This window comes from Pseudophryne corroboree, chromosome 4, assembly GCF_028390025.1.
Source record: "Pseudophryne corroboree isolate aPseCor3 chromosome 4, aPseCor3.hap2, whole genome shotgun sequence".
NCBI classification, from domain to species: domain Eukaryota; kingdom Metazoa; phylum Chordata; class Amphibia; order Anura; family Myobatrachidae; genus Pseudophryne; species Pseudophryne corroboree.
This window is the reverse complement of record NC_086447.1, coordinates 947,124,188-947,253,395: the sequence shown is the minus strand read 5'-3', so window position 1 is coordinate 947,253,395 and position 129,208 is coordinate 947,124,188. Positions and strand designations below refer to the sequence as shown.

The 129,208-nt window shown below is 48.5% G+C and overlaps 1 protein-coding gene across 1 annotated transcript; it reads right to left on the bottom strand.

Moving 5' to 3' along the window:
• Positions 1-16,593: 16,593 nt before the first annotated feature.
• On the bottom strand, positions 16,594-107,351 carry LOC134910756 (mitochondrial amidoxime reducing component 2-like). The gene is made up of 7 exons (XM_063919138.1): positions 107,009-107,351; positions 88,815-88,988; positions 75,211-75,376; positions 67,813-67,953; positions 28,725-28,789; positions 28,578-28,649; positions 16,594-16,814 (listed from the first exon to the last, which is right to left on the bottom strand). Exons 1-7 carry the CDS (start codon positions 107,236-107,238, stop codon positions 16,688-16,690), a joined length of 975 nt encoding a protein of 324 aa, XP_063775208.1. The 5' UTR covers positions 107,239-107,351; the 3' UTR covers positions 16,594-16,687.
• Between the last annotated feature and the right edge of the window lie 21,857 nt (positions 107,352-129,208).

Here is a 129,208-nt window from a genome sequence, read left to right as displayed (position 1 = left end):
AACCCTAAAACCCTAACCCTAACACCCTCACCTAATACGAACTCTAACCCTAACCCTTACCATAAAATCCTAACCCTAAAACCCTAACCCTAAAACTCTAATCCTAACCCTAAAACCCTAACCCTAATAACCCTAACCCTAATAACCCTAACCCTAATACCCTAACCCTAATCCTAACCCTAAAACCCTAACCCTAATAACCCTAACCCTAAAACCCTAACCCAACCCTAATACCCTAACCTTAACCCGTAACACTGATCCTAATCCTAAATCCCTAACCCCCAACCCTAACCCTAATACGAACCCTCACCTGGGCGGGATGTATTAAGATACATCGCCGCCCCTCGCCGATTACCGCAGTGATGTTGATCGCATATACCCTAACCCTAACTCTAATACGAACCCTAACCCTAATACCCTAACCCAACCCAAATATCCTAACCCTAAAACCCTTACCCTAATACGAACCCTAACCCTTTTACCCTAACCCTAATACCCTAAACCTAACACCAACACGAACCCTAACAACCCTAACCCTAATAACTCTAACACGAACCCCTAACTTTAATACGAAGAACCCTAACCCTAATATGAACCCTAACCCTAATACCCTAACCCTAAAACACAAACCCTAACCCTAATAACCCTAATAAACCTAACCCTAATAACCATAACCCGAACCCTAAAAACCCTAACACTAACCCTAAAACCCTAATAACCCTAACCCTAACAACCCTAACCCTAATACCCTAACCCTAACCCCAATAACCCTAACATTAACCCTAACCTTAACACTAACCCTAATACCCTAACCCTAATACGAACCCTAAGCCTAATCCTAACATGAACCCTAACCCTAATACGCTAACCCTAACCCTAAAACCCTAAACCTAACCCTAATATCCTAACCCTAAAACCATAACCCTAATACGAACCCTAACCCTAATAACCCGAACCCTAACCCAAACCCCTAACCCTAATACCCTAACATGAACCCTAACCCTAAAACCCTAACACTAAAGCCCTAACCCGAGCACAAACCCTAACCCGATTCCTAACCCTAACCCTAATACGAACCCTGACCCTAATACGAACCCTAACCCTAATACGAACCCTAACCCAAAACCCTAACCCCAACCCTAAAACCCTAACCCTAACACCCTCACCCTAATACGAACTCTAACCCTAACCCTTACCATAAAATCCTAACCCTAAAACCCTAACCCTAAAACTCTAATCCTAACCCTAAAACCCTAACCCTAATAACCCTAACCCTAAACCTAACCCTAATAACCCTAACCCTAATACCCTAATCCTAACCCTAAAACCCTAACCACCCTAACCCTAAAACCCTAACCCAACCCTAATACCCTAACCTTAACCCATAACACTGATCCTAATCCTAAATCCCTAACCCCCAACCCTAACCCTAATACGAACCCTCACCCTGGGCGGGATGTATTAAGATACATCGCCGCCCCTCGCCGATTACCGCAGTGATGTTGATCGCATATATACTAACATATGCGATCAATATCGCAATGCGGTGACGGAGGCCCCCCACGATACCTGTGATGTGGTCTGCGGGGGGCCTCCGTCACCTCCCAGGGGTCCCCACACTGCCTAGATGCCGGGAAGCAACAGCAGGCTGCCCCCGGCGCCTCCTCCTCCCCCTGCAGCCGGAAGGACCTCCGGCTGCGTTGCTAGGGGGAGGAAGAGATTACCTTCCGGGTCCAGGGCAGCCTTGAGGAAGGCAAGCCGGGGGGAGGGGGGGGGGGGGGCGGCGGGGGCGGCGGGTTGCGGTGGTTGGTGATAAGAAGCCCATAGGCTTCTATAGGGTATTGCCATCCAGAGATGGCGATACCCTGGATGGCAAAAACGCGGCGAGTAAATTTGAAAATGCGGTAAAACCCCCGTTTTCAGGGGTTTTACCCCATTTTCCTTTAGTACATCCCGTCCCCTGTACTAAAGGAAAAATGCGGTAAAACCCCCAAACACGGGGGCTTCTTGGGCTTCTTATCGCCAACCGCCTCAACCCGCTGACACCGCCGCCCCCCGCCGCAGACGCCTATCCCCCGGCATACCTTCCTCCAGGCTGCCCTGGACCCGGAAGGTAAACTCCTCCTCCCCCTAGCAACGCAGCCAGAGGTCCTTCCGGCTGCAGGGGGGAGGAGGAGGCGCCGGGGGCAGCCTGCTGTTGCTTCCCGGCATCCAGGCAGTGTGGGGACCCCTGGGAGGTGACGGAGACCCCCCGCAGACCACATCACAGGTATCGTGGGGGGCCTCCATCACCGCATTGCGATATTGATTGCATATGTTAGTACATATGCGATCAACATCGCTGCGGTAATCGGCGAGGGGGCGGCAATGTATCTTAAACCCTAACCCTAATCCACTCCAATCCTAATCCACTCCACATATATAGAGATAGACTGGTATAGAGTCTATAGCCAAACAGAGATAGATAGATAGATAGATAGATAGATAGATAGATAGATAGATAGATAGATAGATAGATAGATAGATAGATATGAGAGACAGACAGACAGACAGACAGACAGATATGAGAGATAGATATGATAGATAGATAGATAGATAGATAGATAGATAGATAGATAGATAGATAGATAGGTAAATATGAGATAGATAGATAGATAGATAGATAGATAGATAGATAATAGGATTTTAATACCTACCGGTAAATCCTTTTCTCTTAGTCCGTAGAGGATGCTGGGGTCACTTCAAGAACCATGGGGTATAGACGGGATCCGCAGGAGACATGGGCACTTTAAGACTTTTAAAGGGGTGTGAACTGGCTCCTCCCTCTATGCCCCTCCTCCAGACTCCAGTTATAGGAACTGTGCCCAGGGAGACGGACATTTAGAGGAAAAGGATTTATTGTTAAACTAAGGTGAGATACATTCCAGCTCACACCTCAAGCACGCCGTACAACATGGCATTTAACAACGCAAGTCAACGGCATGAACAACATCAGCAACAGGCTGACTATAAATGTAACACAACATGTGTGTAACCACAACTAATAACTGCAGATACAGTACGCACTGGGACGGGCGCCCAGCATCCTCTACGGACTAAGAGAAAAGGATTTACCGGTAGGTATTAAAATCCTATTTTCTCATACGTCCTAGAGGATGCTGGGGTCACTTCAAGAACCATGGAGTTTATACCAAAGCTCTAGAACAGGCAGGAGAGTGCGGATGAGTCTGCAGCACCGATTGACCAAACATGAGGTCCTCATCAGCCAGGGTATCAAACTTGTAGAACTTCGCAAAGGTGTTTGAACCCGACCAAGTAGATGCTCGGCAAAGCAGTAATGCCGAGACCCCCCGGGCAGCCGCCCAGGACGAGCCCACCTTTCTGGTAGAATAGGCCTTCACCCGATTTCGGTAACGGCAATCAAGCCGTTGAATGAGCCTGCTGAATCGTATGACAGATCCAGTGCGCAATAGTCTGCTTGGAAGCAGGAGCCCCAATTTTGTTGTGAGCATACAGGACAAATAGAGCCTCCGTTTTCCTAAACTGAGCCGTTCTGGCCACATAAATTTTCAAAGCTCTGACCACGAAACTTCAATTCCAGCAAGGCGTCAGTAGCCACTGGCACCACAATAGGTTGGTTCGAGTGGAACGACAAAATCGCTTTCGGCAGAAATTGCTGACGAGTCCTCAACTCTGCATGGAAGATTAAATAAGGGCTCTTGTGAGACAAGGCCACCAATTCAGACACCCGCCTGGCGGATGCCAAGGCCAACAGCATGACCACTTTCCAAGTGAGGAATTTCAACTCCACCTTTTGTAAAGGTTCAAACCAATGAGATTGAAGGAATTGCAACACCACGGTAAGATCTCACGGTGCCACAGGGGGCACAAAGGGAGGTTGGATGTGCAACACGCCTTTCACAAAAGTCTGAACTTATGGAAGGGAGGCCAATTGTTTTTGGAAGAAAATCGATAAGGCTGAAATTTGTACTTTAATGGAGCCCAACTTTAGGCCCGCATCCACACCTGCTTGTAGAAAATGGAGAAAACGTCCTAACTGAAATTCTTCCGTAGGAGCCTTCTTGGATTCACACCAAGACACGTATTTTCTCCAAATATGGTGGTAATGTTTAGACGTTACTCCTTTCCTGGCCTGAATAAGAGTGGGGAAGTCTTCCTTGGGAATACCCTTTCGGGCTAGTATCCGGCGTTCAACCTCCAAGCCGTCAAACGAAGTCGTGGTAAGTCTTGGAACACGCACGGCTCCTGCTGTAACAGATCCTCTCTTAGAGGAAGGGGCCAGGGATCTCCTATGAGTAATTCCTGAAGATCTGGATACCAAGCCCTCCTTGCCAGTCTGGAACAATGAGGATCGCTTGAACCTTTGTTCTTCTTATGATCTTTATCACTTTTGGAACGAGTGGAAGCGGAGGAAACACGTACACCGACTGAAACACCCACGGTGTCACCAGGGCGCCCACTGCTATTGTTTGAGGGTCTCTGGACCTGGAACAATATCTCTGAATCTAACTCTCTCTGCACATGTTATATCTGCCTCCCCTGCAGTGCACATAGTTTTGCCCAATTGCTAACAAAAATCCTGCTGCGATCAACTTGGAATTACCCCCGATAAATGGGAACATGTAAGTAGACATCCTTTATGTCCACTGATACCATAAAATCCCCCTCCTCCAGATTGGAGATCACTGCCCGGAGAGATTCCATCTTGAATTTGAATTTTTTTAGGTAGAAATTGAGGGATTTGAGGTTCAGGATTGGTTTGACTGAGCCATCTGGCTTCGGGACCACGAACAGGCTCGAATAAAAGCCTTCTCCCTGTTGCGACGGGGGAACCCTGACAATGACTTGATTGTGACACAATTTTTGTATCGCGGCGCATACCACCTCCCTGTCCAGAAGAGAAGCTGGTAAGGCTGATCTGAAAAACTGGTGAGGGGGAACGTCTTGAAACTCCAGTTTGTATCCCTGGGACACTATTTCTAAAACCCATGGGTCCAGGGCCGAACGAGCCCAGAATTGACTGAAGAGTTTGAGACGTGCCCCCACCGGTGCGGACTCCCGCAGAGGAGCCCCAGCGTCATGCGGTGGACTTGGCAGAAGCCGGGGAGGACTTCTGCTCCTGGGAACCGGCCACGGCTGGTGATCGTTTACCTTTTCCCTTTCCTCTAGTATCAAGGAAGGAAGACCCTCTGCCTTTTCTGTATTTATTGGGCCGAAAGGACTGCATCTGATAGTGGTGTGCTTTCTTTTGTGGTGCAGGCACATAAGGTAAAAATGATGACTTACCCGCGGTAGCCGTAGATACCAAATCAGCGAGGCCATCAACCAAACAATACACCACCTTTATACGGTAGAGACTCCATAGCTTTCTTCGAGTCAGCATCATCATTCCATTGATGAATCCACAATGGTCTCCTAGCTGAGACTGCCATGGCATTGGCCCTAGATCCCAAGAGGCCACTATCCCTCGAAGCTTCCTTTAGGCAGACTGCCGCATCCCTGATATAGAGGCTTGTACTAAGCATAATCAATTCCTCTAAAAACCTGGGGAAGGTTCTCTAGTGCACTTGAGTTTTACTAATCTGTGGATAATTCCAGCACGTCTCCTTAGAACAATGGACTGCAGTACTGCACTTTAAATAATGAGCAGTTTGTACTGATTATATACTTTTACTGTTTTTATTATACAGCTTTGTTATTATTTATTTATTTATTTTGAATATTGATAATTTGATTTTATGGTTCTAAGCAATATTAAAAGATATCTTGAATACATATATATTAGCGCTTCTTAATGTTTCTTTGGAAACATAGTTGTTTATTGCATCCCTGATATGACCTAGTGTCAAAAGAACGCTATCCCTACCCAGGGTATCTATTTCAGATTACAAGTTATCTGCCCATCTTTCGATATCACTACTCACCCACGCAGACGCAATGGCTGGTCTGAGTAGCGTACCCGTGGTGATATAAATGGATTTCAATGTATTTTCCTGCCTACGATCCGCAGGATCCTTTAGGGCTGCCGTGTCAGGGGACAGAAGAGCCACCATTTTGGACAGCCGAGATAGAGCTTTGTCCACAATGGGGGGTGACTCCCATTTTACCCTATCCCCAGAGGAAAACGGATACGCCACTGGAATCCTTTTGGGAATCTGAAACTTTTTGTCAGGATTTTCCCAAACCTTTTCACAAAGCGTGTTCACTTCATGAGAGGCAGGAAACGTTACCTCAGGCTTCTTTCCTTTATACATACAGATCCTAGTATCGGGAACAGTAGGGTCCTCAGTGATATGTAATATGTCTTTTATAGCCACAATCATGTACAGAATGCTCTTTGCCAATTTTGGATCGAATCTGGCATCACTATAGTCGACACTTGAGTCAGTGTTCGTGTCGGTATCCGTGTCAGCCAGCTGGGCAAATTAACGTTTTTGTGACCCCTAGGGGTCTGAACTTGAAACAACACATCCTCTACGGATTTCTTCCAAGCCTGGTTCTGAGACTCAGATTTATCCAATCTCTTATTTATCAGAGCCACATTAGCATTCAAAGCACTTAACACATTCACCCAATCAGGTGTCGGTGGTGCCGACAGGGTCACTCCCACAGCCGTTTGTGTCCCCAACATAGTCTCCTCCTGGGAAGAGCACTCCGCCTCAGACATGTCGACACACGTGCATCCAACACACGCAGACACACTGGGCCTATAGGGGACAGACCCACAGTAAAGCCTGTCAGAGAGACACAGAGGGAGTATTGCCAGCTCACACCCCAGCGCCCAATCCCGGTCTGAAACACCACAGAAAATGCCCCAGACCTGCAGCGCTTTTATAATATACATATAATGCACCAAAATCACTGTGCCCCCCCCCCCCCCCCCCCCCCCGTTTTTCACCCTGTTACTTGTACAGCAGTGTGAGGAAGGACCAGCGTCTCTGCAGCCTTGTGTAGAGAAAATGGCGCTGGGCTTTGTGCTGTGAGGGCTAAGCTCTGCCCCTGTAATGGCGCGCTTCAGACCCGCTCTTTTTAAAAAAAATTTATACTGGCGGGGGTCCGGACAGTGCCCTGGCACTTAGTCCGCTCTTGCCAGGTAGTTATTGAGGCTATATATGCTGCCCAGGGTGCCCCCCCAATCGCCGCCCGCACCCTGCACCCTGTAGTGCTGCTGTGTGTGGGAGCATGGTGCGCAGAGCGATCAGTGTGCGGTACCTCAAAGCTGTCACTGAAGTCTTCTGATCTTCTTCTACTCACCTGTCTTCTGACTTCTGGCTCTGCAAGGGGGGTGACGGCGGGCCCTGGGAACGAGGATCTTGGCGTACCTAGCGATCAGACCCTCAGGAGCTAATGGTGTCCTGTAACCAAAGAAGCAGAGCCTTTAAACTCACAGAAGTAGGTCTGACTTCTCTCCCCTAAGTCCCACGAAGCAGGGAGACTGTTGCCAGAAATCTCCCTGAAAATAAAAAACCTAACTTAAAGTCTTTTCAGAGAAACTCAGTAGAGCTCCTCAGAGTGCATCCAGTCTGCATGGGCACAATTCTGAACTGGAGTCTGGAGGAGGGGCATAGAGGGAGGAGCCAGTTCACACCCCTTTGAAAGTCTTAAAGTGCCCATGTCTCCTGCGGATCCCGTCTATACCCCATGGTTCTTGAAGTGACCCAGCATCCTCTAGGACGTATGAGAAAGATCGATAGATATGAGATAGATAGATAGATATGAGATAGACAGATAGATAGATATGAGATAGACAGATAGATAGATATGAGATAGATAGATAGATAGATAGATAGATAGATAGATAGATAGATAGATAGATAGATAGATAGATATGAGATAGACAGATAGATAGATATGAGATAGACAGATAGATAGATATGAGATAGACAGATAGATAGATATGAGACAGACAGACAGATAGATAGATCGATAGATATGAGATAGACAGATAGATAGATAGATAGATAGATAGATAGATAGATAGATAGATATGAGATAGACAGATAGATAGATAGATAGATAGATATGAGATAGATAGACAGATAGATAGATAGATATGAGATAGATAGATAGATAGATAGATAGATATGAGATAGACAGATAGATATGAGATAGACAGATAGATAGATAGATAGATAGATAGATATGAGATAGACAGATAGATAGATATGAGATAGACAGATAGATAGATATGAGACAGACAGACAGATAGATAGATCGATAGATATGAGATAGACAGATAGATAGATAGATAGATAGATATGAGATAGATAGACAGATAGATAGATAGATAGATAGATAGATAGATAGATAGATAGATAGATAGATAGATAGATAGATATGAGATAGACAGATAGATATGAGATAGACAGATAGATAGATAGATAGATAGATAGATAGATAGATAGACAGATAGATATGAGATAGACAGATAGATAGATAGATAGATTGATATGAGATAGATAGATAGATAGATAGATAGATATGAGATAGCTAGCTAGATAGATAGCTAGATAGATAGATATGAGATAGACAGATAGATAGACAGATAGATAGATAGATAGATAGATAGATAGACAGATAGATAGATAGATAGATAGATAGATATGAGATAGCTAGCTAACTAGATAGATAGCTAGATAGATATGAGATAGACAGATAGATAGATAGATAGATAGATAGATAGATAGATAGATAGATATGAGATAGACAGATAGATATGAGATAGCTAGCTAGCTAGATAGATAGCTAGATAGATATGAGATAGACAGATAGATAGATAGATAGATAGATAGATAGATAGATAGATAGATAGATAACCACACATAGAAAGAAATCTCACTTACAGTAGTTCCTCTAGGGTCAGTCTCTCTGATGATCAGGACAGCGGCAGGTGAGATGACTGAATGGTGATGGGGGGCATCTAGTGGCTCCTGGCAGTACTGCAGTCAGCTCTCTCTCTCCTGATCCCAGCTTTTGCTCGTCAGTTCATTAACCCCCTCCACTCTTCCTCCCTCCAGTGCCACAGGAGATCACATCAGCAGCGGGGCAGGGCTAGAAGATCCGTCATCATGCTGCCGCCACTGCTGTTTGTACAGTGTGAGAGGTGCTGTCGCAGCCGGCAGCAACAGCACACAGCTGCAGGGGTGCAGAGCAGGGAGCGCGCTATTCTAGCTTGGCGCCTGCCTGCTTTGCATCCCTTTGCTGAGCGGGTTCCCGCGGCTCTGCCTGGGAGTGCTGGTCAATGTATATTATGGCCCTTGCGATCGAATATGCCAGAATATCCGCCCTGTGAATGCCTCTGCCTGACAGGCAGAGGTGTTCGCGGGGTGGTGGGGGGCATGCCAAGTTGCAGGGTCGGGTGAGGTGAAAATGGGGGCCTTTTTTGGGGCACCCATGTGATGTCACACGCAGCCACTGGGAAGCAAAACATGGCGGCGGTGCACCTGCCTTCACTGGCAGGGGGGCTACCCTTGTTTTGCAGGGTCTCCTATTTGGGGTATTCAGAATTTAATTGTTTCTGCAGTTTAGTTGGTCCTTCAAAACTTTGGATAAGTGCTGCGATATGGCCCCTACTGGTCCGCACACGTGCTATGATGGTGCTCAGTCATGGTAGTTGCATAAGAACCTGTTTGCATTCCACGGAAGGAGCTCAGTTCGGGTGCACCTGTTCAGTAAATTACCCTGAGGGTTACAGTATCCCTTGTCCAAAATGATTGGGACCAGAATCATTTTGGATTATGGATTATTCCATATTTTGGAATATTTAAATTTTTATGCATCCACTATAGTGCCAGTTACACATAATGTCTTCGGTATTGTGCCAGTTACACATAATGTCTCCCAGTATAGTGCTAGTTACACATAATGTCCCCCAGTATAGTGCCAGTTACACATAATGTCCCCAGGTATAGTGCCAGTTACACATAATGTCTCCAGTATAGTGCCAGTTACACATAATGTCTTCAGTATTGTGCCAGTTACACATAATGTCTCCCAGTATAGTGCCAGTTACACATAATGTCTTCCAGTATAGTGCCAGTTACACATAATGTCCCCCAGTATATTGCCAGTTACACATAATGTCCCCAGGTATAGTGCCAGTTACACATAATGTCTTCCAGTATTGTGCCAGTTACACATAATGTCCCCCAGTATAGTGCCACTTACACATAATGTCCCCAGGTATAGTGCCAGTTACACATAATGTCCCCAGGTATAGTGCCAGTTACACATAATGTCTTCCAGTATTGTGCCAGTTACACATAATGTCCCCCAGTATAGTGCCACTTACACATAATGTCCCCAGGTATAGTGCCACTTACACATAATGTCCCCAGGTATAGTGCCAGTTACATATAATGTCTTCCAGTATTGTGCCAGTTACACATAATGTCCCCCAGTATAGTGCCACTTACACATAATGTCCCCAGGTATAGTGCCAGTTACACATAATGTCTTCCAGTATTGTTCTAGTTACACATAATGCCCCCAGTATAGTGCCAGTTACGCATAATGCCCCCAATATAGTGGCAGTTACACATAATGTCTTCCAGTATTGTGCCAGTTACACAGAATGTCCCCTAGTATAGTGCCAGTTACACATAATGCCCCCAGTATAGTGCCAGTTACGCATAATGCCCCCAATATAGTGGCAGTTACACATAATGTCTTCCAGTATTGTGCCAGTTACACAGAATGTCCCCTAGTATAGTGCCAGTTACACATAATGCTCCCAGTATAGTGCCAGTTACATCATAATGTCCCCAGTATAGTGCCTGATACACATAATGTCCCCCATTATAGTGCCAGTTACACCAGAAGTTACCAGAAGGGGTGTGGCCACGCACCAGAAGGGGTGTGACCACGCACCAGAAGGGGTGTGGCCACTGAAAATGGCCCACAGTGCGAGTTACATTGCCCCACAGTGCCGGATACATGCCCCACAGTGCCAGTTACATTGCCCCACTGTGCCAGATACATTGCCCCACAGTGCCAGTTACATGTCCCACAGTGCCAGTTACATGTCCCACAGTGCCAGTTACATTGCCCCACAGTGCCAGTTACATTGCCCCACAGTGCCAGTTACATTGCCCCACAGTGCCAGATACATTGCCCCACAGTGCCAGATACATTGCCCCACAGTGCCAGATACATGCCCCACTCAGTGCCAGATACATTGCCCCACTCAGTGCCAGATACATGCCCCACTGTGCCAGATACATGCCCCACTGTGCCAGATACATGCCCCACAGTGCCAGTTACATTGCCCCACTGTGCCAGATACATGCCCCACAGTGTCAGTTACATTGCCCCACAGTGCTGGATACATTGCCCCACAGTGCCGGATACATTGCCCCACAGTGCCAGTTACATTGCCCCACTGTGCCAGATACATGCCCCACAGTGCCAGATACATGCCCCACTGTGCCAGATACATGCCCCACAGTGCCAGTTACATTGCCCCACAGTGCCAGTTACATTGCCCCACAGTGCCGGATACATTGCCCCACTGTGCCAGATACATGCCCCACAGTGCCAGTTACATTGCCCCACAGTGCTGGATACATTGCCCCACTGTGCCAGATACATGCCCCACTGTGCCAGTTACATTGCCCCACAGTACCAGTTACATTGCCCCACAGTGCCGAATACATTGCCCCACAGTGCCAGATACATGCCCCACTGTGCCAGATACATGCCCCACAGTGCCAGTTACATTGCTCCACAGTGCCAGTTACATTGCCCCACAGTGCAGGATACATTGCCGCTCAGTGCCGGATACATTGCCCCTCAGTGCCGGATACATTGCCCCACTGTGCCAGATACATGCCCCACTGTGCCAGTTACATGCCCCACAGTGCCAGTTACATTGCCCCACAGTGCCAGTTACATTGCCCCACTCAGTGCCAGATACATGCCCCACTGTGCCCCCCCCCCCCCGGTCACTCACCGCTTGTTGATACTAGGCTTGATAACATTGTGAGGGGAGGAGAGCGCAGCGCCTCTCCTTCCCCTCTCCGCAGCAGGTGTCCGGCGGCTGTCTGGCGCCGGTTCGCTAGCCAATCAGAGCTCGCGGACCGGCAGCCAATCAGGAGCCGGTCCGCAAGCTCTGATTGGCTAACGCCGCCGGAGACCAGACACAGCAGCACTGCTAGTTCTGGTAGCGGCGGTGAGGGGAGGGAGAGACGCTGCGCTCTCCTCCCCTCACATTTTGGCGTGACAGGGGCGAGTGGGGCATGATGCCCTAGCCGCCGCCCCCCTCTCCTGGGCCTGCCAAGGTGCCCAGGGCACGTGCCCCACTCGCCCTACCCTTGTTACGCCTCTGACTGGAGTTAATGTGGAATCACTATGGGTCGTGATCGCAAGCAGGGGCATTGAAGCAAAAAAACTAGTCAATGGCACGTGCTACAAACAACTGGATATTAGCGCATAGGACGAGGAACATCTCTTACAATTAATTGAAAAAGCTGCGGGAATGGGGGACATCCTAGTGATTGGGGATTTCAACTATTCTGATATAAATTGGAGAAACGATTCATGTGTAAAAGCACATTAAAGGATCAATACTTGTCTCAATTAGTTGATGACCCAACCAGAGGTAAAAATATTCTGGACCTAGTTATTACCAATAATGTGGACATTATATCAAACATTACAGTTGGGGAGATCTTGGGAAACAGTGATCACTATATAATCTCATTCGACATCAGTTTAAAAAAACTAAGCTATAAGGGATCAACCAAAACACTAAACTTTAGAAAAGCCAACTTCAGTATGCTGAGGCAGGCACTAAACAACATTGACTGGGAAGTTTTGTTCCAGGGCAAGGACACTTCGGAAATGTGGGATGCTTTAAAATGGTTGCTTGATAGCAATATTCACAAATTCATTCCCATGGGCAATAAACGCAGGAGTACTAAACACAGACAAATGTGGCTTAATAAGCAGGTCAAAAAAGAAATGGCTATTAAGAGGCGTGCTTTCAAAGCATTTAAATCATGTCAAAGTCGAAAAATATTGCAGTACACACATCACGTACAAACAACACACACATGCCCGCCGTGCGTGCACATATCCGCAATTTGCGTATGGTCGCTCCCGCGGTCCTGCGCGTGGTGTGGGTATTTACGGCGGAGTTTGTGAACGCATGGAGGGCTATCGAAACATTACATATTTAATCCAAATAGTGCACATTGTACACATAGTCCCCATGCACCACATCAGAAAGTAACAACAGTTTAAATGATTCCAGAACAAAGGGATTCACCTTTACAGGATAAGAGGGACTAAGGTTATAAGGTGGTGTTTGGTATCCAGCTGTAGGGTATTTTAAGGGTAACATTCCGGTGTTGGTTTGCGGAAGATCGCATGTTCCTGAGGATAGTTATGTGCAGAAGCAGAATATAGATATAAACTGTATTTACAGTATATTATGTATGCGGCGGGAATCCAGAGGAGACCACCCACAAGAACAGTTGAGAAAGACATCGCCCACCTATTCAAATCAACCTATGACCTCTCCTGTACTGTAAAGATGCATCCCTGTGTCCAATGGACAAAGGGATTACAGTATCCATTGTATTGCTTTTAGAAGAAAATAAAGGCTGCTGTAGCCTGGCCACACACAAGACTCACAACGCTATCTACCTGATTGCGGAGGACCGGGCCGGGTTGCGCAAGCGATTCTATTCACGTATGTACATTGACTGTAGCCATTTTACTCTGATTGTATTGTAGTGCATAATTTGTATTGTAAACCCCCTTTCAGAAATAAACCACTGTGGTGTCGGAACCCAGCGGTAAAATCACAATTGGTGTTGTGTCCTCATTTCCCTGCTAAGGTTTAAAGTGTATTCGTTATCGCATTGCTTAGCTGTATAAGGTTTAAGTGTATTAGTGTATAAGTATATAGCTGTATAAGTGTATTAATTGGGTGTGTACGCGCTGCGAGTACTTTGTATCGTCAGCGCGGCGTGTGTACGCAGAGTCCGTACATTGTACGGGACTCCTTACGCAAATAGTGTAAGAGGTACGAAGAGCGCGTATTAAGTTTAGCGGCCGCAGCGGTTTCATGGTAAAAGTGTGTTTAAAGATATAGCTTTCTGTTTTAAGATAAAATCGACATTATCAATCAATTGGAGGGGAGGAGGTATTCCAGTATAACAAGGAATGCAATAAAAGATGCAAAAAGGTAATTAGAGCAGCTAAAATTGTGAACCAAAAGCAAATTGCTATAGAGAGTAAAGCCAATCCTAAAAAGTTTTATAAATACATAAATAGTAAAAGGTTAAAAAAGGAGAATGAAGGTCCATTAAAAGATGAACTGGGAGCCCTAATAAATGATGACAAAATAAAAGCGGATATACTGAACAATTTTTTTTTTCATCAGTATTCACCAGGGAGGATCAGACGGTGACAGTAGTGAATAACGACAGAGACAATAATGATGCGTGGCTAGATACTTATTTAAGTGAGGATTTAGTCTTGAAGAGACTAAGCAACATAAAGATTAATAAATCACCGGGCCCAGATGGCTTTCACTCATGGGTTATTATGGAGCTTAGGGCTCAGCTGTCAAAACCCTTATACTTGATTTTCTATAGTTGAATTAGATCAGGTATGGTACCGAGGGATTGGTGTATAGCGGAGTTAGTGCCATTATTTAAAAAGGGATCAGAAAATCATCCTGGGAACTATCAACCTGTTAGTATAACCTCTATAGTGGGTAAAATATTGGAAGAAATTTTGAGAGATAGCATTGAGGATTATCTACGGCATTCTAAGTATATTAGCAATAGTCAGCATGTGAGGGACCGATCATGTCAAACTAACTTAATTAGCTTCTATGAGGTAGTGAGCGATAATCTCGACCAAGGTTGTGGATGTGATCTTTTTAGATTTTGCAAAAGCCTTCGATACAGTGCCTCACAAGAGACTGATCATCAAATTAAGGGAACTCGGACTAGGAAATACTATTTGTACATGGATAGGAAATTGGCTGGACAACAGGGTACAACGAGTAGTGGTCAATGGGATGTTCTCCAGCTGGGCACCAGTAGTCAGCGGAATACCACAAGGATCCGTACTTGGCCCGCTACTGTTTAATATATTTATCAATGATCTAGGAATAGGCCTGGAAAGCACAGTGTCAATCTTTGCAGATTATACTAAACTGTGTAAAGTAATTCATTCAGAAATCGATGTGGAGTCTTTACAAAATGACTTATTTAAACTTGAAACCTGGGAGTCTAAATGGGGAATGAGATTCAATATTGATAAATGCAAAGTTATGCACTTTGGGATTAGAAACAAACTTGTATCCTACACTCTAAATGGGGAAAAGTTAGGGGTAACTGTGGTGGAAAAAGATTTGGGGGTGCTCATAGATAATAGGCTTAATAACAGTACACAATGTCAAAATGCAGCAAAGAAGGCAAGTAAAGTCCTTGCGTGCATAAAACAGGGAATTGAGACAAGGGACACAGATGTAATCCTGCCGCTGTATAAATCATTGGTACGTTCGCATCTGGAATATTGTGTTTAATTTTGGGCACCATATTATAAAAAAAGATATCGGGGAGCTCGATAGAGTTCAAAGGCGAGCTACTAAACTGATTAAAGGGTTAGAGACACTGGAGTATGAGGAAAGGCTTGCTAGGTTACATATGTATTCCCTTGAAAAGAGGAGACTAAGAGGAGACATTATTAATATCTTCAGACATGTAAAGGGTCAATACAAGGAGTTAGCAGGGGATTTGTTTATTAATAAAACTCTGTATAGGACACGTGGGCACTCGCTGAGGCTAGAGAAGAGAAAATTCCGTACACAACGTAGGAAAGGGTTCTTCACAGTAAGGGCAATAAGGATTTGGAACTCCCTGCTGGAGAAGGTAATAATGGCGGACTCTGTAAATGCATTTAAAAACAGATTGGACAGTTTTCTAGCTGTAAAAGGCATCCTAGGCTATAGCATTTAACATATTGACATTATGTAGATGGGAGCGATACGAAATACAGTTGTCAATAGGTACAAAACCATTATTTTGGTTGGTGCTTTATAATGTGCACTGCTTAACACGGATACAGGTTGAACTCGATGGGCATTTTGCATTTTTTCAACCTCACTAACTATGTAACTATGTAACTATGCTGCAGCACACAATAGACCCCTCAGAAATGTCAGCTCCAGGCCCGTGAGGACCTTAGTCTGGCTCCGCCCGGTGCTGGTTATGTTTTTGAGCGAAGCCCGATGTCACTTTTTCTTCTTCTTTTTTTTTTTACTATTTACTTTTACACATAGAAGCCGGCGCGGCTCTCACTGATTCTGCGACACTCGCCCCTTGTAATGAAACTAACATTACAAGATGTTAGTTTACCCGCAATTAAACTCGCATGTACTCGCAATCTCTAGCTCGCAGGCTATTACATCCTGCGGGTTTCGGAATGAACTTGCAGCGTGATGAGGCAAGAATGCACTCGCACATAAACTCAGACACTATTACATTGCGCCCGTAGTGTCATCCGCAGCTAACAAACAGATATAAATGAAAAACCAGATTATTATCAGATTGGTTATTTTGCATTACATTTTATTGGCTAGCATTTTGATCCATATTTACAATTATTTTGGCAATTGGTTTAATAGACAGACAGACATTTGCAGCATTCAGTATACTATTTGGTAAACAGGGTCTCCAACTTTAACTGTTCCTTTCTTCAGTATCTTTACAAATTGTCCAAATAGTGGAGATGATTTATACAAGTCTTTATCCGCAGTGTCACACAGGCGATAACTGCAAGAAAAGGTGAGGTTGAAATGAACAGACAAGGTGCTGCATAAATGCATAACAGCATTATCGCAATCTGCAACATTATAATCAACTAATGTGTTATACTCTTCATTTGTTGAGTCACTAGATATATTGGTGGCTTTTCTTTTCCTTCTCTCTTTCACCACCTTCTCATCCCAAACCATCACCCCGTCTCCCTTTCCTCTCCCCTATTCCTCCCCCTATTCATTTTTTCTCTGTAAACACTATTTTGCAACCTGTCTCTCGCTTCCACATCTTTCCAATGTACCTCTCCAGTCTCCCCCTATTTTCTCTTCTTTACCCATTCAACCAGTCACTAGCTACAGGCAGTGGCATCACAAGGAGGGTGCAGCACTCACCCGCATGTCACCCGCAGAGGGGTGACACCAAAGGGCCGGCTCCTGCTCAGTGACAGGAGACGGGTGCTGCACTGTAACATTACGTGCCACAAACCAGCTCCTGTCACCCTGTAGAAGCCAGCGCAGCTTATATATATCTATCAAGTCTCGGAGTGTGCCCCGCCATTCTACTTGATATATTGGTTCAATCTATCCATAGAGGGCACCTGAGCATATGTACATGCTGCATTGAGGGCAAGTGCTGGACCAATGAGTCACTGCTGCAGCTCATTTGTGTTTGTATTCCTAGCTGTCTCCTAGCAACCTGGAAGCTGGCTGCTATGTGTAACAGTACACCTATTTGGAATGCTTTGTTACCTGACTCCAGCCTGTTTCTTGTGTAAGTCAGGAGGCTGGTAGACTTGCAGCAGCACAGCAGCAGAGAGTTGGTATTTAGGGGAGGCTGGCTGTGTTGTGAATCTCATTGGCTCTTTATTATTATTATTATTATCCTTTATTTATATGGCGCCACAAGGGTTCCGCAGCGCCCAATTACAGGAGTACATAAACAAATAATCAAACAGGAAAACAGCAACTTACAGTTGACGACAATATAGGACAAGTACAGGGTAAATAAACATAGCTACATCAGCAGATGACACTGGAATAAGTATCAGGTGGCAGAAGACTGCGGGATTAGGTGCAGCTGAAGATTATTAAAGTAAGAAAAGGGTAAGCACATGAGGGAAGAGGGCCCTGCTCGTGAGAGCTTCCATTCTAAAGGGGAGGGGGAGACAGACAGGGATGAGACAGATGGGGTACATAGAGAGCGTGGAACAGAGGGTTAGGATGAGATTTGGCTGGGTTTGGGGAAGAAGTGGGTCTTGAGAGCCCGTTTGAAGTTTTGTAGAGAGGTGGAGAGTCTGAGGGGGAGAGGTAGGGAATTCCAGAGAAAGGGAGCAGCACGTGAGAAATCTTGGAGGTAGGAGTGGGAGGAAGTAATCCGTAGGCAGGAGAGTCGGCGTGCATTAGCAGAGTGAAGAGGACAGGTGGGAGTGTAAAGCGAGATAAGGTCAGAGATTTAGATAGGAGAGGAGTGGGTGAGGGCTTTGTAAGCAAGTGTGAGAAGCTTGAAATGGATTCTAAAAGGGAAGGGGAGCCAGTGAAGGTCTAGTAAGAGAGGAGAGGTGGACGTAGTGCATTTGGTGAGGAAGATGAGCCAGGCAGCAGCATTGAGGATAGATTGGAGTGGAGAGAGGTGTTTGTCAGGAATGCCAGTCAGGAGGAGATTACAGTAGTCCAGTCTGGAGATGACCAGTGAGTGGATAAGAGTCTTAGTAGCATCCTGGGTGAGAAAGGGTCTGATCCTGGAAATATTTTTTATATGAAAACGGCAGGTTTGTGAGAGGTGCTGAATGTGTGGTTTGAAGGAGAGGGAGAAGTCAAGGATTACTCCAAGACAGCGCACTTTGGGGGTAGAGGAGATAGTAGTGCCATCAATAGATAATGAGATTGTAGGAGGTGAGGTTATGCGGGAGGGAGGGAAGATGATCAGCTCGGTCTTAGACATGTTAAGTTTAAGAAAGCGCTGGGACATCCAGGAAGAGGTAGCAGAAAGACAGTTGGAGATACGAGTGAGGAGAGCAGGGGAGAGGTCTGGAGAGGAAAGATAGATTTGAGTGTCATCAGCATAGAGATGATATTGGAAACCAAAAAAACTAATGAGCTTACCTAGGGAGGACGTATAGTGAGAGAAGAGGACCAAGGACAGAACCTTGGGGTACCCCTACAGTTAGTGGAAGTGAGGGGGAGGTGGAGTCATGAGAGGAGACAGAGAATGAACGGTCAGAAAGGTAGGACGACAACCAAGAGAGGGCAGTGTCACGCAGACCAATGGAGTGAAGGATTTGCAGTAGGAGAGGATGGTCCACAGTGTCAAAAGCAGCAGAGAGATCAAGTAGAATAAGTAAAGAGGAGTGTCCCTTAGATTTAGCAGCATGGAGGTCATTGCATACTTTTGTAAGGGCAGTTTCAGTGGAGTGGAGAGGACGGAAGCCAGACTGGAATGGGTCAAGCAGTGAGTGTGAGGAAAGAAAGGAAGTACGGCGGTTGTAGACAATACGCTCAAGGAGTTTGGAGGCAAAAGGGAGGAGAGAGATGGGTCGGTAGTTGGAGAGAGTGTTTGGATCAAGGGTAGGTTTTTTAAGAATAGGAGAGATGAGTGCATGCTTGAAAGCAGAGGGGACAGTGCCTGATGAGAGGGAGAGATTGAGAAGGTGGGAAAGATGGGAACAAGCAGAAGGAGAGAGGTAGCAGAGGAGGCGGGAGGGGATAGGGTCAGGTGGGGAGGTGGTGAGGGGACAGGAAGGAATGAGGGCCATGACTTCCTCTCCAGATGCATGGGAGAAAGATGACAGAGTTGGTGCGAGGGATGGGGAGGGTTGGTAAGGGATGGGAGAAGGCTGGTTACTGATGGTCTGCTGTGATGTGATGTCCTGACGTATGGAGTCAATTTTGGATGTGAAGTAAGTGGCAAAGTCAAGAGCAGAGAGTGAGGAAAGGAGATGAGGTGGAGGTGGGCAGAGGAGTGAGTTGAGAGTGGCAAAGAGGCGCCGGGGGTTGGAAAACTGGGAGGAGATGAGGTTCTTGAAGTATGACTGTTTAGCAAGAGAAAGGGCAGCACTGAAGGATGAGAGCATAAGTTTGAACTGGAGGAAGTCTGCCTTAGAGCGTGATTTCCTCCAGTGTCGCTCAGCAGTACGTGAGCATTTTTGCACATATCTGGTGCATTTGGTGTGCCAGGGTTGAGGTGTTAATTTGCGAGGGTGAATAGTGGATGGTGGAGCAACAGAGTCAAGAGCAGAAGTAAGGGAAGCATTGTATGTGGAAGTGGCTTGTTTCCTATATATGTGTTGTCTGTCTCTCACTCCCTGCTGGTCATAGTTCCTGGTTGCAGCAGGAGCCCTTGTCTCTAAGTTCTAGTACTAGCCGTGGATACCGTGTCAGTTGCATAATAATCAGCATCCAACTCTGCAGTATTCCTGTGTATGGCTCCGTGTCAGTTACATATTATCAGCATCCAACTCTGTGTTAGTTGCATAATCTGTCTATTTGCTTTTGTTATTTCTGCTAATATTACTCCTTGTCTTCTTGCTATACAGTCTTGTGTTTTCTCTGTTATATATCTCTCCTGCATACCTTCAGTACTCCCACTGTCAGTTGCTCTATCTCGTTGTTCTGTCTAACTTCTTTCTCTACTGTCTGTTTTGATACTTTATGTACTCCCCTCAAACGAAAGCTGCCCAGAATTTGGGATAGTTCTGTGTTAAAGTATCTATTGTTTATTGGGGTACTCTGTGTTTTTGCCTCCGTTATTCCTTTATTCTCTCAGACATGTTTTGTTATTATTATTATTAATTATTATTATTATCCTTTATTTATATGGTGCCACAAGGGATCCGCAGCACCCATTACACAGTACATAATAAAAGGAGCAAACAAGAAAACCGCATTTACAGTACAGGACAAAATAGGACAGGTATAGAAAACCCAGGATCAGGTGCCATCAAAGGGAGTATGGAGTATAAGATAGTGTAAGTAAGAAAAGGAAAGGCACATGAGGAAAGAAGTCCCTGCTCTTGCGAGCTTATCCTTTCCTCTCTCCTCAGTTTCCTTCTGGTCACAGTTGCTTGCCTTCCCTTTGCCCCATTCATCTGTAGTCTACTTCTTTAGTGTTACTTTGTTTTCTCACCTACCAGCATTGATTCGGGTCACTCCAGGTTAAGCTTTTACTACTTCCAGTAGCGTAAGTCCTGGTGGTATCTCAGTACCGGTTGGCACATAGCGCCTTAAGGGAAAAGCGGCTATTATAGGCTAAAAGGCCTGCTGGAGAGCTCTATAAATCTTAGCCTTGGGTGTACAAGGGTCACTGTCCAGAAGATCTTCGGAGAACACGGACTTATTAAAGAGGAGGATACTTCAGTTGCAACAGTATGTGAGTGTTTATGCTTACAGCTATCTCTCAGCCAAGGCATGGCCGCCATTTGATTGTACCTGCATTCATCAGGACATAAGCACTACAAGGAGGAATAGGGTGACGTATCACGTCCAGTACTCCTTAGCACCTGCATGGTGTGTTCACTAAAGGATTTTTTCCATGGTAGCTATATTACGAAGCAGCTATGTATGTACACATGTAGTGCTTTGAAACTCAGTAAGCCAATCTTGAAGGTGATTCACCATCTTACAGGCAGCCAGTGCAGGGAGTAGAGGTTGGGTGTTATGTGGCTAGAACGGGGCTGGTTGGGTAACAGAATGGCAGCTGTGTGTGGCACCAGCTGTAAGCGGTGCAATTCTTTTGCTGGGAGACCCAGGTAGAGGGCACTGCAGTAGTCTAATTAAGATGATACAAATGCATGTATGACTTTTGGCAGATCTTCATTGGGAATTAAGTGTTTGATTCTGGCTATGTTCCTCAGTTGAAAGAATGAGGATTTGATTGTGGCTAATAGCCAATGTTTAAGTAATATGAACTAATTGTCACCCACTGTGGACTCCACCAAAATGGGCGCTGACACATAGAGATGAGCGGGTTCGGTTTCTCTGAATCCGAACCCGCCCGAACTTCATGTTTTTTTTCACGGGTCTGAGCGACTCGGATCTTCCCGCCTTGCTCGGTTAACCCGAGCGCGCCCGAACGTCATCATGACGCTGTCGGATTCTCGCGAGGCTCGGATTCTATCGCGAGACTCGGATTCTATATAAGGAGCCGCGCGTCGCCGCCATTTTCACACGTGCATTGAGATTGATAGGGAGAGGACGTGGCTGGCGTCCTCTCCATTTAGATTAGGGTTGAGAGAGAGAGAGAGAGAGATTGACCTGAGGCTGTGATACTGTAGAAGAGAGTGCAGAGTTTAGTGACTGACGACCACAGTGACCACCAGACAGTGCAGTTGTTTGTTTTATTTAATATATCCGTTCTCTGCCTGAAAAAAACGATACACACAGTGACTCAGTCACATACCATATCTGTGTGCACTGCTCAGCCCAGTGTGCTGCATCAATGTATATATATATCTGACTGTGCTCAGCTCACACAGCTTATAATTGTGGGGGAGACTGGGGAGCACTGCAGTGCCAGTTATAGGTTATAGCAGGAGCCAGGAGTACATAATATTATATTAAAATTAAACAGTGCACACTTTTGCTGCAGGAGTGCCACTGCCAGTGTGACTAGTGACCAGTGACCTGACCACCAGTATATATAATATTAGTAGTATACTATCTCTTTATCAACCAGTCTATATTAGCAGCAGACACAGTACAGTGCGGTAGTTCACGGCTGTGGCTACCTCTGTGTCGGCACTCGGCAGCCCGTCCATAATTGTATATACCACCTAACCGTGGTTTTTTTTTCTTTCTTTATACATACATACTAGTTACGAGTATACTATCTCTTTATCAACCAGTCTATATATTAGCAGCAGACACAGTACAGTGCGGTAGTTCACGGCTGTGGCTACCTCTGTGTCGGCACTCGGCAGCCCGTCCATAATTGTATATACCACCTAACCGTGGTTTTTTTTTCTTTCTTTATACATACATACTAGTTACGAGTATACTATCTCTTTATCAACCAGTCTATATATTAGCAGCAGACACAGTACAGTGCGGTAGTTCACGGCTGTGGCTACCTCTGTGTCGGCACTCGGCAGCCCGTCCATAATTGTATACTAGTATCCAATCCATCCATCTCCATTGTTTACCTGAGGTGCCTTTTAGTTGTGCCTATTAAAATATGGAGAACAAAAATGTTGAGGTTCCAAAATTAGGGAAAGATCAAGATCCACTTCCACCTCGTGCTGAAGCTGCTGCCACTAGTCATGGCCGAGACGATGAAATGCCAGCAACGTCGTCTGCCAAGGCCGATGCCCAATGTCATAGTACAGAGCATGTCAAATCCAAAACACCAAATATCAGTAAAAAAAGGACTCCAAAACCTAAAATAAAATTGTCGGAGGAGAAGCGTAAACTTGCCAATATGCCATTTACCACACGGAGTGGCAAGGAACGGCTGAGGCCCTGGCCTATGTTCATGGCTAGTGGTTCAGCTTCACATGAGGATGGAAGCACTCAGCCTCTCGCTAGAAAAATGAAAAGACTAAAGCTGGCAAAAGCAGTAGCACCGCAAAGAACTGTGCGTTCTTCGAAATCCCAAATCCACAAGGAGAGTCCGACTCCAATTGTGTCGGTTGCGATGCCTGACCTTCCCAACACTGGACGTGAAGAGCATGCGCCTTCCACCATTTGCACGCCCCCTGCAAGTGATGGAAGGAGCACCCGCAGTCCAGTTCCTGATAGTCAGATTGAAGATGTCAGTGTTGAAGTACACCAGGATGAGGAGGATATGGGTGTTGCTGGCGCTGGGGAGGAAATTGACCAGGAGGATTCTGATGGTGAGGTGGTTTGTTTAAGTCAGGCACCCGGGGAGACACCTGTTGTCCGTGGTAGGAATATGGCCGTTGACATGCCTGGTGAAAATACCAAAAAAATCAGCTCTTCGGTGTGGAAGTATTTCACCAGAAATGCGGACAACAGGTGTCAAGCCGTGTGTTCCCTTTGTCAAGCTGTAATAAGTAGGGGTAAGGACGTTAACCACCTCAGAACATCCTCCCTTATACGTCACCTGCAGCGCATTCATAATAAGTCAGTGACAAGTTCAAAAACTTTGGGTGACAGCGGAAGCAGTCCACTGACCAGTAAATCCCTTCCTCTTGTAACCAAGCTCACGCAAACCACCCCACCAACTCCCTCAGTGTCAATTTCCTCCTTCCCCAGGAATGCCAATAGTCCTGCAGGCCATGTCACTGGCAATTCTGACGAGTCCTCTCCTGCCTGGGATTCCTCCGATGCATCCTTGCGTGTAACGCCTACTGCTGCTGGCGCTGCTGTTGTTGCTGCTGGGAGTCGATGGTCATCCCAGAGGGGAAGTCGTAAGCCCACTTGTACTACTTCCAGTAAGCAATTGACTGTTCAACAGTCCTTTGCGAGGAAGATGAAATATCACAGCAGTCATCCTGCTGCAAAGCGGATAACTGAGGCCTTGACAACTATGTTGGTGTTAGACGTGCGTCCGGTATCCGCCGTTAGTTCACAGGGAACTAGACAATTTATTGAGGCAGTGTGCCCCCGTTACCAAATACCATCTAGGTTCCACTTCTCTAGGCAGGCGATACCGAGAATGTACACGGACGTCAGAAAAAGACTCACCAGTGTCCTAAAAAATGCAGTTGTACCCAATGTCCACTTAACCACGGACATGTGGACAAGTGGAGCAGGGCAGACTGAGGACTATATGACTGTGACAGCCCACTGGGTAGATGTATGGACTCCCGCCGCAAGAACAGCAGCGGCGGCACCAGTCGCAGCATCTCGCAAACGCCAACTCTTTCCTAGGCAGGCTACGCTTTGTATCACCGCTTTCCAGAATACGCACACAGCTGAAAACCTCTTACGGCAACTGAGGAAGATCATCGCGGAATGGCTTACCCCAATTGGACTCTCCTGTGGATTTGTGGCATCGGACAACGCCAGCAATATTGTGTGTGCATTAAATATGGGCAAATTCCAGCACGTCCCATGTTTTGCACATACCTTGAATTTGGTGGTGCAGAATTTTTTAAAAAAACGACAGGGGCGTGCAAGAGATGCTGTCGGTGGCCAGAAGAATTGCGGGACACTTTCGGCGTACAGGCACCACGTACAGAAGACTGGAGCACCACCAAAAACTACTGAACCTGCCCTGCCATCATCTGAAGCAAGAAGTGGTAACGAGGTGGAATTCAACCCTCTATATGCTTCAGAGGTTGGAGGAGCAGCAAAAGGCCATTCAAGCCTATACAATTGAGCACGATATAGTAGGTGGAATGCACCTGTCTCAAGCGCAGTGGAGAATGATTTCAACGTTGTGCAAGGTTCTGATGCCCTTTGAACTTGCCACACGTGAAGTCAGTTCAGACACTGCCAGCCTGAGTCAGGTCATTCCCCTCATCAGGCTTTTGCAGAAGAAGCTGGAGACATTGAAGGAGGAGCTAACACGGAGCGATTCCGCTAGGCATGTGGGACTTGTGGATGGAGCCCTTAATTCGCTTAACAAGGATTCACGGGTGGTCAATCTGTTGAAATCAGAGCACTACATTTTGGCCACCGTGCTCGATCCTAGATTTAAAGCCTACCTTGGATCTCTCTTTCCGGCAGACACAAGTCTGCTGGGGTTGAAAGACCTGCTGGTGACAAAATTGTCAAGTCAAGCGGAACGCGACCTGTCAACATCTCCTCCTTCACATTCTCCCGCAACTGGGGGTGCGAGGAAAAGGCTCAGAATTCCGAGCCCACCCGCTGGCGGTGATGCAGGGCAGTCTGGAGCGACTGCTGATGCTGACATCTGGTCCGGACTGAAGGACCTGACAACGATTACGGACATGTCGTCTACTGTCACTGCATATGATTCTCTCAACATTGATAGAATGGTGGAGGATTATATGAGTGACCGCATCCAAGTAGGCACGTCACACAGTCCGTACTTATACTGGCAGGAAAAAGAGGCAATTTGGAGGCCCTTGCACAAACTGGCTTTATTCTACCTAAGTTGCCCTCCCACAAGTGTGTACTCCGAAAGAGTGTTTAGTGCCGCCGCTCACCTTGTCAGCAATCGGCGTACGAGGTTACATCCAGAAAATGTGGAGAAGATGATGTTCATTAAAATGAATTATAATCAATTCCTCCGCGGAGACATTGACCAGCAGCAATTGCCTCCACAAAGTACACAGGGAGCTGAGATGGTGGATTCCAGTGGGGACGAATTGATAATCTGTGAGGAGGGGGATGTACACGGTGATATATCGGAGGGTGATGATGAGGTGGACATCTTGCCTCTGTAGAGCCAGTTTGTGCAAGGAGAGATTAATTGCTTCTTTTTTGGGGGGGGTCCAAACCAACCCGTCATATCAGTCACAGTCGTGTGGCAGACCCTGTCACTGAAATGATGGGTTGGTTAAAGTGTGCATGTCCTGTTTTGTTTATACAACATAAGGGTGGGTGGGAGGGCCCAAGGACAATTCCATCTTGCACCTCTTTTTTCTTTTATTTTTCTTTGCGTCATGTGCTGTTTGGGGAGGGTTTTTTGGAAGGGACATCCTGCGTGACACTGCAGTGCCACTCCTAAATGGGCCAGGTGTTTGTGTCGGCCACTAGGGTCGCTAATCTTACTCACACAGCTACCTCATTGCGCCTCTTTTTTTCTTTGCGTCATGTGCTGTTTGGGGAGTGTTTTTTGGAAGGGCCATCCTGCGTGACACTGCAGTGCCACTCCTAGATGGGCCCGGTGTTTGTGTCGGCCACTAGGGTCGCTTATCTTACTCACACAGCTACCTCATTGCGCCTCTTTTTTTCTTTGCGTCATGTGCTGTTTGGGGAGGGTTTTTTGGAAGGGACATCCTGCGTGACACTGCAGTGCCACTCCTAGATGGGCCCGGTGTTTGTGTCGGCCACTAAGGTCGCTAATCTTACTCACACAGCTACCTCATTGCGCCTCTTTTTTTCTTTGCGTCATGTGCTGTTTGGGGAGGGTTTTTTGGAAGGGCCATCCTGCGTGACACTGCAGTGCCACTCCTAGATGGGCCCGGTGTTTGTGTCGGCCACTAGGGTCGCTTATCTTACTCACACAGCGACCTCAGTGCAAATTTTAGGACTAAAAATAATATTGTGAGGTGTGAGGTGTTCAGAATAGACTGAAAATGAGTGGAAAATATGGTTTTTGAGGTTAATAATACTTTGGGATCAAAATGACCCCCAAATTCTATGATTTAAGCTGTTTTTTAGTGTTTTTTGAAAAAACACCCGAATCCAAAACACACCCGAATCCGACAAAAAAAATTCGGCGAGGTTTTGCCAAAACGCGGTCGAACCCAAAACACGGCCGCAGAACCGAACCCAAAACCAAAACACAAAACCCGAAAAATTTCCGGCGCTCATCTCTACTGACACATACTGTACAGCATTATCGGTAAATTGCACCCATTTTTTGTTATATATATTCCTTCACAATATAACTGTGTCTACTATATATTATACTTCCCTGACCCCAGAGCCAGATCAAGGCTATGGCGGGTAGGGGGGGGGGGGGGGGGGGGGGGGGAGTGGGGGGCGAGGCACTTCAAAGGAGCACAAACACTACCAGCTGCTGATCAGGCAGCAGATGCTGAGAAAGGAGGGCAGGGCCATGTACTTCAGCCTCTATCTGCCCTTTTTATGTGCACCGGTGCAGTTTTCTTGCTAGAGTTCTATCTCTAGGCTGGGACCGGACTCTGGTGTGGGGGCCCTGGGACAGGGAGGATCTCAGCATATGCCCTCCTGGGCTCCCTGTGTATTCCTGCTCTGCGACGGACAAAGCAGAAACTGGAGCAATGGAAAAGAAGAGAGTGGAGCCTGGAGGTAAACTACCTCCATTGTCTCCTGTATTTACGCCCCTCAGGAGTCCATCAGGGAGGGAGAGTAGTTGCAATGTCCATCTCCAAGCAATTCCCCCATCCGCTGCAGAGCACCACCTGCGCTTGTGGCACATGGCCTACAGCAGCTGCTATGTACCTCCAGGGTACAGCTGTGAAAATGTTCATCTGCCCACTGTGGTCAGGTAAGAAATTGGGACTGGCAAGCGAAGGTGGGAAGAGCTGCCAGGAAATGTTGGGGGCTGTGCGCATTCATACCTTTACACACTGCACACGGGCTAGATAGATCATTCATAGGATTACATCATAGAAATCACAGTCACAGTAATATATAACGAGCTGTGGTTTTATTTATTTTTTATAAATCTTCTACAACATGTAAATGGATTGGAATTCTTCTACTAATATAAAGGTAGGAGCTGCCATACTTTACCATACGCTCAGTGAGTGGGGGGCATGGATATAGATATATAGATACGTGGACTACAGGCGCAGACATAACTTTCCCTCTATCTATACAGTGTTATAATGTGTATACAATCAATGGCAGGGGTACTTTAAGAGAGAAGGGGGCCCATGTGCACATGCGCAGGTTTCCGGAAAAATGGCGCCCACCATGTTCTGGAGACCAATTTGGATACTGCGCATGAGTGGAGGCCATTTTGGCTGTGATATAGGCCGCAAGCACTGTGCCCGACGCTGGACTCTGGAAAGGTGAGTATTAAAATATGGGTGCAGTGTGTGCAGTGTGGACCCCGGTGGAACCAGGAGCCCGTGAGCACCGCACCCATTATAGAGACGCCAATGATCAATGGATTGAAAACACATTACAGCAGTTTTATGTGACCAAACACAAGGAGGTAATTGGCAATAAAAATGCAGCTGGATCTCTAGTAACAAACCTGCGTAGTGTGTCCAGCGGCTCCTTCATATTAATGATTCCAGTGTCAGGATCCACAGTGGTTAGTATACATCTACAGAGATCAGACACAATGCATCAGCAGACAATCAGCCAAGTGACACATCCTGTGACGTTCCTCGTTACTGACCTTGGACAAGGCATGACTCGTTTCAGCGTCACATGACTGCCTATTTGGATTTCATTCCAAGTGTCCTAGTTATTGGGAAGAAAGGAAACAAAATTGTAAGTTTATGAAAAGAAGCTAATATAAAAATATAAACAAACTGTAGCCTAATAGTCCAGAAACCTTTGAAAGAAAATCTACATAAAAGTATTAACAACTATTTAATTGCAAATTCTGGGGGATATTTATCAAAGCTTAGAGAGAAAAAGTACCAACCAATCCGCTCCTGTTATGTTACAGTGGGAGGCAGTCTATTTACCGCCTGTCGGGATCCCCACACCAGCTGAAATACCGGCGGCCGGAATCTTGACCGCCGGCCGGTTACCCCTCTTGGGTGGTCATACCTCCCAACATGGCCTCTCTAGGAGGGACACAATGCTCTGCTTCTGGACTTTTCTTGTGTCCTCCTGGAGAGGGTCGTGTTGGGAGGTATGACATAGGTATGAGCACTGGGTCAGTATGAGGGTACAGCACAGGTGATGGTAATCATACAGTAAGAGGGAAGAGCAGGAGCAGAGCATTGTGTCCTCCTGGTGAGGTCATGTTGGGAGGTATGACATAGGTATGAGCACTGGTTCAGTATTAGGGTACAGCACAGGTGATGGTAATCATACAGTAAGAGGGAAGAGCAGGAGCAGAGCATTGTGTCCTCCTGCAGAGGTCATGTTGGGAGGTATGACATAGGTATGAGCACTGGATCAGTATTAGGGTACAGCACAGGTGATGGTAATCATACAGTAAGAGGGAAGTGCAGGAGCAGAGCATTGTGTCCTCCTGCAGAGGTCATGTTGGGAGGTATGACATAGGTATGAGCACTGGGTCGGTATTAGGGTACAGCACAGGTGATGGTAATCATACAGTAAGAGGGAAGAGCAGGAGCAGAACATTGTGTCCTCCTGGAGAGGTCATGTTGGGAGGTATGATATAGGTATGAGCATTGGGTCAGTATTAGGGTACAGCACAGGTGATGGTAATCATACAGTAAGAGGGAAGAGCAGGAGCAGAACATTGTGTCCTCCTGGAGAGGTCATGTTGGGAGGTATGATATAGGTATGAGCATTGGGTCAGTATTAGGGTACAGCACAGGTGATGGTAATCATACAGTAAGAGGGAAGAGCAGAAGCAGAGCATTGTGTCCTCCTGGAGAGGTCATGTTGGGAGGTATGACATAGGTATGAGCACTGGGTCAGTATTAGGGTACAGTACAGGTTCATACAATAAGAGGGAAGAGCAGGAGCAGAGCACTGTGTCCTCCTGGAGAGGGTCATGTTGGGAGGTATGACATAGGTATGAGCACTGGGTCAGTATTAGGGTACAGCACAGGTGATGGTAATCATACAGTAAGAGGGAAGAGCAGGAACAGAGCATTGTGTCCTCCTGGAGAGGTCATGTTGGGAGGTATGACATAGGTATGAGCACTGGGTCAGTATTAGGGTACAGCACAGGTGATGGTAATCATACAGTAAGAGGGAAGTGCAGGAGCAGAGCATTGTGTCCTCCTGCAGAGGTCATGTTGGGAGGTATGACATAGGTATGAGCACTGGGTCAGTATTAGGGTACAGCACAGGTGATGGTAATCATACAGTAAGAGGGAAGAGCAGGAGCAGAACATTGTGTCCTCCTGGAGAGGTCCTGTTGGGAGGTATGATATAGGTATGAGCATTGGGTCAGTATTAGGGTACAGCACAGGTGATGGTAATCATACAGTAAGAGGGAAGAGCAGGAGCAGAACATTGTGTCCTCCTGGAGAGGTCATGTTGGGAGGTATGATATAGGTATGAGCATTGGGTCAGTATTAGGGTACAGCACAGGTGATGGTAATCATACAGTAAGAGGGAAGAGCAGGAGCAGAGCATTGTGTCCTCCTGGAGAGGTCATGTTGGGAGGTATGACATAGGTATGAGCACTGGGTCAGTATTAGGGTACAGTACAGGTTCATACAATAAGAGGGAAGAGCAGGAGCAGAGCACTGTGTCCTCCTGGAGAGGGTCATGTTGGGAGGTATGACATAGGTATGAGCACTGGGTCAGTATTAGGGTACAGCACAGGTGATGGTAATCATACAGTAAGAGGGAAGTGCAGGAGCAGAGCATTGTGTCCTCCTGGAGAGGTCATGTTGGGAGGTATGACATAGGTATGAGCACTGGGTCAGTATTAGGGTACAGTACAGGTGATGGTAATCATACAATAAGAAAGAAGAGCAGGAGCAGAGCATTGTGTCCTCCTGGAGAGATCATGTTGGGAGGTATGACATAGGTATGAGCACTGGGTCAGTATTAGGGTACAGCACAGGTGATGGTAATCATACAGTAAGAGGGAAGTGCAGGAGCAGAGCATTGTGTCCTCCTGGAGAGGTCATGTTGGGAGGTATGACATAGGTATGAGCACTGGGTCAGTATTAGGGTACAGTACAGGTGATGGTAATCATACAATAAGAGGGAAGAGCAGGAGCAGAGCATTGTGTCCTCCTGGAGAGGGTCATGTTGGGAGGTATGACATAGGTATGAGCACTGGGTCAGTATTAGGGTACAGAACAGGTGATGGTAACCATACAGTAAGAGGGCAGTGCAGGAGCAGAGCATTGTGTCCTCCTGGAGAGGTCATGTTGGGAGGTATGACATAGGTATGAGCACTGGGTCAGTATTAGGGTACAGCACAGGTGATGGTAATCATACAGTAAGAGGGAAGAGCAGGAGCAGAGCATTGTGTCCTCCTGGAGAGGTCATGTTGGGAGGTATGACATAGGTATGAGCACTGGGTCAGTATTAGGGTACAGCACAGGTGATGGTAATCATACAGTAAGAGGGAAGAGCAGGAGCAGAACATTGTGTCCTCCTGGAGAGGTCATGTTGGGAGGTATGACATAGGTATGAGCACTGGGTCAGTATTAGGGTACAGCACAGGTGATGGTAATCATACAGTAAGAGGGAAGAGCAGAGCATTGTGTCCTCCTGGAGAGGTCATGTTGGGAGGTATGACATAGGTATGAGTACTGGGTCAGTATTAGGGTACAGCACAGGTGATGGTAATCATACAGTAAGAGGGAAGAGCAGGAGCAGAGCATTGTGTCCTCCTGGAGATGTTATGTTGGGAGGTATGACATAGGTATGAGCACTGGGTCAGTATTAGGGTACAGCACAGGTAATCATACAGTAAGAGGGAAGAGCAGGAGCAGAGCATTGTGTCCTCCTGGAGAGGTCATGTTGGGAGGTATGACATAGGTATGAGCACTTGGTCAGTATTAGGATACAGCACAGGTGATTGTAATCATACAGTAAGAGGGAAGAGCAGGAGCAGAGCATTGTGTCCTCCTGGAGAGGTCATGTTGGGAGGTATGACATAGGTATGAGCACTGGGTCAGTATTAGGGTACAGCACAGGTGATGGTAATCATACAGTAAGAGGGAAAAGCAGGAGCAGAGCATTGTGTCCTCCTGGAGAGGTCATGTTGGGAGGTATGACATAGTTATGAGCACTGGGTCAGTATTAGGGTACAGCACAGGTGATGGTAATCATACAGTAAGAGGGAAGAGCAGGAGCAGAGCATTGTGTCCTCCTGGAGAGGTCATGTTGGGAGGTATGACATAGGTATGAGCACTGGGTCAGTATTAAGGTACAGCATAGGTGATGGTAATCATACAGTAAGAGGGAAGAGCAGGAGCAAAGCATTGTGTCCTCCTGGAGAGGTCATGTTGGGAGGTATGACATAGGTATGAGCACTGGGTCAGTATTAGGGTACAGCACAGGTGATGGTAATCATACAGTAAGAGGGAAGCCCAGGAACAGAGCATTGTGTCCTCCTGGAGATGTCATGTTGGGAGGTATGACATAGGTATGAACACTGGGTCAGTATTAGGGTACAGCACAGGTGATGGTAATCATACAGTAAGAGGGAAGAGCAGGAGCAGGGCATTGTGTCCTCCTGGAGCGGTCACGTTGGGAGGTATGACACAGGTGTGAGCACTGGGTCAGTATTAGGGTACAGCACAGGTGATGGTAATCATACAGTAAGAGGGAAGAGCAGAGCAATGTATCCTCCTGGAGATGTCATGTTGGGAGGTATGACATAGGTATGAGCACTGGGTCAGTATTAGGGTACAGCACAGGTGATGGTAATCATACAGTAAGAGGGAAGAGCAGGAGCAGAGCATTGTGTCCTCCTGGAGATGTTATGTTGGGAGGTATGACATAGGTATGAGCACTGGGTCAGTATTAGGGTACAGCACAGGTGATGGTAATGATACAGTAAGAGGGAAGAGCAGGAGCAGAGCATTGTGTCCTCCTGGAGAGGTCATGTTGGGAGGTATGACATAGGTATAAGCACTGGGTCAGTATTAGGGTACAGCACAGGTGATGGTAATCATACAGTAAGAGAGAAGAGCAGGAGCAGAGCATTGTGTCCTCCTGGAGAGGGTCATGTTGGGAGGTATGACATAGGTATGAGCACTGGGTCACTATTAGGGTACAGCACAGGTGATAGTAATCATACAGTAAGAGGGAAGAGCAGGAGCAGAGCATTGTGTCCTCCTGGAGATGTTATGTTGGGAGGTATGACATAGGTATGAGCACTGGGTCAGTATTAGGGTACAGCACAGGTGATGGTAATCATACAGTGAGAGGGAAGAGCAGGAGCAGAGCATTGTGTCCTCCTGGAGAGGTCATGTTGGGAGGTATGACATAGGTATGAGCGCTGGGTCAGTATTAGGGTACAGCACAGGTGATGGTAATCATGCAGTAAGAGGGAAGAGCAGGAGCAGAGCATTGTGTCCTCCTGGAGAGGATATGTTGGGAGGTATGACATAGGTATGAGCACTGGGTCAGTATTAGGGTACAGCACAGGTGATGGTAATCATACAGTAAGAGAGAAGCCCAGGAACAGAGCATTGTGTCCTCCTGGAGAAGGTCATGTTGGGAGGTATGATATAGGTATGAGCACTGGGTCAGTATTGGGGTACAGCACAGGTGATGGTAATCATACAGTAAGAAGGAGGAGCAGGAGCAGAGCATTGTGTCCTCCTGGAGAGGTCATGTTGGGAGGTATGACATAGGTATGAGCACTGGGTTAGTATTGGGATACAGCACAGGTGATGGTAATCATACAGTGAGAGGGAAGAGCAGGAGCAGAGCATTGTGTCCTCCTGGAGAGGTCATGTTGGGAGGTATGACATAGGTATGAGCACTGGGTCACTATTAGGGTACAGCACAGGTGATGGTAATCATGCAGTAAGAGGGAAGAGCAGGAGCAGAGCATTGTGTCCTCCTGGAGAGGATATGTTGGGAGGTATGACATAGGTATGAGCACTGGGTCAGTATTAGGGTACAGCACAGGTGATGGTAATCATACAGTAAGAGAGAAGCCCAGGAACAGAGCATTGTGTCCTCCTGGAGAAGGTCATGTTGGGAGGTATGATATAGGTATGAGCACTGGGTCAGTATTGGGGTACAGCACAGGTGATGGTAATCATACAGTAAGAAGGAGGAGCAGGAGCAGAGCATTGTGTCCTCCTGGAGAGGTCATGTTGGGAGGTATGACATAGGTATGAGCACTGGGTTAGTATTGGGATACAGCACAGGTGATGGTAATCATACAGTGAGAGGGAAGAGCAGGAGCAGAGCATTGTGTCCTCCTGGAGAGGTCATGTTGGGAGGTATGACATAGGTATGAGCACTGGGTCAATATTAGGGTACAGAACAGGTGATGGTAATCATACAGTTAGAGGGAAGAGCAGGAGCAGAGCATTGTGTCCCTCCTGGAGAGGGTCATGTTGGGAGGTATGACACAGGTGTGAGCACCTGGTCAGTATTAGGGTACAGCATAGGTGGTGGTAATCATACAGTTAGAGGGAAGAGCAGGAGCAGAGCCTTGTGTCCTCCTGGAGAGGGTCATGTTGGGAGGTATGACACAGGTGTGAGCACCTGGTCAGTATTAGGGTACAGCATAGGTGGTGGTAATCATACAGTTAGAGGGAAGAGCAGGAGCAGAGCATTGTGTCCTCCTGGAGAGGGTCATGTTGGGAGGTATGACATAGGTATGAGCACTGGGTCAGTATTAGGGTACAGCACAGGTGATGGTAATCATACAGTAAGAGGGAAGAGCAGGAGCAGAGCATTGTGTCCTCCTGGAGATGTTATGTTGGGAGGTATGACATAGGTATGAGCACTGGGTCAGTATTAGGGTACAGCACAGGTGATAGTAATCATACAGTAAGAGGGAAGAGCTGGAGCAGAGCATTGTGTCCTCCTGGAGATGTTATGTTGGGAGGTATGACATAGGTATGAGCACTGGGTCAGTATTAGGGTACAGCACAGGTGATGGTAATCATACAGTGAGAGGGAAGAGCAGGAGCAGAGCATTGTGTCCTCCTGGAGAGGTCATGTTGGGAGGTATGACATAGGTATGAGCACTGGGTCACTATTAGGGTACAGCACAGGTGATGGTAATCATGCAGTAAGAGGGAAGAGCAGGAGCAGAGCATTGTGTCCTCCTGGAGAGGATATGTTGGGAGGTATGACATAGGTATGAGCACTGGGTCAGTATTAGGGTACAGCACAGGTGATGGTAATCATACAGTAAGAGAGAAGCCCAGGAACAGAGCATTGTGTCCTCCTGGAGAAGGTCATGTTGGGAGGTATGATATAGGTATGAGCACTGGGTCAGTATTGGGGTACAGCACAGGTGATGGTAATCATACAGTAAGAAGGAGGAGCAGGAGCAGAGCATTGTGTCCTCCTGGAGAGGTCATGTTGGGAGGTATGACATAGGTATGAGCACTGGGTTAGTATTGGGATACAGCACAGGTGATGGTAATCATACAGTGAGAGGGAAGAGCAGGAGCAGAACATTGTGTCCTCCTGGAGAGGTCATGTTGGGAGGTATGACATAGGTATGAGCACTGGGTCAATATTAGGGTACAGAACAGGTGATGGTAATCATACAGTTAGAGGGAAGAGCAGGAGCAGAGCATTGTGTCCCTCCTGGAGAGGGTCATGTTGGGAGGTATGACACAGGTGTGAGCACCTGGTCAGTATTAGGGTACAGCATAGGTGGTGGTAATCATACAGTTAGAGGGAAGAGCAGGAGCAGAGCCTTGTGTCCTCCTGGAGAGGGTCATGTTGGGAGGTATGACACAGGTGTGAGCACCTGGTCAGTATTAGGGTACAGCATAGGTGGTGGTAATCATACAGTTAGAGGGAAGAGCAGGAGCAGAGCATTGTGTCCTCCTGGAGAGGGTCATGTTGGGAGGTATGACATAGGTATGAGCACTGGGTCAGTATTAGGGTACAGCACAGGTGATGGTAATCATACAGTAAGAGGGAAGTCCAGGAGCAGAGCATTGTGTCCTCCTGGAGAGGTCATGTTGGGAGGTATGACATAGGTATGAGTACTGGGTCAGTATTAGGGTACAGCATAGGTGGTGGTAATCATACAATTAGAGGGAAGAGCAGGAGCAGAGCATTGTGTCCTCCTGGAGAGGTCATGTTGGGAGGTATGACATAGGTATGAGCACTGGGTCAGTATTAGGGTACAGCACAGGTGATGGTAATCGTACAGTAAGAGGGAAGAGAAGGAGCAGAGCATTGTGTCCTCCTGGAGAGGGTCATGTTGGGAGGTATGACATAGGTATAAGCACTGGGTCAGTATAAGGGTACAGCACAGGTGATGGTAATCATACAGTAAGAGGGAAGAGCAGGAGCAGAGCATTGTGTCCTCCTGGAGAGGTCATGTTGGGAGTTATGACATAGGTATGAGCACTGGGTCAGTATTAGGGTACAGCACAGGTGATGGTAATCATACAGTAAGAGGGAAGAGCAGGAGCAGAGCATTGTGTCCTCCTGGAGAGGTCATGTTGGGAGTTATGACATAGGTATGAGCACTGGGTCAGTATTAGGGTACAGCACAGGTGATGGTAATCATACAGTAAGAGGGAAGAGCAGGAGCAGTGTATTGTGTCCTCCTGGAGAGGTCATGTTGGGAGGTATGACATAGGTATGAGCACTGGGTCAGTATTAGGGTACAGAACAGGTGATGGTAATCATACAGTAAGAGGGAAGTGCAGGAGCAGAGCATTGTGTCCTCCTGGAGAGGATCATGTTGGGAAGTACATTGCGACCACATCTTCACCACTCAGTTCCCACCCAGAAACACTCAATTTCATGGAAATACAGATACAGCCAAGTTCTGTCTGACTCACAATCGGACAGAGAAATGAGAAAGGCATACATGCGCAGCATGCACAAATTTACCATTCATATACGTGATAAGAGATCCCTACAACTCCATGTCAGTTATGTCTCTAAACTAATTTGTTGGTTGATCGTCAATCAAAATCCCAACAGAAAACAAAAACAAATTCAGTTGGGGAATGGCCTGGATGGGAAGGTGACAGGCAGCATTGTTCCTGAGCTCCGTCACAAAAGCCCTATTACCCCTCTGTTTCTCCTCATCCCCAACCTGCACCTGCCCTAACTGTCCCTCCTGAGCTGCAGTTACCTCAGGCAGTAGGGTGGAGTGTGCTGCGGAGCCGGGGGACGGAGTACTCCCTCCCTGAAGGGTTTGGCCTTCCCCTCAAGTGCAGCCGGGGGCTGTAGTGTGGCTCGGACCCGCTTCCTGAGCTCCGTGGCGGGACCAGCGGGATAGTGTCCGCTACCGCCGCTACCTGAGCTTTGTCTGCTGGCCTGAAAGCGGCGGACTCCTCCCTGCACCTCGTGCGGCTGACCCTGGGCCCGGATGGAGAGAATTGCGGGCCGCTGGGCTGTGGAAGTCCTGATCTTCCTGGCGTCCTCCTGTGCTGCGGCGGCCATCTTGACAGCCTGAATTATAACTGGAGCTCTGGAGACTTGGCTCCTTTACTCTAATTTTAGTGCTTGAGCTTGACTGTGGAGGCCACATTGCTGGGAGAGTTTCTGGGAGGTAAGCCGACTCCTGCTCACTATCCCCGGTGAGTGTGCTGTGGATCCTAATTATTTGAAAGCAGCTTCAGCTCGATTCCTTTGAGGAAAATACAGTTGCGTGTCATATATAGCCTGTAATTCCCAATCCTGCTGCTGTACTTGCCTGGCCGGTTGCTCTCCAGTCCGGAGTGATCAGATCCTATAAGCACTGTTTGCTTCTATGTGTTTACGGATGTTCGGTGCTCCTCATCAAGCTATTACACCTGCCTAACGTCATTGGCTGATCTACGGCCCAATGTAGCTGTCACATGTGATGGTCCCTCCTATGACACCCCGCAATCGCCTCCTTAGACCTGCTTTACTTAGATGACATAGTAGCCCCTTTTTTATTTTTCTGAGTCTCCTCACGGTCCCCTTTTGCTGTGAACATTTTCTTTGCATTCCTATTATTATGCCTCCAAAGAAACATAAGGTCTCCAAGTCAGTCTCTCAACTCTCCTTCTTCAAGCCGTCCCCCCAGTGCTCTAACCCTCATAGTGCTGGGAACCCTAGCACCTGCCCGGGACCCTCCCCCCCGCGCCTCGACTATTATGGCGGATCCATCTTCATCTCATAGTTCCTCTCCCCTGCCACAGTTGGAGGATAGTGAAGCCTTAACGGTGGGCAGAATGAAGCTTTTACTACACCAATTTAAAGATGAAGTGGCATCCAAGTTGCGCACAATGTTGCAGACTTGTCTACGCTCTATCGACGATGTGGGGGAGTGCACTGGTCATCTAGAAACTAAGGGGGTAATTCCAAGTTGGTCGCAGCAGGATTTTTTTTAGCAGTTGGGCAAAACCATGGGGGTCATTCAGAGTTGTTCGCTCGTTAGTTTTTTCTCGCAACGGAGCGATTAGTCGCTAATGTGCATGCGCAATGTCCGCAGTGCGACTGCGCCAAGTAAATTTGCTATGCAGTTAGGTATTTTACTCACGGCATTACAAGGTTTTTTCATCGTCCTGGTGATCGTAATGTGATTGACAGGAAGTGGGTGTTTCTGGGCGGAAACTGGCCGTTTTATGGGTGTGTGTGAAAAAACGCTACAGTTTCTGGGAAAAACGCGGGAGTGGCTGGAGAAACGGAGGAGTGTCTGGGCGAACGCTGGGTGTGTTTGTGACGTCAAACCAGGAACGACAAGCACTGAACTGATCGCACTGGCAGAGTAAGTCTCGAGCTACTCAGAAACTGCACAGAGAAGTCTTTTCGCAATATTGCGAATCTTTCGTTCGCAATTTTGATAAGCTAAAATTCACTCCCAGTAGGCGGCGGCTTAGCGTGTGCAAAGCTGCTAAAAGCAGCCTGCGAGCGAACAACTCGGAATGACCCCCATGTGCACTGCAGGGGGGCAGATATAACATTTGCAGAGGTAGATTTTTGGATTCCATTTCGGCCCTGAGGGTTTTCGTGAATGGCTGTCTCTCCTTGGGGTTCGATATCTCAAATGGGACCAGGCAAGGGTGTCCTTTGTCGCCCCTCATCTTAGCTTTGGCTATCGAGCCCCTGACAGACTATTAGGACCGCTGCAGATGTTGAAGGCCCTGACATAGGTGGGCTTAACCACAAGATCAGCCTGAAACTTCCCTCCCTGAGCTTCATAGGATTTTAGATAATTACTCGAGAGTTCCCTACTATAAATTAAATACCTCTAAAACTGAATCCCTTCCGCTTCATGTTTCGCTGGTAACACTTGCCCTACTTAAAGACCGATATAGATACGCATGGCAGACGTGCTCAATTAAATATTTAGGGGTGCATTTAGCTCTGGATATTGATCTATTTGATTACAATTATACACCTTTGCTGGGTTCTTTCGAGAGATTGATTAAAGAGTGGTCGCTTCACGAAATTTCTTGGATGGGGTGTATTGCTTCCGCTAAAATGGTACTGTTACCTGAACATATGTACCTTTCCCGGGCTATCCCTCGTAATTTCCCTAAGGTTTTCAGTACTAGAGCTAATAAAATATTTTATCAATTTAAGCCCCGTATAGCCAGACGTGTCTTGATTTTGCCCAAACGCTCCAGAGGCGTTGCTTATCCAGATTTGGATAGCTATCATTCTGCTTGCCTCCTTAGCCAAGCCCGGGATTGGTTCACTATACAGTCCCCTAAACCCTGGGGTATTGTGGATTGGTCCTTTTTAGGTACACTTGCACTCACTGACATGTTCTTGCTCCCTGCACAGACTATCCCTTCTTGGACTGGTCCTGGCACCACGATTGGAGCCACAGTACGCACCTGGAATGCAGTTATTTCGGCTGATACTACTGTCTCGCTTCCAGCAGCTGACCTCTCTATCAGGGCTATACCTAACTCTATCCCTAATTTCAGACTAGATTCTTGGGTTGAAGCAGGAGTACTGAGCTTGAAAGATATTTTTGGTGCGGATGGTCTGATTCCCTTTACCCAACTGCAGTCACAATTTCATATTCCGAAGCATGATGTCTTTAAATACTTGCAATTGCGCCATTGGCTGTATACTTATACTGATAAATCATTTGCCCCCTCTTCATTGCCAGGGGTCTTATCTGTTAGATTGTCATCTCCTGGCCATAGGGGAGGTATATCTAGATGTATCAATATATTGTTTTATTGGGGTAAATTATTATCTCAAATTAAATGGGAGAAGGATATGTCCAGAATGTTTCAAGAAGAGGAGTGGCACTTGATCTCCAGATCATGTTTTAAAGTTTCCAAATGTTTACAACATTCTGATATGTTTTTTAAATTGCTTCACAGAGCGTACTTCCCTCCACGGCGACAACACCTTATCTGGCCTTCGGTGTCCCAACTCTGTTGGAGGAATTGTGGCTGTGTAGGTACTTTTTTCACATCTTTTGGGAGTGCCGCGTTCTGAGGCCGCTGTGTACTGAGGTGTTCTCTCTTATACGTGACGTACTGGGAATAGACCTCCCTGTCGATCCAGTTGTGCTTTGTTCCATCACACTAAGCACCGTTTATTAAGTTGTGATAGTTACATTCTAGGCCACATTTTGATTTCAAGTAAGGCTGCAATAGGGCAACTGTGGAAATCACAGTCGGTACCATGTACACAGGCTATTATTAATAACATTCATAAACATTTTGTATTTGAGACAGCCAATAGCGAATACTCTTCATCGGCTTCCTCAATCCATATGAGATGGCTTAAGTGGAGTGAATACCGAAAAAGACAGGGACACTCTACTATTTATAGTGATCCTATTGATTTGTCTACTTTGAGGCATCCAAGTTCTGAATTGGCCTTGTAAGTTATTCATGTGCTACTAGTTTCATTTTCTTAAGATCACTATGCCCCTGGGCATGAGCAATGTGCAATGTGTTTTTTCTTGTTTACTCATTTACCCTACTGTGTCTTTGTCTCTTATGTCTTCGTCCCCCCTTTTATGGTGTTTTTGTGCGTATTCTTTGTTTTGTGTATTTGAGATTTCATGTATACGGCTGCTGATTCCATTGCCTGTATATTAGGGGTCATTCAGGGCCGTCTTTTCGTATGGGCTCAATGGGCTCTTGCCCAAGGGCCCCAGGAGTTTAAGGGCCCTAGGCTGATAGCTGAGGGTCCCCTCTTTCCAGGGGTACCAGATTTTTGAAAATCGACCCTGGGGAACTAGTGATATCTGACTTGAAAGCAGAGGTCCCCATCCAAGCCTGTTAATTGCTCTTTCCAGTCAGATATCTCAGGTTCTGTCTGATTTAGAGATTGTCTGAGGGTATAATCCAAAAGCTGTGACTCTCCCCTTTTGGTGGACACTGGCAAATTGTCTCTACTATGCCCAGAACCAGAGATATAAGCCTTCAAGCAGCTGGTCCCTGCTTCAGCTCCACACGACTAATATGCAGTTTTATATTTTCGTTGGTGAATTGCTCTGGCTCCTGAACTCTGATCCCCAAGTCCCCAATACCTCCTGAAAGGTTGGACTCTCTATTCCCCCCCCCTCCCCCCAATCTAAGCTAAGAAATATATTTTCAGGAACTTGAGATATCTGCAGTCAAGCAATCTGCCCCCCCCCCCCCCCCCACCAGAAAATGATAAATATTAAGCCCACTCCACTATCCACCCCTCCCCTACGTATTAAACACTCCCTTACACCCTGGAAGTCGTGTACCAGAGCTTCTTCATTCAGCCCAATGCCCCCTTCTACAATTTAGCCCCATCTGGGCAGTAAAGGAGTAATTAGCAGAAATTACTGCTCCATGTCCTACATGTTAACACCCTCTACCGCCCATGGGACATCAAAGCTGCCGCTGATAGCAACCCCCACCTGTAATGCTGGAGGATGGGTAGGGGGCACAGTGCATTGCAGTGCCTAGGGGCCTACACTGCTGTTAAGACGGCCCTGGAGTCATTGCGAGTTGTTCGCTCGCTAGCTGTTTTTAGCAGCCATGCAAACGTTATGCCGCCTCCCACTGGGAGTATATTTTAGCTTAGCAGAAGTGCGAACGAAAGGATCGCAGAGCGGCTACAAAAAAATATTGGTGGTCATTCCGAGTTGTTCGCTCGCTAGCTGCTTTTAGCAGCATTGCACACGCTAGGCCGCCGCCCTCTGGGAGTGTATCTTAGCTTAGCAGAATAGCGAACGAAAGATTAGCAGAACTGATACTAAATAATTCCTTGCAGTTTCTGAGTAGCTCCAGACCTACTCCTAGATTGCGATCAGCTCGGTCTGTTTAGTTCCTGGTTTGACGTCACAAACAGTCAAACACGCCCTGCGTTCGGCCAGCCACTCCTGCGTTTTTACCTGGCACACCTGCGTTTTTACCTGGCACACCTGTGTTTTTTAGCACACTTCCTGAAAACACCATGTTGCTGCCCAGAAACACCCACTTCCTGTCAATCACACTACGATCACTCGAGCGTTGAAAAAAACACATCACTCGTTGCTGGCTTGGTGGGTATATAAGGTGTGTGATAGGCCGTCTGCACACATATCACTCGTTGCTGGCTTGGTGGGTATATAAGGTGTGTGATAGGCCGTCTGCACACATATCACTCGTTGCTGGCTTGGTGGGTATATAAGGGGTGTGATAGGCCGTCTGCGCATATATCACTCGTTGCTGGCTTGGTGGGTATATAAGAGGTGTGATAGGACGTCTGCACACATATGACTCATTGCTAGCTTGGTGGGTATATAAGGTGTGTGAAAGGCCGTCTGCACACATATGACTCGTTGCTGGCTTGGTGGGTATATAAGGTGTGTGAGAGGCCGTCTGCACACATATCACTCGTTGCTGGCTTGGTGGGTATATAAGGTGTGTGAGAGGCCGTCTGCACACATATCACTCGTTGCTGGCTTGGTAAGTATATAAGGTGTGTGTTAGGCTGTCTGCACACATATCACTCGTTGCTGGCTTGGTGGGTATATAAGGTGTGCGATAGGACGTCTGCACATATATCACTTGTTGCTGGCTTGGTGGGTATATAAGGTGTGTGATAGGACGTCTGCACACATATCACTCGTTGCTGGCTTGGTGGGTATATAAGGTGTGTTAGAGGCCGTCTGCACACATATCACTCGTTGCTGGCTTGGTGGGTATATAAGGTGTGTGATAGGACGTCTGCACACATCACTCGTTGCTGGCTTGGTGGGTATATAAGGTGTGTGATAGGCCGTCTGCACACATATCACTCTTTGCTGGCTTGGTGGGAATATAAGGTGTGAGACAGGACGTCTGCACACATATATACCCACCAAGCCAGCAACGAGTGATATGTGCAGACGTCCTGTCTCCCACCTTATATTCCCACCAAGCCAGCAACGAGTGATAAGGTGTGTGAGAGGACGTCTGCACACATCACTCATTGCTGGCTTGGTGGGTATATAAGGTGTGTGAGAGGCCGTCTGCACACATATCACACGTTGCTGGCTTGGTGGGTATATAAGGTGTGTGATAGGCTGTCTGCACACATCACTCGTTGCTGGCTTGGTGGGTATATATGGTGTGAGATAGGACGTCTGCACACATATCACTCGTTGCTGGCTTGGTGGGTATATAAGGTGTGTGATAGGCCGTCTGCACACATATCACTCGTTGCTGGCTTGGTGGATATATAAGGTGTGTGATAGGACGTCTGCACACATCACTCGTTGCTGGCTTGGTGGGTATATAAGGTGTGTGATAGGCCGTCTGCACACATATGACTCGTTGCTGGCTTGGTAGGTATATAAGGGGTGTGATAGGCCGTCTGCACACATATCACTCGTTGCTGGCTTGGTGGGTATATATGGTGTGATAGGACGTCTGCACACATCACTCGTTGCTGGCTTGGTGGGTATATAAGGTGTGTGATAGGACGTCTGCACACATCACTCGTTGCTGGCTTGGTGGGTATATAAGGTGTGTGATAGGACGTCTGCACACATCACTCGTTGCTGGCTTGGTGGATATATAAGGTGTGTGATAGGACGTCTGCACACATCACTCGTTGCTGGCTTGGTGGGTATATATGGTATGTGATAGGACGTCTGCACACATATCACTCGTTGCTGGCTTGGTGGGTATATAAGGTGTGTGATAGGCCGTCTGCACACATATCACCCGTTGCTGGCTTGATAAGGTGTGTGATAGGACGTCTGCACACATATCACTCGTTGCTGGCTTGGTGGGTATATAAGGTGTGCGATAGGACGTCTGCACACATATCACTCGTTGCTGGCTTGGCGGGTATATATGGTGTGATAGGACGTCTGCACACATATCACTCATTGCTGGCTTGGTGGGTATATAAGGTGTGTGATAGGCCGTCTGCAGCACACATATCACACGTTGCTGGCTTGGTGGGTATATATGGTGTGTGATAGGCCGTCTGCACACATCACTCGTTGCTGGCTTGGTGGGTATATATGGTGTGTGATAGGACGTCTGCACACACATCACTCGTTGCTGGCTTGGTGGGTATATAAGGTGTGTGATAGGACGTCTGCACACACATCACTCGTTGCTGGCTTGGTGGGTATATAAGGTGTGTGATAGGACGTCTGCACACATATCACTCGTTGCTGGCTTGGTGGTTATATAAGGTGTGTGATAGGCCGTCTGCACACATATCACACGTTGCTGGCTTGGTGGATATATAAGGTGTGTGATAGGACGTCTGCACACATCACTCGTTGCTGGCTTGGTGGGTATATATGGTATGTGATAGGACGTCTGCACACATATCACTCGTTGCTGGCTTGGTGGGTATATAAGGTGTGTGATAGGCCGTCTGCACACATATCACCCGTTGCTGGCTTGATAAGGTGTGTGATAGGACGTCTGCACACATATCACTCATTGCTGGCTTGGTGGGTATATAAGGTGTGTGATAGGCCGTCTGCACACATATCACACGTTGCTGGCTTGGTGGGTATATATGGTGTGTGAGAGGCCGTCTGCACACATCACTCGTTGCTGGCTTGGTGGGTATATAAGGTGTGTGATAGGCCGTCTGCACACATATCACTCGTTGCTGGCTTGGTGGGTATATAAGGTGTGTGATAGGCCGTCTGCACACATATCACTCGTTGTTGTCATGGGTAAAAGGGGCGATTTAACTGAATTGCAAAAAGAATGATTTGGGCCATGGTGTATTTCTGAAACAACGCAGTTTGTGACCTGTCCGCGTGCTGCTGTAGTGAAGGTGTATCGTGACTGGACAAATGGCACCATTGCGAATAACTGAGTGGAAACTGCGGAGCACCATGTGTCACTAATGTGAGAGGTGAACGTTGACTACAAAGGTACATAAGGGACAACCGATCCGCTACAGTGGAGCAGCCCACCATCACAATGAACCATTCAGCTAACCCTGCTGCATATGGGGTTCCGAAGCGGTTACTCTGGCTATTAATAATGTGACTCGACCGTGTATATATCTATATTAGGAAGTGAAAATGGCATTCTGCAGTGTGAGTGTTTATTAGAGCATCAGGAGATTAACAGCAGCCGTGTGCCCTACACTGCAGAGTGCCGTTTTCACCACCTGCTACATTTACTATATGGCATATGCACGTAGCCATAGCACTACTCAATATCGCACCTGCTCATATGACATGGGAGCTCACAATCGCACCAATGCAACCCAGCACATAGGCAAACTCCGGGGGATTTCCGGTTGCCTGGAAACCTCCCCACCAAGTCCACACAATAACCACAATAGCAACAGAATTTCAATAATTTTACTAGTGCTGTATGTTTTAAGGATCTCCTCAGTATCACAAATGAAATAATCAGCACACCTGTGAATCTTTTAAAATTAGTCAGCATGTAATGAATACACATGTGCACCAACTAGGAGATCTGGTAAACATGCCCTGTTAGGGGTACATCATTATTATTATTGACACTGAACTGGACCCCCTTAATTTGTACTACAAAGGGTATGCATTGCAGGCAGCTGTCGGACTGGATAAGACATGAGAAAGGCCCCCTAATTTTCCCCTTGCTGAGCTTCGATTACTACCCGTCCTGTTAATGCTGAAGGGGCTAACATTCCCTTTTGCTGTTGCCTTGGAGACGCCAGCAGGACCAGTGAGCGGACAGGCATTAGGACCCTTGGACTTAAAAAGGAGGAGCCAGGCGAGGAGAGCCAGGCTGAGGAGAGCGCTGCGAGGAGAGCCAGGCTGAGGAGAGCCACGCTGTGAGGAGAGCCAGGCTGAGGAGAGCCACGCTGTGAGGAGAGCCAGGCTGAGGAGAGCCACGCTGTGAGGAGAGCCAGGCTCAGGAGAGCCACGCTGTGAGGAGAGCCAGGCTGAGGAGAGCCACGCTGTGAGGAGAGCCAGGCTGAGGAGAGCCACGCTGTGAGGAGAGCCAGGCTGAGGAGAGCCACGCTGTGAGGAGAGCCAGGCTGAGGAGAGCCACGCTGTGAGGAGAGCCACGCTGTGAGGAGTGCCAGGCTGAGGAGAGCCACGCTGTGAGGAGTGCCAGGCTGAGGAGAGCCACGCTGTGAGGAGAGCCAGGCTGAGGAGAGCCACGCTGTGAGGAGAGCCAGGCTGAGGAGAGCCACGCTGTGAGGAGAGCCAGGCTGAGGAGAGCCACGCTGTGAGGAGAGCCAGGCTGAGGAGAGCGCTGTGAGGAGAGCCAGGCTGAGGAGAGCGCTGTGAGGAGTGCCAGGCTGAGGAGATCCACGCTGTGAGGAGAGCCAGGCTGAGGAGAGCCACGCTGTGAGGAGAGCCAGGCTGAGGAGAGCCACGCTGTGAGGAGAGCCAGGCTGAGGAGAGCCACGCTGTGAGGAGAGCCAGGCTGTGAGGAGAGCCAGGCTGAGGAGAGCCACGCTGTGAGGAGAGCCAGGCTGAGGAGAGCCACGCTGTGAGGAGAGCCAGGCTGAGGAGAGCCACGCTGTGAGGAGAGCCAGGCTGTGAGGAGAGCCACGCTGTGAGGAGAGCCAGGCTGAGGAGAGCCACGCTGTGAGGAGAGCCAGGCTGAGGAGAGCCACGCTGTGGAGGAGAGCCAGGCTGTGGAGGAGAGCCAGGCTGTGAGGAGAGCCAGGCTGTGGAGGAGAGCCAGGCTGTGGAGGAGAGCCAGGCTGTGGAGGAGAGCCAGGCTGTGAGGAGAGCCACGCTGTGAGGAGAGCCACGCTGTGAGGAGAGCCACGCTGTGAGGAGAGCCAGGCTGTGAGGAGAGCCACGCTGTGAGGAGAGCCACGCTGTGAGGAGAGCCAGGCTGAGGAGAGCCACGCTGTGAGGAGAGCCAGGCTGAGGAGAGCCACGCTGTGAGGAGAGCCAGGCTGAGGAGAGCCACACTGTGAGGAGAGCCAGGCTGAGGAGAGCCACGCTGTGAGGAGAGCCAGGCTGAGGAGAGCCATGCTGTGAGGAGAGCCAGGCTGAGGAGAGCCACGCTGTGAGGAGAGCCAGGCTGAGGAGAGCGCTGTGAGGAGAGCCAGGCTGAGGAGAGCGCTGTGAGGAGAGCCAGGCTGTGGAGAGCGCTGTGAGGAGAGCCAGGCTGAGGAGAGCGCTGTGAGGAGAGCCAGGCTGAGGAGAGCGCTGTGAGGAGTGCCAGGCTGAGGAGAGCGCTGTGAGGAGTGCCAGGCTGAGGAGAGCGCTGTGAGGAGAGCCAGGCTGAGGAGAGCACTGTGAGGAGAGCCAGGCTGAGGAGAGCGCTGTGAGGAGAGCGCTGTGAGGAGAGCGCTGTGAGGAGAGCCAGGCTGAGGAAAGCGCTGTGAGGACAGGCAGGCTGAGGAGAGCGCTGTGAGGACAGGCAGGCTGAGGAGAGCGCTGTGAGGACAGGCAGGCTGAGGAGAGCGCTGTGAGGAGAGCCAGGCTGAGGAGAGCGCTGTGAGGAGAGCCAGGCTGAGGAGAGCGCTGTGAGGAGAGCCAGGCTGAGGAGAGCGCTGTGAGGAGAGCCAGGCTGAGGAGAGCACTGTGAGGAGAGCCAGGCTGAGGAGAGCGCTGTGAGGAGAGCCAGGCTGAGGAGAGCGCTGTGAGGAGAGCCAGGCTGTGGAGAGTGCTGTGAGGGGAGCCAGGCTGAGGAGAGCGCTGTGAGAAGAGCCAGGCTTAGGAGAGCGCTGTGAGGAGAGCCAGGCTTAGGAGAGCGCTGTGAGGAGAGCCACGCTGAGGAGAGCGCTGTGAGGAGAGCCACGCTGAGGAGAGCGCTGTGAGGAGAGCCAGGCTGAGGAAAGCGCTGTGAGGACAGCCAGGCTGAGGAGCGCGCGCTGCAGTGTCAGAAGCTGCGGGTGTCCCATCAGAGAGGTGATAGAGGGGAGAGATACCTCCTGAGAGACACCTGTCGTGACCAGCATGTTGCTGTTCCGTGAGAGGCACCCGGAGAAGACAGAGTGAACAGGCCCCACTACAGACAAGCCAAACCCAGATTGCCAGCACTTAGACCTAACCTGTCCCAGCCAGCGGCAGCCTTAAGGGCCCCATACACTACGGCGACATGTCCGTCTGACATGTCGCAGGCGATCACCCCGGCAGCCTCCCGGGCAGCAGTATCGCCCAAGATACATCCTATGCTGCCCTCTTGGGGAGCCGCGCCAGCAGGACGCCGGAGCCCGTGGACCACCGAAGGCGGAGGCCGTAACACAGACCAGCAGGCATGCAGGGGTAAGCGCGGTGAACGCCGCCTATGGCGTGTGACAGTACCCCCTCCTCCAGGAGTGGCCCCCGGACACTTTCCAGGTTTTGTTGGATGTCTGGAATGGAAAATTCGCACCAGTCGGGGAGCCATAACTTCAGTAGCTTTGACCCAGCTCCTTTCCTCGGGGCCAAAACCTTTCCACTCCACTAAATACTGTAGATTCTTGTGAAGACAACGAGAGTAAAGAATAGCTTTGATTTCAAAGTCCGTTCCAGCTTCAGACTCTGCAGAGGTTGGCCTCAGGGACTTTAAATGGAACCGGTTTAAAATAAGGGGACGAAGGAGAGAAACGTGAAAGGAGTTTGGTATCCGGAGGTGGGAAGGCAATCCCAATTTGCAAACAACCGGATTCAGGACTTGTAACAAGGGGTAAGGACCAATAAATTTTGGGGCAAACTTCATAGTGGGCACTCTTAACCGGAGGTTGCGGGTGGAGAGCCATACCCTGTCACCAACCTTGTATTGGGGAGCTGCTCGTCGCTTCCTATCCGCAAAGAACTTATAGCGGCCGGAGACTCTCTTGAGATTAGCATGAACTCGACTCCAAATTTGACTGAAGTGCTGAAGAGTAGAGGCTGCAGCAGGAACATCCTCCGGAAGACAAATTGGTAATTCAGGAACTTGAGGATGGAACCCATAATTAATAAAAAATGGGGACTCACCAGTCGAAGAGTGATACAGATGATTATGGGCAAACTCGGCCCATGGCAACAGTTCCACCCAATCATCTTGCGAGGGAGAGAGATAAACACGAAGAAAGTCTCTAAATCTTGATTGACGCGTTCAGTTTGCCCGTTGGTCTGTGGATGGTAAGCGGATGAAAACTTGAGTTTTATTTGTAAGGCCGTACAAAGAGCTCTCCAGAATCTTGCAGTGAATTGTACCCCCCGGTCAGAGACGATTTCCTGAGGTAAACCGTGCAGGCGGAAATGTTCTCGGATAAATAACAAAGCCAACTTGGGCGCTGATGGTAACCCGGTCAAAGGTACAAAATGTGCCATCTTAGAGAAACTGTCGATAATTACCCAGACAGTATTGTGACCCTTGGAGAGGGGCAATTCAGTGACAAAGTCCATAGAGATATGGGTCCAAGGCCTCTGAGGAATGGACAGTGGATGCAACAACCCCGCAGGAGGCAAACGAGGAATTTTGTGCTGAGCACACTGAGGACATGACTTGACATAATCTTGAATATCCTTCTTCATAGTGTCCCACCAGTAAGACCTTCGTAGAAACTCCCACATCTTTTGAACTCCAGGATGACCGGAAAACTTGGAAACATGAGCCCACTGCAACAACCTTGGTCGAAATTTAGCTGGCACAGACATTCTCCCAGGAGGAGGACCCAGAGCGGTGGGAGCCGCTGACATAGAAACTGGACTGAGAATCAAAGCCTTCTCAACGGAATTCTCCTCATCCGAAGCTGTTAAGGAACGGGATAAAGCATCAGCCTTGGTGTTAAAAGTCCCAGCCCGGTACTTAATGACAAACGAAAACTGAGTAAAGAAGAGCGCCCATCTAGCTTGACGGGGATTCAAGCACTGGGCCGTCTTGAGGTACAGCAAATTCTTATGATCAGTGAAAATTGTAATTAGGTGTTTAGCACCTTCCAAAAGATATCTCCATTCCTCCAAGGCAGATTTTATTGCCAAAAGTTCTTTGTCTCCAATGGTGTAATTCTGTTCCGCAGGAGAGAAATTGCGAGAATGGAAACCACATGGATGTAACTTCCCATCTGGAGCGTACTGCGAAAGCACGGCACCTATGCCTACTGTGGAAGCATCAACCTCCAAAAAGAATGGTTTTGAAAAATCTGGTTGCTGAATTACTGGAGCGGACATAAAGGCTGCCTTTAACTGAGCGAACGCTGCTATAGCTTCGGAGGACCAATTACTTGGGTCAGAACCCTTCTTGGTTAGGGCAGTAATAGGTGCCACGATGGTAGAGAATCCGTTTATGAATTTCCGGTAGTAATTTGCAAAGCCCAGAAATCGTTGTACCGCTTTCAAAGAAAGAGGCTGAGTCCAGTCCCGGATGGCAGTGAGTTTCTCTGGATCCATACGAAGTTCCGTGCCCGAAATTATGTAACCAAGAAATGGAATAGAAGAAACCTCAAAAGGTACATTTGGAAATCTTGCCATAAAGATGATTCTCTTGTAATCGTAGAAGTACCTCTTTGACCTGTATTCTGTGCTCTGTGAGATTTTTAGAAAATATCAGAATGTCATCCAAATATACCACAACACTTAGGTATAGCATATCCCGAAAGACTTCGTTAATGAATCCCTGGAAGACGGCAGGAGCGTTGCTGAGGCCAAACGGCATTACCAGGTACTCGTAATGCCCGTCCCTGGTATTGAAGGCCGTCTTCCATTCGTCTCCCTGTCGGATACGTATCAAATTATAAGCTCCCCTTAAATCAAGTTTGATGAAAACTCGGGCTCCGTGAACTCTATCAAAGAGCTCCGTAATGAGCAGCAAAGGATACTTATTCTTAATGGTGACATCATTTAGACCATGATAGTCAATACATGGTCTTAGCCCTCCATCCTTCTTCACAAAAAAGAAACCCGCCCCCGCCGGGGAGGTAGAGGGGCGGATGAATCCTTTCTGCAGATTAGACTTGATATAGTCCGACATAGCTTGGGTCTCGGGTATTGATAAGGGATAAGTGCGACCCCGAGGTGGCATTTTCCCCGAGAATGAGCTCAATGGGATAGACCCAGGGTCTATGCGGTGGTAGCAGATCAGCCGCTTGCTCCGAGAACACGTCAGAAAACTCCCGATAGGCCTCCGGAATGAGCCCTTCATCCGACTTGGAAGATACACGGAGCGGATAGACAGGGGTGAGACAATTTGAATGACAAAAAGGACTCCAAGATATTATTTGTGTCGAACTCCAGTCGACGTGAGGGTTGTGAAGTTTAAGCCAAGGAAGGCCAAGAACCAGATCGTGGGGCATCTCCCGAATCACTAGGAACTCCAGATGTTCTTGATGCAGAACTCCCACTTGCAGTTTGATTGGTACTGTACAACTTGAAATCAGACCGTTAGAAATTTGGGTACCATTGATAGCAGTCAACGTAATAGGTCGTTCGACCGACCGTAGCTGAAAACCCAGATTCTGAGCACAGGAAAGGGAAATAAAATTTCCTGCAGCCCCAGAGTCCAGCAGAGCCTTAACGGGTTTGGCTATTGACTCGGAGAACAGAGACACGGAGAGTAAACAGTCCACTGATGGAGAAGGTTTAGAAGAAACCCCTAGCTCGACTCCTCCGGAACAAGCTAGGACTGCCCGTTTCCCGGCCGAGACTTGCAAAACTTGAGAAAATGATCCGCGGCTCCACAGTAGAGGCAGAGTCTACCCTCATGACGACGCTGACGTTCCTCTGGGGACAGCCGAGATCGATTAATCTGCATGGGTTCATCAGGACTTGGAATAACTGTTTGCTTAGACGGAAAAGATCGGACCCTTGATCGATCTGACCGACTACGTTCGCCACCTCGTTCCTGCATGCGAAGATCCACCTTTACACAGAGCGAGATCAACTGTTCCAAAGAATCCGGCAAATCTCTAGTGACCAACTCGTCCTTTAGACGATCGGACAGCCCGTTCCAAAAGGCAGCCCGAAGGGCATCATTATTCCAATGCAGTTCTGAGGCTATGGTCTGAAAATTAATCACATACTGTCCCACTGAACGAGAGCCTTGTCGGACACGAAGCAAGTCTGCAGAGGCAGCGGTCGTCCTGCCTGGCTCATCAAAGATCCTCCGGAATGACGCAATTAAATTGGTGTAACTATAAACCAATGGATCAGATCGCTCCCATAACGGAGACACCCAATTCAACGCTGAACCCTCGAGCAAAGAAATAATGTATGCCACCTTGGACCGATCAGTAGGGAAGTTATGTGAAAGAAGTTCAAAGTGTACCTCGCACTGATTGAGAAAACCACGGCAATTCTTAGGATTCCCATTATAGCGAGAAGGAGTAGGGAGCTGAAGGCGTGACCTGGTTCCAGAGGAGGATGGAACATTACTAGAAACAACCACTGGAGCAGATACTGGAGCTGGGGCCGGTACTACTGAAGCCAGAGAAGTCTGAATTTGATCCAGCCGGCCAGACAATTCCTGGAGATAATGCATCACCTGGCCCTGTGCTGCTTCCTGACTTTGTAATCGAGAAAACAAGTCCTGGATGGTACTTGCCTCTGGGCTCCGATCCCCCGGGTCCATGAGGCCTGAGTATACTGTCACTGACCCAGGTTGGGGGTGTTGTGAACTCGGGGGTTCTCCCGATGGTAGGGGAGAGGAACCACAGTTGGGTCGGAACAGGGATGGCTTAATATAGGTCTTCCTCATACAGGACTCTGACAGTAAAGCTTGGTGAAAATATTAAAAAACTTTATTGCAGGAAGAGAGCAACACAATGTTACATAGCAGAGAAGGAACGTATGGGGAAATGTCCAGGCCTATAGGAGAACTTGTAAGCAATGCTGAGGATTCCAGGAAAAGAAGTACTTGTGAGTGTTGGTACAAGATAATAATAACTGAAGAACTTGCAAGTGATGTTTTTAAAGATACTGGTGATTTGAAGAACTGGTGAACGGTGGTTAAAGACTGTCGATTTGAAACACTTGTGAACGGTGATTAAAGACACTGATGATTTGTAGAACTTGAGAGCGGTGATTAAAGACACTGATGATTTGTAGAACTTGAGAGCGGTGGTTAAAGACACTGGCAAATTGCAAAACTTGGGAGCGGTGGTTAAAGACACTGATGATTTGTAGAACTTGAGAGCGGTGATTACAGACACTGATGATTTTTAGAACTTGAGAGCGGTGATTAAAGACACTGATGATTTGTATGACTTGAGAGCGGTGATTAGCCTGCAGCACACGCTGACTCCAAGAAGCACTGGTGACTGGATTGCAGAGAAACACACCAGCCGCAGTATACGCTGAACTGTACAGCAACTGGCACCTGGAAGTGCCGGAGACACTGGGGTACGACTGCAGAGAGATACGTCAGGAACAAGAGCACTGGCATCCACGTCAGGGGAAAAGACGATACTCAGGTGCCGAGGCTCTGCCCGGCGTCTGACTTTGAATCTCGCGCCTCCGCTGGATTGGCAGATGACGTCACCTGCTCCCCGCCCACGTGATGCCGGGTGTCATGGCGGCGCCCCTGCCCCGGGGAACCGCCGGTAGCCGCACCAGCCAGACGCCGGAGCCCGTGGACCACCGAAGGCGGAGGCCGCAACACAGACCAGCAGGCACGCAGGGGTAAGCGCGGTGAACGCCGCCTATGGCGTGTGACATTCTCCATATGGGTCGTTCTAATCTGGATCTGTTGGTTGTCAGGTCATCAATCCTTATATTCCTTTCCGATATGTAGTTTCTTGTATTTCTTCCCTGATTCCTTTCGCTATTTCCCATCTCATTGGTGGTGGTCTGGTCTCTGGATGATGTGTCAATCTGTAAGGGGCGAGTTTTTTTTGGCTTGATGATTCCAAATCTATAGAAATCACAGTCCCTTTGAAGTTTTTTCTGTTTTTTCTTTGGTATTTTGCTCCATTCTGAGGGTGAGGTCTTTCTCTAACTCCTGAAATTTTAGAAGTTTGGTGAACGGTTCTATTATGGATTGAAATGATTCAATCCTTTCTTTGGTTTCTTTCAGTTTTTCAGTTCTTTCTTTGATTATGAGGTCAATAAGCGCAAAAGAGCATTTATCTAGAATAGTGATCCATACCTTTGTGAAATTCTCGGATGCATCCGTAAATGAGGGATGTTTTTCAATTCTAAGTCCTTTGGGAATTAACTGTTTGGTTCTATATTTTTCTAAGGTGGCTACTTCCCACCATAGTCTATTTTCCTTCAGTAGCCAATCATTGATCCTATGCATTACTGTCTCCAGGTTTTCATTGTTCGTCACAAATTCGTCTTTGGCAAAGTTGACATCGAAGGCTTCTTTGAGGTGTTCTTCTCTTCTGGTAATATGGTGTAACATACTGCTACCGAACTACTCTCCAATAGGGAGACAATCAGGACAATGAAGAAAGGTGGGGGTAGTAAGGCGCTGTATGGGTTCAGTAGGTCGGGCTGGGGGGGGGGGGGGGTTTAGAGTCCCCTATTAGACTCTAAAGGGAAATGCAGACTACTAAATCCTTTCTTCTCTTCATTCATTCCTTTCCGGTGGAATTTATCTCCATAAATGACCTTTCTATCATCAATTTCGGAGGTATCTTGAAGAAAACACGTTTGTGCTGGTCACTTCCGGTATTTGGAACGCAAGCATCACTTCCGGTTTAGACTACTTCCGGTTCCGGTGACGTCAGACCGGAACTCAGCGGCAAAACACGCGGCCGCATTCCTTCAGACTCCCAGCACTATAAAGGCACCACAGTTTAGCACAGGGGGCAATCTGCCTTGAAAAAGGGACAGGATAGTCCCAAAACGCGTTGGGTTGCCCTGCTGTGCCTTCACCATTTACGGACGTTTGAACTTTCCATCACGGTCAGCGGGACAAACCTTTGGAGCCAAAGCAGGGTATTTTCCCGGGATACTCTGCTTTATTCTAACACCTGCGGCTCAAATCTTCCCTTACCGGTATGACTTTTTTCCTGCTAGCACTGTATTATAATTTGAATTTAAATGTCAATGTTCTCAAACAAGTTTTATTTTACTTTTATTAAAAATATATTTTATTCAATGTACATTGATTATCTTTGACACCTAGCAATAGGTAGTTACAGGGTTTTGGTGTCCAAAAGGGGGAGTTAAATCTTTTCCAGTTTGCATTTCCCTTTAAAGTCTAATAGGGGACTCTAAACCCCCCTCGGAGGCCAGCCTACTAAACCCATACAGCGCCTTACTACCCCCACCTTTCTTCATTATCATTTTAGTGTATGGGGCCCTTTAGCCGGCATATTCCCCTACCACATGAGTGGGAGACTTAGTGCAGCCGCTAGGACAGGAGTCCCTGCAGACAGCTTTCTTTCTACCTCAGTAAAGCACATGCTGACATCCAGGCGCTCAGCACGCAATCTATCCGAGAGGGTGTACCTCTAACTAGGAAAGACTCCACTCCACTAACTCCATCTGCCAGGGATAGACTGTGCTGCCTACCCGTTATCCTGCTCCATCTGCCAGGGATAGACTCTGTGCTGCCTACCCGTTATCCTGCTCCATCTGCCAGGGATAGACTCTGTGCTGCCTACCCGTTATCCTGCTCCCTCTGCCAGGGATAGACTCTGTGCTGCCTACCCGTTATCCTGCTCCCTCTGCCAGGGATAGACTCTGTGCTGCCTACCCGTTATCCTGTTCCATCTGCCAGGGATAGACTCTGTGCTGCCTACCCGTTATCCTGCTCCCTCTGCCAGGGATAGACTCTGTGCTGCCTACCCGTTATCCTGCTCCCTCTGCCAGGGATAGACTCTGTGCTGCCTACACGTTATCCTGCTCCATCTGCTAGGGATAGACTCTGTGCTGCCTACACGTTATCCTGCTCCATCTGCCAGGGATAGACTCTGTACTGCCTACCCGTTATCCTGCTCCATCTGCCAGGGATAGACTCTGTGCTGCCTACCCGTTATCCTGCTCCATCTGCCAGGGATAGACTCTGTGCTGCCTACCCGTTATCCTGCTCCCTTTGCCAGGGATAGACTCTGTGCTGCCTACCCGTTATCCTGCTCCCTCTGCCAGGGATAGACTCTGTGCTGCCTACCCGTTATCCTGCTCCCTCTGCCAGGGATAGACTCTGTGCTGCCTACACGTTATCCTGCTCCATCTGCTAGGGATAGACTCTGTGCTGCCTACACGTTATCCTGCTCCATCTGCCAGGGATAGACTCTGTACTGCCTACCCGTTATCCTGCTCCATCTGCCAGGGATAGACTCTGTGCTGCCTACCCGTTATCCTGCTCCCTCTGCCAGGGATAGACTCTGTGCTGCCTACCCGTTATCCTGCTCCATCTGCCAGGGATAGACTCTGTACTGCCTACCCGTTATCCTGCTCCATCTGCCAGGGATAGACTCTGTACTGCCTACCCGTTATCCTGCTCCATCTGCCAGGGATAGACTCTGTGCTGCCTACCCGTTATCCTGCTCCCTCTGCCAGGGATAGACTCTGTGCTGCCTACACGTTATCCTGCTCCATCTGCCAGGGATAGACTCTGTACTGCCTACCCGTTATCCTGCTCCCTCTGCCAGGATTTAGACTCTGTGCTGCCTATCCGTTATCCTGCTCCATCTGCCAGGGATAGACTCTGTGCTGCCTATCCGTTATCCTGCTCCATCTGCCAGGGATAGACTCTGTGCTGCCTACCCGTTATCCTGCTCCCTCTGCCAGAGATAGACTCTGTGCTGCCTACACGTTATTTTGCTCCATCTGCCAGGGACAGACTCTGTGCTGCCTACACGTTATCCTGCTCCCTCTGCCAGGGATAGACTCTGTGCTGCCTACCCGTTATCCTGCTCCATCTGCCAGGGATAGACTCTGTGCTGCCTACCCGTTATCCTGCTCCCTCTGCCAGGAATAGACTCTGTGCTGCCTATCCGTTATCCTGCTCCATCTGCCAGGGATAGACTCTGTGCTGCCTATCCGTTATCCTGCTCCATCTGCCAGGGATAGACTCTGTGCTGCCTACCCGTTATCCTGCTCCCTCTGCCAGAGATAGACTCTGTGCTGCCTACACGTTATTTTGCTCCATCTGCCAGGGACAGACTCTGTGCTGCCTACACGTTATCCTGCTCCCTCTGCCAGGGATAGACTCTGTGCTGCCTACACGTTATCCTGCTCCCTCTGCCAGGGATAGACTCTGTGCTGCCTATCTGTTATCCTGCTCCATCTGCCAGGGATAGACTCTGTGCTGCCTATCCGTTATCCTGCTCCCTCTGCCAGGGATAGACTCTGTGCTGCCTATCCGTTATCCTGCTCCATCTGCCAGGGATAGACTCTGTGCTGCCTACCCGTTATCCTGCTCCCTCTGCCAGAGATAGACTCTGTGCTGCCTACACGTTATCCTGCTCCATCTGCCAGGGACAGACTCTGTGCTGCCTACACGTTATCCTGCTCCCTCTGCCAGGGATAGACTCTGTGCTGCCTACACGTTATCCTGCTCCCTCTGCCAGGGATAGACTCTGTGCTGCCTATCCGTTATCCTGCTCCATCTGCCAGGGATAGACTCTGTGCTGCCTATCCGTTATCCTGCTCCCTCTGCCAGGGATAGACTCTGTGCTGCCTACCCGTTATCCTGCTCCCTCTGCCAGTGGCGGATCTAGACTTAACTTTTAGGGGGGGGCGGTTTAAGAATGATGACCCCTCCCCCTAATCATAGCCCCTCCCACTTAGTAATGCCCTTTCCGTTCGCTTCTAAAATTTCCTATTGTTGCCATTACTAATAAAATGTTGCCAGTTAGTGGAGAGAACCCTGCGCACTGGTGATACAGACTGGCGAATCGCCATTCCTTCCATCAGGGGTGGTAGAGGCCTTGACAGTAGGGCAATTTAAACATGCATGGGATAGACATAAGGATCTCCTTACAAAGAAATAAGGATCAAATAAGGTTAGAGATAAAAATAATGTTAAAAAAAAAGGGGCAGACTAGATGGGCCAAGTGGTTCTTATCTGCCGACAAATTCTATGTTTCTATAGCACACAGAATGAGCCAAAATTCACATTATAGCACACTGTATGAGCCGAAATTCACATTATAGCACACTGTATGAGCTGAAATTCACATTGTAGCACACTGAATGAGCTGAAATTCAGATTACAGCATACTGAATGAGCCGAAATTCACATTGTAGCACACTGAATGAGCCGAAATTCACATTGTAGCACACTGAATGAGCCGAAACTCACATTGTGGCACACTGAATGAGCCAAAATTGACATTATAGCACACTGTATGAGCTGACATTCACATTGTAGCACACTGAATGACCTGAAATTCACATTGTAGCACACTGAATGAGCCGAAATTCAGATTACAGCACACTGAATGAGCCGAAATTCACATTGTAGCACACTGAATGAGCCGAAATTCACATTGTAGCACACTGAATGAGCCGAAACTCACATTACAGTACACTGAATGAGCCAAAATAATGCAGGCACTGGGGGCAAGGGGAATCCTACCCCCTTATTAACTTACACTGGGGCAGCGAGGAAAAAAAACACAGGGGGGGAGACGTGGCACACACACACTTTAGCTAGGAGGGGGGACATATCATACACTTTAGTTAGGAGAAGAGGGGGGAGAAATGGCACACAGACACTTTAGCTAGGAGGGGAGGGGGGAGACATGGAACACAGACGCTTTAGTTAGGAGGGGAGACATGGCACACACACTTTAGCTAGGAGGAGAAGGGGGGGTGGAAGATATGGCACACACACACACACACACACACACACACACACACTTTAGCTTGGAGGGGAGGAGACATGGCATACATTGACACCTACTCGTATTTTGGAGTCCGACTCCGCAGCAGCATGAGGAATCGGGATGGAGGCTGGGTCCCGCCGCGGTGTTGGGAACGGGGTGGAAAGCGGTGCAGCACGGCGGGGGAAGGGGAGAGAGAGAGAGCGTCCTGACGCGCATACAGGGAGGAGGGGGCGTGGTCAGAACAGAGGCCGGCGGGGACAGGCTACAGTGATTGTGTACACTGCTGCCTCTGCCGTCCGTTCTCTGAGGACCGCTCTCCACCCCGTTCCCAACACCGCGGCGGGACCCGGCCTCCATCCCGGTGCCGGTATGTGTAGGGGGGGAATTCGCCCTAATCGCCCCCCGCTAAATCCGCCACTGCCCTCTGCCAGGGATAGACTCTGTGCTGCCTATCCGTTATCCTGTTCCATCTGCCAGGGACAGACTCTGTGCTGCCTATCAGTTATCCTGCTCCCTCTGCCAGGGATAGACTCTGTGCTGCCTATCTGTTATCCTGCTCCCTCTGCCAGGGATAGACTCTGTGCTGCCTACCCGTTATCTTGCTCCATCTGCCAGGGATAGACTCTGTGCTGTCTATCCGTTATCCTGCTCCATCTGCCAGGGATAGACTCTGTGCTGTCTATCCGTTATCCTGCTCCATCTGCCAGGGATAGACTCTGTGCTGCTTGTAATATGCTTTTGCAATCCTTTCATCACCCTGCTTCTGGCATTCTCCCATTATCTGTATTTTGCTGAGGGACAGGGGTATGCTGCTGCTTTTTGGGAACTGAACTCAGGCACCCCTGGCTAATTTTGCTATGACTGATTTAAGCCTCTGACATTAATGACTGCTTTAATAATCCCATTGCTAACCGTCAATCTCTGCACACGCATTCCTGCTAGACCATCCTGCTTGCCACAGTAACTACTGTATGCTTCTAATGGACAAGGTTCTGATAGCCTAGCATTTACCTAGCTGCTTGATTAGACTATAGAGACATTATAGGAACTTCTTCAGTGCAGCCTAACCCACACTACTTACAGTGGATAATAGAGAGAATACCCTATATTCTGTATTCAACATTTCAGCCTGAGATTGTAACTTGGTGGACATCTATGGGTCACTATTAGTGCTTAGTATACTAATGCCAATGTAAACTGTATGTTGGGATATCCTACCAGTATACTGTGACTTTACACGGTTATGTACAACGCTATTTAGTATTTGTGCATGTATTGTTTTCCTCATATTGTGAGTTGTACTTTGTTGCTTACTCCGTTAAACCAACATCAGTGACCAGTTTGTTCCTGAATAATAAATGGTATGTCGCCGTCCTAATGTGTGGTGACGTATGTGTTGGGTCCTCCGGGGTTGGGGTTCCTCGTCTTTCTGCCTAGGGTTCTACAGTGAGATCCGATTCAAGAGGTGATCCCGGGAGAAGAATTTAGGTACGTCCACCAACACCTGCATCTGCATTGACATTCCACCTCATACTTACCTGTTACATTATTATTATTATTTTCATTGCTGTACTCCATGAATATTGTTAAGTTGTGTTGGGGCCAATGTCTCTTGTCTAAATAGGATTTGCTAAAGAGTGTTACATTTTTTAATTACAATTAGCAACATTTTAATAGGTGCATTGACGATGTATTGTAAATTTGAAATAACTCATTTTAATCTAAGCTTTATCCTCAGGGATGGGTATTGATATATTGTGTATTCTTGAGACTATGGGGTATATTCAATTCCTGTTGGAATTCCCAACAGGTCGAAAAAAACTGCACTTTTCGCCATTTTGAGGGCGAATTTTGATTCACCCTATTCAATGTAAGTGCCGTTTTTTTTCGACGTGTCGGAAATTCTGACACTGTCGAAAAAATAAGATTTTACTTACCGGTAAATCTATTTCTCGTAGTCCGTAGTGGATGCTGGGGACTCCGTAAGGACCATGGGGAATAGACGGGCTCCACAGGAGACAGGGCACTTTAAGAAAGAATTTGGATACTGGTGTGCTCTGGCTCCTCCCTCTATGTCCCTCCTCCAGACCTCAGTTAGAGAAACTGTGCCCGGAAGAGCTGACAGTACAAGGAAAGGATTTTGGAATCCAGGGCAAGACTCATACCAGCCACACCAATCACACCGTATAACTTGTGATAACTTACCCAGTTAACAGTATGAACAACAACGGAGCATCAGATCAACCCTGATGCAACCAAACATAACCCTTATTTAAGCAATAACTATATACAAGTATTGCAGAAGAAGTCCGCACTTGGGACGGGCGCCCAGCATCCACTACGGACTACGAGAAATAGATTTACCGGTAAGTAAAATCTTATTTTCTCTAACGTCCTAGTGGATGCTGAGGACTCCGTAAGGACCATGGGGATTATACCAAAGCTCCCAAACGGGCGGGAGAGTGCGGATGACTCTGCAGCACCGAATGAGCAAACACAAGGTCCTCCTCAGCCAGGGTATCAAACTTGTAGAACTTTGCAAAAGTGTTTGAACCTGACCAAGTAGCCGCTCGGCAAAGTTGTAATGCCGAGACCCCTCGGGCAGCCGCCCAAGAAGAGCCCACCTTCCTTGTGGAGTGGGCTTTTACTGATTTTGGAAGCGGCAATCCAGACGCAGAATGAGCCTGCTGAATCGTGATACAGATCCAGCAAGCAATAGTTTGCTTTGAAGCAGGAGCACCTAGCTTGTTGGATGCATACAGGATAAACAGCGACTCAGTTTTCCTGACTCTAGCCGTTCTGGCCACATAAACCTTCAAAGCCCTGACCACATCTAGTAACTCGGAATCCTCCAAGTCACGAGTAGCCACAGGCACCACAATAGGTTGGTTCATATGAAAGGATGACACCACTTTTGGCAGAAATTGTGGACGGGTCCGCAATTCTGCCCTGTCCATATGGAAAACCAGATAGGGGCTTTTATGTGACAAAGCCGCTAATTCTGACACATGCCTAGCTGAAGCCAAAGCTAATAGCATGACCACCTTCCACGTGAGAAATTTTAACTCCACGGTTTTGAGTGGCTCAAACCAGTGTGACTTCAGGAAACTCAACACCACGTTAAGATCCCAAGGTGCCACTGGAGGCACAAAAGGGGGCTGAATATGCAGCACTCCCTTTACAAACGTCTGGACTTCAGGAAGAGAAGCCAGTTCTTTTTGAAAGAAAATGGATAGAGCCGAAATCTGGACCTTAATGGAACCCAATTTCAGGCCCAAAGTCACTCCCGACTGTAGGAAGTGAAGGAAATGGCCCAGCTGGAATTCCTCCGTAGGGGCATTCCTGGCCTCACACCAAGCAACATATTTTCGCCATATACGGTGATAATGTTTAGCCGTCACGTCCTTCCTAGCCTTTATCAGCATAGGAATGACCTCATCCGGAATGCCTTTCTCTGCTAGGATCCGGCGTTCAACCGCCATGCCATCAAACGCAGCCGCGGTAAGTCTTGGAACAGACAGGGCCCCTGTTGCAACAAGTCCTGTCTTAGAGGCAGAGGCCATGGGTCCTCTGTGAGCATTTCTTGCAGATCCAGACACCAAGTCCTTCTTGGCCAATCCGGAACAATGAGTATTGTTCTCACTCCTCTTTTTCTTATGATTCTCAGCACCTTTGGTATGAGAGGAAGAGGAGGAAATACATAAACTGACTGGAACACCCACGGTGTCACTAGTGCATCTACAGCTATCGCCTGTGGGTCTCTTGACCTGGCGCAATATCTCTGTAGCTTTTTGTTGAGGCGGGATGCCATCATGTCCACCTGTGGCAGTTCCCACCGCCTTGCAATCTGTGTGAAGACTTCTTGATGAAGTCCCCACTCCCCCGGTGTGGAGGTCGTGCCTGCTGAGGAAGTCTGCTTCCCAGTTGTCCACTCCCGGAATGAACACTGCTGACAGTGCTCTTACGTGATTCTCCGCCCAGCGAAGAATTCTGGTGGCTTCCGCCATCGCCACCCTGCTCCTTGTGCCGCCTTGGCGGTTTACATGAGCCACTGCGGTGATATTGTCTGACTGAATCAGCACTGATTGGTCGCGAAGCAGGGTCTCCGCTTGACTTAGGGCGTTGTATATGGCCCTTAGTTCCAGGATATTGATGTGAAGGCAAGTCTCCTGACTTTACCACAGACCTTGGAAATTTCTTCCCTGTGTGACTGCCCCCCATCCTCGGAGGCTTGCATCCGTGGTCACCAGGACCCAGTCCTGAATGCCGAATCTGCGGCCCTCTAGAAGGTGAGCACTCTGCAGCCACCACAGAAGAGACACCCTGGCCCTGGGGGATAGGGCGATCAGCCAATGCATCTGTAGATGTGATCCGGACCACTTGTCCAACAGATCCCATTGAAAGGTCCTCGCATGGAACCTGCCGAAGGGAATGGCCTCATATGATGCCACCATCTTTCCCAGGACTCGCGTGCAGTGATGCACCGACACCTGTTTTGGTTTTAATAGGTCTCTGACCAGTGTCATGAGCTCCTGAGCCTTCTCCATCGGGAGATAGACCCTCTTCTGGTCTGTGTCCAGAATCATGCCCAGGAAGGGCAGACGAGTCGTAGGAATCAACTGCGACTTTGGAATATTTAGAATCCAGCCGTGCTGTTGTAACACTTCCCGAGAGCGTGCTAAGCTGATCAGCAACTGCTCTCTGGACCTCGCCTTTATGAGGAGATCGTCCAAGTATGGGATAATTGTGACCCCTTGCTTTCGCAGGAGCACCATCATTTCCGCCATCACCTTGGTAAATATTCTCGGTGCCGTGGAGAGACCAAACGGCAACGTCTGGAATTGGTAATGACAATCCTGTACCACAAATCTGAGGTACGCCTGATGAGGTGGATAAATGGGGACATGAAGGTATGCATCCTTTATGTCCAGAGACACCATAAAATCCCCCCCCTTCCAGGCTTGCGATGACCGCTCTGAGCGATACCATCTTGAACTTGAACCTTTTCAGGTATATGTTCAGGGATTTTAAATTTAATATGGGTCTGACCGAACCGCCCGGTTTCGGTACCACAAACATGGTCGAATAATAACCCTTTCCTTGTTGAAGGAGGGGAACCTTGACCACCACCTGCTGAAGATACAATTTGTGAATTGCAGCTAACACTATTTCCCTCTCTAAGGGGGAAGCTGGCAGGGCCGATTTGAGCTATCGGGGAGGGGGCATCTCTTCGAATTCCAGCTTGTATCCCTGAGACACAATCTCTATCGCCCAGGGATCCACCGGGGAGTGAACCCACTTGTGGCTGAAATTTCGGAGACGCGCCCCCACCGGGCCAAGCTCCGCCTGTGGAGCCCCAGCGTCATGCGGTGGATTTAGAGGAAGCCGGGGAGGACTTCTGTTCCTGGGAACTAGCTGTGTTGTGCAGCTTCTTTCCTCTGCCCCTGCCTCTGGCAAGAAAGGACGCACCTCGGACTTTCATGCCTTTTTGTGATCGAAAGGACTGCATTTGGTAATACGGTGCTTTCTTAGGTTGTGAGGGAACATATGGCAAAAAAATTGACTTTCCAGCAGTAGCTGTGTAGACCAGGTCCGAGAGACCTTCCCCAAACAACTCCTCACCCTTGTAAGGTAAAACCTCCATGTGCCTTTTTGAGTCGGCATCGCCTGTCCATTGCCGAGTCCACAGGACCCTTCTGGCAGAAATCGACATTGCATTTATTCTAGAGCCCAGAAGGCTAATGTCTCTTTGAGCATCTCTCATATATAGGACAGCGTCTTTTATATGCCCCAGGGTCATTAATATAATATCCTTGTCCAAGGTATCAAGTTCCTCAGATAAGGTATCCGTCCATGCTGCTACAGCACTACACACCCATGCCGACGCAATTGCCGGCCTTAGTAAGGTACCTGAATGCATATAAATGGACTTCAGGGTACCCTCTTGCTTTCTATCCGCAGCATCTTTTAGGGTGGCCGTATCCTGTGACGGCAGGGCTACCCTTTTGGATAAGCGTGTGAGAGCTTTGTCCACCCTAGGGGAGGATTCCCAGCGCAACCTGTCCGTTGGCGGGAAAGGATACGCCATAAGCATCCGTTTGGAAATCTGCAGTTTTTTATCTGGAGATTCCCAAGCCTTTTCACATAACTCATTTAGCTCATGTGAAGGGGGAAAGGTCACCACCTGCCTTTTTTCCCCATACATATGAACCCTCTTGTCAGGGACTGGGGTTTCCTCTGTGATGTGCAACACATCCTTTATTGCTATAATCATATAACGGATGGCTTTAGCCAATTTAGGCTGTAACTTTGCATCATCGCCATCGACACTGGAGTCAGAATCCGTGTCGATATCTGTGTCAACAATTTGGGATAGTGGGCGCTTCTGAGACCCTGACGGCCTCTGCGACATAGGATCAGGCATGGGCTGAGACCCCGACTGTCCTAAGGTTTCAGCTTTATCCAACCTTTTATGCAAGGAATTAACATTATCATTTAAAACCTTCCACATATCCATCCAATCAGGTGTCGGCGCCGTCGGCGGCGACCCCACATTCATTTGCTCCCGCTCTGCTTCCACATAGCCTTCCTCGTCAAACATGTCGACACAAGCGTACCGACACACCACACACACACAGGGGATGCTCTTTTTGAAGATAGTTCCCCCACAAGGCCTTTTGGAGAGACAGAGAGAGAGTATGCCAGCACACACCCCAGCGCTATATGTCCGAGGAATCACACAGTAACTAGTGTTAACCCAGTAGCTGCTGTATATACTGTTTTTGCGCCTAATTTATGTGCCCCCCCTCTCTTTTTACCCTCTTCTACCATGTTTCTGCAGGGGAGAGCCTGGGGAGCTTCCTCTCAGCGGAGCTGTGGAGAGAAAATGGCGCTGGTGAGTGCTGAGGAAGAAGCCCCGCCCCCTCAGCGGCAGGCTTCTGTCCCGCGTTTCTGTGTAAAATTATGGCGGGGGCTCATGCATATATACAGTGCCCAACTGTATATATGCCCACTTTTGCCAAGAGATCTCTAATTGCTGCCCAGGGCGCCCCCCCCTGCGCCCTGCACCCTACAGTGACCGGAGTATGTGGGTTTAATGTGGGAGCAATGGCGCACAGCTGCAGTGCTGTGCGCTACCTCAGTGAAGACTGGAGTCTTCTGCCGCCGATTTCGAAGTCTTCTTGCTTCATTCACCGGCTCCTGTCTTCCGGCTCTGCGAGGGGGACGGCAGCGCGGCTCCGGGATCGGACGACAAAGGGTGAGATCCTGTGTGCGATCCCTCTGGAGCTAATGGTGTCCAGTAGCCTAAGAAGCAGGACCTATCTTCAGTGAGTAGGGCTGCTTCTCTCCCCTCAGTCCCACGATGCAGGGAGTCTGTTGTCACTGTCAGCAGATCTCTCTGAAAATAAAAAATCCTAACAAAATACTTTCTTATAGCAAGCTCAGGAGAGCTCACTAAAGTGCACCCAGCTCGTCCGGGCACAGATTCAAACTGAGGTCTGGAGGAGGGACATAGAGGGAGGAGCCAGAGCACACCAGTATCCAAATTCTTTCTTAAAGTGCCCTGTCTCCTGCGGAGCCCGTCTATTCCCCATGGTCCTTACAGAGTCCCCAGCATCCACTAGGACGTTAGAGAAAACAGGTGAATTCGCTGCCTATCCATCTGTTTTGGCGAATTTGTAGGCATTTTCGCCCGTTTTTTGTCCCATTTTCGCCCATGCCAAATCGACTTTAAAAAAAGTCAGATTGGCATGGCCGAAAACGGGACAAAATTCGGCAAAAACGCCCGCAAATTGAATAATGTACTGTGAGGATCTGATGGGAATTGAATATACCCTAAGTATTAAATGTATCACTATCCATTGCAACATGTACTTTGTTACAGCTGGTCTAATTTGGCGTATATAACTTTTAGTTGTTATGGCGACAGGCTCCTGGTGGTGATGCCATCTGTGGGGGGGAAGTGTCTGGTGTTACACGTGGTGTGCGAGTGGCTATAATGTCAGTATGCCGATGATATGTTTTTATTACCCCGATGATGGTGCAATAAAAGAAAAATGTTGGAATCTACCTGCTGGTTTTATGGATTTACTTGAGTGCCGCCGTTACTGTATTCTGATTTTGGACTCCTGTCCGGGGGTACGTGTTGGGTATGTGTGACCGGCGGCCACAATACTGATGGCAGGATCCCGGTTGTCGGATGGCCGATGGGGGGGGGGGGGGTTGTAGCGAGTGGAACAAAGCCCCTTGCAGGCTCGCTGTGCACGCCACAGGTTATATCCCACTCTATGGGTGTCGTGGACGAGTGGGAATAGTCACTGTTTGTCGGCATGCTGACATCGGGATTTCAGATACCAGGATCCCGGCGTCGGTATTGTGCCGGTCACATAAACGTAACCCAGGGGTTCCTACGCAGGGCACCGGGGACCAATAATCTTTGTAATGTGAGTGCCGCACTACTGAGTTGTATTATATGCCTGTACTGAGTATTGTACTACACCTGCATTAACTCTTCTTATCCTATTGTTCCCAACTATTAATAAATCTACACCTGGTTAAAACATTAAACGTGTGGACTCACATCTATCACACATTTGCACACGCTATTGCAGCAATAAGTCCCGCCAATAATTACAGCATAGCGGAAAACAGGTAACGCAAACAACTTTTACCTCAGCAAAGGCATCACTTCCAGAAATCACAATATTAGGCCGAAAATTTCTAATTGTGACTTTTTTCTCTAGTTTGGTGTTTAGATCGTTGACGGAGGCCTCAGACAGCAGCAAAAGGGGGCTGAGGTCAGGATACGCCACCTAGAGGACAACATGGAATGTCTGAAAACTCAAGAATAAAAATACACCCTGTTAATTATCATAATTAACTGTAATCAGTTAAATTTTGATAACTATTACGTTATATATAACTATTTTCTGCTGCGGGGTACACTGGGCTCCACAGGGAATGACATTGGGGTGTAGAGTAGGATCTTGATCCGAGGCACCAACAGGCTCAAAGCTTTGACCTTCTTCCCAGAACGCAAGTTTGGTGTACCAATTTACACTAAACTTACTACACATATGACTTACAATCTGGGAACAAACACTGTGGGGGTAACAGAGAGAGAGATGCAGCCCTGGAGCTGCATCTCTCTCTGTCCCTCATTCCCTGTCAGCGTTTGGGCGCCATTACCTCAAGCTGAGCTGATCCTGGGACTGTTTGGGCAAATCATCCCCTGTAAAGACGCCTGCCTGTCAGCGCTGTGCATTTTACAGGACACCTAAGTATTCTACATGTCTGCTGACAGTGTTAGTTAAGAAAGAGCACATTTAGTCAGGGCTATATAGTACAAGTACCCTGTGATATACATCCAGTCTTTACTGTGCATTGATATATATATTGAGTGTATAGCTATACTTAGTACTACTCTGTATTGCTAGTCCAGTGCAGTTTTATTGCATGTCATAATTTCTGCATTGTACAATGTGACTATGTGCGTGTGCATATAGCTGCTGTGTGACCTCCATTTCGTGTATCTCACTCAGATTGCTATCCCTATATTCTATGACCTGAGGGGGCTAAGTACGTCAGGTTTATCATTTAATATAGGTAGTTCACAGGATATACTCAGTGTGTATTTTTCTCTGTGATTTTTAGTCACAATACACCTCTTGAATTCCCTGTTTGTGCTGATACACTACAAAGGGGGTTCTCGTCAGGTATTGTGCTGCTGATAATGTACTGTGTTGCCTTGCATTGAGCTTTCGGATGTCAGCTACAAAGGGCAATGGTGCTGGGGCTGAGCCCACATTGCGTGGTGGTGACGCTGCAGACAAATTTGAGGAAAACATAGCAGCTGAGGGTTCAGGTTCTTGGGGATCCTTACCCCCAAGTGGAACTGTAGCAATGGGGGTTCAAAATGACCCACCTTGGGCTACCTTCTCCACGCTATTGAATATGCTATGGGACCTCCTGTGCCGGTACAACCGCTTATGGTCCTCGCTGTTAACCCGCCATGGGCAGATCAACTGTCTGCTCAGTTACAGCAATTGAACCAATCACTGACTACTCAGAAGTCTAACCCTCGCCCGCCTAAGACCAAGGGGTCCTCTAAGCGGGCCATTACTTCCTCACAATCCACCAACATCCCAGACTCCTCGTCTGATGAGGATGGCGTTTATAGTATACTGACCCCACAGATTCTGATCCCGACGCTTCTGATGGGGAATCTGTTTCACAGGTGGATGTTCCTGACTTGGAGGCTATCAGGACCATTCTTCAAGGAGCCTGATGCTGCCCCTAAGAAACCGGACAGGTTTAAACGTCAGAAGGTGGTTAAACAAGTTTTACCTCACTCTGACCATTTAGTTGACATACGTCAGGAGTCCTGGGGAAATCCAGGAAAGAAATTCACGCCTCACAAGAAGATGCTGGCTCGCAACCCCCTCGCAGTGGAGCTAAGTAAATATTGGGAAACACCCCCGCCAGTGGATTCGCAGGTGGCGCGGCTGGTGGTATCCTAAGCTCTACCGGTAACTACCGTCACGTCTCTGAAAGAACCAACGGATAAGCGTGTGGAGGGTTGTTTATGGGCAATTTACACCCTAACTGGTGCTGCGCATAGGCCCACCATTGCAGCGACATGAGCTGCAGAGGCTGTTGAAGCGTGGGCTCAGGAGCTGGAGGCGAAGTTGCCTTCCAACGCTTCTGATCATGCTAGACAATGTTGGTCTTATATTGTCACAGCTTCTCATTACATTAAGGAGGTAGCTTCTGATGCCGGTATTCTGGCGGCCAAGGCTTCTACCACATCCATTTTGGCTTGCTGGATTCTCTGATTACGGCCCTGGTCTGTGGATCTGGACTCTAAGAAAACCCTGGAGGTACTCTCTTTTAAGGCAGACATTCTTTTCGGAGAAGACCTCAACAAGATAGTGGCTGACTTAGTTTCTGCTAAAACAGCATGTCTACCTAGTACTGCTCCTTCGGTGCCGAAGGCTAAGAGTACTCCATTTCGCTCCTTTCATCCTTCAGGCAAAGCAGAAGGTCAGGCATACCCGAAACAGGTTCGCACTTCCAAACCCAATAAGCCCAAACCCAAATGGGCCTGGGCTGCCCGTCAGCCTGCTTCCAAAACTGGCAAGCCTGCCGCATGACGGGGCGGGCCTCCCTCTGGGGGATCCCAGGATGGGGGGCTGACTTCTAGGGTATACCCAGGAAAGGTTGAGGACCACTTCAGATGCCTGGGTACGGGAAGTCATCACTCGAGGTTACGCCGTATCCTTCACGAGTCGTCCCCCTCATTGATTTTGCCTGACAGACGTCCCTTCGGATCAGGTGAAGGCAAAAACTCTTCATTCGGTGGTACAGTCCCTCCTGAACACAGGAGTGGTAGTACAGGTGCCTCTGGCTCAGAGAGGCAAGGGGTACTATTCACCTCTGTTCCTAGTCCCGAAACCGAACGAGTCCTCCCGGTCCATTCTCAACCTCAAGTCCTTGAACAAATATGTGAGGGTCTCCAGGTTTCGTTTGGAAACTCTTCGCTCTATTGTTCTGGCATTGGAACCTGGGGATTATACGGTCTCCCTGGACATACAGGATGCTTACCTGCATATTCCCATTGCAGTGTCGCATCAGCAATACCTGAGGTTTGCGGTTGGCAACCTCCATTACCAATTTCAGGCGTTACCTTTTGGTTTGACCATGGCTCCGCGAGTTTTCACCAAGGTCATGGCGGTAATGATGGCTGTACTCCACCGTCAAGGGGTCATGATCCTATCGTACCTGGATGACTTGTTGATCCTGGCAAATTCCCCAGATATTCTCCTACGCCATCTGGATCTGACTATCCAGTTTCTGCAAGCCCACGGGTGGCTCATCAACTGGAAGAAATCTTCCCTGGTCCCTGCTCAGAGCATGGTGTACTGGGGGGCGTTGTTGGACACTCACAACCAGCAGTTGTTCTTGTCTCGGGAGAAAGTCCTGAAGATTCAGGACAGGATTCGATGCTTCCTATCTCTTCTCCTACGCCACCTGGATCTGACTATCCAGTTTCTGCAAGATCACGGGTGGCTCATCAACTGGAAGAAATCTTCCCTGGTCCCTGCTCAGAGCATGGTGTACCTGGGGGCATTGTTGAACCCTCACAACCAGCGGTTGTTCTTGTCTCAGGAGAAAGTCCTGAAGATTCAGGACAGGATTCGATGCTTCCTATCTCTTCCGCAAGTGTCGATACATTCGGCAATGCAAGTGCTAGGTCTCATGGTGTCGGCTTTCGACATGGTGGAGTTCACTCAATTCCATTCCCGCCCTCTGCAGAAACTAATTCTTGCCAAGTGGGATGGCCTGCCTCACCGGATCAGGTCTCAAATGATCTCCTTGTCTCCGGAGGTCCGCCTGTCACTGACCTGGTGGCTTCAGGACCAACGATTGAGCAGGGGTCATCCCTTTTGGATCTCCAACTGGGTCCTTCTGACGACGGATGCCAATCTGAGAGGTTGGGGTGCGGTGTTGGAGCAATACTCCTTTCAGGGTCGGTGGACCAAGGAGGAGTCTCTCCTCCCGATAAACATTCTGGAATTGCGGGCGGTGTTCACCTCATTGAACTTGGCCCAGCATTTAATACAGAACAGACCTGTTCAAGTACAGTCGGACAATGCCACCACGGTGGCATACATCAATTATCAAGGTGGCACTCGAAGCCGCATGGCAATAAGGGAAGTATCACGGATTCTTTAGCGGGCGGAACGCCATCTGCCAGCCATATCGGCAGTGTTCATTTTGGGGGTCCTAAACTGGGAAGCGGACTTTCTCAGTCATCAGGACGTACACGCCGGAGAGTGGAGCCTCCATCCAGAAGTGTTTCAACTCCTCGTGGACAGGTGGGGCCTTCCAGATGTGGACCCGATGGCGTCTCAACACAATCACAAGGTTCCAGTCTTCGGAGCAAGGACAAGGGATCCTCAAGGAGCGTTCGTGGATGCACTGGCAATTCCATGGAACTTTCAGCTGCCATACGGGTTACCTCCGGTGTCACTCCTGCCCAGTAATAAAGAAGTTCAAGCAAGAAGGAGGAATCCTACTTCTGATCGCTCCCACGTGGCCCAGACGGCATTGGTTCTCAGACCTTCAGGGTCTCTCGACAGAGCGTCCTCTTCTACTTCCGCAGCGCCCAGATCTCCTCGTTCAGGGCCCCTGTGTATATCAGGATTTAGCCCGGTTGGCTTTGACGGCGTGGCTCTTGAAGCTTCAGTCTTGAGGGTCAAAGGAGTTTCTGGTGCGGTCATTCAAACCATGTTGAAGGCCCAGAAACCGGCTTCTGCTGGATTTACCATAGGTTCTGGAATTCTTACTTTGCTTGGTGCGCATCTCACAAGCATGACGCTTACAAGTTTAATACGCCCAAACTTTTGGCCTTTCTACAAGAGACCCTGGCCAGATGGATTAGAATGGTGATTGCACATGCTTATGTACAGGCTGGCCTTCCAGCTCCTGCTATCATCAAAGCCTATTCTACTCGGTCTGTTGGACCTTCTTGGGCAGCCCGCCGTGGTTCGACCCTTGAACAATTGTGCAAGGCGGCTACGTGGTCCTCAGTGAACACGTTCATAAGGTTCTATGCCTTCAATACTTCCGCCTCCCAGGATGCTTCCTTTGGATGTCGGGTACTTGTGCCCGCTACAGTGCATCCCCTCCCATGAGGAACTGCTTTAGGACATCCCCAATGTCATTCCCTGTGGAGCACAGTGTATCCACCTGCAGAAAACGAGATTTATGGTAAGAACTTACCGTTGTTAAATCTTTCTGCGAGGTACGCTGGTGTCCACAGGACGCCCACCCTGACGCACTTAGCTTCTTTGGGTTTGTATGGCATTAGCCGCTGATACCTTCTCTGTCGTGAGAATGTGGTGTATGTGGCTACTAACAATTGTCGTCTCTTTTGCCTGCTACTGCATTGGACTGGTTAACAAAAACTGAGTTCCTCTGCACGGAGGCGGGGCTATAGAGGAGGCGGCGCTAGGCATTCTGGGAAGAAGGTCAAAGCCTTGAGCCTGTGGGTGCCTCGGATCAGCACCCTACTCTACACCCCAATGTCATTCCCTGTGGAGCCCAGTGTACCTCGCAGAAAAAGATTTAACAACGGTAAGTTCTTACCATAAATCTCATTTATATATATATATATATATATATATATATATATATAACTATGGGGGTAATTCTGAGTTGATCGCAGCAGCAATTTTGTTAGCAATTGGGCAAAACCATGTGCACTGCAGGGAGGACAGATATAACTTTTGCGGAGAGCTTTAGATTTGGGTGGGTTATTTCGTTTCTGTGCAGGGTAAATACTGGCTGCTTTATTTTGACACTGCAATTTAGATTTCAGTTTGAATACACCCCACCCACATCTAACTCTCTCTGCACATGTTATATCTGTCCCCCCTGCAGTGCACATGGTTTTGCCCAACTGCTAACAAATTTGCTGCTGCGATCAACTCAGAAGTAGGCCCAATGTTATAAAAAATATTTTATGCTCAGCTTAGTTTCTCTTCAGGTCAAAATGATGTCACAGCCAGATTTAGGTCCCTCGCACTGTAATGATCCACGCTATGGCTCTGAGCCTGCTGAGAACACACTGTGTGATCTGCATTGCATATGCTCCAGCCAGTCTCCTCGAACCAAGTTTCTCTAGAGAATAAGGGGCATATTCATCCAGAGCCGGCCCTAACCAATATGATGCCATAGGCAAGATTTTGGCTGGTGCCCCCTAGCACCGCCGCTGGTTCCGCCTCTGACCTTGTACCCCCTATATTTTAAATAGGAACAGTTCGTACATTTGGCGCACAGCCCAAAAAAGGGTGTGTTTTTGCTGGCAAGGGGCATGGCCACACAATAACCCTAATTCCAATTACGCCACACAGTACTGCAACTTTATTCACATATGATCATGCGATAGTGTCCATAATTCATATTACATCCCACAGTAGTATCACTTTACCTTATAAACGTTACGCCTCACAGTAGAGCCCCTTATTCACATTACATCACACTGAATTGCTCCTTATTCACATTACACCACACTCTATTGCTCTTTATTCACATTAGATGACACAGTAGTGCCCTTTCTATACGCAATGCCACATAGTAGAGCACCTTATACACATAATGCCACACATTAGTAATGCATTTATACACATAATTCCACACAGTAATGCCCCTTACACATATGAGACACCTTATTAATGTCCTTATAAACATAATGCGCCTTACACATTATGACAACCTTTATTAATGCCCTTTTACACATAATGTCCCTTACACATATGCCACACATTATTAATGCCCTTATACACATAATGACACACATAGTGCCCCCTACACATTTGCTGCACATTATTAGTGCCCCTATACACATAATGACACACATACAGTAGTACCCTGTTACACATATGCCGCACATTATTAATGCCCTTATACACATAATGACACACACAGTGCCCCTTACACATATGCTGAACACTACTGCACAACCAACCCACTCACATGCACACAGCACTCACACTGCCACTAACACTGTGACCTCTGCTTGGATACAGATGTGTCCTCATAAATATTGCCTCAATGCTAACGTCGGGCACCTTTTTTTATGAAAATGCATCTTATTTGCATTGCTATGTGGCTAGGATGCACACGCAGATTCTGCTGATTAAAATGATATGAAGCATACCTATATCTGTGGCTGTATCTGAATATGAATTGCTACACACAGAATATAGGCATGCCACATATCATTTTAATCAGCAGAAGCTGCTGATGCCCCTAGGCATATTAAATGCCCTAGGCAATTGCCTAGTTTGCCTATGCCTATGGCCGGCTCTGTATTCATCAAAAAGCCCCATCTGCCCCCCCCATGCTCATGATTTTATCACAGGAGACGGATATCAACAGGAGAATAAACTTTGGGTGTGTCCTCCCCCCAACCCTAACATTAGAGAATGTAATAATATGTAAGTAAGCTAATACTGTGCAAACATATAATAAATGTAAATAGTGGACATGCTCTAAGGACTAACCTGACCATTTTCTGTGTATGCTGCATATTCATTCTTTGGATTCCTGAATTTCATTTTCTCTTCAAACTGCACTAACCGGTAGTTCTGAGCGCTCCCCAGGAAGCTCGTTATCCAGTGAGATGCTGCATCTCCACAGTCTCTGCCTTGTACTGCATGCCCATGTACCCTGAAAGAGGAAATGAAGGAAGAGATGTTCACTTGCATCTTTTACATGAAAACTGTTATATTTATTCTCTAGTGTACGCCTGCACTGGTTTACAGATCTACAAGGAGAATTCTATGTTATAGAACAGTGCGATCCAGTGCCGTCTCCTGCTCTATGCTGTGAAGCCAGACAGACACCTTTACCAAGATGGCCATCGCAACCTCACTGTGCATGCGCGACCCCACGCCCCTGCGCCATCCTAGATGTGTGTGACTCCCACATACTATGCAGCACATGTTCCTCCGGGGGAGTCTTACTACAGATATAACATCTGCATTACGGTTACCAACATGGTATGCCTTATCTGGTAAACTTGTGGATGGGATGAAAAATACATGGACCTGATGGTTTTACTGGAACCCTACTCTGAACCTAAGGACTCTGCAATCTCCCCGCTTTGTGTTCTCTTCTAGGGGTGGACTATTCCACCCTGGGTAATCCTACGCAGAGCGCCTAAGATGGCTGCCGCACCTGGTACCTTGTGAGGGTGGAATACACAACCCCTGGAGGTTATTACCCAAAATGCTTACACCAACCCTGCATTATGCATTCTGTCTTTATTGTCTGTGTGGTTTATCTTTTGATGTAATACTTAAATCTTCTGTATTATGTGCATTGTTTGAGTTCTAGTTGGCGCCGCGGATGGCTGCCTCGGTGCTGCTCTGCCAAGCAGCCTTTGTGTTTAGTCCTACATGTATAATATGTCTAATATGTTGAGTCTATTGTACAGTTGCAATGTGCAGTATCAACTCATACGTGTAATGTGTGTAATGTATGCTATGTTCTTCCCCCTTCGTATGCTATGTATTCCCCCTTCATGTTGCTGCTTGGCGATGCATTGTACCACAAAGAATTCCTAGTGTACGTGAGTACACCTGGCCAATAAAGCTGATTCTGATTCTGACCTCACTGTGCAGGCGCGACCCCACGCCCCTGCGCCATCCTAGGTGTGTGTGTGTGACTCCACGCCCCTGCGCCATCTTAGATGTGTGTTTGACTCCACGCCCCTGCGCCATCTTAGATGTGTGTGTGACTCCACGCCCCTGCGCCATCTTAGATGTGTGTGTGAGTCCACGCCCCTGCGCCATCCTAGATGTGTGTGTGAGTCCACGCCCCTGCGCCATCCTAGATGTGTGTGTGACCCCACGCCCCTGCGCCATCCTAGATGTGTGTGTGAGTCCACGCCCCTGCGCCATCCTAGATGTGTGTGTGACTCCACGCCCCTGCGCCATCCTAGGTGTGTGTGTGACTCCACGCCCCTGCGCCATCCTAGGTGTGTGTGTGACTCCACGCCCCTGCGCCATCCTAGATGTGTGTGTGACCCCACGCCCCTGCGCCATCTTAGATGTGTGTGTGACCCCACGCCCCTGCGCCATCCTAGATGTGTGTGTGACCCCACGCCCCTGCGCCATCTTAGATGTGTGTGTGACTCCACGCCCCTGCGCCATCCTAGATGTGTGTGTGACTCCACGCCCCTGCGCCATCCTAGGTGTGTGTGTGACCCCACGCCCCTGCGCCATCCTAGGTGTGTGTGTGACCCCACGCCCCTGCGCCATCCTAGATGTGTGTGTGACTCCACGCCCCTGCGCCATCCTAGGTGTGTGTGTGACCCCACGCCCCTGCGCCATCCTAGATGTGTGTGTGACCCCACGCCCCTGCGCCATCCTAGATGTGTGTGTGACCCCACGCCCCTGCGCCATCTTAGATGTGTGTGTGACCCCACGCCCCTGCGCCATCCTAGATGTGTGTGTGACCCCACGCCCCTGCGCCATCCTAGGTGTGTGTGTGACCCCACGCCCCTGCGCCATCCTAGATGTGTGTGTGACTCCACGCCCCTGCGCCATCCTAGGTGTGTGTGTGACCCCACGCCCCTGCGCCATCCTAGATGTGTGTGTGACCCCACGCCCCTGCGCCATCCTAGATGTGTGTGTGACCCCACGCCCCTGCGCCATCTTAGATGTGTGTGTGACCCCACGCCCCTGCGCCATCCTAGATGTGTGTGTGACCCCACGCCCCTGCGCCATCTTAGATGTGTGTGTGACTCCACGCCCCTGCGCCATCCTAGGTGTGTGTGTGACTCCACGCCCCTGCGCCATCCTAGGTGTGTGTGTGACCCCACGCCCCTGCGCCATCTTAGATGTGTGTGTGACTCCACGCCCCTGCACTGCCATCCTAGATGTGTGTGTGAGTCCACGCCCCTGCGCCATCCTAGATGTGTGTGTGACCCCACGCCCCTGCGCCATCCTAGGTGTGTGTGTGACTCCACGCCCCTGCGCCATCCTAGGTGTGTGTGTGAGTCCACGCCCCTGCGCCATCCTAGATGTGTGTGTGACCCCACGCCCCTGCGCCATCCTAGGTGTGTGTGTGAGTCCACGCCCCTGCGCCATCCTAGATGTGTGTGTGACCCCACGCCCCTGCGCCATCCTAGGTGTGTGTGTGAGTCCACGCCCCTGCGCCATCCTAGATGTGTGTGTGACTCCACGCCCCTGCGCCATCCTAGGTGTGTGTGTGAGTCCACGCCCCTGCGCCATCCTAGATGTGTGTGTGACCCCACGCCCCTGCGCCATCCTAGGTGTGTGTGTGACTCCACGCCCCTGCGCCATCCTAGGTGTGTGTGTGAGTCCACGCCCCTGCGCCATCCTAGATGTGTGTGTGACTCCACGCCCCTGCGCCATCCTAGGTGTGTGTGTGAGTCCACGCCCCTGCGCCATCCTAGATGTGTGTGTGACCCCACGCCCCTGCGCCATCCTAGGTGTGTGTGTGAGTCCACGCCCCTGCGCCATCCTAGGTGTGTGTGTGACTCCACGCCCCTGCACTGCCATCCTAGATGTGTGTGTGAGTCCACGCCCCTGCGCCATCCTAGGTGTGTGTGTGACTCCACGCCCCTGCGCCATCCTAGGTGTGTGTGTGACTCCATGCCCCTGCGCCATCCTAGGTGTGTGTGTGACTCCACGCCCCTGCACTGCCATCCTAGATGTGTGTGTGACTCCACGCCCCTGCGCCATCCTAGGTGTGTGTGTGACTCCACGCCCCTGCGCCATCCTAGATGTGTGTGTGACTCCACGCCCCTGCGCCATCCTAGGTGTGTGTGTGACTCCACGCCCCTGCACTGCCATCCTAGATGTGTGTGTGAGTCCACGCCCCTGCGCCATCCTAGGTGTGTGTGTGACTCCACGCCCCTGCGCCATCCTAGGTGTGTGTGTGAGTCCACGCCCCTGCGCCATCCTAGGTGTGTGTGTGAGTCCACGCCCCTGCGCCATCCTAGGTGTGTGTGTGACTCCACGCCCCTGCACTGCCATCCTAGATGTGTGTGTGAGTCCACGCCCCTGCGCCATCCTAGGTGTGTGTGTGACTCCACGCCCCTGCGCCATCCTAGGTGTGTGTGTGACTCCATGCCCCTGCGCCATCCTAGGTGTGTGTGTGACTCCACGCCCCTGCACTGCCATCCTAGATGTGTGTGTGACTCCACGCCCCTGCGCCATCCTAGGTGTGTGTGTGACTCCACGCCCCTGCGCCATCCTAGATGTGTGTGTGACTCCACGCCCCTGCGCCATCCTAGGTGTGTGTGTGACCCCACGCCCCTGCGCCATCCTAGGTGTGTGTGTGACTCCACGCCCCTGCACTGCCATCCTAGATGTGTGTGTGACCCCACGCCCCTGCGCCATCCTAGGTGTGTGTGTGACTCCACGCCCCTGCACTGCCATCCTAGATGTGTGTGTGACTCCACGCCCCTGCGCCATCCTAGGTGTGTGTGTGACTCCACGCCCCTGCGCCATCCTAGGTGTGTGTGTGACTCCACGCCCCTGCGCCATCCTAGGTGTGTGTGTGACTCCACGCCCCTGCGCCATCCTAGATGTGTGTGTGAGTCCACGCCCCTGCGCCATCCTAGATGTGTGTGTGACCCCACGCCCCTGCGCCATCCTAGATGTGTGTGTGACCCCACGCCCCTGCGCCATCCTAGATGTGTGTGTGACCCCACGCCCCTGCGCCATCCTAGATGTGTGTGTGAGTCCACGCCCCTGCGCCATCCTAGATGTGTGTGTGACCCCACGCCCCTGCGCCATCCTAGATGTGTGTGTGACCCCACGCCCCTGCGCCATCCTAGGTGTGTGTGTGACCCCACGCCCCTGCGCCATCCTAGATGTGTGTGTGACTCCACGCCCCTGCGCCATCCTAGGTGTGTGTGTGAGTCCACGCCCCTGCGCCATCCTAGATGTGTGTGTGACTCCACGCCCCTGCGCCATCCTAGATGTGTGTGTGACTCCACGCCCCTGCGCCATCCTAGATGTGTGTGTGACCCCACGCCCCTGCGCCATCCTAGATGTGTGTGTGACCCCACGCCCCTGCGCCATCCTAGATGTGTGTGTGACTCCACGCCCCTGCGCCATCCTAGATGTGTGTGTGACCCCACGCCCCTGCGCCATCCTAGATGTGTGTGTGACCCCACGCCCCTGCGCCATCCTAGATGTGTGTGTGACCCCACGCCCCTGCGCCATCCTAGATGTGTGTGTGAGTCCACGCCCCTGCGCCATCCTAGATGTGTGTGTGACTCCACGCCCCTGCGCCATCCTAGGTGTGTGTGTGACTCCACGCCCCTGCGCCATCCTAGGTGTGTGTGTGAGTCCACGCCCCTGCGCCATCCTAGATGTGTGTGTGACTCCACGCCCCTGCGCCATCCTAGATGTGTGTGTGACTCCACGCCCCTGCGCCATCCTAGATGTGTGTGTGACTCCACGCCCCTGCGCCATCCTAGGTGTGTGTGTGAGTCCACGCCCCTGCGCCATCCTAGATGTGTGTGTGAGTCCACGCCCCTGCGCCATCCTAGATGTGTGTGTGACTCCACGCCCCTGCGCCATCCTAGATGTGTGTGTGAGTCCACGCCCCTGCGCCATCCTAGATGTGTGTGTGACCCCACGCCCCTGCGCCATCCTAGATGTGTGTGTGACTCCACGCCCCTGCGCCATCCTAGGTGTGTGTGTGACCCCACGCCCCTGCGCCATCCTAGATGTGTGTGTGACCCCACGCCCCTGCGCCATCCTAGATGTGTGTGTGACTCCACGCCCCTGCGCCATCCTAGGTGTGTGTGTGACCCCACGCCCCTGCGCCATCCTAGGTGTGTGTGTGACTCCACGCCCCTGCGCCATCCTAGGTGTGTGTGTGACCCCACGCCCCTGCGCCATCCTAGGTGTGTGTGTGACCCCACGCCCCTGCGCCATCCTAGGTGTGTGTGTGACTCCACGCCCCTGCGCCATCCTAGGTGTGTGTGTGACTCCACGCCCCTGCGCCATCCTAGATGTGTGTGTGACTCCACGCCCCTGCGCCATCCTAGGTGTGTGTGTGACTCCACGCCCCTGCGCCATCCTAGGTGTGTGTGTGACTCCACGCCCCTGCGCCATCCTAGATGTGTGTGTGACTCCACGCCCCTGCGCCATCCTAGATGTGTGTGTGACCCCACGCCCCTGCGCCATCCTAGATGTGTGTGTGAGTCCACGCCCCTGCGCCATCCTAGATGTGTGTGTGACCCCACGCCCCTGCGCCATCCTAGATGTGTGTGTGACCCCACGCCCCTGCGCCATCCTAGATGTGTGTGTGACCCCACGCCCCTGCGCCATCCTAGATGTGTGTGTGACCCCACGCCCCTGCGCCATCCTAGATGTGTGTGTGACCCCACGCCCCTGCGCCATCCTAGATGTGTGTGTGAGTCCACGCCCCTGCGCCATCCTAGATGTGTGTGTGACCCCACGCCCCTGCGCCATCCTAGATGTGTGTGTGAGTCCACGCCCCTGCGCCATCCTAGATGTGTGTGTGACCCCACGCCCCTGCGCCATCCTAGATGTGTGTGTGACCCCACGCCCCTGCGCCATCCTAGGTGTGTGTGTGACCCCACGCCCCTGCGCCATCCTAGATGTGTGTGTGACTCCACGCCCCTGCGCCATCCTAGGTGTGTGTGTGAGTCCACGCCCCTGCGCCATCCTAGATGTGTGTGTGACCCCACGCCCCTGCGCCATCCTAGGTGTGTGTGTGACCCCACGCCCCTGCGCCATCCTAGGTGTGTGTGTGACTCCACGCCCCTGCGCCATCCTAGATGTGTGTGTGACTCCACGCCCCTGCGCCATCCTAGATGTGTGTGTGACCCCACGCCCCTGCGCCATCCTAGGTGTGTGTGTGAGTCCACGCCCCTGCGCCATCCTAGATGTGTGTGTGACTCCACGCCCCTGCGCCATCCTAGATGTGTGTGTGACTCCACGCCCCTGCGCCATCCTAGGTGTGTGTGTGACTCCACGCCCCTGCGCCATCCTAGGTGTGTGTGTGAGTCCACGCCCCTGCGCCATCCTAGATGTGTGTGTGACTCCACGCCCCTGCGCCATCCTAGATGTGTGTGTGACCCCACGCCCCTGCGCCATCCTAGATGTGTGTGTGAGTCCACGCCCCTGCGCCATCCTAGATGTGTGTGTGAGTCCACGCCCCTGCGCCATCCTAGATGTGTGTGTGACTCCACGCCCCTGCGCCATCCTAGATGTGTGTGTGACCCCACGCCCCTGCGCCATCCTAGATGTGTGTGTGACCCCACGCCCCTGCGCCATCCTAGATGTGTGTGTGACCCCACGCCCCTGCGCCATCCTAGGTGTGTGTGTGAGTCCACGCCCCTGCGCCATCCTAGATGTGTGTGTGACTCCACGCCCCTGCGCCATCCTAGATGTGTGTGTGACCCCACGCCCCTGCGCCATCCTAGATGTGTGTGTGACCCCACGCCCCTGCGCCATCCTAGATGTGTGTGTGACCCCACGCCCCTGCGCCATCCTAGATGTGTGTGTGACTCCACGCCCCTGCGCCATCCTAGGTGTGTGTGTGAGTCCACGCCCCTGCGCCATCCTAGATGTGTGTGTGACTCCACGCCCCTGCGCCATCCTAGATGTGTGTGTGACTCCACGCCCCTGCGCCATCCTAGATGTGTGTGTGACCCCACGCCCCTGCGCCATCCTAGATGTGTGTGTGACTCCACGCCCCTGCGCCATCCTAGATGTGTGTGTGACCCCACGCCCCTGCGCCATCCTAGATGTGTGTGTGACTCCACGCCCCTGCGCCATCCTAGATGTGTGTGTGACCCCACGCCCCTGCGCCATCCTAGATGTGTGTGTGACTCCACGCCCCTGCGCCATCCTAGATGTGTGTGAGTCCACGCCCCTGCGCCATCCTAGATGTGTGTGTGACTCCACGCCCCTGCGCCATCCTAGATGTGTGTGTGACCCCACGCCCCTGCGCCATCCTAGATGTGTGTGTGACCCCACGCCCCTGCGCCATCCTAGATGTGTGTGAGTCCACGCCCCTGCGCCATCCTAGGTGTGTGTGTGACCCCACGCCCCTGCGCCATCCTAGATGTGTGTGTGACCCCACGCCCCTGCGCCATCCTAGATGTGTGTGTGACTCCACGCCCCTGCGCCATCCTAGATGTGTGTGTGACTCCACGCCCCTGCGCCATCCTAGATGTGTGTGTGACTCCACGCCCCTGCGCCATCCTAGATGTGTGTGTGAGTCCACGCCCCTGCGCCATCTTAGATGTGTGTGTGAGTCCACGCCCCTGCGCCATCTTAGATGTGTGTGTGACCCCACGCCCCTGCGCCATCCTAGATGTGTGTGTGACTCCACGCCCCTGCGCCATCCTAGGTGTGTGTGTGAGTCCACGCCCCTGCGCCATCCTAGATGTGTGTGTGACTCCACGCCCCTGCGCCATCCTAGATGTGTGTGTGACTCCACGCCCCTGCGCCATCCTAGATGTGTGTGTGAGTCCACGCCCCTGCGCCATCTTAGATGTGTGTGTGAGTCCACGCCCCTGCGCCATCTTAGATGTGTGTGTGACCCCACGCCCCTGCGCCATCCTAGATGTGTGTGTGACCCCACGCCCCTGCGCCATCTTAGATGTGTGTGTGAGTCCACGCCCCTGCGCCATCTTAGATGTGTGTGTGACCCCACGCCCCTGCGCCATCCTAGATGTGTGTGTGACCCCACGCCCCTGCGCCATCCTAGATGTGTGTGTGACCCCACGCCCCTGCGCCATCCTAGGTGTGTGTGTGACCCCACGCCCCTGCGCCATCCTAGATGTGTGTGTGACCCCACGCCCCTGCGCCATCCTAGATGTGTGTGTGAGTCCACGCCCCTGCGCCATCCTAGATGTGTGTGTGACCCCACGCCCCTGCGCCATCCTAGATGTGTGTGTGACCCCACGCCCCTGCGCCATCCTAGATGTGTGTGACCCCACGCCCCTGCGCCATCCTAGATGTGTGTGACCCCACGCCCCTGCGCCATCCTAGATGTGTGTGACCCCACGCCCCTGCGCCATCCTAGATGTGTGTGACCCCACGCCCCTGCGCCATCCTAGATGTGTGTGTGACCCCACGCCCCTGCGCCATCCTAGATGTGTGTGTGACTCCACGCCCCTGCGCCATCCTAGGTGTGTGTGTGACTCCACGCCCCTGCGCCATCCTAGGTGTGTGTGTGACTCCCACATACTATGCAGCACATGTTCCTCCGGGGGAGTCTTACTACAGATATAACATCAGCATTACGGTTACAGCTACCGCGGTCATTGGTTATCTCTTACTCTGCACTGTAATCTGATACCACTGTTACCAGGGCCGAAACTAGGATTTTTGGCACCCGGGGCAAAGCAGTAATTTGGCGCGCCCCCCACCCCACATGCACACACAAACACACTTTGGAACCGTGTCAAAATCACAGTAATAAACAGCAAAGTGACAACCAGCACTGTCAGGGTGCATTCAGCACACATTCCCTAGGAAAATGGATAGGAACACAAGAAAACTGACATGCACCTCAGATACAGTATTGTGGGGGACTCTGACTCGCCAACTGCTGTAGGACTACAAAGCTCAGCATGTCAGTCAGGACCTAGGACCAATTAAAGAGGAGGAGTACCAACTTTCTCTTACGTCCTAGAGGATGCTGGGGTCCACATTAGTATCATGGGGTATAAACAGGTCCACCAGGAGCCATTGGCACTTTAAGAGTTTGAGAGTGTGGGCTGGCTCCTCCCTCTATGCCCCTCCTACCAGACTCACTTTAGAAAATGTGCCTGGAGGAGCCGGTCACAGCTAGGGGAGCTCTACAGAACTGCTTTAGTAAAGTTTTTTTTAGAGTTTGTTATTTTATAGGTAGGCTGCTGGCAACAGCCTCCCTGCTTCGTGGGACTAAGGGGGGAGTATTGTCCACCCTGCGGGGTCTGAGCCACTATCTCCGCTGACAGGACACTGAGGGGCAGATGTATTAACCTGTAGAAGGCATAAGGAAGTGATAAACAAGTGATAAAGCAGTGTTAAGTGCAAGGTGATAAACACACCAGCCAATCAGCTCCCTTATGTAAATTAACAGTTAGGAGCTGATTGGCTGGTGCATTATCACCTTGCACTTAACACTGCTTTATCACTGGTTTATCACTTCCTTACGCCTTCTACAGGTTAATACATCTGCCCCTGAGCTCCTGAGGGGATAGATTGTTTCCCGCCACAGGGGATCGCTCACCCCAGCAGCATGCCGCCACCCCCCTTACAGAGCTGAAGATCAGTGGCGAGTGAGTCACCAACCCCCCTAACAAGCAGTGGGCCGGTGTGAAGATGGTGGCAACAGGGTATGGAGCGCAGTACTAACTACGCTCCGGAGGCTCAGTGGTACTTAGTGCTGCTCTGTGAGGGGCGCCCTGAGCCAGCGCCTGAACCCTGCACTGGTCAGCAAGCCTGTCGGGGTCCGTGGACCTCAGCCAGCATTTTACCTCAGGCCAGTATAATCATTGTGAAGAGCGGGAATACAGCGCCATTTTGGGGGCGGGAGTTTCCTCAGAGCGGACCCAGCAGCCATTTTCCTGCCTGCACAGCGCTGTCCAGGAAGAGCAAGTCCCTCCACAGCAACTCCAGCTATCTCTCATGGTACCAGGGGCCTGTAGAAGGGGGAGAGGCTGCATTAAGACTGTGTAACCTATTAAAGGTGCACAGTCAGCGCTAGTAGGGGTCTCCCTTTACATTAAAAGCGCTGTGTGTGGGTTGGCTCTAATCTGTGTCTCTCTTGCCATTCTTGGGGGTGTCTGTCTTGGGGGGGTCTTGGGGGTGTCTGTGGTCTCCTTTAAGCAACGTCCAGGGACTCTGTGTCCTATGCTGCAGAGGATATGTCCTCTCAGGATGATCCCAAGGGAGCCCGAGTGGTTATCCTCTATCAAATCTATGATTTCTCACATTTCAAATAGGGTTGCACAGAATGAGTCTGCAACTCAGGCTTTACAGAACTCTATGGCAGTCTGGCCCAGTTCTGGTACCTCAGGGCTCCTGCTGTATATTCACATAAACGTGCTCTTGCGCAGATCATGCAGGATGATACGGATACTGATTCTGACACTGCAGACGGTGACGGGGATGTGCTGCGGTTGACAGCATCCCTTGCTAAAGGGGTGCAGTTGATGATAGAGGCTATTAGAGATGTGTTGAATATTGCTGAAACAACACCTGAGCAGGTTGAGGAGGCTTACTTCACTGAAAATAAGAAAGCCTCGCTAACCTTCCCTGCGTCAAAGGAATTAAATGCTATTTTTGAAAAAAAAAGGGTTCTGGTGGCATTTCCTTTCCCGATAGAGGATAGGAAAAATGGGAAAACCCGCCTATTGTTGACGCATCAGTATCCAGACTCTCAAAAAATTTGGTTTTACCGGTTCCAGGATCTACCGCCTTGAAAGAGCTAGCCGATCGTAAAATTGATAATACGCTCAAATCCATGTACACGGCTTCTGGGGCAATACTGCATCCCACTATTGCCAGTGCTTGGATTGCCAAAGCTATAGTAAAGTGGTCAGGCACGTTGCTTGAAGACTTGGATACTATGGAGAAATGTGATGTTGATTTGTTTTTATGTAACATTCAGGATTCGGCAGGATTTCTGGTAGATTCCATGAAAGACCTGGGTTCCATGGCAGCGGGAATGTCTGTATCAGCTCGTCGAGGACTGTGGTTGCGCCAGTGGTCTGCCGATGCGGAATCCAGGAGAAGTGTGGAGACCCTACCCTACACAGGTCAGGCTCTCTTTGGAGAAGCATTAGATGCGTGGATCTCCGCGGCTACGGCTGGTAAGTCACCTTTTCTTCCCTCAGCTACACATGCTCCAAAGAAACCCTTTTCTTCAGCTACATCACAGCCCTTTCGGTCTACCAAGCCCAGAAAGGCCAAGCCGTCCAACACCTTCTTTCGGGGAGGTCAGCCCAAGTCTAAGAAACCTGTGGCTGCAGGTTCCCAGGAACAGAAACCTGCTTCAGGTACACCAAAGTCCTCCACATGATGGTGGACTGCACGCCCCGGTGGTGGGGCCGGTGGGAGCGAGACTCAGGCATTTCAGTCACATCTGGGTGTCATCCGGCCTGGACCCTTGGGTGCAAGATATTGTGTCTCAGGGTTAAAAGCTGGAATTTTAAAATCTCCCTACTCACCGATTTTTCAAATCAGGCTTGCCAGCTCTGCTGGCGGACAGGACTGTCCTGCAAAAAGACGTCCAGAAGTTGGTGGAGGCACAGGTCATTGTGCCAGTACCACCTTATATGCAAAACAAAGGTTACTATTCGAACCTTTTCGTGGTACCGTAACTGGATGGTTCGGTCAGGCCCATTCTGAACTTAAAATCACTAAACCCCTTTCTGAGGGAGTTCAAGTTCAAAATGGAGTCTCTAAGGGCAGTGATATCAGGTCTGGAGAAGGGGGAATTCCTGGTATCCCTGGATATAAAGTATGCGTACCTCCACATTCCGATTTGGCTGCCGCATCAGGCTTATCTCTGATTCGCTCTGTTGGACTGTCATTTTCAGTTCCAGGCCCTGCCATTCGGCCTCTCCACAGCACCGAGGGTATTCACCAAGGTGATGGCGGAAATGATGATTCTCCTCCGCAGACAGGGGGTGAACATAATTCCATATCTGGACGATCTGCTGATAAAAGCATCGTCCAAGGAGAAGCTGTTACGGTCCATAGCTCTCAAGACCCAACTTCTCAGGGAACATGGTTGGATCCTGAATCTTCCAAAATCACATTTGGAACCAACCAGGAGGTTGTCCTTTCTGGGAATGATCCTTGACATGGAAGTGAAGAGGGTGTTTCTTCCAGAGGAAAAAGCGTTGGTGATACAAACAATGGTTCGGGATATCCTGAAGCCAACCCGGGTGTCGGTTCATCAGTGCATTCGCCTTCTGGGAAAAATGGTGGCCTCTTACGAGGCCCTGTAGTACGGGAGGTTTCACACTCGGCCCTTCCAACTGGATCTCCTGGACAAGTGGTTGGGATCCCATCTACACATGCATCAGAGAATACGTCTGTCACCAAAGGCCAGGATTTTATTCCTCTGGTAGCTGCAACTGCCTCACCTTCTGGAGGGCAGCAGGTTCGGGATTCAGGACTGGATCCTTCTAACCATGGATGCAAGTCTCCGGGGCTGGGGCGCAGTCACTCAAGGAGAAACCCTCCAAGGAAGGAGGTCAAGTCTGGAAGCCGGCCTGCCGATAAACATTCTGGAACTACAGCCTACATCGCTTACACAGGCATAGGAGTGTGTGAACGACCACCCATGCCCCGTTCATAAGTGGTCTATTTGCCGGGGGGGTTCCCAGGAGTCCACATTGGTGGTACTGAGGAATGGGGACCTGCAGAAAGGATTCTGTCTGGGACCTGGCAGTAGGTAGCCACTTAGGGCCCTGCCATGGTGCAGACATCGTTTGCACAGGAGTGTGTGAGCGGCCATGGACCAGTGTTCGGGAAATGAAAGGGGGCAGCTGCAGAGTCCATGGTCACCTTCTCTGCCCCATTCATTAGCATTCTAGTTGCTGGGGAGGGGGAGTTTCCCAGGAGTCACACTGGTGGTGCTGGGGAGCGGGTACCTGCAGCGAGGGTTCTTGGACCTGGCAGAAGGTAGCCCTCAGGGCTGAGAGGAAGTAGGGGAGGCATCTCTGTGCCCTCTCAGATTCTGCACCCGGGGCACATGCCCCCTTAGCTCCCCTTCCCCCCCCCCCCTAGTTGCGACCATGCTGAAACCCACTGTTATACTGAATAAACTTTCAAACCTGCTAAAGGATAAACTAACTCAACCACATCAACATTCTAATGTCACTCTATTTTCCTGAAGGTGGAAGATTAAGCAAAGCAGCTGTACATTGTTCAAATGCATTTTCATGATATTAACAGTATGAAAATGAATAAAGTATTACTTATGTTCATTTCTGATATGATCTGTGTCCTAAAATGGACACATTTATCAAAGATATTTTTTTTTATTACTACAGATCTCCAAAAATTATGATAATACGGATCATCGTCATTTACACAAGAAATGACAAGGAAATGAATGTGCGCTTTAAGTGACATACTTGCAAGTAATAACTGCATTATCTTTAGGAAGTTTCAGAGGAATTTCCAGTTCCTCCATTCCTGGTGCACTGAGAGATAAGCGACCGTCTGTACAGGTTACTGTTATCAGCACCATCCGTGGCTCCTGTCGCGCTGTAACATGTACTTTGTCCTCCTTTACAACAAGCCAATGTCTGCAATTAAATAACAGGTCATTAATATTCTCTGTCGCTAATCAGATTATGAAACCACTGTACACACATACTGTATATTATAAATATATATATATATATATATATATAATATATACACACACACACACATATACACACACACATACATACATACATACCATACATACACACATACTGTATATATATATATATATATATACACACACACACACACACACATACATACATACATACATACACACATACATACACACATACACATACATACACACACACACACATACACACACATACACACACACACACGTTCAAATTGTCAAGACATCTTTACAGCTCCAACTGCAGTTGGAGTTGGGGCTGTAAAGTTGCCTTGAGAAAGGTAAAAAAATACCGAAACGTCGACTTGTGAAGCTTGGTCAGCTGTTTTGTATAAAACGTCACCTTTTATCTGCACAATCTGGTGCGTGCCTTCTGATGTATTTCCTGTAGAGTAGCCCGAAGGTAAGTAACCAGGGATTTCTATCTGAAGTTTGTCCCAGTGGACATATTTTGAAGCGTGAGGGCACAATATTTTGGAAATAAATAAACTGTATATTAAAGGCTCACCAGATCCAGCAGGGCGATTTCTTCAGGGGCCAAATAGACATGGGGTGGGATGTAATGCCGCCCGAGTTCCGCAGGCGTGCGGGATGCTGGCGGAACTCGGACCTTTTTATAAAGGGGCAATCACTTTACTCTAACGTCCTAGTGGATGCTGGGGACTCCGTAAGGACCATGGGGAATAGACGGGCTCTGCAGGAGACAGGGCACTTTAAGAAAGAATTAGGACTACTGGTGTGCACTGGCTCCTCCCTCTATGCCCCTCCTCCAGACCTCAGTTAGAATCTGTGCCCGGACGAGCTGGGTGCACTTTAGTGAGCTCTCCTGAGCTTGCTAATAAGAAAGTATTTTGTTAGGATTTTTTATTTTCAGAGAGATCTGCTGGCAACAGGCTCTCTGCTACGTGGGACTGAGGGGAGAGAAGCAGACCTACTAACTGCGGATAGGTCATGCTTCTTAGGCTACTGGACACCATTAGCTCGAGAGGGATCGAACACAGGAACGCACCCTTGGTCGTCCGATCCCAGAGCCGCGCCGCCGTCCCCCTTGCAGAGCCAGAAGCCGGCGTGTGAAGCAAGAAGACATCAAAAGCGGCGGCAGAAGACTCCAGTCTTCATATGAGGTAGCGCACAGCACTGCAGCTGTGCGCCATTGCTCCCACATTACACCCACACACTCCGGTCACTGTAGGGTGCAGGGCGCAGGGGGGGGGGGGGGGGGGCGCCCTGGGCAGCAATTAGAGACCTCTTGGCAAAGTGGGCATATATACAGTTGGGCACTGTATATATGCATGAGCCCCCGCCATTATTTTACACAAAATCGCGGGACAGAAGCCCGCCGCTGAGGGGGCGGGGCTTCTTCCTCAGCACTCACCAGCGCCATTTTCTCTCCACAGCTCCGCTGAGAGGAAGCTCCCCAGGATATCCCCTGCAGAAGCACGATAGAAGAGAGTGAAAAAGAGAGGGGGGGCACATAAATTTGGCGTAAAAACAATGTATACAGCAGCTACTGGGTTAACACTACGTTACTGTGTGATTCCTGGGTCATATAGCGCTGGGGTGTGTGCTGGCATACTCTCTCTCTGTCTCTCCAAAGGGCCTTGTGGGGGAACTGTCTTCAAATAGAGCATCCCCTGTGTGTGTGGTGTGTCGGTACGTGTGTGTCGACATGTCTGAGGTAAAAGGCTCCCCTAAGGAGGAGATGGAGCTAATATGTGTGTGAGAGGGTGTCTCCGTCGACAACGCCGACACCTGTTTGGATATGTGTAAGTGCTAAGGTGAATTTATTGAACAAAAGATTAGAGTATAGACAGGAAATCTACCCATGTCTGTCCCTATGGCGCAGAGACCTTCAGAGTCTCTCAATGCTCACTATCCAAAATAATAGACACTGATATCGACACGGAGTATGACTCCTGTGTCAACTACGATAATGCAAAGTTACAGCCAAAGTGGCAGAAAAGTATTCAATATATGATTATTGTAATAAAGATGATTGGCATATCACTGATGACTCATCTGTCCCTGACACAAGGGTACACATGTTAAGGGGAAGAAAGCTGAGGTAAATTTCCCTCCTCTCATGAAGAAAAAGAGCGGGAATCTCCAGACAAGAGACTGCAGTTTCCCACAAAGAATTCTCAGGCAGTATCCTTTCCCCACTAGGGCCAGGATGTGATGGGAATCTTCTCCTAGGGTGTCACGTTTGCCCAAAGGGTAGCCCTAGCTATTCTCAGGGATCCTGCAGATAGCGTGCACATTTTGATACACTACTCAGACCGGCGATTGTGTCGGCATGGGTTTATAGCGCTGTGGCGGCGTGGACAGATACCTTATCAGCAGAAATTGAGACCCTAGTATGTATGTATATATACATATATATATATATATTTCTCTAACGTCCTAAGTGGATGCTGGGGACTCCGTAAGGACCATGGGGAATAGCGGCTCCGCAGGAGACTGGGCACAAAAGTAAAGCTTTAGAACTACCTGGTGTGCACTGGCTCCTCCCCCCATGACCCTCCTCCAAGCCTCAGTTAGATTTTTGTGCCCGAACGAGAAGGGTGCACACTAGGTGGCTCTCCTGAGCTGCTTAATGAAAAGTTTAGTTTTAGGTTTTTTATTTTCAGTGAGACCTGCTGGCAACAGGCTCACTGCATCGAGGGACTAAGGGGAGAAGAAGCAAACTCACCTGCGTGCAGAGTGGATTGGGCTTCTTAGGCTACTGGACATTAGCTCCAGAGGGACGATCACAGGCCCAGCCATGGATGGGTCCCAGAGCCGCGCCGCCGGCCCCCTTACAGAGCCAGAAGACAGAAGAGGTCCGGAAAATCGGCGGCAGAAGACGTCCTGTCTTCAACAAGGTAGCGCACAGCACTGCAGCTGTGCGCCATTGCTCTCAGCACACTTCACACTCCGGTCACTGAGGGTGCAGGGCGCTGGGGGGGGGGGCGCCCTGAGACGCAATAAAAACACCTTGGATGGCAAAAAATGCATCACATATAGCTCCTGGGCTATATGGATGAATTTAACCCCTGCCAGAATACATAGAAAAACGGGAGATAAGGCCGCCTATAAGGGGGCGGAGCCTATCTCCTCAGCACACTGGCGCCATTTTCCCTCACAGCTCCGTTGGAGGGAAGCTCCCTGGCTCTCCCCTGCAGTCACTACACTACAGAAAGGGTTAAAAAAGAGAGGGGGGGCACTAATTATGCGCAGTATTAAAGATACAGCAGCTATAAGGGGAAAAACACTTATATAAGGTTATCCCTGTATATATATATAGCGCTCTGGTGTGTGCTGGCAAACTCTCCCTCTGTCTCCCCAAAGGGCTAGTGGGGTCCTGTCCTCTATCAGAGCATTCCCTGTGTGTGTGCTGTATGTCGGTACGTTTGTGTCGACATGTATGAGGAGAAAAATGATGTGGAGACGGAGCAGATTGCCTGTAATAGTGATGTCACCCCCTAGGGGGTCGACACCTGAGTGGATGAACTGTTGGAAGGAATTACGTAACAGTGTCAGCTCTGTATAGAAGACAGTGGTTGACATGAGACAGCCGGCTACTCAGCTTGTGCCTGTCCAGACGTCTCATAGGCCGTCAGGGGCTCTAAAGCGCCCGTTACCTCAGATGGCAGATATAGACGCCGGCACGGATACTGACTCCAGTGTCGACGGTGAAGAGACAAATGTGACTTCCAGTAGGGCCACACGTTACATGATTGAGGCAATGAAAAATGTTTTACACATTTCTGATAATACGAGTACCACCAAAAAGGGGTATTATGTTCGGTGAGGAAAAACTACCTGTAGTTTTCCTGAATCTGAGAATTTAAATGAGGTGTGTGATGATGCGTGGTTTTCCCCCGATAACAACTGATAATTTCTAAAATGTTATTGGCATTATATCCTTTCCCGCCAGAGGTTAGGGTGCGTTGGGAAACACCCCCTAGGGTGGATAAAGCGCTCACACGCTTGTAAGAACAAGGGCTCTACCCTCTCCTGAGATGGCCGCCCTTAAGGATCCTGCTGATAGAAAGCAGGAGGGCATCCTAAAAGGTATTTACACACATACTGGTGTTATACTGCGACCAGCAATCGCCTCAGCCTGGATGTGCAGTGCTGGGTTGGCGTGGTCGGATTCCCTGACTGAAAATATTGATACCCTAGATAGGGACAGTATATTATTGCCTATAGAGCATTTAAAAGATGCATTTCTATATATGCGTGATGCACAGCGGAATATTTGCCGACTGGCATCAAGTCTAAGTGCGTTGTCTATTTCTACCAGTAGAGGGTTATGGACACGACAGTGGTCAGGTGATGCGGATTCCAAACGGCATTTGGAAGTATTGCCTTATTAAGGGGAGGAGTTATTTGGGGTCGGTCTTTCAGACCTGGTGGCCACGGCAACAGCTGGGAAATCCACGTTTGTACCCCAGGTCGCCTCTCAACATGAGAAGACGCCGTATTATCAGGCGCAGTCTTTTCGTGGGCAAGCGGGCAAAAGGTTCCTCATTTCTGCCCCGTGACAGAGGGAGAGGAAAAAGGCTGCAGAAATCAGCCAGTTCCCAGGAACAGAAACCCTCTCCCGCCTCTGCCAAGCCCTCAGTATGACGCTGGGGCTTTACAAGCAGAATCAGGCACGGTGGGGGCCCGTCTCAATGAATTTCAGCGCGCAGTGGGCTCACTCGCAAGTAGAACCCTGGATCCTTCAGGTGATATCTCAAGGGTACAAATTGGAATTCGAGACGTCTCCCCCTCGCCGTTTCCTAAAGTCGGCTTTACCGATGTCTCCTTCTGACAGGGAGACAGTTTTGGAAGCCATTCACAAGCTGTATTCCCAGCAGGTGATAATCAAGGTACCCCTCCTGCAACAGGGAACGGGGTATTATTCCACACTGTTGTGGTACCGAAGCCGGACGGCTCGGTGAGACCGATTCTAAATCTAAAATCTTTGAACACTTACATACAGAGGTTCAAATTCAAGATTGAGTCACTCAGAGCAGTGATTGCGAACCTGGAAGAAGAGGACTACATGATGTCTCGGGACATCAAGGATGCTTACCTTCATGTCCCAATTTACCCTTCTCACCAAGGGTACCTCAGGTTTATGGTACAGAACTGTCACTATCAGTTTCAGACGCTGCCGTATGGATGGTCCACGGCACCCCGGGTCTTTACCAAGGTAATGGCCGAAATGATGATACTCCTTCGAAGGAAGGGAATTTTAGTTATCCCTTACTTGGACGATTCCCTGATAAGGGTAAGATCCAGGGAACAGTTGGAGGTCGGTGTAGCACTATCTCAGGTAGTGTTGCGGCAGCACGATTGGATTCTCAATATTCCAAAATCGCAGCTGATTCCGACGACTCGTCTTCTGTTCTTAGGGATGATCCTGGACACAGTTCAGAAAAAGGTGTTTCTCCCGGAGGAGAAAGTCAGGGAGTTATCCGAGCTAGTCGGGAACCTCCTATAACCGAGCCAAGTCTCAGTACATCAATGAGATGGTTCTGGGAAAAATGGTGGCTTCCTATGAAGCAATCCCATGCGGCAGATTCCACGCAAGAACTTTCCAGTGGGACCTGCTGGACAAATGGTCTGGGTCGCATCTTCAGATGCATCAGCGGATAACCCTGTCACCAAGCACAAGGGTGTCTCTCCTGTGGTGGTTGCAGAGTGCTCATCTTCTAGAGGGCCGCACATTCAGGACTGGGTCCTGGTGACCACGGATGCCAGCCTGCGAGGCTGGGGAGCAGTCACACAGGGAAGGAATTTCCAGAGCTTATGGTCAAGCCTGGAGACATCACTTCACATAAATATCCTGAAGCTAAGGGCCATTTACAATGCTCTAAGCTCAGCAAGACCTCTGCTTCAAGGTCACCCGGAGTTGATCCATTCGGACAACATCACGGCAGTCACCCACGTAAACAGACAGGGTGACACAAGAAGCAGAAGGGCAATGGCAGAAGCTGCAAGGATTCTTCGCTGGGCGGAAAATCATGTGATAGCACTGTCAGCAGTATTCATTCCGGGAGTGGACAACTGGGAAGCAGACTTTCCTCAGCAGACACGACCTCCACCCGGGAGAGTGGGGACTTCACCCAGAAGTCTTCCACATGTTTATAAAACTCGACAAGTATTGCGCCAGGTCAAGGGACCCTCAGGCAATAGCTGTAGACGCTCTGGTAACACAGTGGGTGTACCAGTCATTGTATGTGTTCCCTCCTCTGCCTCTCATAACCAAGGTACTGAGAATTATAAGATGGAGAGGAGTAAGCATTATATTCGTGGCTCCGGATTGGCCAAGAAGGACTTGGTAACCGGAACTTCAAGAGATGCTCACGGAGGATCCGTGGCCTCTACCTCTAAGAAGGGACCTGCTCCAGCAAGGACCCTGTCTGTTCCAAGACTTACCGCGGCTGCGTTTAACGGCAGGGCGGTTGAACGCCGGATCCTGAAGGAAAAAGGCATTCCGGATGAAGTCATCCCTATCCTGATCAAAGCCAGGAAAGATATAACCGCAAAACATTATCACCGCATTTGGCGAAAATATGTTGCGTGGTGCGAGGCCAGTAAGGCCCCAACGGAGGAATTTTCAACTAGGTCGATTCCTACATTTCCTGCAAACAGGAGTGTCTATGGGCCTGAAATGGGGGTCCATTAAGGTTCAAATTTCGGCCCTGTCAATTTTCTTCCAAAAAGAACTAGCTTCAGTCCCTGAAGTTCAGACGTTTGTGAAAGGGGTACTGTATATACAGCCTCCTTTGTGCCTCCAGTGGCACCTTGGGATCTAAATGTAGTTTTTGGGTTCCAAAAGTCACATTGGTTTGAACCACTTAAATATGTGGAGTTAAAATATCTCACATGGAAAGTGATCATGCTGTTGGCCCTGGCCAGGTGCGTGTCAGAATTGGCGGCTTTATCCTGTAAAAGCCCTCATCTGATTTTCCATTCGGACAGGGCGTAATTGAGGACTTGTCCTCAGTTTCTCCCTAAGGTGGTTTTCAGCGTTTCACCTGAATCAACCTATTGTGGTGCCTGCGGCTACTAGGGACTTGGAGGACTCCAAGTTGCTAGACGTTGTCAGAGCCCTGGAAATATAGGTTTCCAGGACGGCTGGAGCCAGAAAATCTGACTCGTTGTTTATTCTGTATGCACCCAACAAGCTGGGTGCTCCTGCTTCTAAGCAGACTATTGCTCGTTGGATTTGTAGTACAATTCAGCTTGCACATTCTGTGGCAGGCCTGCCACAGCCAAAATCTGTAAAAGCCCATTCCACAAGGAAGGTGGGCTCATCTTGGGCGGCTGCCCGAGGGGTCTCGGCTTTACAACTTTGCCGAGCAGCTACTTGGTCAGGAGCAAATACGTTTGTAAAATTCTACAAATTTGATACCCTGGCTGAGGAGGACCTGGAGTTCTCTCATTTGGTGCTGCAGAGTCATCCGCACTCTCCCGCCCGTTTGGGAGCTTTGGTATAATCCCCATGGTCCTTACGGAGTCCCCAGCATCCACTTAGGACGTTGGAGAAAATAAGAATTTACTTACCGATAATTCTATTTCTCGTAGTCCGTAGTGGATGCTGGGCGCCCATCCCAAGTGCGGATTGTCTGCAATACTGGTACATAGTTATTGTTACCAAAAAATCGGGTTATTGCTGTAGTGAGCCATCTTTTCTAGAGGCTCCTCTGTTATCATGCTGTTAACTGGGTTTAGATCACAAGTTATATGGTGTGATTGGTGTGGCTGGTATGAGTCTTACCCGGGATTCAAAATCCTTCCTTATTGTGTACGCTCGTCCAGGCACAGTATCCTAACTGAGGCTTGGAGGAGGGTCATGGGGGGAGGAGCCAGTGCACACCAGGTAGTTCTAAAGCTTTACTTTTGTGCCCAGTCTCCTGCGGAGCCGCTATTCCCCATGGTCCTTACGGAGTCCCCAGCATCCACTACGGACTACGAGAAATAGAATTATCGGTAAGTAAATTCTTATTATATATATATATATATATATAAGAGAGCTATATAGAGAGAGCTATATAGAGATATGTGTATATATATATATATATATATATATATTAAAGATGCTGTCTTAAGAGATATATATCATAAAACATGCACAAAGAGTATACTGGGTCCTAGAGGCAAAGCTATGTCGATTTCTTCTTGACGTGTCCTGTAGAATATGCAATGGACAGATGATGCCAACTTAAGTGGCATATGGAAGGCCGAGGATTGTGTGGAGAAGGGTTCTCGGACCTGGTCTCCACAGCTATAGCTGGTAATTCTGATATTTTGCCTTATATTCCTGCACAGCCTAGGAAAGCACGTCATTATCAAATGCAGCCTTTCTAACAAAGAAACAAGAAAGTCCGAGGTGCGTCCTTTCTTGCCAGAGGCGGGGGCAGAGGAAGCCAGCTGCACAACACAGCTAGTTCCCAGGAACAGAAGTCCTCCCCGGCCTCTACGAAAATCCACCGCATGTCGCTGGGGCTCCACAGGCGGAGCTAGACCCGGTGGGGGCACGCTTTCGTAATTTCAGCCACAAGGGAGTTCAAGCTGGACTATGAGGGGGGAAAAAAAAAAAAAAAAAGATGCCTCCTCACTGACTGCCCTGCCGGCTTCCCCCCACGGGAGGGAAACAGGGTTAACTGCAATTCACAAATTGTATCTTCAACAGGTGGTGGTCAAGGTTCCCCTCCTTCAACAAGGAGGGGGTTATTATTCGACCATGTTGTAGTCCCGAAACCAGATGGTTCGGTCAGACCCATATTGAATTTAAAATCCCTGAACATATACTTGAAAAGTTCAAGTTCAAGATGGAATCGCTCAGAGCGGTCATTGCAAGGGAGGGGGATTTTATGGTGTCTCTGGACATAAAGGATGCTTACCTTCATGTCCCCGTTTATCCACCTCATCAGGAGTACCTCAGATTTGTGGTACAGGATTGTCATTACCAATTCCAGACGTTGCCGTTTGGTCTGTCCACGGCACCGAGAATATTTACCAAGGTAATAGCAGTAATGATGGTGCTCCTGCGAAAGCAAGGAGTCACAATTATCCCATACTTGGACGATCTCCTCATAAAGGCGAGGTCCAGAGAGCAGTTGCTGATTAGTGTAGCACGCTATCGGGAAGTGTTACAACAGCACGGCTGGATTCTGAATATTCCAAAGTCGCAGCTGATTCCTACGACGAGTCTGCCCTTCCTGGGCATGATTCTGGACACAGACCAGAAGAAGGTTCTTCTCCCGACGGAGAAGGCTCAGGAACTCATGACACTGTTCAGAGACCTCTTAAAACCAAAACAGGTGTCGGTGCATCACTGCCTGAGAGTCCTGGGAAAGATGGTGGCGTCATACGAGGCCATTCCCTGCGGCAGGTTCCATGCGAGGACCTTTTCAATGGGATCTGTTGGACAAGTGGTCCGGATCGCATCTACAGATGCATCGGCTGATCACCCTATCCCCCAGGGCCAGGGTGTCTCTTCTGTGGTGGCTGCAGAGTACTCACCTTCTCGAGGGCCGCAGGTTCGGCATTCAGGACTGGGTCCTGGTGAACATGGATGCAAGCCTCCGAGGGTGGGGGGCAGTCACTCAGGGAAGAAGTTTCCAAGGGCTGTGGTCAAGTCAGGAGACTTGCCTTCACATCAATATCCTGGAACTAAGGGCCATATACAACGCCCTAAGTCAAGCGGAGACCCTGCTTCGCAACCAATCGGTGCTGATTCAATCAGACAACATCACCGCAGTGGCTCATGTAAACCGCCAAGGCGGCACAAGGAGCAGGGTGGCGATGGCGGAAGCCACCAGAATTCTTCGATGGGCGGAGAATCACGTACGAGCACTGTCAGCAGTGTTCATTCCGGGAGTGGACAACTGGGAAGCAGACTTCCTCAGCAGGCACGACCTCCACCCGGGAGAGTGGGGACTTCATCAAGAAGTCTTCGCGCAGATTGTAGGTCGCTGGGAACTGCCACAGGTGGACATGATGGCATCCCGCCTCAACAAAAAGCTACAGAGGTATTGCGCCAGGTCAAGAGACCCTCAGGCGATAGCTGTAGACGCACTGGTGACACCGTGGATGTTCCAGTCGGTTTATGTGTTTCCTCCTCTTCCTCTCATACCCAAGGTGCTGAGAATCATAAGGAAAAGAGAAGTGGAAACAATACTCATTGTTCCAGATTGGCCAAGAAGGACTTGGTATCCAGAGCTGCAAGAAATGCTCACAGAGGACCCATGGCCTCTGCCTCTAGGGCAGGATCTGTTGCAGCAGGGACCTTGTCTGTTCCAAGACTTACCGCGGCTGCGTTTGACGGCATGGCGGTTGAACGCCGGATCCTAGTAGAAAAAAGGGATTCCGGATGAGGTTATTCCTACGCTAATAAAGGCTAGGAAGGACGTGACGGCTAAACATTATCACCGTATACGGCGAAAATATGTTGCTTGGTGTGAGGCCAGGAATGCCTCTACAGAGGAATTCCAGCTGGGCCGTTTCCTTCACTTCCTACAGTCGGGAGTGACTTTGGGCCTAAAATTGGGGTCCATTAAGGTCCAGATTTCGGCCCTATCCATTTTCTTTCAAAAAGAACTAGCTTCTCTACCTGAAGTTCAGACGTCTGTAAAGGGAGTGCTGTATATTCAGCCCCCGTTTGTGCCTCCAGTGGCACCTTGGGATCTTTACGTGGTGTTGAGTTTCCTGAAATCACACTGGTTTGAGCCGCTTAAAACCGTGGAGTTAAAATATCTCACGTGGAAGGTGGTCATGCTATTAGCCTTGGCTTCGGCTAGGCGTGTGTCAGAATTGGTGGCTTTGTCACATAAAAGCCCCTATTTGGTTTTCCATATGGACAGGGCAGAATTGCGGACTTGTCCGCAATTTCGGCCAAATGTGGTGTCATCTTTCATATGAACCAACCTATTGTGGTGCCTGTGGCTACTCGTGACTTGGAGGATTCCGAGTTACTGGATGTAGTCAGGGCTTTGAAGGTTTATGTAGCCAGAACGACTAAGGTCAGGAAAACAGAATCTTTGTTTATCCTGTATGCATCCAACAAGCTTGGTGCTACTGCTTCAAAGCAAACTATTGCTCGCTGGATCTGTAACACGATTCAGCAGGCTCATTCTGCTGCTGGATTGCCGCTTCCAAAATCAGTAAAAGCCCACTCCACAAGGAAGGTGGGCTCTTCTTGGGCGGCTGCCCGAGGGGTCTCGGCATTACAGCTTTGCCGAGCGGCTACTTGGTCAGGTTCAAACACCTTTGTAAAGTTCTACAAGTTTGATACCCTGGCTGAGGAGGACCTTGTGTGCTCATTCGGTGCTGCAGAGTCATCCGCACTCTCCCGCCCGTTTGGGAGCTTTGGTATAATCCCCATGGTCCTTACGGAGTCCCCAGCATCCACTAGGACATTAGAGAAAATAAGATTTTACTTACCAGTAAATCTATTTCTCATAGTCCGTAGTGGATGCTGGGCGCCCGTCCCAAGTGTGGACTTCTTCTGCAATACTTGTATATAGTTATTGCTTAAATAAGGGTTATGTTATGGTTGCATCAGGTTTGTCTGATGCTCTGTTGTTGTTCATACTGTTAACTGGGTAAGTTTATCACGAGTTATACGGTGTGATTGGTGTGGCTGGTATGAGTCTTACCCTGCATTCCAAAATCCTTTCCTTGTACTGTCAGCTCTTCCGGGCACAGTTTCCTTAACTGAGGTCTGGAGGAGGGACATAGAGGGAGGAGCCAGTGCACACCAGTATTCCTAATTCTTTCTTAAAGTGCCCTGTCTCCTGCGGAGCCCGTCTAGTCCCATGGTCCTTACGGAGTCCCCAGCATCCACTACGGACTACGAGAAATAGATTTACCGGTAAGTAAAATCTTATTATAAGGCATGGTTTTACCTTGTAAGTGATTGCCCTTTTTAAAAAAGTCAGAGTTCGCCCAGATTCCCACACGCCCACCGAACTCGCATCCCGCCCATAATGTGTTCATTTCATGTTTTATATCATACGCAAACATTTCTCAAAATCAATTGTTAAAAGAATATACACTATTTTATAAGACAGAAGTCAGAATTATGTCTTGGCTGCAGTTTTTCTTGAATATAATTTATTTAAAGAATATGGACAGGTATATTTACTTTATAGGACGGATAGTGAGTTTACAAATGTAGAATTGTTTATTAAATTGTCATAACAGAATATTTACTTCAAGAGTATGATATATTAATGTCAGAAGAAAAAAGACAGAGCCCTTAGTTCCAGCTATACAGAGGGACGATTATTGGACATCTTATGCCCAGCAGTGGTGGATTTAGGTATGGACTAGCAGGGCGGCCGCCCAGGGGTGCTATGGTCTGAAGGTGCGGCCACAGTCACCCCGCCAGTGCCATGCCGCTGCCTGCACAGCGCTGGTTGCCTCCCACTCAGTGGCGTAACTAGAAATTTTTCTCCCCCAAGCCAAAAAATTCATAATTGGCACTAGTAAAGGGATGAACCTGCGCGTGTGCCGCAAACAGGGGGCGTGGCTTTGTTGAAATGGGCGTGGCTCCGCAAAAAGGGGCGTGGCATTGCAGGAAAAGACTACCTTATACCCCAGTTTTGCACCCTGCACGCCCAGACGTTGGCCACCAAAGGAAAGAAAAATAATCCTGATTCATGCCCCTTACATTATTTGTCATTTTTCCTCCTTATAGTAATGCCCAGTATACATTATGCCACACACTGCAATGGCCCTTAAACATTATGCCACACACAAAAATGCACACACCGTAATGCCCCCGACACATTATGCCACACACCGTAATGCCTGTGACACATTATGACAGGAATCGCAATGCCCGTTATACATTATGCTACACACTGCAATGCCCCTGATACATTATAGCACATACAATGCCTGTGACACATTATGACACACACCGCAATGACCCTGAGACATTATACCACATACCACAATGCCCGTGATATAGTATACAACACACCGTAATGCCTGACACATTATGACACACACTGCAATGTCCGTGATACATTATGCCACACACTGCAATGACCCTGAGACATTAAACCACATACCACAATGCCCGTGATATAGTATACCACACACCGTAATGACTGTGAGACATACCGCAATGCCCGTTATACCCTATGCCACACACCGCAATGCCCGTTATACATTATGTCACACTGCAATGCCCCTGAGACATTATACCACAATGCCCGTGATATAGTATGCCACACACCGTAATTCCTGTGACACATTATGACACACACCGCAATGTCCGTGATACATTATGCCACACACCGCAATGCCCATTACACATTAAGTCCTACAGTAAGGCTTCTAATTAATTTTACATTACCTGCTCGTTGCCAGGGGTTTCATGCTCTTGGTTCCATGCACTGTGCCAGGGGTTTTCATGCTCAGGGTGTCATGCTCGTTGCCAGGGGTTTCATGCTTGTTGCTAGGGGGTAATGCTTGTTGCTAGGGCTGTGTTCCCAGTGCCACATATGCCCCCAGTGCCAGATATTCCCCCACAGTGCCAGGTACACACATGCCCCCAATGCCAAATATGCCCCCCACCCCCAAGTGCCAGGTACACATATACCCCCGAGTGTCACATATGCCCCCTCAGTGCCACATATGCCCCCCCAAAAGCCAAATATGCTCCCACTCCCCCAGTGCCAGGTACAGCTCCCCCCCCCCGCTGCTGTAAGAGGGACACGGAGGGGACAGCGCGCACCTCTCCTATGTCCCTCCTGCGTCTCCGGCGTGTGCGTTAAATGAAGTGCCGGTTCGTGAGCCAATCAGAGCTCACGAACAGGCACTTCATTCAATAGACCCGCAGGAGGGACACAGGAGAGGCGCGCGCTGTGCCCTCCATGTCCCTCCTTACAGCAGCGGCTAGGGAAGGAGGGAGACAGCAGATTGACATGCGGATGGCTCGTCCGCATGTCAATCTGCGCTAAATCAGTGGCGAAGCCCCCCGCAGCCCTGCGCCTCCAAGCCACCGCGAGGGCTGCGGGGGCAGTAGTTATGCCACTGCTCCCACTGCCCGCCCCCGCTACTAACTTTAGTGAAGTGAGGTATGAACTGGTCAGGAGCTGGGAGACAGAGTGCCATGGCCGGAGAGAGAGCTGGTGAGTGATGGGCCGGGGACAGAGTCAGCGGGGCGGATGGGGCACAAACACACTCCTCACGCTTTCACTCTGTATAGAGGGGCCAATGATTATACCGCATTAGATCCAGCTATACAGAGGGGCCAATGATTATACCGCATTAGATCCAGCTATACAGAGGGGCCAATAATGATACCGCATTAGATCCAGCTATAAAGAGGGGCCAGTGATTATACCGCATTAGATCCAGCTATAAAGAGGGGCCAATGATTATACCGCATTAGATCCAGCTATACAGAGGGGCCAATGATTATACCGCATTAGATCCAGCTATACAGAGGGGCCAATGATTATACCGCATTAGATCCAGCTATACAGAGGGGCCAATGATTATACCGCATTAGATCCAGCTATACAGAGGGGCCAATGATTATACCGCATTAGATCCAGCTATACAGAGGGGCCAATGATTATACCGCATTAGATCCAGCTATACAGAGGGGCCAATGATTATACCGCATTAGATCCAGCTATACAGAGGGGCCAATGATTATACCGCATTAGATCCAGCTATAAAGAGGGGCCAATGATTATACCGCATTAGATCCAGCTATACAGAGGGGCCAATGATTATACCGCATTAGATCCAGCTATACAGAGGGGCCAATGATTATACCGCATTAGATCCAGCTATACAGAGGGGCCAATGATTGGACCGCATTAGATCCAGCTATACAGAGGGGCCAATGATTATACCGCATTAGATCCAGCTATATAGAGGGGCCAATGATTATACCGCATTAGATCCAGCTATACAGAGGGGCCAATGATTATACCGCATTAGATCCAGCTATACAGAGGGGCCAATGATTATACCGCATTAGATCCAGCTATACAGAGGGGCCAATGATTGGACCGTATTAGATCCAGCTATACAGAGGGGCCAATGATTATACCGCATTAGATCCAGCTATACAGAGGGGCCAATGATTATACCGCATTAGATCCAGCTATAAAGAGGGGCCAATGATTATACCGCATTAGATCCAGCTATACAGAGGGGCCAATGATTATACCGCATTAGATCCAGCTATACAGAGGGGCCAATGATTGGACCGCATTAGATCCAGCTATACAGAGGGGCCAATGATTATACCGCATTAGATCCAGCTATACAGAGGGGCCAATGATTATACCGCATTAGATCCAGCTATACAGAGGGGCCAATGATTGGACCGCATTAGATCCAGCTATACAGAGGGGCCAGTGATTATACCGCATTAGATCCAGCTATACAGAGGGGCCAATGATTATACCGCATTAGATCCAGCTATACAGAGGGGCCAATGATTGGACCGCATTAGATCCAGCTATACACAGGGGCCAATGATTATACCGCATTAGATCCAGCTATAAAGAGGGGCCAATTATTATACCGCATTAGATCCAGCTATACAGAGGGGCCAATGATTATACCGCATTAGATCCAGCTATACAGAGGGGCCAATGATTATACCGCATTAGATCCAGCTATACAGAGGGGCCAATGATTATACCGCATTAGATCCAGCTATACAGAGGGGCCAATGATTATACCGCATTAGATCCAGCTATACAGAGGGGCCAATGATTATACCGCATTAGATCCAGCTATACAGAGGGGCCAATGATTATACCGCATTAGATCCAGCTATACAGAGGGGCCAATGATTATACCGCATTAGATCCAGCTATACAGAGGGGCCAATGATTATACCGCATTAGATCCAGCTATACAGAGGGGCCAATGATTATACCGCATTAGATCCAGCTATACAGAGGGGCCAATGATTATACCGCATTAGATCCAGCTATACAGAGGGGCCAATGATTATACCGCATTAGATCCAGCTATACAGAGGGGCCAATGATTATACCGCATTAGATCCAGCTATAAAGAGGGGCCAATGATTATACCGCATTAGATCCAGCTATACAGAGGGGCCAATGATTATACCGCATTAGATCCAGCTATACAGAGGGGCCAATGATTATACCGCATTAGATCCAGCTATACAGAGGGGCCAATGATTGGACCGCATTAGATCCAGCTATACAGAGGGGCCAATGATTATACCGCATTAGATCCGGCTATACAGAGGGGCCAATGATTATACCGCATTAGATCCGGCTATACAGAGGGGCCAATGATTATACCGCATTAGATCCAGCTATACAGAGGGGCCAATGATTATACCGCATTAGATCCAGCTATACAGAGGGGCCAATGATTATACCGCATTAGATCCAGCTATACAGAGGGGCCAATGATTATACCGCATTAGATCCAGCTATACAGAGTGGCCAATGATTATACCGCATTAGATCCAGCTATACAGAGGGGCCAATGATTGGACTGCATTAGATCCAGTTATACAGAGGGGCCAATGATTATACCGCATTAGATCCAACTATACAGAGGGGCCAATGATTATACCGCATTAGATCCAGCTATACAGAGGGGCCAATGATTATACCGCGTTAGATCCAGCTATACAGAGGGGCCAATGATTATACCGCATTAGATCCAGCTATACAGAGGGGCCAATGATTATACCGCATTAGATCCAGCTATACAGAGGGGCCAATGATTATACCGCATTAGATCCAGCTATACAGAGGGGCCAATGATTATACCGCATTAGATCCAGCTATACAGAGGGGCCAATGATTATACCGCATTAGATCCAGCTATACAGAGGGGCCAATGATTATACCGCATTAGATCCAGCTATACAGAGGGGCCAATGATTATACCGCATTAGATCCAGCTATAAAGAGGGGCCAATGATTATACCGCATTAGATCCAGCTATAAAGAGGGGCAGATTATTGGACAGTGGGGGTAATTCCAAGTTGATCGCAGCAGGATTTTTGTTAGCAATTAGGCAAAACCATGTGCACTGCAGGGGAGGCAGATATAACATGTGCAGAGAGAGTTAGATTTGGGTGGGGTGTGTTCAATCTGCAATCTAATTTGCAGTGTAAAAATAAAGCAGCCAGTATTTACCCTGCACAGAAATAAAATAACCCACCCAAATCTAACTCTTTTTGCACATGTTATATCTGCCTCCCCTGCAGTGCACATGGTTTTGCCCAATTGCTATCAAAAATCCTGCTGCGATCAACTTGGAATTACCCCCAGTATACGCTGCACTTTGTACATGAGTGGGGACTCTTTCTGTGAAATAGATCTTTCTGGGTGCATACCATGCAATAGCACAGCACTGATCCGTCTCATGGAAGCATCATGCTAGTGTAATTGGGGGATCCGGTCAGAATCCCGGCAGTCAAAATAGCGACGCCGGAATCCCGACACTGCTTGGAATGCCGACACCGGCATCCTGACTAGGGTCTCAATCCCGACATCAGAATTCTGACCGCTGGGATCCTGATCAATTGTATGTCGGGCCGCCGGACAGGTAAGCCATGGGGGGAGGGGTTAGGTTTAGGCTGTGGGGGGAGGGTTAGGGTGTGACTGCCAGCATCTCAATCACAACCCATTAGTATGTAGGCCGCTGTCCGTTCTTGTGTGGAACATGCACACACAGATGGGAAACCTGTTTCGGGCGGATCTTTTGCACTCAGCATGGGGTAGGCACAAATCCAGACAGTAATGATGAGAGACGTATGATGAAAAAAGAAGGGATGGTGACGACAGATAATTGTCATAGATGGGCAGGTTACCATTAGCATAAGGCAGCAAGCAGGCGCCGCAGCATTGCAGAACAGTGTCTGTACTTGGCAGTACTTTGTGATGTGGTGCACTTTCCTACCTGTCTTTCAGCGGGCCACTTTTCAGTCCGTACTCCCTGCATTCAGCTTCTGGCAGGGGAATTCCTTTACAAGATTTTACAGGATACAGGAAAAGTTGGGAGACCTCACCCACCTTCCTCAGCTGCCTTTTCTTTTTCCTTTTAGAGAAAAAGAGCCAGGTAACAGCCATGGTGGCACTTAAGCCAGCAAGGCAAAGTAGGAGAGTGCGATGCCTAGCGATGACTTCCATGATTACTTGCACTCTCGTCCAGTCTTCTGACCTGTTTGCTATGAAAACTGAGCTTTGAACACTGCACACAGAACAGGGCCCGCCCTACAGCTGGACTTGGCTCCTGTCCCAGGAATAGCGGCCTCATGCTTTATTAACTATTTCTTCTACATGTATTTCTCATACTTCCCAAGGAACACACAAGACGCCAGCATTCCAAAATCTACAAAACTTTATTATAACAAACAAATGAACAGAAATGGTATACAAGCTGGACACACCAATTATTCTTTCCAACAGTATGCCATTATCCCCTAAAATACAACTAATTGGGTTTTAGATATACTTGCCTATTTCAGGGAGATTGTGAAAGAAACACCTATCAGCTGAGAGGCATAAACGTGACTTACATCCAAATGTAAATGAGCCCCTAGTAAGGTCTACTTGTTGAAGAAATACACTGATATTTTTCAGGAATTGTTTATGTATTGTGTTTTACAAGAGGTTCCATATACTGTGAGTGGCCAGAAGAAACCTTATTTAAAATGAATATAGCCATAGGGAACATTGCATACTTGCCTACCTGACCCTCTCCATGAGGGAGAAAATGCTCTGTTCCTGGACTTTCCTGGTAATGTATGAAGAGCCGGGCAGCAGAGCAGCAAACACAGGCTACACTGACTGTGTGAGTCAGGGCTCCTTATAGCAGCTGCCGGCAGCACTACCTCTGTCCAACCCTGCTCCCTACGTGCCTGGATGGCACCCTCACAGCCTGTCATACTGTATACCATACCTCCCAACATTACCCTCTCCAGAAGGGACACAATGCTCTGCTCCTGGACTTCCCTCTTAATGTATGATTGCCGGCACCTGTGTTGAACAGGTTAATGGATAAGAAAGGTGTTTCAGCACAGGTGATGGCAATCATAAATTAAGAGGAAAGTCCAGGAGCAGAGCATTCTGTCCCTCCTGGAGAGGGTCATGTTGGGAGGTATGGTACACTATGTCAAGGTACTGCCATATTATTCTATATAAATGTGTGTATGGTGAGTTCTATGTGTGTGTGTGTGTGTATATATTGTCAAAGTCAGAAAAATATCCCTATACACGCTGCCATATTTGCACCTCACGCTGGCCCGCGCTGCGCATGCGTGCGCTTTCCCGTGATAGCGCATACCCGCTGATGCGTGCACCCGCTCGCATCGGTATGCGTATTTACGGTAGGGAGTATGTAGTCGTAGCGTGCGACCCAATCGTTACATATTTCCACAATTAATGTAGTTTGTAGATCATGGTCCCATTGATAGATTCTGAAAGTTTGGTTAATATAGAATGTCCCTGAACGGAGGAATCCCTCTTTGTATTGTAGGAAGGGTCTAACAGGAGTCATACAGCAGTGTTTGGTACCCATCGGAAGAGTATTTAATTAACAATATTCCGGTGTTGGTTTGGAGCGTATTAATCGCTCGTGCGGATAGTTATGGACATAAGAAGTTTATGTCCATTTCTATTATTTACTCATACTCAGGTATGCGGCGGGAAACCCAGTTTCCCACCCACCTGAGCTGTTGGAAATCGTCACAGCCCACCTGTATGAATCAACCTATGACCTTTTGTTATGATGCGGGGCCGAATTCCTTCGTCCAATGGACAATGGGATTGTAGGGACTATGAGATTGCATTGTGTGTGGGGCATAAATAGGCAGGCCGACCATATCCAACTTCACTCTCATCAACGGTTTTCTTGCTGATAATCGGGAGCTGGATATCGAGGCGCATGCGATCATACCCTTTGTGCGTAAGTTTCTCTCCGTAATCATATTGTCTTACTGTGAGCCAATCTCTCTCTCTCCGTCTCTCTCTCTCTCTCTCTTCTCTTTCTCTCGTATCTCCCATTGACTAGTATTGTATTGTATTAGATCAGCATAGTATTGTATTGTATTTCTTGTATAGTTATTTGGTTAGGAAGTCTCTGTTATATTGTAGTGTATCATTTGTACTGTGATTCTTTTTGCAAGTATAATAGTTATAATACAGATAATAGGCTTTGGACCCTAAACCAGTATCTGTGTATTTCCTATAGTTTTAAGTGTTCACTTGAGCGTCGGTGACGCTCAAGCAGCTTTGTAGTTAGTCAGGGTACACAAGGTTGCACTTACACCCTGTATTCACATTAAGGTATTCTGTGTATTTCATTGATAAAAGGTTTAGACATAAAGGTATAGCGTTGTGAGCGTCTGCGCCGCTGGTGATCTCCTCGTGGTCTCGAGCGTCCGCTACGCCATAGCGAATCATTACTCTAGTCATCGCCAATAACGTGCTGTCCTGTGATCACTGGGCCGTGAGCGAACGTGACGCTTGAGCGTCTCGCCTACGGCTAAGCGATCGTTACGCAACTAGCGTACCCTTACGGTACTTCTTAAGTAAACAGCGTACAGTGTTCTTAGACCTCATAAAGGGTTGTTTATACGACAAAAGAATTTAACATTGTCAATTGGGGACTCGTCCTGTCCTTCTCATATCTGCACTAGGTAGATCAGCAGACATTATCCCCCAGCAAAGGGTGGGAGGTTGTCTCACAGTGCTGACGGGATAAGCGTCTGCTTCGCTTAGATAAAGAGTGCTGAAGGAATCCGGGAACCGGAAGTAAGAACAAAACGCTTGTGTCTTTTAAAACTGTTTATTTCTCTTCTGTCTTGCGTATACACGCACGCATACATATATATCTGCATTTCTTTTTCAATTTCGTATATCACTATTCCTGTTTGCCAAATTTTTATAGTTGATAGAAAGTGCTAAAAGAGATTTGCTGTTATTTCATAGTAGAGGTAATAGTTAAAGTATAGACCAACACACGGCTTGTCTGGGAGATAAGGCAGTCAGTGTGGTGTGTGGTAGATGATCAGGGATCAGCTACATTGATAAAAGTATAAATTGTGTTACGGTGGATTTTTGTTTTGCGTACACGTGTCTCTAACAAAGACTAGCGTACGCAATCCAAAGGCAGACGCACGCAGCATACATTACGCAACGTAGCGTCCGGTTACGCCCACGTAGCTCAAGTTGTGATAAGGCGATAAGTAACGCACAGCGGTAGATAACGCGACGCGGTAAATAACGCAAATCTATTTTTGGAAATCTGAAATTTAGTTTAACAGATCCTGCTCCTAATTGGTAACACAGCTGGGCTAAAGAAAATTTCTGCGCAGAAATAGAAGTGGAAGCAAAAGTGTACATGTGTTGAGTGAGTGTGTTTTTTGTATACATAAGTTTATATAACTTAGAGGTTGAACCAAAAAGAAATCGGGTACTCGTAAAGGACATACGTGTAAGTGACATATACGGTGGCTAAGGAGGCATCCTTGGTTAAATAAAATATGAGCATTAGAGTATAGCGGATCACAAGGTAACAAGACCAGGAGGTCACAAGGTAACAAGACCAGGAGGTCATAAGGTACAAGAAGGTCCGCTATAAAGGTACAAGAAGCACAACCCCGGGGGTTGGTGCTAAAACCCATATAGGCCATTTGAAGCTCAGGCTGAAGGAATTCGCAGCCGCAATTTTCGATTCCATTGATCTCTCAGTACATAACAGGTAGTGCTTATGTACTGAACGATTGTACCGCACGTAATTGTGTGCAGTAGTTAGTAATCTGACCTAAATACCATTAGAGTAAAGTGGTCACAAACGCTAGTTGTACATTCTGACGTGATTTGTGTAATTTTTTATTTTTAAAGGGAAGTTCGCTGGTCACTCAGGAACTATCTAACAACCCCACCTTTACTGGAAAGAGTAAGTGTCCTGCGGGTAACCCTCATATGTTCCAGTAAACAGAAGGTTTTTTGGTAGGGCCCTGTATCGAGTACGCCAGCACCATATCGGTGTGATCAGGTCGTATTGGTCGAGGTGGGCGAGTGAGTGGGGTACTCGGTAAACCGCCACCGCTGGCCTATTTTGAATAATTTGGTTTGCTGTAAGGGTTCGCTGAAGACCGTGATATAAAGATCAAAGGAGTAGTAAGCAACACCTGCAGATTATGGGGGCCAATTGTTCAGGTAGGGGGCGATCAACCTCGGTTCGGGTTGATTCAGAGAACCGACCAGTCGGGTCGGCAAGGTACATCATGTGTGAAAAATACGGAAGTCACACAGAGGTTTTATGTGATGAATGGGAGAGAATGACTGTACAAGACAGGGAGAAATTCCCAAGAATAGGTAGCTTCAGTCCAGAAGTGTTACAAAATTTAAGGAGGAGGATATGTCTCGTAAAATCAACAAAAAGACGAATTCAGCATCATGATTATTTACAGTTGTGGCAACAGGAAGGTGAGATACAGAGAGGTTTGGCTCTGGCGGCGGGATCTGGGGCAGTCAGGAAACTGATAGCCACAGCCCCGCCACCACCATACATAGCAGGAGAGAAGTTGATTACGGAGAGAAACGCACTGGGTTGTAAAACACAAACACTTAGTAACCCTGTAAATGTTAATGATGTTAACCAAGTAACTCATGCAAGTATTAACCCGTGCAAGTTGTACCCTGTTTTGAACTTTCCTCAGGAGTGTGATCAAGAAGACGATTCAGCAACAATTTCAGCTCTCTCTCTCGCAGCCACCATAGCAGAGACCACAGTAGGCACAGCAACACCCACGAGATTAGCGAAGGCCCCTAGCGGAGGGATAGGTGAGGTCGTGTCAACGGGTAAGTACGGCACCATGCATTATACTGAAACAATTTCACCACAAGTTGTAGAATCTACACAGAATGAGGTTGTTAGAGTTAACCCTGTTAGAGTAATAGCAGTTCCCAATGGGAAAACAGATGTATCAGGAGCCACTCCCATAAGGAACATTGCCATGTACACACCATTTTCCCGAATGGAATTAAGAACAATAGTGTCCGAATTTCCTGACCCCAGGAAAGACTTAGTTGCTAGCCAAAAATACATCAGGGATCTAGGGAACACTGTAGAGCCCAACAACAAAGATTGGCAGATACTGCTAAGAGCTTGTTTACCTTCAAATGTCGACTCAGTTCAATTCTTAGCTGATTGTGGACTAGATAAAGATGTACCACTTTCAGATGTGTACAACAAAGATAACGTAAAAAGGATAAATTTACAGCTAAAGGAGTATTTCCCAGCCGTTGTTAAATGGAACAAAATATTCTCCATTAGACAAAAAGAGTCCGAAACGGCAACAGAATATTTTCATCGGGCACTATTAGAAATGGCAAAGTACACTGGAATAGAAGACATTAGGACCAACCCAAACCACCAAGAAGTAGCAGTATCTGTACTGATGGATGGTTTAAAGGAAACATTAAAGACTAGGGTTCAGACCACGCAACCATGTTGGCGAGGTCTGTCGGTGTCCACATTGAGAGAGGCTGCTATTGATCACGACAGAAACATCACTAGACACAGGGAGTCGCAAAGTGATAAGTTGATGTCAGTAAGTATACAGGCGCTGACCACAAGGCAGCCTGCGTATGTACCACCGAATCCTGTGGGTAAGTCAAGTGTAATAACATGTTTTTCTTGTAACAAACAGGGACACTATGCACGAGACTGTAGAACAAAGAGTGTACAAAGATCTTTTCAACCCCATAGACAACGACACGACACACGACATTGGGAGCAGGGTCCACAGAGGCGGAGTTTTGAGCCACACACAGGAGAAACAAAAAGATACCCCCCGAACAGAGATTGGCATGCCTCTGGTAGTTCCCAGCTAACTCCCTCACAAGTAGTCGCTGCCAGCGGGATTCAGGGAGGTCAGCATACCCACTAGGGGTGTGGCCATACCTGTAATCTGCAGCCAGTGAAATTGATTGCCAGTCTTGGAAGTGAACCAGAGATTGCAATCAATGTAGCTGGTAAAACTTTAAATTTTCTTGTAGACACAGGGGCGGCCAAGTCAGTGATAAATTCGACAGTGGGCATGAGAACCACTGGTAGGACAGTTCCAGCCATGGGAGTAACAGGAGTAGTCCAGCACTACCCTGTTAGCAAACCAGCCGAGATTACAATAGGGCCTTTGCATACCAAGCATTCGTTTTTGCTAGCTGCATCGGCACCAACCAATCTCCTGGGAAGAGACTTACTATGTAAAATGGGTTGCGTCATTTATTGTACTCCTGAAGGTGTATTCTTGGACATTCCTGAGAATCACGCTCAGGAAGTACGAGACATGTTAGACTCCCCATCAAAATTAATGTCACATCCCATTATGACAAATAGGAATCCATCCCAAATAGAAGAAATGACATCTCAGATACCAGAGTCACTTTGGACAAAAGATGGACAGGACACTGGATTAATGGCAAACGTAGCTCCAGTAGTTGTACAAGTAAAAGATGGTAGGATAGCTCCAAAAATCCCACAGTATCCTCTGAAGCCAGAGGTGGAGTTAGGAGTTTTCCCAGTAATAGAGCGCTTGCTACAACAGGGCATTCTAGTAAGAACGTCCAGCACAGCAAATAGTCCCATCTTCCCTGTTAAAAAGAGTGGGGGGAGGGGTTACAGGCTAGTGCAGGATCTAAGGGGGATTAACAAAATAGTTGAGAGTCAGTTCCCCGTAGTGCCTAATCCAGCTGTCATCCTAATGCAAATTCCTCCCACTGCCAAATTTTTCACTGTTATTGACCTCTGCTCCGCATTCTTTTCGGTACCTCTGCACCCTGACAGCCAATATTTGTTTGCATTCACATACAGAGGAGTCCAATACACGTGGACTCGGTTACCCCAAGGTTTCATAGATAGTCCAAGTATATTTTCTCAGGCTTTGCATGATTGCTTACAGTCTTTTCAACCAGAAAGTGGATCAGTATTGATACAGTATGTAGATGATTTACTACTGTGTTCAGATTCGCTGGAAGCTTCCCTGAAGGATACGAAACAGCTCCTGTTTCATCTTTCAGACACAGGACATAAGGTTTCCAAAGACAAGTTGCAATTATGCCAAACTAAGGTAAAATATTTGGGACACTGTCTAACACAAGGACTGAGACACCTGACCGCTGATAGAATCCAAGCCATTAGAGACATGACACTGCCACAAACCCAGCAACAGATCAGGACGTTTTTAGGAATGTGTGGGTATTGCCGTAATTGGATCCCAGGGTTTTCCATATTGGCGTTACCTTTGCAGGAAATGGTCTCCTCAAACAAACCTGATAGGATCTCGCATACAGACGAATCCGAAACAGCATTTGAGAGACTCAAACAGTGCCTAACGCAGGCGCCAGCACTAGGTATGCCAGACTATGGGAAACCCTTTGAACTATACGGAACAGAAAGTGCTGGGTGCGCAGCAGGTGTACTAACCCAAAAGCACGGTGACGCCAGCAGGCCAGTTGCATACTACAGCGCTCAGCTAGACACGGTAGCACGATCCCTCCCCACATGCTTGCGTAGCGTTGCGGCGATAGCATTGCTAGTGACAAAAAGCGAAGATGTCGTGCTAGGCCACAACCTCACAATCCATACACCACATGCGGTATCTGCCTTATTAAATTCTGCCCAAACCAGACACGTCTCATCAGCAAGGTTTACAAGATGGGAATTGGCATTAATGGCCCCAGTAAACATCACCATAAGGAGATGCAGCGCATTAAATCCTGCAACATTTCTCCCAGGTGTGCCTGGTCAGACACAAAGGGTGGAAGGTGAGAGTGATGGGGAAGGAGGATTTAATACAAAGGAAGATACACATGATTGTATGGAATATTTGACCCAAAATTTTACCGCAAGGCCTGACATCAGTGACAATCCACTGGAAGATGCAGAACTCACATTCTACACGGACGGTAGTTGTCACAGACAGTCAGACTCGGGAGACTTGTGTACTGGATACGCAGTCGTAGATGACCAAGACACCATAGAAGCGGAACCGCTAGGTCCACCTCACTCAGCCCAGGTTGCTGAACTGGTCGCCCTAACCAGAGCATGTGAATTGGCTAAGGGTAAGTCAGCCAATATCTACACCGATTCTAGATACGCCTTCGGGGTAGTACATGATTTCGGAGCCCTATGGCGCCTCAGAAATTTCATGACGGCAGCTGGTACACCGATAGCGCATGCAGCTTATATAAAAAGGCTTCTAACAGCGATACAGGAACCCGACAGAGTGGCTGTTATCAAATGTAAAGCACATACATATAGCCAAGACCCAGTATCCCTTGGTAACAGCCGAGCAGACGAAGCCGCAAAGCTTGCAGCTGCTACCCCCATACAGACAGACACCACACAACTGATGGTATTTAATACCATCAACACACAGAAGTTGTGTGAGATGCAGAATTTGTGTTCCACACAGGAAAGAGCAGTCTGGAAGGCAAAGGGATATGGCCAGGAGTCCTCAGGGCTCTGGACGGATGGACATGGTAAACCAGTGGCCCCCAGAGCATATCTTCCATGTCTGGCTGAAGCAGCTCATGGGTTGACTCATCTAGGCAAGGAGGGAATGTGCAAATTGGTAAGAGCATACTGGTGCGCCCCAGGATTCTCCTCTCATGCGGGTAAAAGAGCAATGTCATGCCTTACCTGTCTGAGAAAGAATATTGGAAAAGCAATACCTACAGAACCATCCCATATCCCACCTGCCGGCGGCCCTTTCCAGGTAATACAAATTGACTTCATTCAATTACCCCCATGTCGAAATTTGAAATATGTACTTGTTTGTATAGATGTTTTCTCGAATTGGGTCGAAGCATTTCCAGCAGCTACAAATACCGCTATGTTTACAGCTAAGAAAATTGTGCAGGAATTTGTATGTAGGTATGGTATCCCTAGAATAATCGAAAGTGATAGGGGTACCCATTTTACCGGTGATGTCTTTCAAGGAAAGTGTAAATTAATGGGTATTGATAGCAAGTTGCACACTCCGTACCGTCCACAGGCGAGTGCGAAGGTCGAAAGGGTGAACAGCACTATTAAAAATAAATTGAGTAAAGTAATGGCAGAGACAGGATTGACGTGGCCAGAAGCTTTACCCATTGTTTTGTATAGCATCAGAACCACTCCCAGGTCACCTCTTAACCTGTCCCCTTTTGAAATTCTGTTTGGTCGACAACCGCATGTCATGATTAACCCTCAGGATGATTTGAAATGTAACAATGAAGTGACTGTAAAATACTTGATTAACATGAGTAAGCAGTTGAGGAATCAAAATGATAATCTGAAGTTGGTGATTCCTGATTTACCAGATAGTAATTGTCATGACATTGAACCTGGGGATTATGTAATGATACGAAATTTTCTACGCTCAGGTTGTCTTATTGATAGATGGGAAGGACCATACCAGGTCTTATTGACTAGCACCACAGCATTGAAGGTTGCTGAGAGAGAGACTTGGGTCCATTCATCCCACTGCAAAAAGGTTGCTGATCCAGAGAAGTCCCGTGATAAGGAACAGACGGTAGAGGTTGTATCACTGGAGTGTCTGTTCCAGGAGGACTGAGGCGGCACCTGAGCCTTGAAGACCGAAAGCAGTTGTTGACTCCCTTCTCCCTTTTATTGTTTTTCTCCACTTCCCATCCCCTCTCCCTTAAAATTTCTTTTTCCCCCTTCTCATTCTTCTCTATTTCCTCCTCAAAGATGGACTTGCCCCAAGAGACTGTGATCCGGATTTTGATGTTAACCATGATGTTGACCAGAGCAGTCTGTTCCGGCGAGAGTACCATAGAGGTCGAGAGAGGTTCTGGAATGGGTTCCGATTATGATGATGGAGGCGTAGTTTTCCAAGATCAACCAAACCAACAAGCAAAGGCGAGTATCAGAAAACGGTCCGATAGAAGAAATTGTGATGGATTGTTAGCTGAAGAAAACTGTATCTGTAGGCTCTGTGACAATTTGATTGAGGATGGGTGCATAAAGAAATGCCAATCCAGTTTTAATATCCATATGGACCGGCATCCATTGAGTGACTATCACTCCTTAGTGGGTAACGTATTAAACCAAACAGATTGTTGGGTATGCTCTCAAGTACCTCAGGGTCATAGCAAATCAGGGCTAGTACCATTTCCTTTAACGTTAGGGGAGGTACTTGAGCTAAGTGGTGGGAGACCGGTGGACCGGAGGTTCAACATCTCCAGCCCTCCTAGTTTGAAGCTCCACCAATACCATGTGGATAGGTCCCTCTTATGTTTTAATATCTCCAATCCCCGTAAGCCGGGAAATTGGGAAGTGTCATGGAGCAACCTTACCATGACCTTTTCACACAGAGCAGATAGAATGCCTACAGATACAGAGCTTGTACGCCACATAGCCAGTAGAGGAAAATCTTTCCGGTATCGATATACCTTAGGAAATAGGATTACTAGAGTTGGAGAAGTATCACCAGGATACTGTGCACATATCGTACAAACTGATACGTGCATTAAGCAGATGGAAGAATTAGGGTCAGGAGAGTTCACCTGGAAGGTGTGTAATATGGTAATGTCCTTCTCTGTCCCATATGTTCTCCCCGATGATGCATATTTCATATGCGGGAGAAAGGCGTACAAGTGGCTTGCCCCAAACTCTGAAGGATTGTGTTATATTGGAAAAGTATTGCCTGAAGTGATGACTGTTACACATGACAAAATGAAGGACATACACCGTGGTGCCCAAGCTCCTTATACTCACACTCATTACGAGCACCGAGTTAAAAGACAACTGTCAGAAAGGTTAGAGCATCCGGCCTCTGATCTTATCCATGAATCCACCGGGATTCAGGTTCTGGTAGCGTTAGATTTCACTCGCACCGCTCGAGGAGTGATGAATTATAGATACATTTCCGCACTCGCCAATTTGTTAGATAATATCACTGAAATGTATGATGACACGTTTAGATACACTGGAAGAGAACTTCAAGCCTACAAAACAGAACTAGTTCAGCATAGGATGGTTCTTAATTATCTTACAGCAGTAACAGGCGGATATTGTGTTACATTGGCAACACAGTACGGCATAAAGTGTTGCACGTATATCACAAATAGCACCGAGGATCCGGTAGAGGTCATAGACCAAAAGATGGACGATATTCTCCAATTGAAGTGGGAATTTCGTCGAAAACACAATCTCACCCTTGCTGCTGTAGGTAATGAGCTGACTGGTTGGGTGTCATGGTTGAACCCGCGAAATTGGTTCTCCGGTTTAGGAGACTGGGCTCAAGGAGTCATAATGGATGTTGGAAAGTTTCTCCTATGTATCTTAGGTGTTGTCATATCTATTGGATTGATATTTAGATGCGGGCAGGCTTTAATGAGGTGCAAACAAAGTACAAGAGTGATGAGCTTGAGGAGTGAGGAAACTGTAATTAACCTGGATTTGATTTATGACCCAATGATAGAAACCAGGATGTGATGAAAAATGCGATTATACGTTCCGTTTCTTTCACCTGTTTTTCTGCTTTTCTCCAAGATACAAAGACCCCCTTGGACGAGGAAGTTGACGAGACGCTATACAGACAACAGACAAGCACCAAAGATGAAGTTTCCCTAGTATTCTTAAACTCACGCTAGCCCAACATTTTTGTAAATCTGATGGCACTGACAAAGCTATTTGCTCATGCCCAAGGAGCAATACAGCGCAAAGAAGACGACTCTCAACAGATACCGAACAAAACTTCAACAACAGATGTACATTTCCCTGACATAGAATATCATTGCATTTTCCATAAGTGTTCTTTATCTTCATCTCTACAACCCTCAGGTAATAACACACATAGTATAGGGAATACAGGCACAGATATCAGCAATCACATATTCCCCCATTCATGTATCATCAACTAAAATGTGCTCCCCATTTTGTCCAAAAGCCGAAAAGAGCTCGGTAAAGTTTGACAGCCCATCCACAGACCTGTACCACGGGATAAGAAGGAATTCAAATGTATACTTCGCAATACCTCGAAGCTTGATTTACAACACGTACGGCACGATGATACATGACCCCCCCAAACATGGACTCATACACACATGCTTCTGCTATCTCACTAGGTCATACCCTTTTCACACCTACTCCTCTCTTCTTCCTTACCCAACCATGGAAATGAATTAACCCCTGACTTATATTTTTCTCCTTTTGAAATGTTTTAGAAGGTGGCAGTTATTATTGACTGCCAAAGGGTGGACTGTCAAAGTCAGAAAAATATCCCTATACACGCTGCCATATTTGCACCTCACGCTGGCCCGCGCTGCGCATGCGTGCGCTTTCCCGTGATAGCGCATACCCGCTGATGCGTGCACCCGCTCGCATCGGTATGCGTATTTACGGTAGAGAGTATGTAGTCGTAGCGTGCGACCCAATCGTTACATATTTCCACAATTAATGTAGTTTGTAGATCATGGTCCCATTGATAGATTCTGAAAGTTTGGTTAATATAGAATGTCCCTGAACGGAGGAATCCCTCTTTGTATTGTAGGAAGGGTCTAACAGGAGTCATACAGCAGTGTTTGGTACCCATCGGAAGAGTATTTAATTAACAATATTCCGGTGTTGGTTTGGAGCGTATTAATCGCTCGTGCGGATAGTTATGGACATAAGAAGTTTATGTCCATTTCTATTATTTACTCATACTCAGGTATGCGGCGGGAAACCCAGTTTCCCACCCACCTGAGCTGTTGGAAATCGTCACAGCCCACCTGTATGAATCAACCTATGACCTTTTGTTATGATGCGGGGCCGAATTCCTTCGTCCAATGGACAATGGGATTGTAGGGACTATGAGATTGCATTGTGTGTGGGGCATAAATAGGCAGGCCGACCATATCCAACTTCACTCTCATCAACGGTTTTCTTGCTGATAATCGGGAGCTGGATATCGAGGCGCATGCGATCATACCCTTTGTGCGTAAGTTTCTCTCCGTAATCATATTGTCTTACTGTGAGCCAATCTCTCTCTCTCCGTCTCTCTCTCTCTCTCTCCCTTCTCTTTCTCTCGTATCTCCCATTGACTAGTATTGTATTGTATTAGATCAGCATAGTATTGTATTGTATTTCTTGTATAGTTATTTGGTTAGGAAGTCTCTGTTATATTGTAGTGTATCATTTGTACTGTGATTCTTTTTGCAAGTATAATAGTTATAATACAGATAATAGGCTTTGGACCCTAAACCAGTATCTGTGTATTTCCTATAGTTTTAAGTGTTCACTTGAGCGTCGGTGACGCTCAAGCAGCTTTGTAGTTAGTCAGGGTACACAAGGTTGCACTTACACCCTGTATTCACATTAAGGTATTCTGTGTATTTCATTGATAAAAGGTTTAGACATAAAGGTATAGCGTTGTGAGCGTCTGCGCCGCTGGTGATCTCCTCGTGGTCTCGAGCGTCCGCTACGCCATAGCGAATCATTACTCTAGTCATCGCCAATAACGTGCTGTCCTGTGATCACTGGGCCGTGAGCGAACGTGACGCTTGAGCGTCTCGCCTACGGCTAAGCGATCGTTACGCAACTAGCGTACCCTTACGGTACTTCTTAAGTAAACAGCGTACAGTGTTCTTAGACCTCATAAAGGGTTGTTTATACGACAAAAGAATTTAACATTGTCAATATATATATATATATATATATATGCAAAAAATGTCCCTGGCACTCCGGACTTCCGTTCACCTTGCTCCGGTGCCCTCCCCTCAGATCTGCATCTGTGTATATGGTCCTTGTATGCCGCCCATACAAGGACCATATATATATATATATATATATATATATGTGTGTGTATATATAAATATATATATATATATATATGTATGTATAAATTATAATATATATACTGTATATTTTATATATATATATATATATATATATATATACAGTGTGTGTGTGTGTGTGTGTGTGTGTGTGTGTGTGTGTGTGTGTGTGTGTGTATAATTTTTTTACAGCAACTTTGTACTTTATAAGGGGGGGGGAGTCAAGGCAGGGTGGGGGGCCCCGGAGAAATTGGTGTACCGGGCCCCAAGATTTCTCTTGCCGGCCCTGATGGCATCATTGTGTCTAGTAACCAATGCAGGGAAATTGCACTGATTATGCCATTTGAATGTATGTAGCTATGATTTATTCCCTCCCCTAAGAATCTATCAGCTACACAATGGGTTTCAGGTAAAATTAGGGAGCTTGCAGGTCTATTCAGGGAGTCAGGGAGATTGCTACTATTTTAGGGAGTCTCCTGCAGAATGAGGAAGGGTAGGCGACTATGGTTTTAGAAAATCTTGCTTATCAGAGCAAGACTTTTGCAACATTTACAGCTTCATAAAATAGTCTGGGGTATATGCAATTCTGGCCGAATTGCGTCTTTTTTTCGTCCGTTTTAGGATTCGACTGTACTCGACAGCTGAAGCCCTCAGCCCGGGACCATGAATTCGACATATGCAATACAAAACGCATTCAACACTCCCCTTGTCGAATAGCGGACCAATCGTCGAGTAGTGGGCGTCCTGGATTCGACTTCCCGCCGTTTTCAGCCCTTTAATAGAGCTTGTTTGCTGCGTGCTCAGCAGCCATTTTGTGAACCTGCGGAGTGGAGGTGAGGTGCTGCAGAGCTAGCAAATTGGTGTTGTTTGCTGTGGTATCGTTTGGACACCCAGCAGGCTTTAATCCAGGATGGACAGGAGGATACCTGTTACCCCGGAGGAGAGTCGTTTTTGGAGCGATTTCTACATTTCTAGGTAAGTACCACATGTGGTCTGGCGTTGCATGTATGTGTTTGTGTAGTGGGGGGGGGCATGAGGTGTACATGTGGTGTTGCTTTTGGGTGTTTGGGGTATGTATATGTGTGCAGGTATGTGTATATAGCTCCTGCTTGTATTGCTGCATGTTTTTTTGGAAGTTGTTTGTTTGGGGGTAGTTTTTCACGTGTTTTTTTTTTTTTTCCATAAGTGTTTTTTGGGTCATGCTTTTGTATTGGTGTACCTCCAGCATGTGCATGGATGCTTTTTGGCTTGTTTGGGGTGATTTTAGACCGTGTCGGTATCCAACATGCGGTCGACATGTGATGTCGTTTGTTCCCAAAACATGTTTTTTTGGCTCATATTTTAGCACTGGTGCATGCCTGCACATGCTGGAGGTACTTTTTGGCTTGTTTGGGCTGACTTTGTCCGTGTCGGTTTCTGCCATGTGGCCGACAGGTTGTGTAGTTTGTAGAGATGAGCGCCTGAAATTTTTCGGGTTTTGTGTTTTGGTTTTGGGTTCGGTTCCGCGGCCGTGTTTTGGGTTCGAACGCGTTTTGGCAAAACCTCACTGAATTTTTTTTGTCGGATTCGGGTGTGTTTTGGATTCGGGTGTTTTTTTCAAAAAACACTAAAAAACAGCTTAAATCATAGAATTTGGGGGTCATTTTGATCCCAAAGTATTATTAACCTCAAAAACCATAATTTACACTCATTTTCAGTCTATTCTGAATACCTCACACCTCACAATATTATTTTTAGTCCTAAAATTTGCACCGAGGTCGCTGTGTGAGTAAGATAAGCGACCCTAGTGGCCGACACAAACACCGGGCCCATCTAGGAGTGGCACTGCAGTGTCACGCAGGATGTCCCTTCCAAAAAACCCTCCCCAAACAGCACATGACGCAAAGAAAAAAAGAGGCGCAATGAGGTAGCTGTGTGAGTAAGATTAGCGACCCTAGTGGCCGACACAAACACCGGGCCCATCTAGGAGTGGCACTGCAGTGTCACGCAGGATGTCCCTTCCAAAAAACCCTCCCCAAACAGCACATGACGCAAAGAAAAAAAGAGGCGCAATGAGGTAGCTGACTGTGTGAGTAAGATTAGCGACCCTAGTGGCCGACACAAACACCGGGCCCATCTAGGAGTGGCACTGCAGTGTCACGCAGGATGTCCCTTCCAAAAAACCCTCCCCAATCAGCACATGATGCAAAGAAAAAGAAAAGAAAAAAGAGGTGCAAGATGGAATTGTCCTTGGGCCCTCCCACCCACCCTTATGTTGTATAAACAAAACAGGACATGCACACTTTAACCAACCCATCATTTCAGTGACAGGGTCTGCCACACGACTGTGACTGATATGACGGGTTGGTTTGGACCCCCCCCAAAAAAGAAGCAATTAATCTCTCCTTGCACAAACTGGCTCTACAGAGGCAAGATGTCCACCTCATCTTCACCCTCCGATATATCACCGTGTACATCCCCCTCCTCACAGATTATCAATTCGTCCCCACTGGAATCCACCATCTCAGCTCCCTGTGTACTTTGTGGAGGCAATTGCTGCTGGTCAATGTCTCCGCGGAGGAATTGATTATAATTCATTTTAATGAACATCATCTTCTCCACATTTTCTGGATGTAACCTCGTACGCCGATTGCTGACAAGGTGAGCGGCGGCACTAAACACTCTTTCGGAGTACACACTTGTGGGAGGGCAACTTAGGTAGAATAAAGCCAGTTTGTGCAAGGGCCTCCAAATTGCCTCTTTTTCCTGCCAGTATAAGTACGGACTGTGTGACGTGCCTACTTGGATGCGGTCACTCATATAATCCTCCACCATTCTATCAATGTTGAGAGAATCATATGCAGTGACAGTAGACGACATGTCCGTAATCGTTGTCAGGTCCTTCAGTCCGGACCAGATGTCAGCATCAGCAGTCGCTCCAGACTGCCCTGCATCACCGCCAGCGGGTGGGCTCGGAATTCTGAGCCTTTTCCTCGCACCCCCAGTTGCGGGAGAATGTGAAGGAGGAGATGTTGACAGGTCGCGTTCCGCTTGACTTGACAATTTTGTCACCAGCAGGTCTTTCAACCCCAGCAGACCTGTGTCTGCCGGAAAGAGAGATCCAAGGTAGGCTTTAAATCTAGGATCGAGCACGGTGGCCAAAATGTAGTGCTCTGATTTCAACAGATTGACCACCCGTGAATCCTTGTTAAGCGAATTAAGGGCTGCATCCACAAGTCCCACATGCCTAGCGGAATCGCTCCCTTTTAGCTCCTTCTTCAATGCCTCCAGCTTCTTCTGCAAAAGCCTGATGAGGGGAATGACCTGACTCAGGCTGGCAGTGTCTGAACTGACTTCACGTGTGGCAAGTTCAAAGGGCATCAGAACCTTGCACAACGTTGAAATCATTCTCCACTGCACTTGAGACAGGTGCATTCCACCTACTATATCGTGCTCAATTGTATAGGCTTGAATGGCCTTTTGCTGCTCCTCCAACCTCTGAAGCATATAGAGGGTTGAATTCCACCTCGTTACCACTTCTTGCTTCAGATGATGGCAGGGCAGGTTCAGTAGTTTTTGGTGGTGCTCCAGTCTTCTGTACGTGGTGCCTGTACGCCGAAAGTGTCCCGCAATTTTTCTGGCCACCGACAGCATCTCTTGCACGCCCCTGTCGTTTTTAAAAAAATTCTGCACCACCAAATTCAAGGTATGTGCAAAACATGGGACGTGCTGGAATTTGCCCATATTTAATGCACACACAATATTGCTGGCGTTGTCCGATGCCACAAATCCACAGGAGAGTCCAATTGGGGTAAGCCATTCCGCGATGATCTTCCTCAGTTGCCGTAAGAGGTTTTCAGCTGTGTGCGTATTCTGGAAAGCGGTGATACAAAGCGTAGCCTGCCTAGGAAAGAGTTGGCGTTTGCGAGATGCTGCTACTGGTGCCGCCGCTGCTGTTCTTGCGGCGGGAGTCCATACATCTACCCAGTGGGCTGTCACAGTCATATAGTCCTGACCCTGCCCTGCTCCACTTGTCCACATGTCCGTGGTTAAGTGGACATTGGGTACAACTGCATTTTTTAGGACACTGGTGAGTCTTTTTCTGACGTCCGTGTACATTCTCGGTATCGCCTGCCTAGAGAAGTGGAACCTAGATGGTATTTGGTAACGGGGGCACACTGCCTCAATAAATTGTCTAGTTCCCTGTGAACTAACGGCGGATACCGGACGCACGTCTAACACCAACATAGTTGTCAAGGACTCAGTTATCCGCTTTGCAGTAGGATGACTGCTGTGATATTTCATCTTCCTCGCAAAGGACTGTTGAACAGTCAATTGCTTACTGGAAGTAGTACAAGTGGGCTTACGACTTCCCCTCTGGGATGACCATCGACTCCCAGCGGCAACAACAGCAGCGCCAGCAGCAGTAGGCGTTACACGCAAGGATGCATCGGAGGAATCCCAGGCAGGAGAGGACTCGTCAGAATTGCCAGTGACATGGCCTGCAGGACTATTGGCATTCCTGGGGAAGGAGGAAATTGACACTGAGGGAGTTGGTGGGGTGGTTTGCGTGAGCTTGGTTACAAGAGGAAGGGATTTACTGGTCAGTGGACTGCTTCCGCTGTCACCCAAAGTTTTTGAACTTGTCACTGACTTATTATGAATGCGCTGCAGGTGACGTATAAGGGAGGATGTTCCGAGGTGGTTAACGTCCTTACCCCTACTTATTACAGCTTGACAAAGGGAACACACGGCTTGACACCTGTTGTCCGCATTTCTGGTGAAATACCTCCACACCGAAGAGCTGATTTTTTTGGTATTTTCACCTGGCATGTCAACGGCCATATTCCTCCCACGGACAACAGGTGTCTCCCCGGGTGCCTGACTTAAACAAACCACCTCACCATCAGAATCCTCCTGGTCAATTTCCTCCCCAGCGCCAGCAACACCCATATCCTCCTCATCCTGGTGTACTTCAACACTGACATCTTCAATCTGACTATCAGGAACTGGACTGCGGGTGCTCCTTCCAGCACTTGCAGGGGGCGTGCAAATGGTGGAAGGCGCATGCTCTTCACGTCCAGTGTTGGGAAGGTCAGGCATCGCAACCGACACAATTGGACTCTCCTTGTGGATTTGGGATTTCGAAGAATGCACAGTTCTTTGCTGTGCTGCTTTTGCCAGCTTGAGTCTTTTCATTTTTCTAGCGAGAGGCTGAGTGCTTCCATCCTCATGTGAAGCTGAACCACTAGCCATGAACATAGGCCAGGGCCTCAGCCGTTCCTTGCCACTCCGTGTGGTAAATGGCATATTGGCAAGTTTACGCTTCTCCTCCGACAATTTTATTTTAGGTTTTGGAGTCCTTTTTTTACTGATATTTGGTGTTTTGGATTTGACATGCTCTGTACTATGACATTGGGCATCGGCCTTGGCAGACGACGTTGCTGGCATTTCATCGTCTCGGCCATGACTAGTGGCAGCAGCTTCAGCACGAGGTGGAAGTGGATCTTGATCTTTCCCTAATTTTGGAACCTCAACATTTTTGTTCTCCATATTTTAATAGGCACAACTAAAAGGCACCTCAGGTAAACAATGGAGATGGATGGATTGGATACTAGTATACAATTATGGACGGGCTGCCGAGTGCCGACACAGAGGTAGCCACAGCCGTGAACTACCGCACTGTACTGTGTCTGCTGCTAATATATAGACTGGTTGATAAAGAGATAGTATACTCGTAACTAGTATGTATGTATAAAGAAAGAAAAAAAAACCACGGTTAGGTGGTATATACAATTATGGACGGGCTGCCGAGTGCCGACACAGAGGTAGCCACAGCCGTGAACTACCGCACTGTACTGTGTCTGCTGCTAATATAGACTGGTTGATAAAGAGATAGTATACTCGTAACTAGTATGTATGTATAAAGAAAGAAAAAAAAACCACGGTTAGGTGGTATATACAATTATGGACGGGCTGCCGAGTGCCGACACAGAGGTAGCCACAGCCGTGAACTACCGCACTGTACTGTGTCTGCTGCTAATATATAGACTGGTTGATAAAGAGATAGTATACTCGTAACTAGTATGTATGTATAAAGAAAGAAAAAAAAAACACGGTTAGGTGGTATATACAATTATGGACGGGCTGCCGAGTGCCGACACAGAGGTAGCCACAGCCGTGAACTACCGCACTGTACTGTGTCTGCTGCTAATATATAGACTGGTTGATAAAGAGATAGTATACTCGTAACTAGTATGTATGTATAAAGAAAGAAAAAAAAACCACGGTTAGGTGGTATATACAATTATGGACGGGCTGCCGAGTGCCGACACAGAGGTAGCCACAGCCGTGAACTACCGCACTGTACTGTGTCTGCTGCTAATATATAGACTGGTTGATAAAGAGATAGTATACTCGTAACTAGTATGTATGTATAAAGAAAGAAAAAAAAACCACGGTTAGGTGGTATATACAATTATGGACGGGCTGCCGAGTGCCGACACAGAGGTAGCCACAGCCGTGAACTACCGCACTGTACTGTGTCTGCTGCTAATATAGACTGGTTGATAAAGAGATAGTATACTCGTAACTAGTATGTATGTATAAAGAAAGAAAAAAAAACCACGGTTAGGTGGTATATACAATTATGGACGGGCTGCCGAGTGCCGACACAGAGGTAGCCACAGCCGTGAACTACCGCACTGTACTGTGTCTGCTGCTAATATAGACTGGTTGATAAAGAGATAGTATACTACTAATATTATATATACTGGTGGTCAGGTCACTGGTCACTAGTCACACTGGCAGTGGCACTCCTGCAGCAAAAGTGTGCACTGTTTAATTTTAATATAATATTATGTACTCCTGGCTCCTGCTATAACCTATAACTGGCACTGCAGTAGTGCTCCCCAGTCTCCCCCACAATTATAAGCTGTGTGAGCTGAGCAGTCAGACAGATATATAATATATATAGATGATGCAGCACACTGGCCTGAGCCTGAGCAGTGCACACAGATACGGTATGTGACTGACTGAGTCACTGTGTGTATCGCTTTTTTCAGGCAGAGAACGGATATATTAAATAAACTGCACTGTGTGTCTGGTGGTCACTCACTATATAATATATTATGTACTCCTGGCTCCTGCTATAACCTATAACTGGCACTGCAGTAGTGCTCCCCAGTCTCCCCCACAATTATAAGCTGTGTGAGCTGAGCAGTCAGACAGATATATATAATATATCATGATGACGTTCGGGCGCGCTCGGGTTAACCGAGCAAGGCGGGAAGATCCGAGTCGCTCGGACCCGTGAAAAAAAACATGAAGTTCTGGCGGGTTCGGATTCAGAGAAACCGAACCCGCTCATCTCTAGTAGTTTGTTTCCAAAACATGTTTTTTGCTCCTTTTGTAGCACTGGTTGACCACCAGCATGTGCAGGGATGCTTGTACGGGGGTTTTGGCTTGTTTGGCTGTGGTTTTTTTCTATTTTTCAATTTTTTTGCTGTTGTTTGGTCCTGCTTGAGCACTGGAGTCCCAGCAGCATGACGTGTGGTTGCATGTAATTATGTAATGTGTGTTAAATTTGTAAAAAAAAAAAAATTCTTTTTTTTTCTTTTTACAACCGAGATGTCCAGGGACAAGCAGCCCCGATCCCCCCCCCTTCCCCCCACCCCTCAGAAGAACTTTCCCTGCACAGCAATGAGGAGTGGGAGCCGACCCAGGAGGAGGATACGACCGAACAGGCATGCAGTGACCAGCCGCGGTCGTCAAGGGACCAAAGACAGAAGCAAAAGAAAAAGGCCTAGAAAGGTAAATACTAACAACACCTGCAGACACAATAGCATCCAACTTGACACACCCTAGTTTGCGCACTGCCATGCACACCTACAGGTATCGTTGCGCACTGCCAGGGATACTGACACTCACAGGTACATACGATCTTATTAAATGCATGTTTTGTTTTTAATCCCTAAAGGCAAGAAGCCAGCCAGAGGATCAGTCGGAGGAGGAAGCCTCTGGTGAAGACGCAGGACAGAAGAAGCCGCGTGGACCCAGATATACTGAGGCGGAAAACTGTGCCCTAGTGGATGGCGTCGACAGGTCCTACGACGTTCTGTATGGACGAAGGTCACAGACCACAACAGCTAAGACCAAGCGAAACATCTGTGATGCCATCGCGAGACAAGTCACTGCAGTATCTGGAAACCGCCGGAGCACCAGAAACTGCATGAAGCGGTACAGTGATTGCCGCAGACAGACCAAGAAGAAGATGGGGATTCAGCGCCGACATGAGACAGCTACGGGAGGTGGTCCGGCTCTCAATCTGAAGTGGCTACCCTGG

Coding starts and splice junctions, on each gene's coding strand:
- LOC134910756 (XM_063919138.1), bottom strand. CDS start 107,238: ATGGAAGTCATCGCTAGGCATCGCACTCTCCTACTTTGCCTTGCTGGC. Junction 88,989..107,008: donor AGTGGCCCGCTGAAAGACAG/GTAGGAAAGTGC, acceptor ATTTAATTGCAG/ACATTGGCTTGTTGTAAAGG. Junction 28,790..67,812: donor GAAGTGATGCCTTTGCTGAG/GTAAAAGTTGTT, acceptor CCCAATAACTAG/GACACTTGGAATGAAATCCA.